This window comes from Canis lupus, chromosome 4 (assembly GCF_011100685.1).
Source record: "Canis lupus familiaris isolate Mischka breed German Shepherd chromosome 4, alternate assembly UU_Cfam_GSD_1.0, whole genome shotgun sequence".
NCBI classification, from domain to species: domain Eukaryota; kingdom Metazoa; phylum Chordata; class Mammalia; order Carnivora; family Canidae; genus Canis; species Canis lupus.
Window position 1 is genome coordinate 2,303,240 of NC_049225.1, and position 144,179 is coordinate 2,447,418.

The window sequence follows — 144,179 nt, forward strand, 5'->3', positions numbered from 1 at the left end:
CCACATTATTCTTGGACAACAGGGATGCCATCTTCCAAAACCAGCATTACTTTGACAAATGAGAGTGCTCCAAAGGAAATATGGGGACCTGAGAAGAGATTTCATTTGTTGATTGGTTGGTTGGTTTTGTTTTACAAAGGAAAGAAAAGAAAAACTCTTTGGGTTCAGAATATTGTGTGACAAATGTCAATTTAGAGGAAGTGCCAGCTAGCTAAGGGATCATAGTAGAGTGTAGTTGTTTTATTCAATGCACCAACTCGAAAGCAAGCATAGATGGAAAGGCAACGTGAAATTCTGACCCAGCAGAGGAGCTGTGGTCAGAGCCAGAGTTCTGGCATCTCTGGTGCAGGAGACAAGAGGTCAGAAAACAGGGCAACCAGAGCAGCTAAAGAAATATAACAAAATTTGACAACAGGAAATGGTTGAGAATTATAAGCCATGGATAAAGCAGAACTCTTGAGATCTCACTGCTGTTTGGATTCTGTCAGCTGGGTGGCCAGGGTTCATATTGGCTGACTTAAATGCTCAAGGTGAAAATGGGCAGTAGCAGGAAACACGAAGACACCAGAATGTGAATCAGGGAAATCACACAAATGTTTTATGATTTAGTCTCATGCTGGCTAGTGGCACCGATGAGAGGATAGGGAAGAAAAGAACCATCTTCTTGATCTAATTTAGCAAATGTCACTCAATTGCTACAGTTCTGAGTGGATGTAATCTTATTGTGCACTCTTGTCCACCCAGCCCTCAAAGTGTGGTGCATGTAATTCAGAGAAAATTTTGAAGCTAGGATTGTCTTTAAGAAATGAGTGACATTAGCCCTTAATGGTTTGTTCCCCACTCCCTTCCTAAATCCTATGAAGTTCTTTCTCACTTATTCATCATATCTACAATTATTTGGTAACAGTCTTCAAAACCTAATGCATTATTGAAGATAAAAATTGATAGGAAATACAGAAACATAGGGGTTGGATAGTTTTTCATAGGTTTGTCTAATATGATATAAATATTACAGTAAATTCAAAATGGAAAATAAGTTTGGCCCACTTTATGGATAGTGGCTACTAGAAAACTGTGTGAATAAAATTTGCAAAATGATGTTAGTTGGGGAAGAGGGTGCTGCTGCTAGGTGGCCACACCTGCCATGTGTGAGGGAGGGGATAGTGGAAAGACTGGAGTCACAATCAGCAATACTTATTCTCTACACTTGTGAAAATAAAGTTAAGATTCCTGTTGTCCCCATCTGTCTACTTAAAACTTAGTTTCTCTTTTATTGTCTTTTTTTTTCCCAATTTAGGTCACCATTTATATAAAGATTGACCATATTTGGGAATCCTAAACATTCCTAATAGGCCATGTTGTTGGTACATGATAATATATGCAGGCAGTGTATCATGTTGAAGCCACAATCAAAAACATGAGATACTGGGATCCCTGGATGGCTCAGTGGTTTAATGCCTGCCTTTGGCCCAGGGCCTGATCCTAGAGTCTCAGGATTGAGTCCCACATCAGGCTCCTTGCATGGAGCCTGCTTCCCTATGTCTCTGCCTCTCTCTCTGCGTCTCTCATGAATAAATAAATAAAATCTTTAAAAAAAAAAAAACATGAGAGACCTTGCCTTGGTAAAACAAATGATGTTCTTTTGCTCCAAATTCACGAAGTGTAACATCCTAATGAGTTTGCTCAATGATACCGTACAGCATGAAATGGTCATGACTAATTGTAGGGCTTATTTTCAGAAAGAATTTCTCTTTCCTTACATTATATCATGGGGGGGGGGTGCGCATAAAACACTGTCCTGGATCTGTTAGCTTTTTATCCAATGTGTCAAATCTGATTGAATTAGTTGGTGTATTACCAATTACGCATACCAATTCCAGTCATCCTCCTCCCATTTCCCTCAATTGCTAAAAACCTTATCTAACTTAAAAAACAAAAAACAAAAAACAAAAAATCTTATCTAACTTTTAACTAGATAACTGATTAATTCAATTTGGATGAAGTACATTTGCTACCTAATGATAAAGAAGAAGTAATGAGGCTTCTAATAAAAAACACCTAAGAACAAGGGAATCCATCCAGTTTCTTGGGTGTTTATTATTGTGGAACATTGCATTCATTCTTGGAGATATTTTTGTGTTCTACAAACTCAACAACGGGGATTTCCCTAGATGATCAGTGTATGTTATCTAAATGATAGTATTTACATTAAAAAAAATCAGACCATTAAGAGAGCAGGAGCTCTGAATTACAATTAACATACAACTCTAAATACAATTCATCCTGGCTTAAACTCCAAGTTAGTAAATTCCTGATACAGGAACATTTGCTACTTGACCCTATCATTGACCTCTTTATTTCTCCTTTTGTTCTTCACTCCTGCATTTTGTTGGTTCTCACATACTGAATTTCAGACATAAAGTACAGAGTCTTCCAAGTCAAAATCTTCAATATACATTCTGCCTGACTGCATGTTGAATGAGTCAACAAATATTAAACTTCTCCTGTTAGTGCACCTGGATGGCTTGATCAGTTAAGCATCTGCCTTCGTCTCAGGGTCCTGGAATCCACCAGGGTGGAACTCTCTGCTCAGCCGGGAGCCTGCTTCTCCCTCTCCCTCTGCCTGCCGCTCCACCTACTTGTGCACGTGCTATCTAATAAATAAATAAATTAAAATCTTTGATAAAAAACAAATAGGCTTTCTCCTTTTCTGTTATGGCCACAAATAATGAGCGGACTTGACTTTTACCAAGAATATTTCTTCTAGATGAAATAACACTGTATTAAAATACCCTGTTATTCAATATGTTTTGTCACATTTTCAGAGCTTAAGGATTTACCATTTGGCAGTTTCCTTCTGGTTTAAAAGGGCATCCTTGCAAGGTTTTGTGGAGATTAAAGGTATATAAAATATGGCCTCTTGTGTCATTGAAAATCCATTGAAGGATATAATTAACCAGGTATGAAGTTCTGCCAACCAAAAGAAAGTTATGAAGAATGTTGGATTATTTCCAACAATGCCTCCTAAAATTTCACCTAAAGAGTAATTACCTTGAGTGTCTCTTGAAAATGCAGCTTCTAGATGCACCCAGAATTCTAATACTATATATTTCAATGTTATCATCAATACCTTAAAACCCAATAAATCTAAATAAATACAATAATTATTATTTGATTTTGAACACTGTTCTTTCTTACATAATGTCTGAAAAAATGCCATTGGGAAACATTGCTATTTTTGTTAATCTGTAGCATCCAATCCAAGTTGGAGTGTTTATAATATGTTTTGCTACATTAAGACAGCACCGTAATTCCTAAAAATCTTCTAAGAGGATGTCTTCCATAAGTACTTTTTATAGAAATACTGAAGCCTCTAGGACAAGAAATTTGTATTTTTAAGAAGCTCCTTCCTGCCCCATCAGGTGAATCTGGAGAACCTTAAGATAAAGAGATCAGCAAATCATTATAAACTTGGAGAAAATTTTAAGTTGAGAAATTTTGTGCAAGGAAGACCATGCAAAATGTACTCTGAAAAAGGACAGAGAGGAATCTATCTGGAGTGTAAGTCATAACATATATAGTGAGCTAGAAGTGAAAAGGGAAATAATAGACCAAGGCAGATGACACTGGTGCAAGTTTTATAGTGGGTGCCATGAGGAGCTCTGACATTTTGAGCAGGTAAATGCCATGACCAGAAGGATGCATTAGGAACTGTAGGTGTTTGGATGGGAGTGGCAAGAAAACAGATGTAAACAACGTGGTTTTTTTTTTTTTAATTTTTTTTATGATAGTCACACAGAGAGAGAGAGAGAGGCAGAGACACAGGCAGAGGGAGAAGCAGGCTCCATGCACCGGGAGCCCGACGTGGGATTCGATCCCAGGTCTCCAGGATCGCGCCCTGGGCCAAAGGCAGACACCAAACCGCTGCGCCACCCAGGGATCCCAACAATGTGGTTTTTTAGCACAACTGTAACCTGAGAGAGATTAGTGGCCAGGAGAAGGGAAGAAGAAAAGCAGGAGCCAGTTACAAGAGACAAAGGTCCTGGTGAATCTGCTCCTGGTCATCCAGAGGAGGTCTTGCATCTCTGCAGAGCTGGCCTCCACAGAGAGAAGCCCCTTCCAGAATGTACCATCTAATGTAGGGTCCTTCTCGCTGCTTCTCCCTTTGAGAAGGTTTGCTTTGTCTCTTTGTCTGGAAGTTGGCTCTTTCATCACTATGTCAAGGCTCTCATTACTGAAGTCTTAATCAGAAAAATGGTGAGTATTTACATCCCAGGACACAAACAAATGTTTCAGAAAGAACCCCTTTATCTGCTTTTGATCATCAGGCAAAGAGCAGTTTTTGCCTCCAATTGCAGTTTGTGGACTGCTCAAGTGATACTTAACCTCAAAATAGAGACATTTTCTAAAATGTCACAAAGGACAGATTGAAAATGTCTTAATCATATTTGGTTCCACTCCACCACTTGAATTTATTTTCCAGCATTCATTCTTAATGTCACATTTTCATAAGATGTGATATATTGGAAAAAAAAAAACCCCTCTCAGGCAGAAGTCAGAAAATGAAAATGTTGATCCTAATGTGAATCCTAACTGAACCACATGGGAACCAAGCAGTCTGGGAAAGAGGAGACATAAGGTGGTTTTTATCTTCAAGAAGCTCTCTGTCTAGAAGGGCAGAGAGCTAAACATGAACATGGAATTGTAATATGATGTGGTAAGCAATCTGGCAGAAGTTTGCACACAGTGTTCTAGGAGCACAGATGAGCCTGATGACTTTGGGTGAAGGCTGTAGGAAAAGATGGCTGAACAGAGTGAAAAACTGAGAGAAGACAAAAGCACTGGGATGAAGGGTGTTCCCTGCAGAGACCGTCATGAGCAGAGATTACAAGCAACACTGTGTGTGCCATGGATGTGCAAATGGTTTTGTTCTTGCTGTAGGATACAGCACCACTTCCTTGCACAAGCGGTCTTAGATGGAGCTACAAACACAAGGAGGAGGAGGACCATGGAGGTCCTTGTGTGCCCTGCCCAGAGACTTTGAATCTGTCCTCAAGACACAGGAAGCTATTGAAGGGCTTTAAGTAGAAAAGTCACCCTCTACAACCTGTATCTTAGATGTGTCACTATGAGAGGAAGGCGAGACTGTACAAATGGACAATGACCAGGGATCAGACTGCTATCTCTAGTAACAATCCAAAAACGCAAACAATAGCTTTTGTAAAATTGGCCCAAAGTGGCCAGGACTTGATTAATAACTGGTAGCTTTTCTAATTTATGTCCCTACTTCCAACTAACAACGAACCAGACAAAACCCAATATGCTCCCCTAACCATAGGATGCCTTATTTATAGTTAGCCTGCCTGCAACTTCCCCATGCCAAAAGCCTACAACCAGGGCATACCAAAAGCTTCCCCAATTTTCAATTTTAAAGCTTTCCCACTCTCTGCTTGTCTTCAGTCTTTGTGAAAATATCTGTGATGGTGACTACCTGCCTTGCTATAACGAGCTCTGAATAAATAGCCTTTGCTTTTCTTATTGGTTGGTCTTTATTTTTGCAAAGGTCAAGAATAGATTAGAAGCACTAAAGAATGGCAAGCCTGGAAGGAAGAGGAGCAGGAGGTCAGATACTATGTGATACTCACATTTTAGAATAGAAGCAACTGATGGGACTCTTGATTTCAGCTCAGGTCATGATCTCAGGGTTGTGAAACTGAGCCCTGCATCGGGTTCCAGGCTCAGTGCAGAGTTTGCTTGAGATTCTCTCTCTCTCCCTCTGCCATTCCACATGTGTGTACACACATGCTCTCTCTCTCTCTCTCTCTCTCAAATGAATAAGTAAATAAAATCTTTAAAATTGAAGAAACGGAGACTGAGGAAGATAAATAACTAGTCCGTCTCTTGATTTTTACATCTAGTTAGTAACCACAACTAGGTCTTTCTGACAAGGCATATGCCCTAAACATTCTGCAAGTTGCTTCAAAATCAGTCAGCCTAGTCAGAGCTCACACTAACTCAAGCACTTCACTGCCTCTCTGTAGAAATCAGATGTGAGATAAATGATTAAGTGGTAGGGCACCCGGGTGGCTCGGTTGGTTAAGCATCTGCCATTGGCTTAGGTCATGATTGCCTCCTCAGGCTCTTTCTCTTGCTTACTCTCTCTCAAATAAATAAATAACATCTTTTGAAAAACATGATTAAGTGGTAAAATATTGGCTATATTAAACATCAGAATAAAAACTGACATAAAACAGTTGGTGGTAATAGACTGAATAAGGAATCCAAGGTTATTTCATGCCCTGAGTTATTTCATCACCCTAGCTCCCCAGCCTTTTTTTTTTTTAAGATTTTCTTTATTTATTCATGAGAGACACAGTGAGGGAGAGGCAGAGACACAGGCAGAGGAAGAAGCAGGCTCCATGCAGGGAGCCTGATGTGGGACTCCATCCTGGGACTCCAGGATCACACCCTGGGCCAAAGGGAGGCACTCAACCATTGCCCCAGGACAGCCCCCACCTACATATAAGCTTTAAAAGAGGAACAAGGGCCTTAGGGGCTAGCTCTCATTGGGGCCTTGGGCTACTCACCTAATTACTCCAAATAATAATTTCATCTATAAAATGGCAAGAATGACTGTCTTGCTTATCTCCCATGACTGTTTTCCATATAAAATAAAATAATGGATATAAAAATACTGAAAAGCTGTAAGCAGATCCTTGCTTCACATAATTTCTGGTAACATAGAAAATACTATGTGATATATCTGGTCCCATTGTTTTTCAAACTTAAAATGGGCTTTCAAAAAATTTAATGTGCATATTTCTCAATCAGTTATGTGATTTAAGAACTATTCTTATTTTGCATGAGTGCTTCTGTCTTTTGTTTTCATACTAAGGACCTAAGAAATTGCCTGAAAATGTTTTTGCTTCTCTAGCAAGTAAACACAGGTGAAAATTCTTACATGAGAGTATGTAAAATGTCAAATTTCACTTGGCCAATACTATTTGTAATATCGGGAAAATAATGCAATTTAGAAGATACAAGCAGGCAGAACCATTCAAAGAATAAGATTTTGCCTTATAGTAGCCACAATATTCAAGCTCCCTTCCCCTTCTCAACTATTTAGTTTGCCTTCCTTGTCACAATAGGGTCCTTATTTTCCAAAAAAGTAAAAATAGAGACAGATAGATTTAAGTATATATATATTTGTACATATAGATATGTAAATATAGATATATAATATTTTCCACACTAAGTAAAAGATATAAAAATACACACACACACATACACACAAATATACATTCCTTTCTTTGGAATTCAATAGTCAAATCATGAATTCAGACAAAAATCAGACACTTGGAATACAAAGGGACTGTATGCTAAAAGTACCTTTAGGAACTACTTTGTAGGCAACTTTGGATCTACCGGATGAATTCTGTATTCTGTGAATCTTTTTCCTTCTTGTCTTGGTCAGCAAGATCTCAGAGGCAAGGCCAAGACATATAAAGAGTGGTATCAGTGGATTACAATGGTGACAACAGCAATGAACAGTTACTACATATGCCAAGAACTGCACCATTCCACTTAATTTTTTTTTATCTCATTTAGTCTTAATGACCCTAAAAGCTAGATATTATTATTTCCCCTATTGCATAGCTAAGGAAATATAATAAAGACATTGAGTGGTTAGCTAAATTTCACATAGCTAGGAAATTGTGAGTCGGACATGTAAACAATTTATAAGGAAGGATTGGTAAGTTAAGCTGCAGCAAAAAATAACCCCAAAATTTCAGTGACTTTACACGATGAAAGTGTATTTCTTTTTCATGCTCTATGTCCATGATGATCTGATAGTGGGGGTCTGCTCATCACCGCTTTTTAAGAATCCAGGCTGATGGAGCAGCTGGAGTTCTGCATTTCTTATAATAGAGGGAAAGAATATCTTGAAATAGTAAGTAAGTGCTTCAGCACAAAATGAACCATGTCAACCCAGAGCTTATCACATGATTCCATTTCTGACTTACAAGGAGACCAAGAAGTGCAGTTAGAAAGCTGGAAACATGTGGGAGCAACAGTAAAAACTATCATAAATCATATCTATTCAGAACCTGTAGCAATGCTCTTTCCACTATACAGTGTCAAATAAAACAATCATTCCATAAAGCATCTGGGTCTTCTACAGCATAAAAATAAAATTTCCTTTTGAAGTCTATAGATTTCAATATATATTTCAACAAGTTTCCAGTCTCCTTTGAATTAAACAATAATCTCTCAATATAATGATCTAATTAAATCACCAATTTTTTCTCTCTTATTTTCATGTCCCTTAAATTTTATTTTTTAAAAAATTTTCTCATAGACATCTGCATTGGGTTTTTACTGCCACGTAAGAAACTGCCAGGATTCAGTGGTCTACAAAATACATATTACCTCACAGATTCTGTGGGTTAAGAGTCTGAACATAGTTTAGCTGGGTCCTCTATATAGTGCTCCACAAGACTGCAGTCAATGTGATGGCCAGGGTGTGTTCTCATTTGGAGGCTTGACTGGGGAAGAATCCTCTTTCAAACCAAATGAGATATTCGGCAGAATTCATTTTCTTGGTACTCTATGACTCAGGGCCCTCACTATTTGTATAGACTGTTGCCTTGGGTTCTACAGACTACCCACAGTTTCCTGCAATATGTCCCTAGACATAGGTGGTTCAGAACATGACATTGCTTCTTCAATTTCATTAAGAGAGTCTCACAGGCTGCTCAGACAGTTTCTTATATAATGTAATAAAATCAAAGAAACTATATTCCATCACCTGTGCCATATAATATTGGTTAGAATCAAGTTATAGATTCTCCCTTCACTAAGGGGGGATTACAAATATACATGGACACCAGGAGGTGGGGATTATAGGGACCACCTTATGTTGTGTCCATCAAACCAGCAAGAGCTAAAATATGGAAACTGGTTCTTTGTATGATTATATCTCAGCTACCCAAGTTGTCTTTGACTTACACTATGTAGATTTCTGTTGCTATACTTCTATTTATTTTATAAATTAACTCTATGAGATACTCATCTCTTAATAATAGCTATAAATAATCATAATTAAACCTAAAATGTCTTAGTCTTTAAAGTGTATTAGTCTTTAAAGGAAGTTCTCTCATTTTCTATACTTTCTCTCCCTTTCAGACAGAGATATATTAGACATATTACTTTAAAGTTTTTATGTTCTTGTGTTTTTAAAATAAAATCATTAATGATATTTCTGGTTTTAGCTCCAACATGTAAAGTTCTCAGAAGTGATCACTCTTTGCAAAAGAAAGACCTGGAAAATGACTTTTCATGGACTCATCAAATAAATGATGTTGCAATATGAATAATCATCTCAAAATCTGGGGAGACAGAGTAGCTAGAGAGGTTCAGTTGAGATCAGATTACCTGGAGCAGAAGCCATTGGAGCCATAAACTGATAGGAGCACAGGCGATTTTGATAAATTGCTGGAGTTGGCTGTGAACTAGTATGAGAGTAAGAGACTCTTGGTGGGCACAGACTTGAGCCAAGGTATTGTGGGTTTTACCTTCAGAAACCACCCCAGATTCTCATGGTGAAGATCCAAAATAAGTTCATCATGGTTCTGGCAAGGAGAGGGAAAAAGTAATCATTGTGAAACACACGGGAACCTCTTAACAAAGGCCTACTCCTCAGAGTAAAAGACTCACAGAGTACTATTCTATAATTCCTCCCATTTTAGCTGCTCTGCTGCAACTAAGGAAGGGAAAACAAAAACAAAAACATAATCCATGGGACAACAAGGACTCAGGCAAATAGAACAGAGATCAGGAGGGGTGGAAAAACACTGGAGAAACATTTATGAAGGTTACAAATTGGAAGAATAGATGATACACAGCAAAATGAGGCAGAGAGATGGAAACTCTAAGAAAGTATCAAAAGAAAATGGTAGAAATAACAAACATAGTGGCAGAAATGAAGGATGGCTTCCATAGTTTTATCAGTCAGTAATCCTGACAGGGACAAGGAAAGAATCAGAGAACTGCACGATAGGTCCATTGAAACTTTTCAAGCAGAAATGCAAACAGAAAAAAAGATGCAGGGAGAGGAAAAAGAGAACAGAACATTTGAGGACTGCAGGGTGATTTCAAAAGGTATAATATAGGTGTACTGAAATACCAGAGGAGAGAAAGTTTGGAAAGAAGTCAAGGAAGATAGGAATCTTAATTGTAGAGAGAAAAGAATAAGAAGTTATCAGACTTCTTGCCACAAATCATGCAAACAAGAAGAGAGTGAGATGAGATACATAACAGGTAGAAAGAAAGAAAGAAAGAAAGAAAGAAGAAAGAAAGAAAGAAAGAAAGAAAGAAAGAAAGAAAGAAAGAAAGAAGAAAGAAAGAAGAACTCACACTAATTTAGAATTCTATATCCAGGGAAATCGTTTTTAAAAAACTCTGATGAAAAAATAAAGATTTTCTCAGCCATATGAAACCAAGGGAATTCATCACCAGGAAACTTCTTTCAATAAATGTTAAAAGTTCTTCAAGTAGAAAGAAAATGATATAAGTAAGACAGTTGGATCTACCTGAAGAAAGTAAGAAATAAGAAATAAATGAAGGTAATATAAAATATTTTATTTTTATTATCCTTAATATATCTAAAAGATATATTTTTGTTTAAAAATGTAAAAGTAACAATGTATTGGGTGATTACACCATATGGGGATAAGTGAAATGTATGAGATCCATGTCATAAAGGATGTGAAGGAGAAACTGAGAATAGTCTGTATAATATATCAGCACTACACAGAAAGCAGTATAATGCTATTAGAAGGAATATGTATGCTAGTCCACCTATGATCTTGCCAACCAGTAGGTTATTTTAAAGTATAATTGATATACTAAGAGAAGAGATAAAATTGAGTTATGCAAATACTCAATTAAGCCCAGACAAGGGAGAAGAAAGCAAAACAAAAGTATTCCATGAATGGAGAACAGTTACAATCATGGTAGATATCAATCCAACAATATCAAAGTTATTTTTAAATATGAATGATATAAATACAGCAATTAAAAAATAGGTCATCAGTGTGGATAGGAAAATGAGACCCAAATATATGTTTTCTACCAAAAAAACAAAACAACAAAACAAAACAAAACAAAAAACCCAAAACCCAAACACACTTTAAATATGAAGATTCAGATTAAAATAAAGGGATAAAGGAAGATATACCATGCTACCACTAAACAAAAGAAAGCTGGGGTGGCTATATTAATCTTAGACAAATCATACTTCAGAACAATAAAGGTTAATAAGCATTATTAGCATTAGGGAGGGCCATTCCATAACAATAAAGCAGTAAGTGATATGAAAAGATACAACAATCCCAAGTGTGCATGTACAGAATAAATGAATGTCAAAATACATGAGAGCAAAACCTACAAACTGAAAGGAAAAGTAGATAATCCCACTGCTGTAGTTGGAGACTTCAATACTCCCCATCGATAATTCATAGATCAAGCAGATAGAAAATCAAAGAGGATATAGAAATCTTGAAAGTACTATGAATGAACTTAATCTAATTGACATTTGTAGAATATTCCATCCTATAAGTACATTATCTTCAAGCTTGCAGGCCAAGTTCAAAAAGGGTGTTGCCTGTGTTCTCTAGGATTTTGATGCATTCTTGTCTCACATTTAGATCTTTCATCCATTTTGAGTTTATCTTTGTGTATGATGTAAGAGAATTGTCTAGTTTCATTCTTCTGCACATGGCTGTCCAATTTCCCCAGCACCATTTATTGAAGAGACTGTCCTTTTTCCAATGGATAGTCTTTCCTGCTTTGTCAAATATTACTTGACCATAGAGTTGAGGGCTCATTTCTGGGTTCTCTATTCTGTTCCATTGATCTATGTGTCTGTTTTTGTGCCAGTACCACACTGTCTTGATGACCACAGCTTTGTAATACAACTTCAAATCTGGCATTGTGATGCCCCCAGATATGGTTTTCTTTTTCAATATTCCCCTGGCTATTCAGGGTCTTTTCTGATTCCACACAAATCTAAAGATGATTTGTTCCAACTCTCTGAAGAAAGTCCACAGTATTTTGATAGGGATTGCATTGAAGGTGTAAATTGCCTTGGGTAGCATTGACATTTTCACAATGTTCATTCTTCCAATCCATGAGCATGGAATATTTTTCCATCTCTTTGTGTCTCCCTCAATGTCTTTCAGAAATGTTCTATAGTTTTTAGGGTACAGATTCTTTACCTCTTTTGTTAGGTTTATTCCTAGGTATCTTATTGCTTTGGGGTGCAAATGGGATTGACTCCTTAATTTCTCTTTCTACAGTCTCATTGTTAGTGTATAGAAATGCCACTGATGTCTGGGCATTGATTTTGTATCCTGCCACCCTGCCGAATTGCTGTATGAGTTCTAGCAATCTTGGGGTGGAGTCTTTTGTGTTTTCTATGTACAGTATCATGTCATCTGCAAAGAGGGAGAGTTTGACATCTTCTTTGCCAATTTGAATTCCTTTTACTTCTTGCAAGATACATCTAAGAAGGCAAGGGAAACAAAGGCAAAAATGAACTATCAGGACTTCATCAAGAGAAAAAGCTTCTGCACAGCAAAAGAAACAGTCAACAAAACTAAAAGACAACCTACAGAATGGGAGAAGATATTTGCAAATGACATATCAGATAAAGGGCTAGTAGCCAAGATCTATAAAGAACTTGTTAAACTCAACAGCAAAGAAATAATCCAATCATGAAATGGGCAGAAGACATGAAGAGAAACCTCACAGAGGAAGACATAGACATGGCCAACAAGCACATGAGAAATGCTCCGCATCACTTGCCATCAGGGAAATACAAATCCAAACCACAATGAGATACCACCTCACAGCAGTGAGAATGGGGAAAATGAACAAGGCAGGAAACCACAAATGTTGGAGAGGACGCGGAGAAAAGGGAACCCTCTTACACTGTTGGTGGGAATGTGAACTGGTGCAGCCACTCTGGAAAACTGTGTGGAGGTTCCTCAAAGAGTTAAAAATAGAACTGCCCTACACCCAGCAATTGCCCTGCTGGGGACTTACCCCAAAGATACAGATGCAGTGAAACGCCGGGACACCTGCACCCCAATGTTTATAGCAGCAATGTCCACAATAGCCAAACTGTGGAAGGAGCCTCAGTGTCCATCGAAAGATGGATGGATAAAGAAGATGTGGTTTATGTATACAATGGAATATTGCTCAGCCATTAGAAACGACAAATACCCACCATTTGCTTCAACGTGGATGGAACTGGAGGGTATTATGCTGAGTGAAGTAAGTCAATAGGAGGAGGACAAACATTATATGGTTTCACTCATATGGGGAATATTAAAAAAAGGAGAAAGGAATTATAGGGGAAAGGAGAGAAAATGAGTCAGAAAAATCAGAGAGGATGACAGAACATGAGAGACTCCTAACTCTGGGAAATGAACAAGGGGTGTGGAAAGGGAGGTGGGTGGAGGGATGGGGTGACTGGGTGATGGGCACTGAAGGGCGCACTTGACAGGATGAGTACTGGGTGTTATACTACATGTTGTTAAATCGAAATCCAATAAAAAAATATATACAAAAAAAACCTTGTAGGCAACCTTCTCCAATATAGATAAGATGATATTCTGGGCCATAAACACAACTTAACCAATTAATAAAATGGAAATCGGGAAAAATACCCTCCTACTCGACAATGGAATGAAACTAGAAATCAATAAGTGAAAGATAGCTGCAAAATTCCAAAATAATTGGGGATTAAATTGCATACTTCTAACACATGGATCAGAGAATAACTCTCAAGGAAAATATAGAATATATTCAACTAAATAAAAATGAACATACAACTTAACAATTGTGAGATGCAGCAGAAATAGTGCTTAGATGGAAATTCATACCATGATATATATATGTCAACAATAATTTAAATCTACAATATATAACTTAGCCTTCATCTTAGGAAACTAAAACAAGAAGATCAAATTAAGCTTAATGAACCAGAAGAAAATAGAAGGTAAAAGAGCAAAAACGAAAGAACTGAAAAACAGGAAAACAATAAAGAAAGTCAGGGAAACCAAAGTCTTATTCAACATATCGATAAAATGGACAAACCTCCAGCCAGGCTGAGCAGGGAAAAGTGAAGACACAAATTTTAAAATCAAAAATGAAAGAGAGGTTGTCACTACTGAGCCCATGAACATTAAAAGAATAATAAAGGAATATTACAATTCTGTGTCCACATATTTGGTCATTTAGATAAATGGACTGATGTCCTAAAAGATATAAACAACCAAAACACAAACTAGAAGAAATAGGTAATATGAACAGATCTATATCTAGTAAATTGAATAACAATTAATCAGCATAAAAACACCCCACCAGCTCCAGATGATTTTACTGGTGAATTTTACCAGATAACACCAATTTTCCACAAAATAAAATGGAATATTTTGAATGAAGAAATAACACCAATTTTCCACAAAATAAAAATAGGACTAATGCTTTCTTATTTTGTGAGACCAGCATTACCTTAATACCAAAACAGATAAAGACATTACAGGAAAAGATAACTACAAACCAGTACCTCTCATGAATAGACATGAAAATCTTCCACAAGGTATTATCAAACCAAACCAAATCCAATAATGTCTGAGAGTAATTACACACTATGACTTAATAGTGTTTATTACAGGTAGTCAACACTGGCTCAACATTTCAAAATCGCAAATGTATTCCACAAGCTAAAAAAGGAAAATCATATGCAGATAGAACTTGACATAGAGAAATCATTAGAAAAACTCCAACACCTATTTATGATAAAACTCTCAGTATGCTAGGAATAGGAGGAAGTCTCCAATTTGATAAAGAAATGGGTGGGAAATATCAGAAAGGGAGACAGAACATGAAGAGTCCTAACTCTGGGAAATGAACTAGGGGTGGTGGAAGGAGAGGAGGGCGGGGGGTGGGGGTGAATGGGTGACGGGCACTGACGGGGGCACTTGACGGGATGAGCACTGGGTGTTATTCTGTATGTTGGCAAATTGAATACCAATAAAAAATAAATTTATTATTAAAAAAAGAACATCTACAAAAATCTTTCAGTAAGCATCATACTTAATGGTGAGAGACCCTTCCCTTTAAGACTGGGAATAAAGCTATTATGATCCCTTATTATTCCTACTCAACATTCTAGTGATGTGATTGTCTATGTAGGAAATACCAAAGAATCTACCACATATCCACCTCCTGATAAAACAATAACAAAGACAAATGAACAAATAAAAGCCCTTGACTCTAATAAAGAAAAATAGCAAGATCAATATACAAAAGTCAATTATTTTCCTGTATACCATAAATGGATAAATGGAATTTTAAATTAAAAAACCATAAATATACAATATCACCAAAGGAATAATAATAACAATATATATGTTTGGAAACCATTAAACTATAAAATTTTGATTTAAAACATGATATTTAAAAAATAAAACATGAAATTAGATACAAATAAACGGATTGAGAAACACAGTACTCTTAGAATGTCATTTCTGCCCAACTTGATCTGTAGAATCAATGCACTCTCAATCAAAATCCCAGTATACTATTAGTATATAGAGACAAAATGATTGTAAAATGGAATGCCCAGACACCTAGAATAGTCAACACAACATTATGTCATTATGTTAGTATTATGTTTACTTATTATGATGGATGAAAATGGTATTTTATCCCTGCAGTCTTTCTCCCAAAGATACAGAACTTCAGTCTAATGAGAAAATCCATTAGGAAAAAGCTAATTGAGGGTCATTCCACAAAATATATGACCAGTATGCCCTAAAAATATCAAGATCATCAAAAAGAAGGGAAGCCCAAGAAACTCACAGTGAAGAGTTGCCTAAAGAGACATGATAATAGCTAATGGCTAATGTGGAATCCTATAACTAAAAAAAAAAGTACATTAGATAAAAACTAAGGAAACATGAATAACACGTGGACTTTAGTTAATAATTTATCAATATTAGTTCATTGTGACAAAATGTACTATAATAATGTAAAACGTTTATGATGGGGAAACTGGGTATGAAATATATGGGGACTTTCTGTACTATTTCAGGAACTTTTCTGTAAATCTAAAGTAAAAGTTAATTAAAATAAAAAAGTTATTGATGGCTAAATTACCCCAGATCACATACATATAAGACATCTATGTTTGTATAAATTGCTACCAAAATTTGCTACATAAGCACTAAAAGTATATATGAATGAGCTTTTATATCATTGTGTAAACTCTAAATATGATCTGAAGATCTGAGCACATGTTCAGTATGAAGGGTTTTTATTCCAAGTTCATGTTAAGGTGAGAATCACAAATTCAGGTGAGCCTTGCTTTGGGGAAAGTTTTCTTGTATGTGATAGCAAAAGTAAAGCCAACAAAAAATACACCAACTGGACTTCATCAAAATTAAAAACTTTGTGCTTCAAAAGGCACCATCAGTAAAGTGAAAACACAACCACAGGATGGGGAAAATCTGCAAATCATGTATTTGGTAAGAGACTTAGAGCTTTAATATATAATGAACTCTTAACACTCAATAAAAAAAGACAACACAGTTTTTAAATAGACAGAGGATCTGAATAGACATATCTCTAAAGAAGATATTTAACTGACCAATAAGCACATTAAAAGATATTCAACATGATATGCCCTCAGAGAAACACAATCAAAACCACAGTGAGATACCACTTCACACTGAGTTAGGATAGCTGTAAGACAGATATAACAAGTGTTGGCAAAGAGGTAGAAACACTGAAAACTTAGTATACTGATGGTCAAAATATGCAATGATACACTTTGGAAAACCCCCTGGCTTTTCCTCAAAAGGCTAAATACAGAGTGACCATATGCCCCAACAACCCTACTATTAAATACTCAAAAGAAACAAAAACAAATATTACTAAAAATGTTTGTACCTGAATATTCATAGTAACATTATTCATTACAACCAAAAAAGTGGAAAAACCCTAGATGTCAACCAGCTGATGAACAGGTATGAAATGGTATATCACCAAAATGAAGTATTAAGCAGTCATAAAAAGGTCAGAAGTCCTGAAACATTCTACAGAATGGATGAACCTTAAAAATATTATTCTGTGCAAAAGAAGCTGATCACCAAGACCACATACATATGATTCCATTTACAGGAAATGTTCAAAACAGTCAAATCTACAAAAACAGAAGTCATTTTGTGGTTTTATAAGTCTGGGAGTGATAGGAGGTGGGTGTGATATCAGGTCAAGATGCATAGGGCTTCTTAAAGAGGTGGAAAATGTTGTAAAATTGATTGTGGCAATGGATGCACAATATCTGAATATAGTAAAAGCCATGGAATTGTATACTTTAAATGGCTAAATTGGATCACGTGTGAATTATATCTCAGTAAACAAACCTGTTTGAAAAAAAATGCAGTGTCAACAAGTGTGCCCAGCAAATATTTGTAAAGTGCTTAAAAGAGTGCCTGAAACAAAGTTAAATGCTATGTATATTTGCTAAATAAATAATCCTATATTCATAGCACTAAAAACATTAAAAATCATAGTCTTTGGATTTACACATCAGAGAAATGTAGTTTGTCTTCCTTATCTGACAAGTGGGAGCACTCCATTTAGGAACTGAAGCGATTTTTCTTTCCTTATAGCAAGAATTGAAACTTTTTCAAGAATTAAACCTCAACTCTCCTGATTTTTCTTCCAGGTGTCTTTGTTCTGTACCATACTTTTGGAAGGAAGAAGGGAGGCCTTATTTTCAATTTGCTACCCATATTACCACCAGGTTGATATAGAAGGTAATTTTTTTGGTTTGCCTCCAGGATTCATTTATTAAATATAGTTGTATGTGGATTGGTACACTAATACGTATTCAGAGCTGTACAGCATATGATGTGGAAATATTTGCTAAATTACTGGTTACTAGAACCCTTTTAAATATCCAATGATTTATGATGGATAGTATTGAAATGATATTGTTTATAATTTTATGGATTTAAGTTGTTCTGTTTCAAAGAGTAGATGACTAGTGATTTAAGCCTGAATTTCAAGTAACCACCGATCACAAAAATTATTTTGACTGAACTTACAAATTGCAGTGTGTCTAAAATGATGCTCTAGTTATTTAATTTTTGCTATAATGATCCTGTGGTTCCTAGAGATGCAAGCATAATGCATAATGATAAAGACTTTAGAAGACAGAGGGGAATAAATGTGAATCCTCATCTTTTTAAATATTGTCTTTATTAAGCAAAAGAAGCTGTTTCAATGAAAAGGATTGAAATTGCTTCAGCTTTGAGATGTCATACGGAGAAAGGTTTTCTTTTCTCTTTCCCCCCCAAAGTGTGAGTTTATATTAATTATTTCATGGATTGCCTTAATTAGATCTCAAATGAGACATTCTAGTGTGTTTTTACAAATACTGCTATTAACAGACTTTATGTGGTCTACTCTAATCTTACAAATTACTGGAAATCATAATGTTATAATAAATAATATATACTATTGCTTTCTTAATCACAATGGCTGAAATCTAGGCAAAGTAATAATTATGAAATAGTATAATTAAATTTTAAGATTGATTAATGAATACTACTGGATCTTTTCTCTAGCAGTAATATCTGTCTCATTGAAGCAACAATAATGAGTGGAGCTGACATTTACAGAAGTGATATATCTATGATATAGTGATATAGATATATCACAAATAGGAATATGTCATAATTATGCTAGAAAATGAGAGCTGAAGTATATATTCAGATCTCTGGTAAGTTGCTGTGTAGCTTTCTTTGAAGACAAAATTCATATTTTACAGTCTTCATATCATAAAACTCCTTCATCTATCAAAAATATTTCTACATTGTATCCTTAAATTTTTATATGTTTCATGTAATTTATCTATGATGACTCATTGGGACCAGCACAATCTGAAGATTTTTCCGTAACTTTAAACTTACAAAAATTCAAAGAAATAGTGAATTTGAAATGCAGTGCTCTCCAGCAAATATAACACTTTATAACTAGATAATATTTCTTTGTGTAAAAGTGTGGAACTTTGTAGACTGTTGGAAATGTGCTTTTCATAGGAAAAGCTTATGTGTTAACCTAGCCACTAACCAGCTACATGACCTTGGGCAAACTCCTTGCCAAACATTACCATTCACTGCAAGGTAAAAGCCAAAATTTCTTTCAAATGTTCTAAAGATATGGGAAGGTACTCAGCCATTATCAACCTCTATGACTCTGTGATTCTATAAGTATATTCAAAATCTTAGATTAGCAGTAGACTGGAAGCAGTGAGGTTGTTGAAGGAAAAACCAAACAAATCTTGTATTCAAATTCTCCTGTGAGTTTTAGTAGCTGTTTATCTTCTGGGTCAATTACAAAATTGTTTTGAAATCCAGTTTCCTCACATAAAAATATTGCTAATACCCAAGTAATAGTTATCTTAAATTTCTTCAAGCTGATGAGAGTTTTATAAAGCTCTGTTATTCTGACTCTCTGCCAGCCCCTTGGATCACTCCTCTGCACAGGTGGCTGACATCATAGCTTCTGGCTATCCTGCTAAAGCCCTCTCCACACACCAGCCACCAGCCATGTGCAATCTGAGGCTCTCTACTCTTCCCTTGTTCCAGAGATGACATTTACACCCTGGTTTCACAACTTCTAAATAGCTGAAAACTTGAAATATAGCACAGAACCTTTAAGTCAGTGGATGCATGACAATATATATTAATACTAATAAAAGACATCATATAATAAGTGAAAAAAATGAATACTCTTAAAGTTTAACAGAGAGAAGGATAATATGTAGTAATAGAAAGACTCCCCATCCTTATTGCTTCACACTGTATGTTATAAGATACTCCTCCCACAAAATTTTCTATGATCAAATTAGTTTCATAAATGTTCCATATTGTATACTTCAACATTAACTTCAGAAAACAGAAAACTCTAAGAAATGCTCCAATGGAGAAATACTAGCTTTATTCAACCAGAATTTCCAAAATTATTTGGTAACAGAAATCATTGATCTGTAGCATTTATTAATATACTGCACTATATAGCTTAGGAAATGTCAAAACCTGTTCTTTTTAAAAACTTTGATTTACATCTGCAAAAGTCAACAGATTTTAAATATCATTGGTTATATCATCCGCTGAGGAGAGGCACAATTGGAACCCCATTGTTCATAAAGTAGACTGCAAATTCAGAGGATAATTTGATCTGAATTCTCTGCTCCCATTTGGAAGAAATATTGGTTCATACCTCCCAATGAATGAAGTTTGCAATATTTCTTATATAATATATTACTGAAGAATATCATTGTCTTTTTGAAATGGGGTATTTCCAAAATTTGTATAATGAAGAAGAAGAAAAGATATATACTGAATTTTAATGTTTTTTTTTTCACATGGTAGAACCATAGATAACCAGTATCTTTTTTGCATGACTAATTATATTTATATAATGAATGTGTGTATTTTTACCATACACAAGCACATTCTTTTTTTAAGATATTATTTATTTATTCATAAGAACACAGAAAGAGAGGCAGAGACATAGACAGAGGGAGAAGCAGGCTCCCTGTGGGGAGTCTGATGCGGAACTCGATCCTAGGAGCCTGGGATCACGACCTGAGCCAAAGGCACACGGTCAACCACTGAGCCACCCATGGGCTCCCACAAACATTCTTTATATAAATATAACTCTCTGTATGGCTGAATTGTGTCTTTCCAAAATTCATATGCTGTGGTCCTAACTTCTCTCATGCATGACTATATCTGGAGAGAGAGTATTTAAACACATAATTAAAGTTAAATTAAGTCATTAAGGTAGATCCTAATCCAATATGGCTGGTGTCTTTATGAGAGGAGATGATGACATAGACATACATGGAGGGAAGACCATGTGAAGACAGAGAGAAGGCCAGCATCTACATGCAAGAGGAACACCTCAGATAAAAGCAAACTCGTTGATTTCTAGCCTCCAGAATTATGAGAAATGATTTTTTTGTTAAGCTGTTCTATCTGTAGTATTTGTTAAGGTAGCCACAGCAGACTAGTATACTATCCACATAAAAATGATACTTGACTAGATAAAAGTTAATACACAACTAAATTTTAATTAGTCACTAAAAAGATTAAACACCTGTATCAGCAAAAGATTAAAACACAAAGAGCACAAAGTTGACACTACAGAGGCAGCATTATTCTTGGTGTCCAGCTTCTGTCTATAGATGAACATGTGCAATATCAACTCTAGCATTTCAGGTCATTTCTCAACCCTGTAGGTTACACACAACTGGGCATTTTGGAATCATCTTAGACTATGGGAACAAGTTATTTCTTGTTCACAAGAAAGATCACAGAAAACAAATTCATTGACATTCATTTCATAACTTACGGTTGTTCACTGAATTGCTAATTAAATATGTACCATTCTGAAAGACTAATATAAATGTAGATCAAAACAATGCAAATATCTATTTCTAATTATGTCTAAAAGTGGTGAAATAAATTTCAAATGACAGTACAGTACACCTGGGGAAAATTTAATAATCAATATATTTGACATTTTACCCCAGAATTAACCACAATTGCAACATGATTTCAATGATAATGCTAAACATACCCATGACTTTTCAAGAATATGTCTTTTAGAATCGAAGTAGGCAAAAAATAAAATAAAATAAAATAAGAATCGAAGTAGGCCTCCCTGCCCAGAGTTTCATTTCAGATCACAGGCCTATACAGTTTCTTCTATTCAGTTTTCCCATCTTTATATTGACAACCATATTCTTATACAATAAATTGCATCTTATTTTGGTCCTAATGTTTATGATTTTACATGTTTATATTATATAGCACTTTGAAAAATTCATGTTGATATTTTATTGTAATTGTTTATATTGTTTTTAATCTATAAAACTCAGAAAGCTCCTATATTATTTCTCTGGAGCTACTCTACCACAATGTGGATGGCTAGAAACTACAGATGTTCATTCTCTTGCCATTCTAAATTCAAAATCAAGGTGTCAGCAGGGCCACACTTCCCCTGAAGGCTCTAATAAAGAATACATCTCCTCCAGGTCCTGGTGGCTGTCTGCATCCTTGACTTGTGGCACATCACCCCAATCTCTGTGTTTGTGGTCACATTGATTCCTCTTCTGCCTGTGTTCACTCTCTTTTTCTCTCTCTTAGAGGATGACTGGAATTGCATTTCTAGCCCACCTAGGTAATCCAGGACAATCTCTCCATCTCATAATCCTATGTAATCACATCTGCAAAGACTCTTTTCTCAAATAAAGCAATGTTTCTATATCCCAGGGATCATGACTTGATATTTTAGGGTGACTATTAATCTATTACACCTTCTTTCCCTTTAAAAAATGTATGTAATTATACCTCTGTATTAATTACATCATTGATCACAAATGTGTTATTTATATTAAATAAAATGTGCTAAGTTCTATATTTTTATTGGTTGATTTGTAAGCAAATTTTTTAGCCTAATACATAATTTTTCCAATCTACTGAGACACCGATGTGTAATTTCTCATTTTTAATGTATTTGTTACATTTTCCTTTAAATGTGTAGATCAGATAAATGGGAAGGTTGTAATTGTTCCTATATTTTTCTTGATCTCTCCTTCTCCAAAATCTTTCACAGATGCTAAATACTCCTGCCTTATTTTCAGATCTTCTCACACCATGATAGGCATCTGTCTGTTTTTGCATAAAACATTCACATAAATGAAGTTTAATGAAGGTCAAACCTCATTAAACAGATACTGTACAACACTAAACAGCTCCAATTAGTGAAAAGATTACCAAAAGTCTATTGCTGACCTGCTTATTTCAAGAAGTTCCTAATATGACAAATACAGTACCACACAGATAATTTGGCAAACTACTCCATGCGTATTATAATGAGATTTGACTTGTAATTCAATGATATTTGATACTATTGATCCTTCCCTGACCCTTTATCCTCTATTGAATTTAACACTAAGTTATTGTTTCACCTCACAAATATTATCTCATATTTTGCTGAATATGGCAAGAAAGCAGAAGGGAAGATTCATTACTAGATTAGGAAGACTTTAAACATAAATCTGAAGGAGAGCAATGCAAAGATGAATCATCTCAGATGTAGTTCCTGCTTTCAAGGAGGCTGCTGTTTGGGAAGTGATACAGTTAGTCACCCATACAGCATACCATAAAACAATCAGAGATAATTGATACCATAAATCTGAACACAAAATATAGAAGAGTAGGCAACAAATTCTGACTGAAACGACTGGGGGAGACTTAAGACTTGCCATCTCTTCTTCATATAGTGAATGTTTTTCATTCTTCTATCAAGTATATCAAGTATCAAGTATATCAGCACCCTGGAAGGCTTCTCCCCTTTCTTCCATGAGAATCAGTTGATATAATTGGGATACTCATTTTGCAAATAATTTTATAAATAACATATTACAGTCAGCATATAGTTCATCATATGCTATTTAAACCTGTTCTTGTTTTTGTGTTGCCCAGGGATTTTAAGATTCTTGAAAAAAGAAATCATATTTTATTCATATACAAATCATATATACTAGCGCACTGCCATGTTTGATGAGGAATTAAGTACACATTTCTTGAATAAATCACTAAAGAATACTCAAGATGTCCACTTTTATCCATTAAATGATTAAAAGTTGTCAGAATTTCTCTCCCACTCTTTTAAACTAATAACCCAGAAAGAAAAATGAAACAGCTATTTAGAATGGAAGCAAAAGATGTGACTCTTGCAATAGTGTCAGGTCACTGCCTGGAAGCTTGCATGCTACAGGGCAGAGAAAGAAATCCCAGAGAAAAATGGAGGTCTCTATGAATTGTGAAGACAAGGATCATTGTTCAGGAAGGCGAAGGTAACCAGGGAAATGAATGCATAAATGAACACATATTTAGCTGAGAAGCTAAGTTACTTGCCCAAGTGAATATACTTATATTAGGTTAAACAATTTCAAATACATGACTTTGTCAACTCTTTGAAATCTTTTTAATTGCTGTTTTGCAAACTAGCGAAAAATAATTGAGAGAGGATACAAGCTGTCCCAATGCACAAGGATGGTATGAGAATAGAACAAGTACTTAAACCCAGATGTTCTACTACCAAATTGATCCTCTGAAGCTTGAAGGCAATTTGACCTTTCATCATCTCTTTTCATATGACTAATCCCTAAATACCGGAATACAAATTATCCTCTCAACTTCTTCAGACAAAATGACCTCAATTACTTTCATCACATTAACTTTTTTGATACCTGCATCACAATTCTGAATTTTATTAGGTCATTGGCAAACAAGTACTTAAGTGATTTTATATATTGACTCAAGAAAATAAGCTCAAATGGTCAGCTACCTATGTTTAAGAAGAAAGAACTTAGCTTACTGATCAGTGGCAGTGTATGAATAAGGCCTACTGTTAGTAATTAATTATTGACCATTTGCTCAATCTGAGGATCCTGAAAATGTCTGCCATAAACCTTAATAAGCATTATGGGGAGAGAGCACAGTCTCCAACTTGGAAGGAATAATCCCACTTCTTCTGGTAAAAAAAAAAAAAAAATACATACTGTATGATGTTCATTTCTAGGTAACACAGAGAAATAGAAATACGTGTAAATATGAGTAGATTTCATTTTAGGGATTGCTGCAAAATAACTGAGGTACTTAATCCAATAAGTGAAAAATCTGGACAACACTTAATATTAATATTCAATACTTAAAAGTGTTCCTACAGGGAAAAGACCAAGCTTATTTTGCATAGTTCCTTCACATAGACACATGTTTAGAATTGCCAAAGTGAGAATTGGGGTCAACACAAAGACTAGCATCCTAACAAAGTAGTAAAAATTAGTTTCCAATAATTTTGGAAATGTCAGAACAGAAACTCTGTAATTTTTCAAAACTGTAATGTAGAGAAGACATAGGTACTCTGATCCAGGTTTCCTTAAAGTAGCCAAATTTCCAGAGATACCCCTGTGCCCATTGAGTGATTGACATGAGCCATGGCCACAGAACTTCTTCAAGATAATGAGGTGGGGTTGCTCTTCTCTGTTTCAAATATGCCTAGTTTCTTGTATTTGTTACTGATACTTGGATTCTCAGAATCTGATTTCTTGTTCTCCCCAAGTTTTTTTTATATTGGAGTTAGTCTTTCCTCTTTGGAAACTCCCTATTAAAATATGATGTAGGCAAGGAGCTAACATTAAAAGGGATTATATGGGGGCACCTGGGTGGCTCAGTTGGTTAAGCATCTGACTCTTGGTTTCTGTTTGGGTCATAACCTCATGGTCCTTGGATGGAACCCTGAGTCAGGCTCTGTACTCAACTTGGAGTCTGCTGGAGACTATCTCCCTCCCCCTTTGCTCCTCCCCCTGCTTGCTCACACTCCCTCTCTCTCTCTAAAATAAATAAAATCTTAAAAAGGGGGGAGGGTTATATTGCCAGTACTATATGGTACATTGATTAAGGTAACTCACAAAGTCCCCAATTACTCTAGGTTTCCATTATTCTATTGTTATTATTCCCTGCATTTTAATCAACAGTTTTCAAATTCTTAAATGATATATGTAATTAATTAATTGCAAAGTTTATACTTACATATCTTAAAATAATGATTTTGGTTATTGTTTTTACAAATTAAAATTTAAATAAGGATGTTTGTAAATTAAATTATTCTTTTCTAACCAACAAACATCATCACTTTGATTTCTGTTTTTGTTTAATTAAATGTAAAATGTTATTTGGAATAGCTCTGGCTCCCAACTGAGAAATTATTTTATCTCAATTTGATCTCTCCTCATCCTCTTCTCTCTCCTTTTTCCCCTCCTTCTTCATACTTGGACTTGTCTCTTTTATATACTACACCATTTCAACTTTATTCTTAATTAAAAATAATCATGTCCACAATTGTATGTCATCTTCCTATACATGACTGGAACTTTCACAGGGTCTGATACTAACAAATAACATACATTCTTTATTGTCTCTTGGTAGTACAGGATTTTTCGGTAAAGTTGTCAATTTTAGGCCAAGTTTTCTATAAGATTTAGCAGATTTATTGGGAATCTCATTCTTCACTAATCTACATAGCAAAAACGAACATGTTGTATCTTGATGACCTTTTAACAATTCTGTAAGAATTTCCTTCTAAATTTTCCAAAAATATAGCTCAAATTTTGTTTATATAATCAATCATCTCTTTCAATGTTTCCAGGGTTTCTTGATCCAGTTGAGTCCGTAACAACATGAGGTGGTAAGGAAATGACTAGTTGTTCAAAACTGGAAAGAAATGCTATCTAAAAATGCTCTTTCATGTAAGCTATTTTTCTTTAAGTATTTACCACAGCATATAAATTCATAAAAACCTTCAAATGATCTAGAACCAATCTCTACTGAGTTTTGTAAGAATAGTAAATTAGGAAAGATAAACCATAAAAAATTCAAAAGCCTTGAGTTTAGTGATTTGCTGATAACTTCAACAATACAAAAGAAAAAAATCTAAGTTTTGATTGCCTTACCACAGGTGGCTCTTGTGATTTATCATTTTAAAAGTTAGTTTGATTCTGATCTGATTTTTGTGCTATCACTTAGGATGGAAGTAAACTTTAGACACATTTGATCTATAGTTTGATGTTCTTCTTCAATTGGGATTAATCATATTTAACTTATTTTTGAGCATAGGTAAATCAGTGGATACTTTTGTTATCTCATTAGTGCTCACTAAATGGCTTTTTTTCTTAATGCCTAAACCACCCTTACTTTGGAGTGAAATGGAAAATGTCTGAAAATCTTCACTGGAAGGCCAATCTCGTTCATTGACTATGGTTCTATTGATGACTGTTCCACATCATTTGAGTGTGTGTGCATGTGTGTGTGCATGTGTGTGTGTGTGTGTGGTATATCTGTATAAATTGTACCTCTACTATGTTCATAACTTTTAAGTTTCAGTTTCCAGGCATGAAGAAGATATTGAAGAAAAATGTAAAGGAATCTCAGAATCCTGGATTTTTAACATATTTACAATAACAAATACAACTGGAAATAAGGATCGGGAACAACATAACTGCTTCATACATTACATAAAGTGGAAATCTTCTAGTATAGGGAATGACAAACTTTATGTTAATGGTCAAATAATAAATATTTTTGGCTTTGTGGCTGAGAGGGTCTCAGTCCCAAAAATTCAACTCTGCTGTGTTACTGAGAGAGTAGCCATAGATAATAAGCAAATAAATGGTTGTGGATGTATTGCAATAAAACTATTTGCACAAACAGGCTGAGTTTTGTTCTAGGGCCATTTTTGCCAATGCCTATTTTAGGGCATAGTCTTTCAGTTACAAGTTTTAGTTTCATAGGTATCAGTCATTACACTTTAGAGAGGGAGCACAGCATCAATTAACCCAGAGAGTAGATTCAGTGAAGAACAGTTAAGAGTTTTCTACTGTAGTTAGTATCAGAGCTTCATTCATGGTACCAGGGGAAAAAAGGACCTTTATTTTAATAGTATTAGTATAAATAAAGTTGCTGATTCATAATTTGCTCTTTTTCCAGTATGAGATATTTAACCCTTATTTTGCCTTTGGCCCATACTCTAATATAATTAAGTAAATTACTCACAAAGCTGCTTTGCATTTATATTTTTTTAATATGGATTTTAAAATATAAAATCAAAAGTTTAGTTTTCCTTAAATAATGGGTAAAGTTGAAGAAATGACTCTTCAAAACATCTGTGAGAGGGAAATTGGGCTGTGATGCAGCATTTATTTTATGATGTTATCAGTCATCAGTTCATTAGAAATGGTACTTAATCTTTAGGATGTGAGTCATCTCAGAACCATAGCTTTCAGAAATTTTTCATAGAGGCATATGATATAGGAAGCCATTAGCTGAGGGACAGTAACTCTAAAATGATTCATATATGCTATCGGCAGCCTCTACATTACACCCTATCACATTTCCAGTGCCCTCTATATCTGAAAAATATTTCCATGCTGATGAAGCCCTTAGCTAACCTAGATTTATGTAATGTTCTTGGGTTCTAACTCAGCCCTCAACATCCCAGTTTACTGCTCCAGTTTCCTCTCTTTTTCAAAGCACAGCTAGAGCCTCTCATCTTAGCTTGCTGGCCATATTTCCACAAAAATTTACCTTAGGAGGGTCTGAATTAAAACTAAACGGTTGAATTTTCAGAATTCAAGATTTCTTTTATAAGCACAAAACTCTAGATCCATGGCTAAGATTATTCATTCAATAAATATATATTTATTGCCAAGTATGTAGCAGAGCTTTTTCAGGTGCTAAGGGGCCACTTTAATCACTGGCCTCATAATGCATAGTTAAGATATGTGTGTGTGTGTGTGTGTGTGTGTGTGTACAGCAAATATGTAAATCAATTATTGCAGGCTAATATTACCATGAACAGGGAATATTCACAATGAGAATATAAATAAGTAAATTATTACTATCCTGGCATGGAACAGTGCAGATTGGTGTCAAAGGAAATGAAATAGCCTGAGCTTTAAAAATGAGAAGAAATTTAAAGAGAAAAGAGCTTTACAGAGGAAGGGAACAATATGTACAAAAGTTCAGGGGTGTGAAATAGCCTGATGTAATTTGATCTAGGAATGGAAAATAATCTGCATGATTAAGCTAAGAGTATAAGTAAGGGAAAGACAAAAATAAATTTAGAAGAGCTTAGAGTTGACAGCTAATAACTTTCAGGCTAAAAGTAATAGGGAACTTTGAAAAATGGAGGCAGGGTAACATGGTCAGTTCAGTGCTTTATGTTGATTACTAAATGATATCCAAATACATGCGTTAGATATAAAATTCATCAGAGAGAGTTAGAGGTTGGAGATTCAGATTTGCAAGTTACCCACACTCATGATTTCTGAAAACATAGACTTAGAGAGTAAACAAACAAACAAAAGTACACAGAGCAAGAAATGCAATTCTAAAGAACACATACACCTGTAGAACAGACAAATGAAGTTGGTGAGTTGTGGTCATAAAATAAAAATAGAAAACCAGAAAAGAATGTGTCTAGAATGTGGTCATAATTAACAGATAACATGTAAAATAAGGAGCAAAAAGATGATATAGTATGAAGACCATTACTTTAATAAGAGATTTATATGAGGTGAGAGGAGTGAATAATAGACAGCAATCTATTCAAAGGTGAATGGAAGATAATAAAGTATAAACAGAAATAAAAGCTTCTGCACAGTGAAGGACACAATCAACAAAACTAAAAAGCAACCTACGGAATGGAAGAAGATATTTGCAAATGACATATCTGATAAAGGGTTAGTATCCAAAATATATAAAGAATTTATAAAACTCAATACCCCAAAATAAATAATCCAGTTAAAAAATGAGAAGACACAAGTAGACATTTTTCCAAAGAAGACATCCAGTTGGCCAACAGACACATGAAAAGATACTCAACAGTATGCATTACCAAGGAAATACAAATCAAAACTGCAATGAGATATTACCTTACACCTGTCAGAATGGTTAAAATCAACAACACAAGAAATAACAGAGAAGGGAGAATGCTCTCACTTGGTGGGAATGCAAACTGGTGCAGTCACTCTGGAAAACAGTATGCAAGTTCCTCAAAAAGTTAAAAATAGAACTACTTCATGATCTAGTAATTGCACTACTGGGTATTCACCTAAAAAATACAAAAATACTGATTCAAAGGGATACATACATCCTGATGTTTATAGCAGCATTATCTACAATAGCCAAATTATGGAAAGAGCCTAAATGTTCATCAATTGATGAATGGGTAAAGAAGATGTAACACACACAACACACACACACACACACACACACACACACACCATGGACTATTACTCAGCCATAAAAAAGAATGAAATATCACCATTTGCAATAACATGGATGGAGCTAGAGAGTAGTACGGTAAGTGAAATAAGTCAGTCAGAGAAACACAAATACCATATGATTTCATTCATATGTGGAATTTAAGAAACAAATCAAATGATCATAGGGGGAGGAAGAGAAGAAAACCAAGAAACAGACTCTTAAATATAGAGAGTAAACCAATGGTTACCAGAGGAGAGGCAGGCGGGGGATGGGTTAAATGGGCGATAGGGATTAAGGGGTTCACCTACGATGAGCACCAGGTGTTGTATTTGAGTGTTGAATCACTAAATTGTACATCTGACACTAATATTACCCTGTATGTTAACTAACTGGAACTTAAGTAAAAACTAAAAAAAAAAAAAAAAAAAAAAAAAAAAAAAGTTTAAGGTATCTGGCTTCAACTTTCAAAAATCAATCAATGTAATTCACCACAATAAAACACTAATGAAGAAAAAAATGACCTTCTTTTTTGATAAAACAAACAAAAAAACTTGTAGCAACCTAGGAATAGAAGGGGACTTCCTAACCTGATAAAAGGCAGCTAGAAAATACTTCAGAGTTAATATCATAATTAATTTAGAGACTGTAAATTTCCCATTAAGTTTGGGAAAAAGAGAAGGATGTCTTCTTTTACCACACCTATTTTACATTATAATGGAAGTTCTTGCCAATGCAATAAGACAAGAAAAAGAGTCAAACAAATAAAAAATAAAAACATAAAATTGTATCTATTCATGGACAACATGCTTGTTTATATAGAAAACCCTAAAGGATCTTTAGAAAAGCAATCCTCAATCTAGCTGCATACTCAAGAGAAATAAAAATGTATGTTCACACTTGGCAATGCATATATAGTAGGAAGTAAGATAAAGTATTAATCATACAACATGGATGAATCTTAAATGCTTTTTGCTAAGTGAAAGTGGCAAGACCGTAAAAGTTACATACCCTATGATTTCATTTTTTGTCTGACACTGTAAAAAAAATAAAAAATGCATTCTAAGGTAATCAGTGATTGCTAAGGTCAGGAGCAGAGGGAAGGAGCTGTCTGTGAAGGGGTAGCACAGGAGAGTTTAGGGGTATTGGTATTATTATAGGTGAAACAGTAATGGATATACAATTCCATGCATTAGTCTAAACTGATTCAACTGTATATCACAAAAAGTGAATTTTACTATGTGTTCATTTTTAAAGATCTTCCAGATTGTGAAACAACTACATTACAAATGAATCACATAATCATACTTAAAGACATGGGGAAGAAACGACTTAGGTAACTGAAAAAAATGTTGTTTTGACTAGATATCGTAAGGCTAAAGAAAAAAAGGAACTCTACACAAACATGGTATTGTAGTTAGTAAATCGGTTTCTCACAGGGGTATGAATTATGAATCTTAAGATTACTTTAGTTGTATACCAGGGTTAAACAGAATAATAAATACGTGATAAATAATGAAAGCCAGGTTTCTCAATGTTGAAGAAGGAAGTTAAAAATAAGAAAAATGGGAAGGCTAGAATGAACTCTATGGTACTGGATTAGTGTTAGAGGTATTAATATGGACTCATAATTCAAGACACTTATGCCAATAGATAGATGCAGAAATGTTGTTGTATGTGTATGCATAAGTTTTTATAAATACATGTATATAGTACTCTTCATTGTAAGGTGTTTGAAGAGCTGGTGCTATAGCAATGAACATATCTTTTTTCTAAATACCATGTACCTGTAAAGGACCCAGGGCTCATGGGTTCATTGGAGAAGTGGCTGATTCCAGGACTGCAGCAGGAAAAACGCAAGAGGGTCCTAGAGTGCTGTGGGTGCTGGAAAGTAAAGAAGGGCCAAAAAATAAAGAAGAGATGGTTAAAGGTGATATACAGATAGGTAGATAGACAGACAGAGAGATAGAGACAGAGACACAGAAAGAAACAAAAATCACCAGAATAATGACCCCAGGTAAAATCCACTAACAAATATTAAATCAGATATGATTTTGAGCTACATCAATTCTAATGCAGTGTTGTAGGACAATAAAATCATTGTGTTGTTGCATAAAACAATAAATTAAAATAATTCCATGAAAGTACATTTCAACATCTATTTAGAAATAGCTATAGAAGAAAAGTGGACAATTCAGAATTATTTTGCATATATGATAAATACTGGGCTTAATGCTTAAAATTTGCATGGATTAAGTGATTGGCCAAATCCACCAATACTTTGTGTTAACTTTGATTTTATTAGTAGAGTCATATAAAAATTTAATACTTTATTTCAAATACACTGAGAAAGTCTGGTTCATTCCATTGACAAAAAGTAATTATTGAATATTATTAAACAAGTGAAATTATTTTAAGTGATCCTATGTTCTACTTCCATCCTCTGAGTTCCCTTTCCCTGACCCTATGCCTCTTCATGCATTTCTTATTTGATGACCAATAATACCACTGAGTTACTCAAGCTAGAAATTTGACTCATTTCTCTCCTTATTCAGTTCATTCACTATGTTCCCAAGTTATGTGGATTCTCATAAAATTAATCACATATTTCTATCCTTGCTGCTAACACCTCAGTTTAAGATTGTTTCCTTACTGAGTTACAGCAACCACTTTATAACTTATCTTCCTATCTCACTTCACTCAACTGTCAAAGTGATATTTCAAAGATACAAATACGAATTTCCACTCTCTTCCTTGAGACCTTCCTGTAAGTCTTGAATCTATGTAAGAAAGCTCCTATGGACTGCCTTTCCTGTTATAACCCTTATTTATATTTCCAGCTCTAATGATTATTTGTGGTTCTCTGAAGGTCACACTTTCCTAAAATGGCTCTGTGCCTGCTCCTTCTCTCCAAGAAGACCTCCCAATGCTCCCTCCTCAATGTCAATGACTGTCAGATTCCAGTTTTCTTTAAAGTCCTGCTTAGCTATCATATCAGCTCCTCTAGAGTCCTCTCTTGAAACCTAAGAGCCAGGAATTGGCACCCCATCTACTGGTGCCCATATCCTTTACTCACTCTTACCATATCACTTTGCATAGTGTTTTTTAACTGCCTGCTTTAGTTATCTGCTCTCCTCTGTACTGAAAAATCTTCTAAGATAATGACATATTTATTATTTCTTTTAAGACAGGTTGAGCCCAGAACTGTACCTGTCAGTACACATTCAACAATTAATGAAAGAAAGAATTTTTTAAAAACCTAGAGCACACTGAGAAAACCTGCTTGTCACCATTGTAAGTTGCATTATCAAATGATTTACAGTGGCAGTTTTATCACATACTTGTGGTTGCAATTATTTGCAACAATCAAGATTGTTATAGATCTTATAGATCCCAAATTAAAATAGCAAGAGTTTTTATTTTCCTTGGATTATTTTCTCACCATTTGGTCTTTAAGAAAGTTACTGTTGAAATTTATCCCAAGTGAAAAGTGTTAGCTTGTTTCTATTAATTAAAGAGCTCATAAAACATCTACTTAAAATTGCACTGAGCTTTATTTACCTTAAATACTAAACTTCTAACTTTTTCTTTTAGAAATATGCTCTGAAAGTCTTGTTGAATTTTCTCCTTTTAAAATCTGGAGGATTAAGGGAAGGGATTCATGTTTATGGACTCCGTGAGCTTGTAAACGATGGACAATGAATCCTAAGTACATACTTCCAGTGAAGTCCTAAAGCAGATTTTAGATGCCTCTTAGGCTACTGATCTTCCCTCTCTCTCGTTCTGGCTCTCACTAGGCTCTCTGTCCACACAGATGCAGTGTAACAGGACCTCACATCTTAACTTCCTAGCACATGTCTAGCCCACCATCAAAGCTTCCCTCTCAATGTTCTTTCAGGATCCGGCTTGGTGCTCATGCTGGCTCACACAGGGACAACCTGGAAGTTCAGAGGTTAGTGTCCTGCAGGATGAACATCTAATCAATTTGGTAAAGGGGATTGGTAGATAAAATAGATAAAGGGCTTAGTAGATAAATTCCCCTTTGCCCTCTGAGAGATGGTCCTAAGCTGTGTGGCACCATCATAATGAGTAGTCAGTCGCAGAAGTGGCCAGTTCTGTAATTCATCTTTGTATTGGTTCTCCCTCCTTCTCTGTCTCAGCCCACTTACTCCCCACTTCTGCTTTCTGGGTTAGACTTTCCAAAAAAGTAATGGCACATAAACCTTCCACCACAGGATGTACATTGTGGGAACCCCAGGCTAAGAAAACTTGTCTAGGAAATGTCATGTCTTTGCATGTGTGTATTCTTTGGGTTAATCTTGGGGTTGATAAAATTCTAAGTCTTGGCATAAATCTTTAAAAAAAGGTAATTTCTTCTCTAACTTGGCATTCCAACATCTAAATTTACTCTATATCATTAATTCAAAAGAAGCAGATAGTAATTTTGCACCCCATTCTCATTGACATTTAGCACTATTCTATATAGCTTAATTCCAAGAATCTGACTATGATCTATACTTAATATTTCTTTTGATTTCATAGTACTTTTAGACATAGCCTATACCTCTAAAATCCTGCATACCTATAGAATTTTATTCCATATAAATGCAGTTCAATTTGACATCCCTGCTGCTGCCCTGTTGGTGCTATTGTTATTTCTAAGCACAAGATACTTCGCCAGCACCAGATGTGGATTGCAACATTGAGATTTCACTACAGGGCAGGAGGATAGTATATATAACTCCACAAGTCATGCAGACATGTTGTAACAGGTGCCTGAAAAGGGGGCCTAAAGGTGCAGAGAAGAGGTGGGGCTTCATCACTCAGTGTACTAGAGAAATCAATTTCAAAGAGGGGGCACCATTAAACTAGAAGTGTGCACAAGAAAGTCATAGTTAATAAATATTTAAGGATGATCCGCATAATGTAAAAGTCAGCTGAATTGCTGACATTGACACAAACTCTCAAGGAGTCCAAAGCAGCAGTGAGAAAATGTTTCTTTTGGGTGGGGGGGAGGCAGGGCAAGATGGCTGAAGAGTAGGGTCCCCAACTCACCTGTCCTGACCAAATTAGCTGGGTAACTTTCAAATCATCTGGAAAACCTACGAATTTGACCTGAGATTTAAAGAGAGAATAGCTGGAATGCTGCAGAGAGAAGAGTTTGCACTTCTAACAAGGTAGAAGGGGGGAAACAAAATATATAAAAAAGAATCAAGTGGGGGAGGGGCCCTGTGAGGAGACAGGCTAAAGCCAGACAGTGAAAGCCTCCAGCACAAGAAAAGCCCAGTCCCAGAGAAGGAGGAACTTTAAAAATCCGCACCAGATTCTTCCCAGATGGAAACATGCTTAGCAGGGAAACCAGGCAGAACCGCAGGAGGGGCAATGGAGCTTCCACTCTCCCAGGGTCACTAACAGAGGATGTGTGCTGGGGGAGAGTGAACCACACACTGCAGGCCAAGCACAGTAAAGGGCTGGAGAGCACCCGGCAGGGCCTTGGAAGCTCAGGCAGGGGCTCCGGGCAGAGGGGGCTTCTGGAGCTGGGGCCCAGGGAGTGCAATTTAAGCAGAACAGGCCCCAGAAACCAGGGTGCTGGGGGACACAGCTCAAGATCCTGCATTCCTCCTGGGACAGGTGGAAGTGGGGAGAACACAGACAGCGAGGAGGCTCCTGCCGCCAGGCGCCCCCAAGCGGTGCATTTCAGCACACCCCTCCACCCCCACCCCAGCATCCAGGCCAGTGCAGACTGGGAACTGCAGTAGTTGCTGGGGGAGCTGATTCCAGAGCTGGAGAGCTGGCCACTGCCAGTGTGGTTGTTCCTCCTAGTGTCACCCTGTGCCTGGGTCTTAGCGGGACCACCAGGGAACAGGGACCTCAGAGGATAAACAGCTCCCACTGAGCCATGCACCCAAAAAGGGGCGGGGAAGCTCCCCCAGGTGCACACACATGAGAATCACCACAGCAGGTCCCTCACCCAGAAGACCAGCTGGAAGAACAGGAGAACCGCAAGTTCTTGACAGAGCAGCGCTGAAAACCTGCAGGGGAGATTGAGGGATTTACAAAATATAGAACCAGAGGATACACCTCCTTTTTTTTTTTCCTTTCTTCCTTTTTCCAGTACAACTCATTTTTAGCCACTCTGCACTGAGCAAAGTGACTAGAAAGAAGAACTCAAACAAAAGAAAGAATCAGAAACAGTACTCTCTGCCACAGAGTTACAAAATTTGGAGTACAATTCAATGTCAGAAAGCCAATTCAGAAGCACAATATAAAGCTACTGGTGGCTCTGGAAAAAAAGCATAAAGGGTTCAAGAGACTTCATGACTGCAGAATTTGGATATAATCAGGCTGAAATTAAAAATCAATTCAATGAGATGCAATCCAAACTGGAGGTCCTGCCGACGAGAGTTAATGAAGTATAAGAAAGAGTGAACGACATAGAAGACAAGTTGATGGCAAGGAAGGAAGCTGAGGAAAAAAAGAGAAAAACAATGAAAAGACCATGAGGAAAGGCTATGGGAAATAAATGACAGCCTCAGAAGGAAAAATCTACATATAATTGGGGTTCCAGAGAGTGCTGACATGGACAGAGGACCAGAAAGCATATTTGAACAAATCATAGCTGAGAATTTCCCTAATTTGGGGAGGGATACAGGCATTCTTATCCAGGAGATAGAGAGGTCCCCCCCTAAAATCAATAAAAACCTTTCAGCACCTCGACATTTAATTGTGAAACTTGCAAATCCCAAAGATAAAGAGAAAACCCTTAAAACAGTAAGAGACAAGAGATCTCTAACTTATAGGGGGAGAAATATTAGATTAATAGATGACCTCTCCACAGAAACCTGGCAGGCCAGAAAGGGCTGGCAGGATATATTCAGGGTCCTACATGAGAAGAAAATGCATCCAAGAATGCTTTATCCAGCAAGGCTCTCATTCAGAATAGAAGGAGAGATAAAGAGCTTCCAAGATAGGCAGAAACTGAAAGAATATGTGAACACGAAACCAGCTCTGCAAGAAATAGTAAGGGGGACTCTGTAAAAGAAAGGGGAAGCCCAAAGAAATAACCCACAAAAACGGGACTGAATAGGTATTACAATGACACTAAATTCATATCTTTCAATAGTAACACTGGATGTGAATAGCCTTAATGATCCCATCAAAAGACACAGGGTATCTGACTGGATAAAAAAGCAAGACCCATCTATTTGCTGTCTACAAGAGACTCATTTTAGACCTAAGGACACCTATAGCCTGAAAATGAAAGTCTGGAGAATCATTTACCATTCAAATGGTCCTCAAAAGAAAGCAGGGGTAGCCATCCTCATATCAGATAGATTAAAGCTTATCCCAAAGACTGTAGTAAGAGATGAAGACAGACACTATATCATAGTTAAAGGATCTATCCAACAAGAAGACCTAACAATCATGAATATTTATGCCCCTAATGTGGGAGCTGCCAAGTATATCAATCAATTAAGAATCAAAGTATAGACATACTTAGATAATAATACACTAATACTGGGAGACTTCAACACGGCACTTTCTGCAAATGGCAGATCTTCTAAGCACAACATCTCCAAAGAAACAAGAGCTTTAAATGATACTGGACCAGATGGATTTCACAGATATTTACAGAACTTTACATGCAAACGTAACTGAATACACATTCTTCTCAAGTGCACATGGAACTTTCTCCAGAATAGACCACATACTGGGTCACAAATCAAGTCTCAACTGAAACCAAAAGATTGGGATTGTCCCCTGTGTATTTTCAGACCATAATGCCTTGAAGCTTGAACTCAATCACAAGAAGAAATTTTGAAGAAATGCAAACATATGGAGGTTAAAGAGCATCCTGCTAAAAGATGAAAGGGTCAACGAGGAAATTACAGAAGAATTAAAAAGATTAATGGAAACTAATGAGAATGAAGATACAACCCTTCAAAATCTTTGGGATACAGCAAATGCAGTCCTAAGAGGGAAATACATTGCAATACAAGCATCCCTCAAATATTGGAAAAAAACTTAAATACACAAGCTAACCTGGCACCTAAAGGAACTGAAGAAAGCACAGCAAATAAAACCTGCACCAAGCAGAAGAGAGTTAATAAAGATTCGAGCAGAACTCAATGAAATACAGACCAGAAGAATTGTAGAACAGACCAACAAAACCAGGAGTTGGTTCTATGAGGAATTCATAAGATAGATAAACCACTAGCCAGCCATATAAAAAAACAAAAGAGAAAGACTCTAATTAATAAAATCACGAATGAAAAGGGAGAGATCACAACCAACACCAAGGAAATATAAACTATTTTAAAAACATATTATGAGCAGCTATATGCCAATAAATTAGGCAATCTAGAAGAAATGGATGCATTGGTGGAAAACCACAAACTACCAAAACTGGGGCAGGAAGAAATACAAAACCTGAACAGGACAATAACCAGGGAGGAAATTGAAGTAGTCATCCAAAACCTCCCAGGACACAAAAGTCCAGGGCCAGAATTCCCAGGGGATTCTATCAAACGCTTAAAGAAGAAACAATACCTATTCTACTAGAGCTGTTCCAAAAGATAGAAAGGGATGGAATACTTCCAAACTAATTTTATGAGGCCAGCATCACCTTAATTCCAAAACCAGCAAAGACCCCACCAAAATTATAGACCAATATCCCTGATGAACACAGATGCAAAAATTCTCAACAAGATACTAGCCAATAGGATCTAACAGTACATTAAGAAGATTATTCACCATGACCAAGAGGGATTTATCCCCGGGATGCAAGGGTAGTTCAACACTTGTAAAGCAATCAAAGTGATAGATCATATCAACAAGAGAAAAAACAAGAACCATATGATCCTCTCAATAGATGCAGAGAAAGCATTTGACAAAATACAGCATCCATTCCCGATCAAAACTCTTCAGAGTGCAGGGATAGAGGGAACATTCCTCAACACCTTAAAAGCCATCTACGACAAGCCCACAGCAAATATCATTCTCAATGGGGAAGCACTGGGAGCCTTTCCCCTAAGATCAGGAACAAGACAGGGATGTCCTCTCTCACCACTGCTATTCAACATAGTACTGGAAGTCCTAGCTTCAAAAATCAGACAACAAAAAGAAATAAAAGGCATTCAAATTGGCAAAGAAGAAGTCAAACTCTCCCTCTTTGCAGATGACATGATACCGTACATAGGAAACCCAAAAGACTTCCCTGCCCCAAGATTCCTAGAACTCATACATCAATTTGGCAGTGTGGCAGGACACATAGTCAATGCACAGAAATCGGTGGCATTTCTATACACTAACAATGAGACTGAAGGAATAGAAATTAAGGAGTCAGTCCCAATTGCAATTGCACCCAGACATAAGGTACTTAGGAATAAACCTAATCAAAGAGGTAAAGGATCTATACCCTAAAAACTACAGAACACTTCTGAAAGACATTGAGGAAGACACAAAGAGATGGAAAACTACTCCATGCTCATGGATTGGAAAAATTAATACTGTGAAAATGCCAATGCTACCCAGGGCAATTTACACATTCAATGCAATCCCGATCAAAATACCATGGACTTTCTTCAGAGAATTGGAACAAATCATCTTAAAATTTGTGTGGAATCAGAAAAGACCCCGAATAGCCAGGGGAATATTAAAAAAGAAAATGAGAGCCAGGAGCATCATAATGCCAGATTTCAAGTTGTCCTACAAAGCTCTGATCATCAAGACAGTGTGCTACTGGCACAAAAACAGACACATAGATCAATGGAACAGAATGGAGAACCCAGAAGTGGACCATGAACTCTATGGTCAACTAATATTCGACAAAGCAGGAAAGACTATCCACTGGAATAAGGACAGTCTCCTCCTAGAGGAAGAGGACAGTTCTCCTAGAGGAGAACACAGGCAACACCCTTTTGGAACTTGGCCACAGCAACTTCTTGCAAGATACATGTATTGAAGGCAAGAGAAACAAAAGCAAAAATGAACTATTGGGACTTCATCAAGATAAAAAGCTTCTGCACAGCAAAAGAAACAGTCAACAAAACTAAAAGACAACCTACAGAATGGGAGAAGATATTTGCAAATGACCTATCAGATAAAGGGCTAGTAGCCAAGATCTATAAAGAACTTATTAAACTCAACAGCAAAGAAACAAACAATCCAATCATGAAATGGGCAAAGGACATGAAGAGAAATCTCACAGAGGAAGACATAGACATGGCCACAAGCACATGATAAAATGCTCCGCATCACTTGCCATCAGGGAAATACAAATCAAAACCACAATGAGATACCACCTCACACCAGTGAGAATGGGGAAAATTAACAAGGCAGGAAACCACAAATGTTGGAGAGGATGCGGAGAAAGGGGAACCCTCTTGCACTGTTGGTGGGAATGTGAACTGGTGCAGTCACTCTGGAAAACTGTGTGGAGGTTCCTCAAAGAGTAAAAAATAGATCTGTCCTACGACCCAGCAATTGCACTGCTGGGGACTTACCCCAAAGATACAGATGCAGTGAAACGCCGGGACACCTGCACCCCGATGTTTCTAGCAGCAATGTCCACAGTAGCCAAGCTGTGGAAGGAGCCTCAGTGTCCATTGAAAGACAAATGGATAAAGAAGATGTGGCCTATATATACAATGGAATATTCCTCAGCCATTAGAAAAGACAAATACCCACCATTTGCTTCAACGTGGATGGAACTGGAGGGTATTATGCTGAGTGAAATAAGTCAATTGGATAAGGACAAACGTTATATGGTCTCATTCATTTGGGGAATATAAAAAATAGTGAAAGGGAATAAAGGGGAAAGGAGAAAAAATGAGTGGGAAATATCAGAAAGGGAGACAGAACATGAGAGACTCCTAACTCTGGGAAACGAACTCAGGGTGGTGGAAGGGGAGGTGGGCAGGAGGTGGGGGTGACTGGGTGATGGTCACTGAGGGGGGCACTTGATGGCACTGGGTGTTATTCTATATGTTGGCAAATTGAACACCAATAAAAAATAAATTTATATTAAAAAAAAAACTCTGCATCCTCGGTAAAAAAAAAAAAAAGAAAAAAAAAACTTGTGTTAGTCTTCCACATACTACTGGGACATTAATTGTATAGAATGGATTGATCTATAAATGAATGATAACAGAAACATACACAATCTCCCATCAATGTCTTTCCCTCATGGCAACCTGCAACCCTGCTCATAGGCTTCCAGCTCCCAGCTTCCCCCGACACCCTACCCATATTGACCATAATCCACAGTCTTAATTATTTTACAATGTTTGAATGATGCCAGCTGGGCTTGCTGCAAAGCAAAAAGAGAAAGCAGTAGTGTTCATTTTATAGGATAAAGTTTAAGGGAGATTCTAAATAAATGTTAGACACTCTCTGTTGAATTGTTTTTTCTCTGTAAAGAAAAACTGGTATTTATTTATTTTTATTTATTTATTAGAGCACTGTTGTGCTGATTTCAAAAGTTAAGATGGGAAGATTGTCTAGGTAACATATAACACAATTCAACTTTAATCCTTCACATTTAAAATGTTTTTAGTTTGGAAAGTGATCAGCATTTCCTCCATTATTTCTTGCAGTTGTCTAGTTTTGTTTCTATATAGAACTTTGGAAAATATAAGCAACAACATTTTTTTTTTTTTTTTTTTTTTTTGCTTTCCTTTCACCATGTTCATACTTTGTGGTGGCTTCTTTGGAGTTCTTACTAAATGCATTCCTTCTGTTAATGGTCTTACTGCCTCTAGGTACTGACTAACCATCAGTTGTCTACATGTAGTTGTAGTCCTGGAAATGAAAACATCTTTATGATACTATGTATCCTCTCCTACAGTGGTAATCCGTATGGGTCCTTTGAGAACTAGTCAAACAGAAGATCAAGCAATGACAAGAAGTTGTATATATTACCATAGATTATATTATTTTGTACCAAATATCCCATTTTCCTCTTTGCATTGACTTTCTCTGGGCTGGGGGTGAAGGTTGGGGGTTACATAAACCATGTGACTTGCTTCAGCCCTAGCATGTGAAAAGTGATGTGTATCATTTCTGGGCAGCAGGAGTTAGGTGGCTCATTGTATGTCTTTTACTCTGCCAGGATCATTGGCAATGTTCCAGATAGAGTGTCAATTTGGGTCCTAAAAGAAGATGATGTGGGGCAGATGGAACAGCAACCAAACTTTGATAAAATCATAATCACATTTTCATAAACCATTGAGATCTTGAGGTTGTTATTAAAGCACAATTAAGCCAGCATTGACATGTGTATCTTTCTTCAGAGTTCTCTTTCTAAGAAAGGTGTCCTGCCAAGTGTGGTAAGCAGAATGGCCCCCAAAGATGTCTCTCCCCAAGACATTCCCTAATCCCTGGAACCTGTGAATACGTTATGCTTCATGGCAAAGTATGTAACTAAAGCTACTGATCTTAAAATAGGAAGGTTTTCTGGATTATCCAGGTAGGTCCAATCTAATCCCATGAGCCCTTGAATAGAGGAAGAATTCTCTGGCTGGTGGTAAGAGAAGTGCAGCAAAGGTGAAGTCAGGGAGATGATTCAAGCATGAGAAGGATTCCACGGAGCTGCTGCTGATGTGAAGTTGGATGGGTGTGGAGGTGGGGAGGTTCAATGTTACTAGGAGCATAGGCGTCTGTAAGAAAATGAGAGAGCCTCCCATCTGATCGTTTGCAAGAAAATAGGGTCTTCAGCTCCATAACCACAGGGAACTGAACTTGGTCAACAGTCTGAATGAATGAGTTTGGAAGCAAATTCATTCCCAGAGACTCCAGAAAGAATGCACGAATCACAGAAAACTGATTTTGACCTTGTTATAGTCTAAGCAAAGAACCTAGCTGAGCCACATTGGACCTAGCATTCTGACCTACAGATCTATGAAATAATAAATTTGTGTGTGTGTTTTAATAACTGAATTTGCATTAATTTGTTATGACAGTAATAGAAAGTGAAAACACCAATTTTACAGTTTGAATAGTAATATGCATGGACTAGTAAAGGGGCACATATCTTTCCAGGAAGATTAAATGATTTAACTGAATTAACCTTAGTGGTCAGTTACCAGAAAAAGCAAATGCTGATAACAAGATCTGGCTTCTTAGCGCCTAGCTACTCCACTTAATGGCAAATTATATAGTTGTAAGGGTTACCTAACCTACAAAAGATAACTAAACATATTTACTAAAGTTATTGGATAAAGTTTTCTTTAAGATTTATTTACTGAGGGTGAGAGAGAGAGAGAGAGAGAGAGCAAGTAAGTGCGTGCTTGAGCTGGGGAGGAAGGGGAGCGGGAAAGGGAGGGAGAGAACTTCAAACAGATTCCCTGGTGAGTGTGGAGCCGGATGCAAGGTTCAATCGCAGGGCCCTGAGATCATAACTAGAGCAAAAATTAAGAGTCTGACACTTAACTGACTTAGCCACCCAGGCACCCCAATAAATTTTTTAAAAGTAAAGGCACAAAACAAAAAGTAAAGGCACATAATCCAGTCCCTGATATATGATCAGTGGTCAGATATTGATAGTTTAATGAATATAGAGATCAACAACTGAATAAAAGTCAATGAAACTTGCCAAATGACCCTCTTAATAGGAACATTAGGCTTCTTATAACAAGACAAAATAATATTTTATCCTAATCCATGCCTACTTGCTTGACAAAGACAACACTGATATTTTTTAAATAGTATAGGAATTATCCCACTGATATATTTGATTAATTGAGTTTATCTATTTACCTTTTGGTATCTATTTTATAATGAAACTATTTGTAATTTCAACCTTTGTCATGTCTTCAGGTAATGTTTACAAATCCGATTGTGTCATCATTTCTAACTTTGCCAGGTTAGCCCATTTGCTGAGAATATTTCCCAAAAGTCTGAAAGTATAAAATGAAAGAGAAATGTTGAAGACAATCCTTCACTAGATGCAGTTTCTTACTTATCCATTCATCCTTTCCCCAAACCAACAATCATTAAGCGCCTAGCATTTACTTAGTTCCATTTGTAAGTATCAGAATGAGTAGAGATGAATAAATATACTCATTCTCCTGGTAAAGAGCATAATTAGAAAGCTGAACACTGAAACAATCATGAATGTTCCTTGCTACAATGATATTTTCTAGCATAAAGTATGGGAACAATTAACTTTGCTGAAAGAGTAGGGAAGGTCTTACAGAAGAGGATAAATCTGCTTTGATTCCTGAGTGATTTTTTGCACTGTTATTCATTTGGCAATTGCCAACTCAAAATTTTGTCTTGTGATATATATCATTTCAATATTAGAAGGCTATCAGCATACAGGCATTTTTGTCAGTGTCTTCTTATAACTGGGCGAGGCAAACTTTTCTCTAAAAAGGCAGATAGTCAACAATTCAGACTTTGCAGTCACGTGGTCTCTGTCACAGCTACTCAACTCTGCAATTCTTGGGAAAAGGCAGTCACAGACAATATGCAAACAATAGTATAGAAGTTATTGGTCAGGCTATGCGCCAATAAAACTATATTTACAAAGTAGGCAGCAATTCAGATTTTGTGTATTGGCTGCATATCATCACCAAACCCTGTCTCATATAATTAAGATAAAAATATAAAATAATTAAAGGGTATTGTGCTTTGTACCAGGGCTTATGAAGACACTGGAAAAAAAAGAAAAAGAAAAGGAAGAAGAAGAAGAAGAAAAGAAGAAGAAGAAGAAGAAGAAGAAGAAGAAGAAGAAGAAGAAGAAGAAGAAGAAGAAGAAGCAGAAGACTGGTACTTGCCTTCAAAAATTTTACCAGTGTAGGGATCCCTGGGTGGCGCAGTGGTTTGGCGCCTGCCTTTGGCCCAGGGCGCGATCCTGGAGACCCCGGATCGAATCCCACATCGGGCTCCCTGCATGGAGCCTGCTTCTCCCTCTGCCTGTGTCTCTGCCTCTCTTTCTCTCTCTGTGTGTGACTATTGTAGATTAAAAAAAAAATTTACCAATGTACAATATTCATGTTAAAGGAATTCTACCAAAATTTAAGCTTATAATTTTAGTCTGAGATTCTCAATGACCAGATTGAATTAAGAAACAGACTTAATCTGGCTTCATCTCATTTTGGTACGTTGCTTCAGATATTAACTAACTTATTAGGATTTGTTGGTTTGTTTGGCTGTTTCAATGAATCTGTGTCTGTTCTAGACATTTCAGCCCATTTTTGGACATTTTCAGCCCATTTCAGCCCACGAGAAAACATTCATACATTTCTACTGAGTTGTTATGCCCAAGAGAATCCACATTAGGTGCAGTTTTAGGGTAGGAATATGTTTCTAGAAGAGAATCAGAAACAGAGACCAAAAGGAAGAACCATAAGGAATTTCATTTTTATATGTGGTCAGATTTTGTAAAAGGAGAGAAGAACCTGTGGCTCAGAAACCAAGGATAATAAGGCTGGAGAGGCAGGTGACCAGGCAGTACAGTATCAGGGCCTGAGGCCTCCAGAACCCAGCAGACTCCAGGGTAAACTTGATGTGCTCAGGCAACTTTTCACTATGTAACAATAACACAATATATTTAGGATGTAATTAGTGTCTAATTCAGAGTAAGGCTGGGGTTAATGTAGGAAATGAGATATGTTGAGAGCCTGTTGAAAACCAGGCTTTTCGTCCAGCTTCAAATTTGAGATAGGATAGAACCAATACACTGCAAAATTAAAAGAATTTAAAGAAAAGAAAAAGACTGGATTCAAGGAGAATAAAGATACTGACCCTATGAGTGGAGGCTTCACACTGGATAAGGCTGGAAAACAAGATGGAAAAATAGGGCAAATAAAGTATAGAGAACTTGCAAGGAGAGTCTTGATTTTATATGTTACAGAGGCGCAATTTAGATTTTTCAGCAGAGGAGTGACATGTTGCTTGAGAAAATAGTTTTTGTTGTCATAATTAGAGATGAGTTTTGGGGTGAGGACAATATTCTTGAAATCCAGTCAAATGTTTTGCTAACCAGAATGAAAATGAATCACCATAGGCCTGGATTCAGAAAGTGTCATGGGGAACAGCAAGAATTCTCTGATTTTTTGACATCCTGAGGAAAGATCTGTCAAGAGAGAACTCCAAGGTTTTGAGTGAAAGTAATTGGAAAAATGGTAATGTTCTCAGAAAAGACAAGGAAATTGAGGAGAGAATCTGATTCAGAGCATATAAGGCAGAGATATCTGGAGGAAGAACTTTCCATTAACTTTCAATCTGGTGCAAATGTGCAAGAGGCTTTTTTTCTCTCTCTTTTTTTTTTTTAAGTTAATAGAGAAGTAACTTTGGAAGGAAGAAGCACTGAGCTTCTAAGTAGCCTCCCTATCAAGAGCATTTGATCACAAAAGGTGGTTTGGTAACATAAGGCTACCCCTCACACCTGACAAACTCACTTCATACAGACTGCTCCCAGCAGGATGTAGAACAAATTTGGCTTCAGGTTCTGGGAGGCTGTGGGGAGCTACACAGCCAAACGTCAGCAGTAACTTGCCTCAGATCTTCCAACTGTCCAGATTAAACAAATGCTATCATTTATTACCTGAGTAAATGTTTTTAAATAAATACCTGTGTCAACAACAACAACAACAAAAATACCTGTGTGTCAGCATTTTCATCATGAAATACAATTCATCATGGAATGTCATTTTGTAGTATACACTAATAGAGCATAGAGACTAATTTTATGTATCCTGATTTATGAAGAAAGGATTACATAAAAGGGTAAAGGTCCAACGTGTACCATCAGCATAAGAGTGGACTTTTCCTGCGATGTGAAGGCTGGGATCTCTCTGTGTGCAGTCATGGAATATGAACCTAGAAGAGTGAGTGACTTCTCCAAGTGTGAGACGGTAGAAGAAGGAGCAGAAAGCGTGACTGTCCACAGGAAATTGTTTACTGAAGTCTACTCTCCATAAAACCAGGACACAGTGGGGATCGTTGAAGGGGTTTCCCATACTAAACACAAAGGTGAGTGTTATTATATCCTTCCATAATAAAACAAAAGCATTTGAAATGTATTAAATGAACTCTAAAACTTTAATAGAATGCTAAGACCATTACCTGCATGAGAGAAATGAACTATATTTTTTTCACCAAGGAAATATTTCCAACTCTTAGGGTAACTACCTTTAGTGAATAGAGTTAGAAATCAACATATCTCTAGAAGTCTAACTATCTTGATATCATAAACCTTTTGAGGCAACAATCAATTTTCTCTATGTTAGCCTCAAAATCCTTTATCGCCAATAATAGGAGGTCTTCCTTAGTGGGAAAGGCAGTAAAGAGAAGAGACAGACAGCTAGAGTAAAGAGTATAAGACTAAGAATCTCAGGGAATAAGTCAGGGGACCTGGGACTCATCCCAACCACTTTCGTGTTGTTTCTGCTCTACTCTGCTTTCTTTACTCTGTCCAGATCTCCCATAGGTTCAGATTCTGCCATGGACAGTTGCCTGGACCTTTGTCTCATTTGGCAAACTATCAAACTGTGCTCCAGTTATATGTTTGTTCCCTGGGCAGATCAGATTTTAACACACCTCTTAGAGATGCTGCTTTGTCTAAAGAATAATTTAAAATTATTCGGGGAACAAAATTATCTGTTGAAAATACCTTTGCACAGAGAAGAAATATATTTGCTCAAATTATACACTTTCCTAAACTGACTTGGAAAAGATTGAATTTATCTTTTATAAAACCAATGTCCGTAGTTAGGAGAATTGGATCCTCCAGGGTGGTCCTGGTGTATATAAAATATGCATGTTGTCAACCACCCATATGTTTCCCTTCTCTTGAACTTGAACAGAACCTGTTGCCATATATTTTATCATGACAATTCTCACTTCGGTCAGGAGAGAAGCCAAAGCTTCTCTGGAAGTATGGCAAAGATGTGAACAGCCTTATTTGCTGAAATAATAAGAAAGTGCAGCTCAAAGCAGTAAAATGCTAAAAGGTGGAAATATTGTTTGATGTGCTGAAAAGTATAAGAGGTAAAGAGAGAAATCATATTGTAAGAAAGCAGACAGTTTTAACTAGGAAGGTAGAGTAATGACACTGGGGGATTTTGAGGTGGAAGGGGAAAAAAATTTTAAAATTGAAATCAAATTGCTTCTTTCTCTTCTCCTGGGAGTAGGAAGGGAGGCTATCTTGGAAAGCAGGATCTGACCTTTGAGGAAAATGAAAAACAAATCACGTAGCCATGACTCAGGCATTGCATAGACGTGCTGCACAATGATCTACAAAATGACTATAAGGAGAGGTGTCTACCAGAGATTAGGTACACACATGGTAGCTGATAGACTGGAGGAACAGGGAGGAATAAGGGGAGAGACAGGCACACAGAGCAGAGTTGGTAGGGGAATAAAAGGAAAGAAAGGTAAAAGGAAGGAAGCTTTCATGGGGAAGGATGAGGTCCCTTGTGGGGACTTCACTCCCCATGAGTGAAGGACACTGAGGGAATAAAGATGAAAGTTACTGAAATTGAAGAATTTGAGGAACTATCAATTTTCCACAAATATTCTAGCTAAAGTGCACATGCCAATACAACTCATGTGCCTTCAAAACCACATGAGGTCCCCAGCTTCTGATCTCAGCTCCTTCTGTGGACTCAAGGTATATACTTTCTTCAAAAATTTATTCATTAATACATCTTAACTTCATTTGCTGTTTATCCACACTTCTGTATGTTCAAAATGCAATGCATGTACTCACTCACCCTGGATTATCTGGTCCTGATTCTGGTTTCTCCCTCTGCTCAGTGGTGCTCTCTATCCCTTCCAGCCTCTGCCTGACACACATAGAGCAAAAGAGCATCTGTGTGATACTACAATATCCTGGAGTGAGGACAGAGGATAGATTATAGAGGCAAACAGTGCACACAGAACATGGATATTCAAGGATATATGGAGCCTTGGTCTAAAATGGCCAAAATAGTGGTTATAAAGAGTGAGTGGAGATGCAGCACGCTGGGCTCTGTAAGTAGACCATGCAACTCTTGATCTCAGGGCATGAGTTCAAGCTCCTTATTGGGTGTGGAACCTACTTAATTTAAAAAAGAGGAAGAAGAAGAAGAAGAAGAAGAAGAAGAAGAAGAAGAAGAAGAAGAAGAAGAAGAAGAAGAAGAAGAAGAAGAAGAAGAAGAAGGAGGAGGAGGAGGAGGAGGAGGAGGAGGAGGAGGAGGAGGAGGAGGAGGAGGAGGAGGAGGAGAAGGAGGAGGAGGAGGAGGAGGAGGAGAAGAAATAGATTAGTGTAGACCTACATGGGGAACAGTAAAAGAATATAGAAACCTTGGGGAACTTGGGTGGCTCAGCTGGTTAAGGTTCCAACTCTTGATTTCGGCTCAGGTCATGATCTCAGGGTCATGGGATTGAGCCCTGAGTTGGGTTCCAAGGTCAGTGGGGAATCTTCTTGAGATTCTTTCCCTCTGCCTCTAGCCTCCCACCCCAGTCACAGACTCTCCCTCCCTCTCTTTTTCTCTCTACAATAAATCAACAAGTCTTAATAAAAAAGAATATAAAAACTCAAAGCAGGTTTAAAATAATGTCTTCTCCAGATATCTGAAGATTCATGCAAATTTCCATGCACATATTTTCTTATATAGTTAAAACTTTAATAAATAATCCTGCCACTTTAAATGAAAATAAATTTTGTTTAAAATAAATGGAACCTAGAAAACCATTTAATAGCCAAATGATAAATAAGATTTATATACAAAATAATACTATAGATCTCAAAAAGGCTGGGCAGATTCTAAATCCACCTCCACAGAGATGCCATACCAACATTTCCAGAAATCTTCATCTTTGTTTCCCTGCTCCCTTTAAAAGACCTCTGACAACTGCCTGTGGTATATGAGTTAGCTTCCTGAGAGAGTACAGAGCGATTTATAGCCCCAGTCCCATTTATACCGACATGTCATAATTACTGATAGTTTCCCCCTTGCTCAGAAAAGTATGCAGTTTAGAAAATAAAACACAAGGTCTCCACATATTTAAAGATTTTGACACTTTACCCAACCTACCTTTACAGCCTCTTATTCTGCTATTCCTTCAAAAGCCCTTCAGACACATGGAATACTTAGTAATTTCTCCACACACTAGATACTTCCATGACTCTATTCCATTGTTTCTAGTGTCCCAATACTTCTTTCCCACACTTAACTGCCTTTTTATTTAACCATTCAGCAAACTGCAACTTACCCTTCAAATTCTGGGTCAGGTGTTACCTTCACTATGAGGACATCTCCAAGCCTTAAGGATAAAATTGTCATCCTTGATCTGTTATCCACAACAGTGGCACACATCCATTGTAGCATCTATGTCATTATTGTAAACGTATATTTGTGTTTCTCATCAGACTGAGATCTTTCAGAATATGTTGAAACATGTTCCAGAGAATGTATTTATGAGCTCAACCTCCCTCCAGGAAAACCCTGGTCCTATTCCAGCACTCTCCATCTCAAAGAATGAAAGCAAAAGCTTCAGTTGAAAAAGTCAGAGACCAGATATCACTCTTGACTCTTTCCTATCACCCTTCCTTTCATTTTTCACCCCAGCACAAAATCTTGTAAATTGTATCCTCTAAATCCTCACTCCTATCTTATTCACCAGCATCCATGCAGCAGCCCTCTCTGACCTGAACTAAAGCGATAGCATCCTAGTTAGCCAAGTTACAGATATTCTAGCTTATTCTCTATCTTTTGGTCATAGTGTTCTTTTGGAAAATAAAATTATAAACTCTACTGTTCCCCTGTTAAAATCCCATCATTATTCCCTATTACTTTAAGATAAAGATCCAAATTCTTAGCTTAGCCCAGCAATGCCTATTCATCTAAACATCTAACTTTAGCTACTTAATATCTATTCATCCTTAACATCTCAGCTCAAGTACTACCTTCTAAGGAAGTTTTTTGCCAACTTCACTGAGTCAAATATCCCTACTCTAGGCCGTCAGAACTGCCATGCACTTCTTGAGCATTTGGCACAACTGTCATTGTGTGTGTATGTATGTGTGTTATTATTTCACTTATATATGGTCTTCTAAATAGACTGTACATTTCATGAAGGCAGGGTCCCTTCAGGTTTTACTCATGATGGAATACCCACAAACCTATTCATGTCAAATAGAATGTGTTGCACGATGGAATAATGACTGACTGAATGAGTGTCTTGCTTGTCTCATAGCCTCAGGGTTAAGGGTGATACCTACAACTGAGACATGGCTAAAGCAATAGGAAACATCTCTCAGACTTTTTAGGGGGGATGGATAAGTGTTTAATTTTACTATTTATTTTTTCTTCAGTGGAAAAGGTAGATTTGTTTTGTCTAGTTTGGAAGAATTGAAAGAGAGAAAAGCAACTTTCTCTATTTTTACTTTTCCCTCTTCCTCAGATCTTTTATATATTTAAGGCACATTCTAATATATAATTCTTTGCTCTGGTCTTCTGGTTACGAAAATGACACCTGAGGTAGATCCTGTGATGAGCTATGATTGCAGCAACTGACCCCAAAGAAATAGCAGTTGGGGCTTTAAAGTGTTTAATGAAGATCTGAATTACCTAGAACAGGCAATAATATACTTAGGACTTCAAGAGTCAGAACAGGAAGGCCAATAAATGAAGTGTGTGAGTATAACACACCATGGAAGAGTTAGGGCTGTGGAGTTCCATAAAGCACATATCCAAGCATAAAATCATTGATTCCAAAGTATTTTTTCTTTAATATTTTATTTATTTATTAGAGAGAGAGAGAGAGAGAGAGAGAGAGAGAGAGAATCTTAAGCAGACTCCTCGCTGAGCACAGAACCCAATGCAGGGCTTGATCCCAGAACCCTGAAATCATGACCTGAGTGGAAATCAAGATTCAGTGGCCTAACTAACAGAGCTACTCAGGTGCCCCTCCAAATTGGTTTTAACTCTGGAATGATCTGAAGACCATGTTATATCTAAAGGGCCGTAGGTGTACGTCTTACCTAATGTATCAGATATATTTTTATAGACTGACTTAATTTGTTTTAAATCCCCAGGCTAAGTAGTAACAGGCTACTTAGATACCAGCATCAAGTCAAAATATGGATATATATATCACTTCCCTAACACTGTGCTTTAAATCAGCTGTTGGAAATAAACCCTGAAGTGTAATTGTATACTTGTTAATAGGTTGATGAGATGTTCGACTTAATTGGCTTTCTTCATGCTGTGTTTCTGGTGTCAGGGAAAAAAAAATAGTACTTACTGTCAATTGCTTCCTAGTTTATCTTGTATACTATGCTCTCTGCCAATTTAGCTATTAATTGAATAGCAATATCCATTTCTCTTACAGGAGTTTAGCTCTGGAATGACCTGCATATTTGAAAGAGATAATTAAATGAATGTCAACTCTGTTATTTGTGGTAATGGAGGATAGAGATACTATGATAAATGAAACTCACTGATAATCCAAAAAAAAAAAAGCCCATTTTAGATAAATGCATCAACATTCTACTAGAGTGACTTTTATTAGCCTTGGCAACAAGAATCAAATAGTTACTACATTTCCTTCCTCACTTATTATAAGTGCAAAAGGGCAACATGTTGACCAAATGGAGAAATAGAAGAAATAAGCAAAAAGTTCAGGGGTATATGAACACATCAAAGTCAGTTCGAGAGAAATTAGCCATTTATTTGTTTTAGTTTATTTGATTTTTTAAATGAAAATGGATAAATGGAACATTTATTCTGGTAGAAATATTGAAGAATTACTGTGAAAGTACCTTATTTTCTTAGCTATTAAAAGGTATAATTTTATTGTTCAGTCAAGCAGTAGATATTCATTCATTTTTTTATATGTAAGGAAAATATGATTAATACCAGAGGCAAAATGACAAAAACATAAGTTCTAAAAGAAGAAAGAGAAAAAGGAAAAAATTAAATACTGACTTCTACTAAGCCATACCTTTGTAGTCTTTTCCAAATCATAAGTATTTTGGCATCTCCATTTTTCCATTTGTAAAATAGGAAATAATATTAGGATCTTTTCCTAAAATCACATAGTTGGGAGCCTATTAAATAAAAATAATAAATGTGAATGATTTTGAAAACTTATTTAGATATGCTGAAGTGACATTTTGGACTGAGACAGACACTGGTTTTTCCTGATGCTATGTCACCTTTTTATAAAACAACCAATAATTAACAGTGCTTTGAATCCTTAATATAGTTGAACTTTAAGTGAACTATACTGCATCCATCAATTACCCTACTTTGTTTGATTACTCATAAGGTACATTTTAATCAGTATAATAAAAAAGCAATTTACTAAATGAAGAAGATATTTTTAAGTGATGTATCTATAAAGTATTAATATCCAAAATATATAAATAACTTCAACAACTCAGCACCAAAAAAACCCCAAATAATCCAATTAAAGTGGGTAGAGGACCTGAATAGACATTTTTCCAAAGACATACACATGGCCAATAAACACATGAAAAGTTGCTCAACATCACTAATTATCAGGAAAATGCAAGTCAAAACCACAATGAGATACCATCGCACACCTGTTCAGAACAGCCATAATAAAAAAGACAAAGAAACAACAAGTGCTGGCAAGGAGTCGAGAAAAAGGAATCCTCATGTACTGTGCATGGGAATGTAATTGGTATAGACACTGTGGAAAACAGTATGGAGGTTTCTCAAAAACTTTTTAAGAAATAGAACTCCCATAAGATCCAGCAATTCCACTACTGGGTATTTACCCAAAGAATATGAAAACACTAATTCCAGTGGTTGTTGCAGCATATTACAATAGCCAATACGAAAGCAACCCAAGTGTTCATCGATGGATGAACGGATAAAGAAAATGTGGTATGTATATGCAGCCATAAAGAAGAATGCGATCTTGCCATTTGTTAACGACACAGTTGGATCTAGAGAATGTTATGCTAAGTGAAATAAGTCAGATAGAGAAAGACAGATGTGATTTAACTTATATGTAATCCAAAAAACAAAACAGATGAGTAAGCAAACAAAAAGCAGAATCAGACCTACAAATACAGAGAAAAAACTGACGATTGCTAGAGAGAAGCAGGTAAGGGGAATGGGCAAAATGGGTGAAGCGTACTGGGAGATACAGTCTTCCAATTATGGAATGAATAAGTCACAGGAATAAAAAAACACAACATAGGGAATACAGCTGATGGTGCTGTAATAGTGTATTATGACAGATATGTAGAGATTATGAATCACTCTGTTGCACACCTGAAACTAACATTAACATTGTATGTCAACTATACTTTAAAAAACAAATAAAACTTTTTTTAAGCAAGATTTGAAGACTGTATTAATGTCAGGCTATTTATTATATTATATGAATTTATTTGATAAACACATATTTAGTTTTCATAGATGTCTGTATTATAGATTTTCATTATTATTTACATATTCTTGATTAATTTAGACATAATATTTAAAAATTCCATTTCTATACAAATAAGATTTCTTCCTATCCTATGCTGCACTAAAAGAAAATCATCCACTCTCTTGAAATCTTTTATAAATGCACTGTATTTGAGGGGCAATGGGATAAGAGAAGATCGTTTTAAAGAGGGAAATGTGGTAAATCAGTGGGTAAGTGCAGGAGAAATCTTCAGAGGCTGTTATGCTCTCTGCAAACATTCTATTTCTAGTCAAATTTTTGCACCACAACATGTACCCTAAATGGAAGGTTTAATAGTTATACATGAAATTTTTTTTTTTTTTTTAATTTTTTTTTTTTTTTTTTTTTTTTTTTTTTTTTTATTTATGATAGTCACACAGAGAGAGAGAGAGGCAGAGACATAGGCAGAGGGAGACGCAGGCTCCATTCCCTGGGAGCCCGACATGGGATTCGATCCTGGGTCTCCAGGATCACGCCCTGGGCCAAAGGCAGGCACTAAACCACTGCGCCACCCAGGGTTCCCTAGTTATACATGAAATTGACAACATATGAGTGCATCCTGATGTTTCCTAGTTTAAAGAAATGAGAAGAACCTTTCTGCTCCATACCCCCTCCAACTAAATGCCCAAGAAAAGTAAATATAATTTTCATGAAAGAGACAATGAGGTTGTGGGACATGCCTATTAAGAATTCAAGACATCTGAAAACTACAGTACTTGATATGTGATTTTGCTACAAGTTTAGAAAAAAATACATATTGGAATAGCACAGAGTCCAGATCCATGCTTCCATAGAAATGAAATCTATGGTAGGGAGAGGATTGCAGTTGTGTGGAAAAAGAAAGCAATGAAATAGATGATGTTTGGATAACTATCCACAGGGAAATCTGAGCCCTACTACATTCTCTAGACAACAAAAACAATTTCAGGTAGGTTATAGATCTAATCCTTTTTATTTAAGTGTACATAAAAGTAAATGAAGCAATTAAGCCACGAACTAACAAAATTTACAACCTTCACTTTAAATGCTCAAGAGAGATGATATGTGGGTATTTTTATGACTCTGAAGAAAGAAATAATTTGTTCAGCAGGACACCAAAAGTACAAACCCCATGATAATAATAATAATAATAATAATAATAATAATAATAATACAGTGATAAATGTGACTATTTTACAATGGTGTAAAAAAGGGCACAATTAGTAAAGTGAATAAACAACTGCAGAATAGGAAAATATATTCGCTATCCATGTAAATGACAGAAGTTTGGTATTCCATACATAAAAAATAACTGCTTAAATTAATAAAGACAAAAATGGGGAAATGCACAAAGCATATGAATAGGCAATTTAACATGTGCCTAATATTCAAATGGAAAGCATTCAACATCACTAAAAATCAGAGAAGAATAAATCAAAATAATTGATGCATTTAACCTGTTGGAATAGAAAAAATATTGAAGTCTGATAATATTAATTGTAGATTAATATTAAGATTGGAAACATTATTTCTCACCCTGCTGACTTGATTGTGAGCCTGCCCATCAGGTTCAATAAATCTGCCAAATCTTGTAAGCTTATCTTGCATTGAAGAAGTGATTCCATTTCTCATCTCATACTCTAGACTAGAGGAATCTATATATTCAATATATAGGTGTGTATATAGTCAAGGAGATATTGATAAGACTGTTCATTGAAATATTGTAAATAACTAAATTGTTCATCAAATATGGAACAGAGAAATGCATTGAAATATTACATTATTCAAACAACTATCTCAAAACATAATGCTGAATTTCCAAAAGTAAATCACAAATGAGTGCATAGCATTTGATACCCTTTATATAAATTGTTAAATATGGTATATATTCTACAAGGAAATAGTGACATTGATTTCGTGAAATTAGTTTTCTCTGGACATGAGAAGGGGAAGTGAAATGGAAACAGAGAAGAGTATCCCAAAGGTCTCATTTGAGTTTGTGGTATTTTCTTCTAAAAGCAAAGATAAGAAAAAAAACATGACCTGATAGTTAGATAGGTCTGTAGGTTTACAATATTTCACGGTACAATAAATGAATTTAAATAAAAATAAAGCAAATAGTGTGCTATTTCTTACACTGGATATGTGAGAAAACTAAAACAACAACAACCGCAAACCTACACAGAATTCATGGGACTAAAAAAAAATCAGTCTATTGAGGAAAATATCAATAGTGAAAGCACTAGTTTATACACTAATTTGTATTGACTATACAAAGGGCACTTTCTTCAGCCCTTTTTGCATATTAACTTGTTTAATGCCCACAACAACCCCAAGAATTATTAAGAGGCACAACTTGCACCAGGTCACCTCTATGCAAGGTGCCAAACCCAGATGCGAATGCAGGAAGGCTGGTCTGGAGGGGGTCTTCTGAACCATTACTTCCTGATACAGGTGACACAGTTCACAACTGAGAGGCCCCATCAGCTCTTCATGAACACTGGCATCATGGGCTGGGGTAGATTGCTACAGTTCCAGAATCTTTCTTTATATACCATATCTCCTCCATTTTAAAGTAGCTTGGTTATAATAAACATGTAGGGTGCATTGAGATGAGCCATCCAAATCATTCTTTCCAGGATGAGTCAGGATTCCCCAGCTGGCAGTATGGACTGCAGACAGACAGCTAATGGCTGTCTCAGAAGTGTGCTCAGACAAAAGGAGCTGTCTTTCATTTAATGTGGTCAATATGGGGCTCCAAGGACTCCAGTACCTCAGTTTACAACTCTGAATGGTCATCCTACCTCCATGGGATCCCCTGAGGCCTTACATAGAGCTAGATCACAGTTCACTGGCTCCTTTTGCCTCATTTCCTTACAGGTGTTGTTCCTGATAATGCTCCCCAGTGAGCCTTCAGCATGCAAAACTTCCTTTGGGATCTGTTTTCTAGAGAAATCAACCTAACAGAAAGTCAGTGCAAAAGCGGTCCCAGGAGCCCAGTTCCAAGGCAGGTTGGCTGAGCACCTCCCGCAAGCCTGCTGGCCCTGAGGTCTGCAATGAGCAGAGGCACGGAAGCTCTGTGCATGCTGTAGCTGTGCGGGGTTGCCACTCTCACAGTAGGAACTGAGGTGGAAGACCGGTGGAGGGGGCAACATCAGCAGATACCTTATCTCGGACATTTGAAAGTCATTGTGAGGACAGGAGAACCAGATCAGCGCTACTGAAGGTCAAGTTGTTGGGAAAAGACCATGAAAGCCTGAGGGTAATTGATCTGCAAAACGTGGTGAAGTGAGACCTGCAAACCTTTTTGGCACCATATGTAGAGAATCTCATCTCCTGTAGCTGGAGAGCAGGAAAAGCTGATCAAGCCCTGGACACAGTGAGAACAGTGACAGGCCATTGCATGGCCAGAACAGCACACTACCCATCTATGTAAATGATTAAAATAAAATCAATTAAAAGTTCAGTTGTTTGGGTACCCTAGCCACATTTAAGTGCTTGGTAACATATGGACAGTGTAGACTTAAAGCACATTTCCATGATCACCCAAGTTCCAGTGGTTCCTACAGAAGGAATGATTTTACCAGGGAATACAGTAAGAATCCCATTGGACTTTATGGTGTGGCTTTTCTGTGATCACTTCAGGTTCCTCAGGCAATGGAAGGTGGAACCCAACTGGCTGAGTACTGACACTGAACAGCAGAAGGAGACAGGGATAGGGCTGCTGTAGGAATGGAAAAGAGTTAGTATGGTACCTGAGGGATGCCCTGGGAACTTTCTCCATAGGCCCTGGGCCAGCAGTGTTGACAGGCAGGAGAATCTCAAGTGGGTAGTAGAAGGTGAAGAGCAGTGTTCTCAAGAGCAGCTGTAGTCATGAAGGCTACAGCCTATTTTTCCCTTTGGTAAGTTCCCCCCAAAGAAACCAGCCAGCCATCTGCAAGACCTACCAACTTATTATATAGAGCAAATAGATTCACGTGGCCCAGCACCATGCAGATCTGTGTGTGTGAGCCAGAATCCCTATCAGGACTGAGAGGTGTATTTTCTCAGCTGCTGGGAGTACTGCTTGCCAGGTACTCACAATCTCTCTACCACTTACCCTCTGCCACAGAAAAGTGCCTGACTCAAGGTTTTATTACCCCTTTCAACTGAAAAACTGCATCCAATAGTCATTGATCCGATGGTCAATGTGGGGTATAAGTTCCTGACCTTGTTGCCTCAGTTGAAACAACCCTAAGTGACCATCTATATTAGTTTGTTAGGGCTGCCCTAAAAAAATACCACACAATGGGTGACATAACAACAGAAATGTATTGTCTCACAGGCCTGAGATCAAGGTGTTGGCTGGAATATTTGTTTCTGAATTTTCTAGGGAAGAATCTGTTCTGTGCTTCTTTGGCTGGTTTGCTGGCAATCTTCAGTGTTCTTTGGTTTTGGCTGCATCAACTGACCTCTCCTTCATCTGCACATGCCTTTCTTGGTATGTGATGTCTGTTATCTAAATTTCTCTTTATAAAGACACCAGTTGTATTGAGTCAGGGATCCACCCTATCCATTTGACCTCATCTTAACTAACTATAGCTGTGATGTCCCTATTTCCAAATAAGGTCACATTCAGAAGTACTAGGTAGGACTTCAATAAATGAATTTGGGCATAGGGCACAATTCAACCCACAATACAATACTAATATTAATTACTAATGCCAACTACTTTCTAAAACAGCCAATCTATATCACACTGTTTCCCAAAACTCCACCAAAACACCTCCAACGTAATGACTTCTTGGAGGATAAAATATCAATACTGTATTTAATACAATTTCATTTTAGTCTTTCAACAAAAATCTACTGAATACCTGCAACATTCCAGGAAGTGTCCTAAGCTTTGGAGAAATCAGTAGATAACAAAACAGACATTTACTAACAGACAACTTGCTTTTTAGTGGGTGGAAATATATAATAAGCAAGTAAGCTAATTGTAATAAGGGCTTGCCTCAAATTAAGATGCTATGTTAGTGAACGGTTGGGTGGTTACACTGCATTAAAATTTAGTAATTAGTTATTGCTAAGTAGTGCCATTAGTATCATTATTAGAAATTAATTAATATTGGTAATTAATATTAGTCAGTAATTAATAATTGCTGAATTACTCTTTGCCTAGCTGACATATGGCCTGGACTCTAAATAACAAAAGGGATCCAGTCAGGTTAAGAAAAAAATCGGGACATGTGGGTGGTTCAGCGGTTGAGCATCTGCCTTTGGCCCAGGGTGTGATCCCGGAGTTCCAGGATCAGGTCCCACATCAGGCTTCCTGCGAGGAGTCTGGTTCTCCCTCTGCCTATGCCTCAGCCTTCTCTCTGTGTCTCTCATGAATAAATAAATAAAATATTTTTAAAACTCAGTAGAGGGAGTGGCTATTGCTAAGGGCATGCAGATGGAACAAGGTTGTCATATGTAAGGAACAAAAATGAAGCCAATGTTTCTGGAGTGTGGTGGGTGTCAGACAAAGGAGGCAGAATTGAGACTAGAGAGAAAAAAAGGCTCCATCACATGTGGGCATCTCTTAGCAGATTAAGGAAATCAAGTACCATTCTATATATGATAAGAGAAACTGGGGAGTAATATGGTCTGACTTGTATTTATACATGATAACTGATTAATGACCACTGCTGCAAAAGTGGAAGGAGGAAGACCAGTTAGGGTACTTGTGTGATAACCTAGCATATCAACTACCTTGCTCTTCTCTGGATGATAGTCATGGATATAGAGTGAAGCAGTGGATTTAGAATATGTTTTTAAGCTACATGCAACAGAATTTAGTATGACTTGCTGATAGATTGAATGTAGGTGTTAGGAAATGAGGTCAATTGAGGTCAATTCATCTTGATTGGCCATTTTAGTGGGCAGTTGTACTAATTATTGGCATGAAGAAGACCCCTCAAGGAAGTGGATACATCAAGAATTCTTCTTTGGCCATGGTAAGTTAGAGATGTGTATTAGATAGTAAGTAAATACATCAAGTATTAGCAATTGATATGTGAGTTTGAGTTCTAAGAAGTGGTCTTGGCTGGAGCTACAGGTTGAGGAGATATCTGTATATAAAAAGCACTTAAAGCCTTGTATTTGGAGAAGACCCTCCAGGAAGGGAAGCCCCAATCATGACAAAGCTCTCAGGTACGCCAGGAGTTTGGGAATAATTGCTTATAAAATAAAAGAGAAGTCATCAATGAATTTTTTGACATTTAAGATCTTTGGCAATGTCTGTGGAGGATTAGGGATGGAAGTTGTGGTGAATAGGACAGAAAAGGGAAAGTAGCAATGAGGAAGCAAAGAGCATAAAAACTCCTTCCTTCAACAAGTTTTAATCGGCATTCAAGAATGGAATGGTAGTTAAATAGAAATGCATGGTCAAGGAAAAGTTCTGTGTCATTACTTTTGGTGTTTTGTTTTGTTTTGTTTTGTTTTGTTTTGTTTTGAAGATAAAGAGCATTGATGGTAATAATCCAGTAGAGCAGCTACAACTTGCTGATGTAAGAGAAGAGGTGAGAACCCTGGGTTTGGCTTTGCACAGCATGAAATAGTTATTCTTTGTCACAAGCTAACATAACTATATTGAATTTCTGGTTTCAGAATTTGTATTTCTGAAATTTTTCCAACTGTTTTCATTCTCTATCACCATTGTGACAAGTATGAATAGAAGACCTTCATTTCCAATGTGAGCTTCCACATCCAAGTTCTCCTTTCCATAGAAGTCCTATCAGGGGCTCCATATGTTAGCATCCTGTGGAAACAGAAGGCACACTGGATGGATTCTCTTTGGAGAAATCTGCATGCTATTAGAAACTTGGGTGGTAGTTGGAGAGGAAGGAAGAACCAAGGGATTGTACTATGTTGATGTTTTTGGTTTTTATTATAGGAGATATTAGAGCATATTTATATTCTAATGGCAATGAACTAATGGAAAAAGACAAATTGCTCAGGAGGGAAAAGTAATAGTTTCAGAAGTAAAGCTTCTGGTAAGTTGAGCAAGAATATGACATAGAGCGCAAGTGAAAGGATTTGTATTTTATAAGAATGAGACTACTTCATCTGCAGTATAGCCAACCATGCACTAAACTGTTTCCTCTTTCTGATCACACAATTATACTTTTCGTGTGTCTCGCAACTAGAGAGGGCCATGTGATTGGTTGCAACAAAAGGAACACAGAAATAAATGAAGTGTTACTTCTGAGCTAGAACCATTAAGCTTTGTCTACCATCACTCTTTTTCTCTGTGATGACCACAGAGGATGTATGTTGAAGTTGACCTCACAACAGAAAAGCGATCTGAATCTCTAAAGCATTGCTTGAAGGAAAGCTGCCCAGAAAGCCACACAAGAGCTCCACTGGACTGGATTTTATGTGATGTAAGTAAGATGCTGAAGCTCTTTCATATAGATCTCAACCTCCTTTAGTAAATATTTGAAGGATGAAAGACAGAGAGTGTGTCTCGGGACACATAGGGATCGGCAGGTTTCATAAAGGGCAGATAGGGATAGCTTCTAAATTTGCATCATTGAAAAATGAAGCGAGTTAATCAAAGGAGGGAAAGGCGGGAAGTTGGTACTGTTTGAGGAGGAGAGCAAGCATAAATTTGTCATTTTGGTGAATGAGAAGGTGAACATGCTGGAGGAGTTTAGTAGATCCACTGAGTAATGGCAAAATCCTATTTGAGATTAGGGTTCACAAATTTAAACTGTCTAGTGTTGCATGTGAGACATCCTAATTTGTGAAACATCTAAAACAAATGAACAAATAACCTCAAGTTCTCTTAGAATTAAGGTAAATAATCCAGGCTTCACCTAATTACACCAATGAAAAAAGAATATTATAAAATATTTTAAGATTAAAGCCAATACTGTCAGGTGGACAAAACAACAGATCAAGAAAAGGTGCAGCATGGGACCGTGGCCTTTGTCACTATAAATAACACTATGTGGCTACAAGGGCATCAAAAGGAGAGGAAATATCACTGCAAGTTTGAAATGTCTATTGAAGACTTTTTCTCTTGAAATTAGGCATCCTGGGGCACCTGGGTGGCTCAGTGGTTGAGCGTCTGCCCTTGACTCAGGTCGTGATCCCAGGGTCCTGGGATCAAGTTCCACATTGGGCTCCCTGCGGGGAGCCTGCTTCTCCCTCTGCTTATATCTCTGCATCTCTCTCTCTGTGTCTCTTATGAATAAAAAAATTAAAAATAAAAAAAAGAAACTAGGCATTTTGTCTGTTCCCCATTTTGAGCATCCCAGTATCACTCTGTTCTTTATTGCTATTGAACTTGCCATATATCTAGTTTCCCAAGATAACCTAATAGACCAACAAGCTAGTTGGTTGACAGGAACAATGTAGGAACCTTCTTTGAGTTCCACAGCACTTGCAATTCTATTATGAAGAAGTACTCAAAAGCCCTTTCCTGATGGAAACTTTCCTGGGGAATAACACCACCAGCTTATTGGATGCTGACCATGTGCCCATCAGTTGCCCTAAGCAAGTTACCTGTATCATCAATGCAGTACTCATTATAAACCTGTGAAGACGACATTGATTTTAATGTCCTCTTTCAAATAGTAGAAAAGGTGAAGGGACTTGCCCAAAGCTGAACTAGTAGAAAGTTGTTTGGGGTGTAAGATTCAACCCGACACACGTGACTCAAGAACCATGGGTCTCTGAAAGCTCTAATACCCACTCCCTCTCTGCTGAGGGCGTCTAGGTAAAACACACAGCACTGATTTCTGCATCACGCCACTCCTCTGAGGACAGAGAAGGGATTGGGGGAAGTGGGAAGCGGGAGCATACAGGAGAAATTGTGCTTCTACTGGCATTTCCACAAAATAAACGAAACTTTAACTTTGAAAAAAATCACCAGAAAGTACACACACAAAAAATGCTGATACCATTCTTATCTTCCCATCTCATTCTCCTAGCAAGTTCCTCTAAAATTTCAAGGAGAGAAACTGCTTATAAAGTTCCTTTTTTAAAATAAAGAAGTATATTTAATCTACGTGGGCTTACTTTTTAGTCAAAACACACATCAGTCTCTTTATTCTGTCACCCTCTCACTGCTTTGGAGCAATTAACTCTGTTATGTCAATTTTAATGTAACATGATTTGCTCCAGAATGATTTTGTTTCTTGGGAATTAACCATAGAATAAAGGTGCCACGAGATCAACTGTATGTCTTCTGTTAAACATCTTTCAGTAATGTGACAATTTCAATAATCTGGGGTGAGCAAAGTTCACCAAAGTGAAACTTGGCAGTATGACCTGAATTGCCACCTGTGTAGACGATTCACAAGGAAAAACAATCCCACTGTCCAATTAGTTTCCCCTGGTTCTGATGTTATCTCTTGGCAGATGTGCTGCCTTGAAAGAGCCAAAGTTTCAGTATGGTCTTTCCTGTTCTGTCTTCCACATATGATTATCTTTATCCATCTATATCCTCTGTGTTTTATGAATTGAATGAATTAAGTAAGTCTCATTAACAGACCACTAGGGTCCTTCTTAGCCTCCTCATGGAATCGCTGAAGGGAAAGTAGAAAATGAATAAACGAAGCTATTTAAAGATGTTAATTCTTGTGGCAGCTAATATAGAGCATAGAGAGGTGCAGATATATAAAAGCATGAAGCAATGTAAGTAATGGCACTATCCCGAAACATCTGAGTTGCTTTGAAGGCTGGGGTAGTGTATCAGATTCCTATTGCTTCTCTAACAAATTGGAACGAATTTGGTGGCTTAAAACAACACAGATCTATTCATTCACATTCATGAAAGTCAGAAATCCAAAATCAATTTTACTCAGTTACAATCAAGGTTTTGCTAGGCTGTGTTCCTGAGGGAGGCTTTAGGGGAGCATCTGTCTCATTGTAGTTTCTAGCTTCCAGAGGACACCAGCATTCCCAGTCTGTGGCCTCTCACTCCACCTTGAACACCAGCATTTTCTCTTATTTCTAATCCCTGTTTCCATACCTATATCTTCTCCCTCTGATTCTGCCCTCCTGTCTCTCCCTTATAAGGATCCTAATGGTTATATTCCAGGGTAATCTCGTCTTCTCAAGATCCATCATTTAACCACATCTGCAAAACCCCTTTATAGGCACGTGTTACTTTGTACGTGACAAATCTAGGTTCTGGGGATTGGGATGTGGATATCTGTGAGAGGCCATTATTCAGCCTGCCACACGTAGTGGAATCTGAAGAGCTGGATTCTGGTCCCCCTTTGCCCATTTATAATCAGACATGATAGCTAGGCTGGGACTCACAGATGATCTGATACATCACCACACCCACTCTGCTGCCAGACATCCCAGGTCAAACCTGAAAATTGAGGACCAAAGAGGACCACTGGATTGTCCCAAGCCAAAAGCTGAGAAGTGACAGAAGAGAAAGAAAATGCCCCTAGGTTGGGAGTCCTATGCCAGAGCAGCTTCTGCTGTTTCACACGCATGTGTTACTTGAAACACCCAACGTATGCCCAGGGGATTGTTGAGAGAAACAAATGAGACAGCACAAGTGAAAGCTTTCTGCTTCTATAAAATGCTATACTCTAGAAGACATTTTTATTGCTTTCACAGGAAAAATACAGTGCTGTCAAATGTGTGTCAGATCTCTTCCCTCCCAGTGGGCAAAGGACCAGAGCCTTGAGAGGAGGGAAGGTAGCAATGAAAATTCAGTGCTTAAAGTAAGGGGAAAGAGAGTTCAAGATACCATTTTCTGCCCAGTGGTTTTGCTGAGGGCCAATCCCAGTCCCCTTCACTCGGAGACAGAAATCTTAAGCCTAGCATCACATTGCTTATTTGCAAAATGCTTAGACATTTCAAGACCAGAGGAATTACACGAAACATCAGCGTCCCCTCAGGGTTTGCTCTGCTGACTGGCCATCAGTCTGCAGAGATGGAAATTCTACGCTGAGCTTCAAACGCAGTTAGGGTCTCCTTCAAAATTAAACCGCTTCGACGATTCACAGAGTTGTATTTAATCTCTGGTTGTCTCAGGACTGAGGTTGACCCTTTGGCACATTTGGGAGCATAGCGAATGAAACAGAAACAACAGTTAAATTTCATGGATTAAATTCAGCAACACGGCAATGAAAAGAGAAGACGTACCTTTTGGCTCCCCTGCAGCTCGTGAGTGCGCCCTTCAAATCCTGGAATTCCTTTTGAAGGGGAAGGCCTTTAGGAGAGATATAAACTGTTGAATCTGAGGAGAGGCAAATGGGCTTCATTCAACAATTTCATCTCCAAAAGAATTAAATTACTTAAGGGAAAATGGATTCTCATAGGGGTTCAGTGACTGGGTACTCAAGAGGCTGTCCAGGTTCCTATAGTCGGAGTTTGGTTAAAAAAAAAAAAAAAAAAAAAAAAAAAAAAAAAAAAAAAAAAAAAAAAAAAAAAAAAAAAACCTCACAGGTCCTATGAGCCACTTGTTAAGAAGAGGGACTCCCTTGCTATAGACCTTACTATAAATCTGAAGCTGGAGACTCTTACTCATTTGGCCACTTCTTGTAGCCTCAGACATTCAATGCAGGGGTTCAAGACTGAAGCTCTGTACCAAAGCTTACACAATGAACAGGGTCCCTCGGCATGGCCAGGTCCACCTCCTACACTTTCTCCACTTCACCACAGTTGATAATCTCTGAAATTCCAGTTTTAACAAATTACTTGAACCAATAAAAAGTATCAAATAGTCACCATTGTGGGATCTGCTTCTATAGTTACAAGGTTTCTAAATCTTGGTGTTAGAAAGCAAGGCACCAGCATATCTTGAAATTCAATTTAGAGAACAAGATCCAGAAACCCCAACAGGAAAAGCAAACTGAATTGGATGATTGGATGCATTTCCACAGATTGTCACCTGAGCATGACCAGGGTATAGGGAAAAGACATGGAGGCTGACCACATAGAGTAATAAGCCTGCCACCCTGCCACTCCCTGCCCATCGGAATCTTAGTATGCTAACATCCAAATTATGTCATTCCAAGGCTGGGTCAGCTGGAGACGATTTTCCTATCACACATGGATGGGTTCAACCACTCAGTTGATAGAATGTGCCGTAATCTCTGCTTGACTGTATCTACAACACACACACACACACACACACACACACACACACACACACAATTGAATCAGCCCTTAACCATGCGTCCTCCACTTTCTACACTTGTGGAAGGAACAACATAAACAACAGAAAATCTTAAAACTTTTCTCCATGGCCCTGAACTGTAATGAGAAGGTTGCCTTGGGCTGGGCACACAGGAACCTGCACACTCACAAGTGCACACACTCCCACACAATCTACCACACTGGCAAACGTTGTCACTGGCTTGGTTCTACTGCTAACAGATCGACCATATGGTGGAGGCTGTGAACTATACCTAAAGCAGAAAAGCTGTGGATGCATGAGTTTTCCATTCTGGGATATGATTACGGGTATGACATGCATTTATATGATGAGAGAGCTCTGGCCTCCAACACTGTCACAACCTAGCTACAGTCAGAAAGCCAAAGCAGTACGGATACAGCACAAGGGAGCAGATGAGAATAAATAAGACTTTACAGCTTTGCTAGGTATAATTGATATATAAAAACCATATTTAGGGCAGCCCTGGTGGCGCAGCGGTTTAGCGCCGCCTGCAGCCCAGGGCATGATCCTGGAGACCCTGGATCGAGTCCCACATCAGGCTCTCTGCGTGGAGCCTGCTTCTCCCTCTCCCTGTGTCTCTGCCTCTCTCTGTCTCTGTGTCTCTCTCATGAATAAATAAATAAAATCTTTTAAAAAAACATATTTAAGGTACACCATTTGATGAGTTCAGACATAGGCATATGTGGAGGACATCCTCACCACTATCGGGTTGGTAAAAATATTCATCACTTCCCAAAGCTTCTTCCTGTGGTTCTGATCTATCTATATCTATAAGTATAAGTTCTTATACTTATCATGAGATAGATCTACCCTCTTAACAAAATGTTCTTTTTTTCCCCAGCTTTACTGAGGTATAACTGATACATAAGATCGTGTAATTTTAGGGAGTACAACCTGATGATTGGACATATGTATATATTGCAAAGTGATTCCCATAGGAAAGTGAGTTACCATGGTCATCACCTCACACAGCTGGATTTTTTAGTGTGTGTGGTGGGAACTTTTACGATTACTCTCTTAGCAACTTTCCAGTATTTAATACAGTATTGTTAATTATAGTCACCACCCTGTGCATTAAGTCTCAGATGTATTCATCTTACAAGTGAGAATTCGTACTCCTTAACCACCTTCATCCATTTCCCTCACCTCCTGACCCTGGAAACCAACTAACAATCTACTGTTTCTATGAGTTTGGGTTTCTTTTTTAGATTCTACATAAAATGAGATCATTCAATATTTGTCTTTTTCTGAGTTATTTCACTTAGCATAATTCCCTCAAAGTCTATCCATGCCGTATAAATGGCAGGATTTCCTTCCTTTTTTATGGCAAACCAATATTCCATTGTGTGTATGTGTGTGTGTGTGTGTGTGTGTGTGTGTGCATATACAGATACAGATACATATAATCTGTTCATCTGTTGACAGACACTTGTGTCATTTCTCTATCTTGGCTACTGTAAATAATGTAATAAAATGGGAACACGGGTATCTCTTCGAGAAAGTGATTTCAATTCCTTCAGACACTCCAGAAGTGAGATGGCTGGATTGTATCACAGTTCTGCTTTAACGATTTTGAGGACCCTCCATACTGCTTTCTATAGTGGCTGCATCAACTCACATTCTCACTACCAATACACAACTGTTCCCTTTTCTCCACATCCTCACTGGCATTTGTTATCTCTTCTCTTTTTGACAATAACCATTCTAACAAGTGTGCAGTGATACCCCATTGTGGGTTTGATGTGGATTTCCCTTATGATTAATGATACTTTTTTTTTTTTTTTGCTACTGAGTTGTATGAATTTCTTATACTCGGTGTTTTTCAAAAGTTTGTATCTAAATTCTAGTTAGTTAACATACAGTGTAATATTAGTTTCTGGTATACAGTTCAGTGATTCAGCACTTGCATATAATGTCCAGTGCTTAGCACAACAGGTGCACTCCTTAATCCCTATAAACTATTTCCCCCTTCTTCCTCTCACCCCTCTGGGAACCATCTGTTTGTTCTCTGTAATTAAGAGTCTGTTTCTTGGTTTGTCTCTCTCTCTTTTTCTTCCCCCTTTGCTCCTTTGTTTTCTTTCTTAAATTCCACATATGAGTGAAATCCATTACTTATATATTGGATATTGACTCCTTATCAGATATTTGATTTGTGAACATATTTTCCTATTCTGTAAGTTGTCTTTCATTTTGTCAATCATTTCTTTTGCTGTGCAAGAAGATTTTAGTTGCTGTAATCCCAGTTGCTGATTATTGCTTTTGTTGGTTATGCTTTTAGTGTCAGAGCCAGAAAATCATTGCCAAGACTCATGTGAAGGAACTTTTTTCCCCTATGTTTTCTTCTAGGGGTATTATGGCTTCAGGTTTTACATGTAAACCTTTCATCTGATTCAGGTTAATTTTTGTAACTGGTGTAATGTAGAAGTCCGTTCCATTCTTTTGCACGTGGCTGTCCAGTTTTTCCACACCGTTTATCGAAGAGGTCGTATTTTCCTAATGATATATTCTTCATCACTATCAGAAGCCCAATGGTCAGCTCCAAAGTGTCCCCCCATGATCCCCAGGAGGTGAGACTTGAGTAAGCCTCCCAGAAAGCATCTCACAATCCTGGGGAAGCTCTATGGTTGACTTTGAGTTTTCTTTTTCCCTTTGGAAAAACTATAGGCTTAGGGAGGCCCTCTTAGTGTGAGTCTATGCTGGCCTGAGGAGGAACTATGCACTTCAGGTTCTAGGATTTTTACAACAGTGTCTTGTCTACAGAGAGAGAAGTTTGTCTTCTAGAGAGAGGCTGAAGTTGGGAATACCAATGGCACCATCTTGATGACATCACTTCCCTGAAGTAAATGTGGTCCCTGACTGAAATAGTCTTATCTGGAGTATTTCATGCCACATCCTTGCACAAAATCCATTCCTTGAATTCGCCAAATCCTGTCATGATTGAAGAGAATCTCCTCTTTTGTCACAGAGATCCATCTTTGTTCTGCCTCTCCAGGATCTTTGTAGCACATGAAGATGGAGAGGATCTGATTTACACACACTCCTCTCTTTGCTGTTCTCACAATATCTGGGGACTTTTTTGGTTGTCACAGTTTGGGGAGGAAACCACTGGCATCTAGTGTGTAGAAGCCAAGAATGCTGCTAAACAGCACACAATGCACAGGACAGCCTCCCCACAGCAAAGAATGAGCCAAAATGCCAAAAGCATTGATAATGTGGAGGTTGAAAAATTCTAGTATAATTCATCTTTGGGCCACTTCTAAATCTCTACTAAGAAAAGAGCCTTAAGGAGTAAAGGAAGAGAGAGAATGAAGGTCTCTGTCCTTTTATTCTGTATGAGTTACTGTATTAGTTTCCTATTGCTACCATAGCAAATGCTCACAATTTAGTGGTTTAAAACAACCCATGCTTATTTTCTTATAGTTTGGGAGATCAGAAGTCCAAAATGAGTATCATTGGGCTACATTCAAGGGTGGCATTCCTTCTGGAGACTTCTGGGGAAAATCCATGTCCTTACTCTAGAAGCTGACCACAATCCTAGACCAGGGCCCCTTTTCATCTTTGAGGCCAGCAACGACTGGTCAGATTGTTCTCATGATGTTCTCTGATGTTCTCTAATGTTCTCATGATGTTCTGACTCTTCCATCTCCCTCTTCCACCTTTGAGCACCCTTGTGATTACACTAGGCCCACTAAGAAAATCCAGTATAATCTTATTTTAAAGTCAGCTGATTTTCAACTCTGTATGTTAAATTAATTCCCTCTTGTCCAGTAATTTAACATATCCATATTCATATTCTACAGATTGTGGCATGGGCATCTTTGAGGGTGGGGTCATTCTGCTGCTGACTGCAGTTACTAATTTGTAAGAAACCCAAGCTCAAAAGGAGCAAATCACAGAATATAATAGAAGCCTCTGGATATTCATGGCACTAAGCTAGGAAATTTCTATTTCAATTTTGTTCTTAATAGTAGCCATACCATGCCTGATCTCCCAAAAATTAAGTGGAAGATAATAAGTGAAATTGGTCCAATGTCAAAAAACTCTAGACTATCAGCAGTGAGCTCCATAATTTTTCAGTTTCTCAAAATGCCTCTCCACTTACAGCCTTCTTTCTCACATCTTTCTGAGTACCCCATGCTTCTTTAAAGATGAACTATTTCCTGCTTCAGTGTTCCTTTTCATCATGTTCCTTCTGCTAGCATGGCCATGTCTGCCTTCAGCATTTAAGATATCCTTCAAACCCCATCTAGTCATCCACCAGGTCCTTTTCTCCATTATCCTGTTCTCCCCAAACCAATACCAATTCTTCTTTAAGTTTCTTATAATTATCTGTCATCTATCATATTAGAATGTAAATGTCTAAAGGGAAATGACAGGGCCATGCATAGTTTTCATGAACAAATATTTGTTACAGTAAGCTAAATGGAATGTTTAAAATTTATTTTATTGTGGTTATATATATATACATATTATATATAATATGCATATAATATTTATCATTGCAACCATTTAAAAGTGCACAGTTCAGTAGCATTACAGTAGTTACATTCTCTTTTTTTTTTAATTTATTTTTTATTGGTGTACAATTTACTAACATACAGAATAACCCCCAGTGCCCGTCACCCATTCACTCCCACCCCCCACCCTCCTCCCCTTCTACCACCCCTAGTTCGTTTCCCAGAGTTAGCAGTCTTTACGTTCTGTCTCCCTTTCTGATATTTCCCACACATTTCTTCTCCCTTCCCTTATATTCCCTTTCACTATTATTTATATTCCCCAAATGAATGAGAACATATAATGTTTGTCCTTCTCCGACTGACTTACTTCACTCAGCATAATCCCCTCCAGTTCCATCCACGTTGAAGCAAATGGTGGGTATTTGTCATTTCTAATAGCTGAGTAATATTCCATTGTATACATAAACCACATCTTCTTTATCCACTCATCTTTCGATGGACACCGAGGCTCCTTCCACAGTTTGGCTATCGTGGCCATTGCTGCTATAAACATCGGGGTGCAGGTGTCCCGGTGTTTCATTGCATCTGTATCTTTGGGGTAAAACCCCAACAGTGCAATTGCTGGGTCGTAGGGCAGGTCTATTTTTAACTGTTTGAGGAACCTCCACACAGTTTTCCAGAGTGGCTGCACCAGTTCACATTCCCACCAACAGTGTAAGAGGGTTCTCTTTTCTCCACATCCTCTCCAACATTTGTGGTTTCCTGCCTTGTTAATTTGCCCCATTCTCACTGGTGTGAGGTGGGATCTCATTGTGGTTTTGATTTGTATTTCCCTGATGGCAAGTGATGCAGAGCATTTTCTCATATGCATGTTGGCCATGTCTATGTCTTCCTCTGTGAGATTTCTCTTCTTGTCTTTTGCCCATTTCATGATTGGATTGTTTGTTTCTTTGGTGTTGAGTTTGATAAGTTCTTTATAGATCTTGGAAACTAGCCCTTTATCTGATATGTCATTTGCAAATATCTTCTCCCATTCTGTAGGTTGTCTTTTAGTTTTGTTGACTGTATCCTTTGCTGTGCAAAAGCTTCTTATCTTGAAGTCCCAATAGTTCATTTTTGCTTTTGTTTCTTTTGCCTTTGTGGATGTATCTTGCAAGAAGTTACTGTGGCCGAGTTCAAAAAGGGTGTTGCCTGTGTTCTTCTCTAGGATTTTGATGGAATCTTGTCTCACATTTAGATCTTTCATCCATTTTGAGTTTATCTTTGTGTATGGTGAAAGAGACTGGTCGAGTTTCATTCTTCTGCATGTGGATGTCCAATTTTCCCAGCACCATTTATTGAAGAGACTGTCTTTCTTCCAATGGATAGTCTTTCCTCCTTTATCGAATATTAGTTGACCATAAAGTTCAGGGTCCACTTCTGGGTTCTCTATTCTGTTCCACTGATCTATGTGTCTGTTTTTGTGCCAGTACCACACTGTCTTGATGACCACAGCTTTGTAGTACAACCTGAAATCTGGCATTGTGATGCCCCCAGATATGGTTTTCTTTTTTAAAATTCCCCTGGCTATTCGGGGTCTTTTCTGATTCCACACAAATCTTAAAATAATTTGTTAGGCAATCTAGGAGAAATGGACGCATTCCTGGAAAGCCACAAACTACCAAAACTGGAACAGGAAGAAATAGAAAACCTGAACAGGCCAATAACCAGGGAGGAAATTGAAGCAGTCATCAAAAACCTCCCAAGACACAAGAGTCCAGGGCCAGATGGCTTCCCAGGGGAATTTTATCAAACGTTTAAAGAAGAAACCATACCTATTCTCCTAAAGCTGTTTGGAAAGATAGAAAGAGATGGAGTACTTCCAAATTCGTTCTATGAGGCCAGCATCACCTTAATTCCAAAACCAGACAAAGACCCCACCAAAAAGGAGAATTACAGACCAATATCCCTGATGAACATGGATGCAAAAATTCTCAACAAGATACTGGCCAGTAGGATCCAACAGTACATTAAGAAAATTATTCACCATGACCAAGTAGGATTTATCCCTGGGACACAAGGCTGGTTCAACACCCGTAAAACAATCAATGTGATTCATCATATCAACAAGAGAAAAACCAAGAACCATATGCTCCTCTCATTGGATGCAGAGAAAGCATTTGACAAAATAAAGCATCCATTCCTGATCAAAACTCTTCAGAGTGTAGGGATAGAGGGAACATTCCTCGACATCTTAAAAGCCATCTATGAAAAGCCCACAGCAAATATCATTCTCAATGGGGAAGCACTGGGAGCCTTTCCCCTAAGATCAGGAACAAGACAGGGATGTCCACTCTCACCACTGCTGTTCAACATAGTACTGGAAGTCCTAGCCTCAGCAATCAGACAACAAAAAGACATTAAAGGCATTCAAATTGGCAAAGAAGAAGTCAAACTCTCCCTCTTCGCCGATGACATGATACTCTATGCAGAAAACCCAAAAGTCTCCACCCCAAGATTGCTAGAACTCATATAGCAATTCGGTACCGTGGCAGGATACAAAATCAATGCCCAGAAGTCAGTGGCATTTCTATACACTAACAATGAGACTGAAGAAAGAGAAATTAAGGAGTCAATCCCATTTACAATTGCACCCAAAAGCATAAGATACCTAGGAATAAACCTCACCAAAGAGGTAAAGGATCTATACCCTAAAAACTATGGAACACTTCTGAAAGAAATTGAGGAAGACACAAAGAGATGGAAAAATATTCCATGCTCATGGATTGGCAGAATTAATATTGTGAAAATGTCAATGTTACCCAGGGCAATTTACACGTTTAATGCAATCCCTATCAAAATACCATGGACTTTCTTCAGAGAGTTAGAACAAATTATTTTAAGTAGTTACATTCTCAATGCTGTGCTCCCATCACCACTATTTCCAAAACTCCATCATCCTCAACATCAGGAACTCTGTACTCATTAAATGATCACTACTCTTTCTTCCTCACAGTTTTTAGTAACCTCATTCTGCTTTCTGCATCTATGAACTTTCCTATTCTACAAACCTCAAGTAAGTGAAATCATGTAACATTTATCTTTCTGTGTTTGGTTCACTTACCACAAAGTTTTCAAGGTTCATCCATGTTGTAGCACATAGCAAAATGTCATTGTTTTTCTTGACCCAATAGTGTTATATATTGTGTGTATACCACATTCTGTTTATCTATTCAACTGTTGCTGGAGATTAGGGATTTTTTCATCTTGTGTCTGTTGTGAATATTGCTGCAGTGAACATGGCTGTACAGGTATTTGTTCAAGTCCCTGCTTTCGATGTTTTGGGGGTATATAACTCACAGTTTATCACCAAGTCAACATGGTAGCTCTGTGTGTAACTTTTTGAGGATTGCCCAGCTGTTTTCCACAGTTGCTACATCATTTTACAAATGAAAGCAAAAATAGATTTTTTCTAATTGGCACATTCATTCTACAGCCAAAGCATTTGCTCTGTTGTGCAATTTACAACCTTCTTAGAACCAGGGAAATAGGTCATTTATTCTAACTTCCTGTTCTCAAAGAGGATAAGTAGCAAATACACCTCTGAAAATGTTAAAATTTTTACAGTTCATAGGTACTGGTAATAATATGGAGATATCTACAGGAATCTTAAGGGGGCTAAAGTAGATATAAATCTAGATAAAGTATAGATTTAGTAAACTATATAATATATGAATGACATGTAAAATATCATAAACATATGAAAAGATTCTTAACAAATAAACATTGACAAAATATGATTATTGGATGTATATTTTGAGAAAGATCTTATTGAAAGCCATAAGACTTTATTTATTTTTATAATATATCTGGAACTAGTTTTAACAAACTAAAAAATGTACAGTGTTAAACATTCCATACATTTTTTTCAATTAGGTCAATTTATAGTTTTTCTTTACAAAATGAGGTGTTTCTTTTTTTTTTTTTTTCATTCCAAACTAATTCAGAGCACAGGAGGACAAAGCTCCCATTCAGTAGAATCTCATTGTTGGCAGAATTAATTTTTGCTACATCTGTCATACTTTGTTAAATAAGGAACCAGGATGTTTTAATTAAATGATATTATCATGGATTTTTTTTTTAATGTGCACCTTCTGACTTAAAAACATTCTAATATGGAATATAATTTAAAAATTAAAACAATGGTATCTCAGCTCTTCAAAAATAAATTAAAACCCTAGAAATATAATGTCTAGATCAACAATTATATGCCATTGTCATTGAGGTGTTTTAAAAATTATGTTTTATTTTATCTTCAGAGGTTAGAGTAAGAGAATTTACTCAATATGTCTAAGAAATTGGAATGTATTGAGTTGAGAATGTCACAGGACTAATTTACTCTAAAGCCAGCAGCAGCACTTACCTTGCATAAGAAGAACCATCATAGCTGCTTAAGCTTCTATAAAGAGTGTTGATGGTTGTGCACCTCCACCACTTCCAGCTGTGATAACTGGTGACTTTTGCATCCAGACTTAATCTTGTCCTGGTGCTAAATCAATCCTGACCAGAGCGAGAGGCTGTTCAGGCAACATTAGTTCACCATGTGGAAGAGTCTGAATTATTCTGCCATCAGCCTTGTACTTGAATCACTAAGGATGAGCCCTGGGAGTCCATGCACAGTCAAGGGACTCCACATTCCCCTATCCCTGCCAACCACTCAGTTTCCTTAAAAGCATTTCTGTGGCCCACGATGACTGGATACTTGCCCCAATTTCCTAGATTAAACTTTTTTGCTTGTGATTGAAAAGAAATAGGTGGATGGAAAGGTATACAAACTGCTCTCACTAGTTTGTATATTCCTTTCAGTCATGGTAATTTCATTTTTCTCAATGGACCCTTCTGTTTATGACTCTATAAACTTTAAAATGAAAATAATACCTTCATGTAAAGCCAAAGAGAATGGCTTCAACTGACTTGTATTGTGTCCTAACCAGGTAAGCTTATCTCTTCAGAACAATGTTCAAAAGGGGGCTGAATTATTCAAGATGCTCTTTTTTCCCCTAAGATTCATTTATTTATTTGAAAGAGAGAGAGAATCTCAAGCAGACTCCCAACAGAGGTTGGAGCCCAACTCCGGGCTCAATCTTAAAACCCTGAGATCATGACCTGAGCAGAAATCAAGAGTCAGACGCTTAGCCAACTGAGCCACACAGGTGTCTCCTTTTACCCAGTCTTATCCACTGCACTTGTTAGCCTCATTTTGTACCTCACCCCTTTGCATTCTCTGCATTGTGTTCTTGGGGACACAGTTATGACTTCATTCTCCATGCTACCTTGCTCTCTTACTTCCTATTAAGTTCTGCCAATGGGATGCACCAGAAGGAGACTAAGTGGTGGCAGGAGACCAAGGTCAGGGTGTCTGGTTCCCAGCTCTCTCCCTATTCTGGAATCTGGTTCTGGAGGTGGCTGCATCTGTGGGACTAAAGGACTTCCTAGAGAGAACTTCTCCATGGTCCCAGCTTTTACCTCTTAATGGATGGAGAAGTCCTAGTTTCCCCAGTCACTAGACACTGAATGCCTCAGCATCCCCCTATGGATTTCCTAAACCCTGAACATACCTTTGTAAATCGTACCTTCATGACATTATCTTCAGAATCTGATCTCCATGGGTCCTAGACCTCTTGTCAGAATTCTGATTGATAAATCCAACAGGTCTTCCCTGGAGTGGCAAATTTGGACTGAGAAACTCAGGTTAGATCTCTAAGGTCTTATATCTATAGTGATAGAAAACAAAAGGAGTCGGTGGGAAAGTTTGAAATGTAATACCCAGATCATATCCAATGTGAGGGCACCAGACTGTGACAGCACACAGAATACTTATTTTCATCCTGTGAAAAGCCCAGCCAACCGATATGGAGAAAAAAGACAGTGCATTCATGGAATACATTTCACCTCTCTTCAACCTGGTATGTCATGCTCTGAATCTGTTAACTCTGACAAGTCTCAAATGTTCAGATGTGCCAACCTCACTTGTCAACAATTTTGAACTACCTGTAACTATAACCCTTTCAAAAGCCCTTTCAATAAGACACTCACAGTCCTTCTCCATGTTTAAAAATCTGTTGTTTATCTTGCCTAAGTAGGTCCTGCATGGTGAGTGATATTAAATTTTACCCCCCATGACTTGGTAATTTTAAGCATTTGACAGATGGCTAATGCGGATTTGCCTTCCTCTCTCTGCAGAGCTCCTCACCAGGTGCCAGCTCAAGTAATAAAAAGAAATGAAATGATTTTTCATTAATGTTAGTAATTTGAATCATAATTTTGTTTTCTTTCCATTTACAGAAGCAGCATGGCGAAACAAAATCAATGTCCTCTAGGAAAAATATCACTACAATTGGAATTTAAAATGTATTCTCAAATTTGCTGTGTTAATAAACTGCTTCATGGTTACTGTGGCCTGATTCTTTGGAAGGAATTATTAAGTGATGTGAACTTACCTCTGTTCCTTGGTGACACCATCAATACCTTGTCTGTCACTGATAGTGTTGAGTAAACATTGTTCATGTGATCAATAAGGGCCAACAAGTGAATGTACATTTGTAAGGAATGTTCCCTGGAAGGGGTGTGTGTGCATGTAGGTGTGTCTGTGTGTGTGTGTGTGTGTGTGTGTGCAGACATTTGTATGTTCATGTCAAAGTTTTACCAGTGCACATTTCTTTCTGCCATGGATAACTGGCACAGGATATTTCACTACAAAAATATTTCTTGATCCCAGGGCACTTCACTGGCACTTCACTCCAGATCAGTTCAGATTATACAGAATTGTAAAAAGAAAGAAAGAAAGAATAAAGAAAATCTTTCAGTGGATTCAGACAATAGACCTAAATGGAAAGGGGTATCCTGTATGTTCCCAGGTAGTTCTTCCAACTCCAGTTACCTGAGAAATGCCAGCCTGGCGACCTTACTCCCCATTGCCACCCACCAGCCCAGCCTCTCATAAACTAGAGTCAGAATCACGGGGAAAACTTTTACAAAGGAATGGGAATGTTATTTTAAGGGGGTGGAGAGTAAGATATTCCATATAGGCAATCAGGTTTCTTCTCATTGTGACTATTACCACAATGAATTGATAACACTTTATCTCAAATCAAATGAACTGGGTGTTTTACTTAGCCGTACATCTTTAATACAGTTATATGAATGTCTATTAATTTTCTCACACTGAAAATATCTCAAATAAGGTGGATTCATGAGTGAACAATTAGCATAGATTAGAATTATACCCACTACTCATTTTCTTGGTAGCTATGGCTTCTTGGTATTCCTGGATAATTCAGAGCAAGAAAAAGACCTGCTTGATCAAAATACACTTAAAATGTGATCACTAAGAACACCTGGGTGGCTCAGGTCATGATCCCAGGATCCTGGGATGGAGCCCTGCATTGGGGTCCCTGATCAGCGGAGAACCTGTTTTTCTGTCTTGGTCCCTCCCCTGATTGTTCTCTCTCTCTCTCTCTCTCTCTCTCAGTCTCTCTCTTATGCTTTCTCAAAATAAATACATAAAATCTTTTTAAAAATGTGATAATGATGTGTAATTCACCAGCCTCAGGACACAGCCTGACAACCTTGTGTAGATCCCTTCCCAAACCTATCATTCCACTAACATTGGACATGGAGAACAAGAGAGACATATCCCTGATGCTGGCCTGTTCTGAGCCTCTTGCCCTCAGAATTTTCCATAGTGAACAAACCGTCATGGTGATCTGAGGTTGTCAATTGAACTAAAGTCCATGTACTAGCATTATTTTGTTCCTATTAAAAGAATAAGGGAGACAGCAGATGCCTTTTAAATAAATTAGTTGGGGCATCAGAAAGAGCAAAAGGAGCAACAGGAAAGTCAATTACAATATCACTCAAAGTCTTTCTGATTTTAGAAGCAAGTGTAACATTTTCTGCCTTCACTGGATTTTCTCTAACTTAGTTTAATGTCAAGCCCTTATATGATTATTGATACTCCTGAACAAACAAGATTTGAGTGATATACTCTTCTCTGCCTTTAAGTGCCTGTAATACAAGTACAGTTCATTCTTGCCTTGCCCCCCTCTGCTGGCATTTTGCACCCTTACTACACTTTGATTTACTCATATGTTTTATATGTTTCCTGAAGATATTCTTCAGGAAAAGGGATTGTTTCTTTTCTTTCTACTGACTTCAAACAGCAAAATGATGGACAAGGTGAGATCCCAATAGTTGTTGTAATATTAAAAAATATTTAAACAAATTAATAATGACCTATCTTGATTCCAAAAGAGAGCCTGGCTTGTGTCCTCCTATCTCTGATTAAGTCTGGAGTTGAGTCAAAATTGGGGTGTTATGTGGCCCATTCCAGGTTGCCCCCATCCCAAGTAATAGAAAGGTACAATTGATGACTAATGCAAAGAAACTTGGAAAATCACCTAACTCAACTCTTTCATTTAACAAGTGAGAAAATGGCACAGAGATATGAAGTGACTGATTCAAGGCACAGTGATCCTTCTCACCGAGTGGGTTAGGGACAGAGCTTAGGCATATCCTAGCACAGGATGAGCTGGAGAAGGAGGAAAGAGAAGCATAGGCCAGTTTTAGCACCAGCTATCCTTCCACAGCATGTTCAGTGCAGTCTGTTGTTCACAGAGCATTACTCTCTCATTTCTCAAGATCATACTTATTAGCTACAAATTTAAAAACATGGAAAAGCCTATGGCACACATTGTTACTGCCTACTCACTGGCCCCTGGTTTTGTTCAGACAGCTATTAGGGGTCAGTGATTTTGACAACCAGTGGCTTTCAAATTTAAGTCTAAATCAGAATCAACACAAACAAGTTGCTAAAACACAAACTGTTAGGGGTGCCTGGGTGGTGCAGTCATTTGAGCAACCAACTCTTGGTTTTGGCTCAGGTCATGATTTCAGGGTTGTGGGATTAAGCCCCATTTCAGGCTCTATGCTCAGCATGGAATCTACTTGAGATTCTCAAGAAGATTATTACTGAGTAAATAATAAACATAATAGATTAATTTTAAGATGATAGAAAAATAAAAGGGAAACAAATTAGAAAAGATGAAGTTGATGGTGCAGTTTACAGAGTTAAACATGGTGGTCTGTGCATATCATACCAAGAGGGTGAGATATGGCTAAAAGGAGGAGAGAGAAGTCAGCAAGAAGTTATCTGAGGAGGAGCGTGCCAGGCAGAGGGAATGGTAAGAGCAAAGGCTTTGCTATGGACTGAACGTGTACCCCCCCAAATCCATATGTTGAAGCCGTAACTCCCAATGTGAATGTATTTGGAGGTGCGTCCTTGGAAAGGTAATCAGGTTTCAATGAAATGAGGTCATGAGAGAGGAGCTCCCGTGATGAAAATAGTGTCCTTATAAGAACATGAAGAGATCAGGGCTCTTTCTGTCTCCACCATGTGAGGACACAATAAAAAGGTAGCCATTTGCAAGCCAAGAGGAGAGCCCTCAGCAGAGCTCAGCCATGCTGGTACCTTGATCCCAGATTTTCAGCCTCCAGAACTCAAAAAATGAGTATTTGTGTTTAAGCCACTCAGGCTGTGGGAGCTTGTTATAGCATTGACTGAGACAAGCCCTTGGACTACAGTTTGCCTGGAACATCAGAGAAGCAACAAAGAAACAGGTATGGTGGCATAAAGGTGTGGAACACCTGGAGAGGTTATTTGTAAACACTGGACAGATGGAGTTAAAAAGAGATTTGGGGGGATCCCTGGGTGGCGCAGCGGTTTGGTGCCTGCCTTTGGCCCAGGGCGCGATCCTGGAGACCCGGAATCGAATCCCACGTTGGGCTCCCAGTGTATGGAGCCTGCTTCTCCCTCGGCCTATGTCTCTGCCTCTCTCTCTCTCTCTCTGTGACTATCATAAATAAATTTTAAAAAATTAAAAAAAAAAAAAAGAGATTTGGCATGAAGGATATGGTGCTCTATTTGTAATAGAAACTCCCAAGGCTCTTCCAGCTCCCCTTTCTCTCCATACTTTAGCTGTAGCTGTACTCTCCATGATTTTCAAAATTGATTCCCCTGAAAGTGCAAAGTGGACAACTTCTAAAAGGTATATTAATAATTATTAATGCCCCTGTTCTCACAACAAATTTTAAAGTTTCTCCTAAGCCCATAACTTGCCTGTTGAACTGTGGTAAATGGGTGGAAAGAGGAGTTTGCTTTTTAAGACCAGACTCCTTTACAAAAGCACCTTTGCCCATAGGAAGAGTGAGTATCAGACTCACCCTAGAGCATGTTGGAGTCCATCTTCTCCATTACTCCAAACCTTCCTTTTGATTTCCTGAGCCTGGCTTGGACCTTGGCATTCCGTTTGAATCCCTTCTTCCACCTGGAACATTTGTGTTGTATCTGTAACGCTGGCACTGAAATAAAGACCACGCGGTTAAAGAAAAAAACAAACAAAAAAAAACCCCAAAAAACCCCAAAAACAAAAACAAAACTTTTTTTTTTTTTTTAAACTATAAAACCTCCGCGGCCCGCGAGGCTGGAGTTCATCGGGAACCACGAGTGGGCGGTGGGGCGGGGCCCAGCCTGGCCCGGCCTCCCGGGTCTGCTCGGGCGCCCCCAGCAGAGCAGAGCAGTTAGCGGGCTCCGAGGGCGGGAGCCTCCCCAGGAGTTTCCAGGTCGCCGGCACATTCGTACCTAAGACGGTTTCTCTTTGTAAGGGTCTCTGGGGTAACCTGAAATGTCAACAGAAAAGCAGCTGGGCCCTCCTGGCGCTCGCCGTCCGGGGCCTCGGGGCCGGGCTAGCAGGTGGCCTTGGAGTGTCCGAAGATGCGGCGGGGGCAGCGCTTGACGTGGGAGGAGCACCGGGCCGCCAGCGGGAAGCGCTGTTCATCTCAAAATCCTCACAGTCCTGATAGATTGATTCATCCAAGTGAGTTTACCTGTATGTCACTGTGTGTTAGCTTTCAAGTCAAATAGCTACCTGCATGAGGCTCTGAACTGAACGCTGGGTTTCTGTGTAGCAGCTGTTGAGGAGCACTGGAGTAGGAGTCAGAGACCAGGACATTCATAACGATTCTGCCATCAGTTACGCAGGTGATATGAGAACAATTACTTGAGCTCTCCAGGGTCCAGTTTGCTCAGCTCTAAAATGAATATGAATATATAAACGATGATGCTGGATTGCATCATCCTGCAAGGCCTCTTCCAGCTCTAATATTCTTTCTCTTCCAGTGATTCTGCTAGGGCTGTAATGTAGCAATCAGCAGCAGCTAAGTCAGCAATATACTGTTATAGGTCCACTGAAATAACTTCACATGCTTTGGCTTGACTGTGTGTAGCTGGGAAAGGCTAGAGGCTGATATATCACAAGTCTGAGAAATACAGTTACAACGTCAAGAAGACTTCAGATGCAATTTAAAAGCTAAGTCAGAAATGAGGGAAGACATTCCAGAGAACAGTGCAAACGCTAGCAAAAAAAACCCACACTGTGCTGAAATGTGGTAATGACTATTGATCCTGAGTTAGATTTTCAAGTCACTATTGCACCTGTAGATTTTAGTCAATATTACCATATTTTAAAGAGTATACAAAGAATTCCTCAGCTGTTACATTTCCTTGCACTCACACATAACATACGTGTGTTGTACCCATTGTTACTAGCCTTTCTTTGGACCATTTGAGCAAGTTACAGTCCTGATGTCTCATTATTCTCATAACAGAACCATACAAGTTAGGACATCATCAATGACATGACTTCATCTTCCAATCCTTAGGCGCCATTCAAATTTCACCAAGGTTCCAGTAAAATCTCTTTTCTCTTTCAGGATCAGAATTCCAATCAAGAACACAGATCTCATTTTGTTGCTATGCCTCCTGTTAAGTTTTCTCTTAAACTTTCTCCTCGGCTGAGGAAGGGCATTTTATAAAGAAAGTTACTCATGATTTTTTCCCCCCACTTTGGGAAGAATGTTATTGCCTTTCAGTAATGATCATTGTTTTCTTTTTGCCTTCACATTATTTTCTTTTTGTTTTTGTTTTCAGGAGCTTACTCATCTCAGGGCATGCTTAGTGCTGGGGCAGATTGTTTCAGTGCCAGAAAGGGCTGAGGAGTTACATCCCTAATATCCCTGCCTCTGAGGCTGGAGTATTTCATCCTTCATAGCTCACTTCCTGCATCTGTCTGTGTTCTTCTTGAGCCTCACAGCTTTAAAGAATTGGGATCATAAATATTGTCAGATGACCCTGATTCTCAGTCCACCTAAGGTTTCCTCATTACTAGACTCAAGACACATTTTCTTGGTGGGGAAACCACAGAAATAAGACACTTTTCTCCTTGCTTCACATCAGGGGCCCACCATGGTGATACAGCTTACCAGCGGGGAGGTTAACCTCTAACATCTGGTCATGTGCTTTCAACCAGGCTTCTCCACATAGTCTCCTTCTTCTCTCTCTTTTTGCAACTGATATATTCAAGTCAGGGGGGGATAGCCCAAGACTATGTCAATACCCTGCTCCCCATCTAACCACCACCCATCAACTGGGTCCCCTTTGACCACCCTCTCCTGAATCAATTACCACAGTGATGGTAGGCCCATGATGTCTTTCTATTCCAGTACTTTTCTTACCTTTATTATTAGCATTCTACTGTTAGGAAGAGCTTTTCCTTTTCTCAAGTAACGACTGATTCCTTCAGTCAGTCAATACCAGTATAGACTTATAAATTCTAATTTCTACTAAAAAGGCTATTCCATTACTATTATTATCTATTGTGAAGCTCTAACTGTCCTCAATTTGGCCAGTGAAAGTATCTAAGTGGCACTGTAGCATGTTCCTACCCCTTGCTAGGCATTTTTTAATTTTCTGGTACAACAAGATATTCCAAGAGAACTTGGGTATCAACAATTTTTCCAAAGAGTCTTGAGTCCATCAATGTAGAATTTTTATTTAGAAACCAAGTACTATGTACTTACTGTGCTCATTGTTAGAAGAGTGTCAATGTATCTAGGCCTATTCAGTGGACACAGCCAGGAAATCCATGTATGCATGCACATGGATGTACATATATCTAATTCTGCATTTCTATATGTATATAAAGATAAAGATATGGATATACATACAGATATATTTGAACCATTGCTTTATACTGACACATATCCATTCCTTCATGATTCTTTTTAGCTTTGTTTGTAGACATCTTCTCCGACAATGGTAACCTTGGCTTTCACCATCAGTGTCACTATATTGACTTATGTGATCAGTATACTGATTATACTTATTTGGTCAAACCATGCAGATTCCCTACATACCGAGACGCTCTGCACACTCAGGCACACCCCTGATGGACTTTCACACCTGTCAGCATCATCTCCCAACCCAGCACCCCACCCTTGGGCATTTATGGGCATGCTACCTGCAAGCCTCCATGCAGAATGCCTGTTTTTGTCTCATGGCCTCCTGGGCTAGGCTCCTCCATGCTAGCACGGTGCTGCCAGATTCACCATGCTAGAGAGAGTAGGTCCAGTATATCTGGAAATGCGTGTTAACTACAAAAGAACAGAGGTTGTCTTAGGTAAAATTGGATTGTAAGCAAAGCTAATTTTTGACACCATTTAACCCTCTTCCTCTGTTTTCTTATACACTGGCTTCCCTCTCCTTTACCAGCACCATGCGTTCCTTTGCCTTATGCTGCTTTCCATCAGCCCAGATAGCCTCACCCAAGAGCCCTGGCCTGCCTTGCCTTTCTTGCTCATCACCAAATCCTCCCCTGACCCTTTCTTACCCTCAGTTTGATTAATTTTCTTTAGGAGTTGAAAGGAAAATTAGCAAAACAAATAAACAAACAACAACAAAGACCCTACTTTTTAAAAAATAGAAAAAGACTCATAAATACAAAGGACAAATTGTTGGTTACCAAAGGTGTGGGGAGATGCGTGAAGGAGACTAAGAAGTACAAGCTTCCAGTTCTAAAATAAATAACTCACAGGGATGAAAAGTATAGCACAGGAGAAACTGTCAGGGATCTCGTAATAACATTGTATGGTGACAGATGTTAGCTACACTTACTGTGCATAATATATAAAACTGTCAATGCACTACATCTGACACACGAACCTACTATAACATTGTCTGTCAACTCTACTGCAATCTAAAAAAGAGGAAAATTAAATGAATCTGTCATTGGTGGAATTTCAGACAGCACATAAAAATGAAATGCCTTTCATATGGGGGGACAGTTGAGGGTGGTGCAGTCTCTCTTATAGTACCTTAAAAATAGGACTCTACTTTGATTAATTAAGGTAGATACACATGCACCAGTGATTTTCTTTATGATTTTTCAGATTCCATAATGAAAAGCAAAGTCACCTAAAGAACTCTGAGATGTTTTTATTATCAAAGTTTTTGAATAACTGGTTACAGATCAGTTTCTATTTTCTCTGATAGTGAGTAGATCAGTATTTGCAACTAATTTGGACTAATTTGGAAAAGAAATACTGTTAAGTGGCCAAATTAAGCATTAAATAATGATCATTAAAATGATATTTTTAAACTGTAGTAAATGTTTTCCTGTATTGCAGTTTTTTTACTTATAATAAATATTATACCATAATATTTAAATATATTTTCTTAATTATAACCATAGACTCAAATGTTAGTTGGTAGTGCTCTAAATGCTGTACATGCATGGACGTATTTTTCATTTATACTCACATTGAGCTGCTTAGCCACTATACACACTTCTGCTTATTAATATGATGACATATTTAATGATCAAAAACATATTTCAAATAAATGCAGGACTTCTTTTAAATGGTATTTCTCAAATAGTTCACATTTGCATAATATGCATGTAATGTTATTAAAGTCATGTGTTTTGAGGAAACACAATTACTTTCTCATGATGAGCAACCAGTTTTGTACATGGAATGTGAATTTACGCAACCACCACACCTATCTAGCTAGGGAGAGTTTGAATTGTTGTTAAAAATGCTTAACCCTAGGGGTGCCTGGGTAGTGCAGTTGGTTAAGTGCCTGACTCTTGGTTTCAGCTCAGGTCATGATCTCAGGGTCGTGATCTCAGGGTCATGAAATTGAGCCCAGCATCTGGCTTCAGGTTCTGCATTCAATGCAGAATCTGTTTAGGAATCTGCCTCTTCACCCTACTCTCTCCTTCTCTCCCTCTAATATCAATCAATCAATCTTTCAAAATATGCCTAAACCACAGTCCCCATCTTGGCAAGGGATTAAGTATGTTGATATTTTTAGGAGGGAGAATAAATGCTATGTTTTAATTCTAAAATTTTAATGAAATGAGAAGCAGACAAAACAATGAATATTTTGCAAAAAAAAAAAAAATAGAAAAAAATGCCTAGAAGAGAAGAAATTTGTCCTTCTTCCTTTTTTGATATTATGCAAGGAATATCTTAAAATAAAGAAATAAAACCATGGGAAGGATCAAATCGCTCAGGGAGTTGATGAAAAAAGGTACTCCATTAGGAAAAAAAAAAAAAAGGCTGCTTTTATCTCAAAAGACAGGAAAATGAGGTCTTTTTTTTTTAAGATTTTATTTATTTATTCATAAGAGACACACACAGAGAGAGAGGCAGAGACACAGGCAGAGGGAGAAGCAGGCTCCATGCTGGGAGCCCGACATGGGACTCGATCCCGGGTCTCCAGGATCACGCCCCAGGCCAAAGGCAGGCGATAAACTGAGCGCCTGAGCCACCCACGGATCCCGGAAAATGAGGTCTTAAGGGAAAAATTTCTCTGTTGCTGCCATCACCACTTTACTATACAAAATGTGTTAAACAGAGCAGCAGCAGTGGCATCCACTGGCACATCTTAGAAATGCAGATTCTGGGGTATGTGGATGGCTCCGTCAGTTAAGTGAGGGACTCTTGATTTTGGCTCAGGTTATGATGTCAGGGTGGTGAAAATGAGCCCTGCATCAGGCTCCACTCTCTGCACAGAGTCTACCTGAGGGTTTCTCTCCCTCTTTGCCCTTCCCTATGCTCACTGTCTTTCTCAAATAAAATAAATATCTTAAAAAAAAAAAAAAAAGAAATACAGACTCTTGGACCCTACTCTAAGTCTACAGAATAAGACTGAATTTTCAGAAAATCCCCAAGCAATGCTCTGTTTTAGAGTGTTGTAGAGTGCTGACTTTCCCTCACCCAAATAATTTGCCACTAAAGGAATTACCAAGGGAGTGAGTAGGGGTGGCTTATGCCCCCTACTTAAAACTCTTCCATGGAATTATGCTGTACTATAATAAATCCCAAACTTCTTACCATGGCCTCCAAGGGGCTGACAGATGTGGTTCCTGCCTCTCCTCCTACCTCATCCAGAGCAACTGTCTCCTGAGCTCATTTTGCTCTGTTCACACATACTCAGGACCTCACACATATGTTTCTTCTGTATGGAATGGCCTTTCCCTTTCCTCTTCATTTGACTAACTCCTACTCATGCTCCGAGTTCTGCTCAAATTTGCATACTTTGCTCAGAGAAGCACTTTCTAACATCCACACACCATTCATCCTCCATTTCTTGGCAGTTCTCCATTTTTGTTTTTTATCCTTATAGCAACTTGGCTCTCAGTCACTATTGTCTGTGTGGCAGTGTATGCCATCACATATCTGCCCATCTCTTTCACTAAACCATAAGCTCTCTGAGGACAGAAAGAATTACATTTTGTTCAATATTGTATATTTGTTCTGAACTTTTTCATCTCAAATACTTGGATCACTCTTCTGTCTACTTGTTTCCATCCATTTCACAAAAATTACAAAATGTCTTCCTTCAGCCACACTTATTAAAAGGTCACTTGTTACAAGTTCCCTGAAAACAGAACCAAACCCAGTGGTAACAGTTAAGAGATCTGACCTTCATTTGGTTTCTTGTACTGCCCACCATACACTCATCTGTTGCCTGGCAGTGTTTTTCTACTACCTCTGAAAATCCTAATGCAGAAGTTTTTGCAAAGGCTTATTTAGGATACATCTGCTTCTTAAGACTGTTACATATGCTGCTTTCCAGCATCCCAGAGATGGATGTAAACAGATGGGAAGTGAAGTTACTCTTTGCTGGAGAAGACGAAGGTCCAAGTTACAGCAATTGTGGCAGAAGTGGGGGGAAAGCTAATAATTCAGAGATATTCTGGAGTAGAATCAATAATGCTTGGTTACTGGTATCCTGTGGAAGGAATAAAAGATGATTCTAAAGCTGTTTTTTTTTCCCGTTTCTCTTTCTGTTTTCCTCAACTTTATGGAGGTATTATTGACAAATAGAAATTGTATATATTAGGGTGTAAAATGTGATGATTTAATATACATATACACTGGGAAAACATTAGCACAATTAAGTTAATTAACACATTTATCAACAGACATAGTTATTTTGTATGTGTGATCACTTGGGATCTACTATTTTAAAAAATTTCAAGTACATAATACTAGAGTATTATTAACTAGAGTCACCATGCTGTACATGAGATTCCCAGAACATATTCATCTTATAACAGCAAGTTCTGGCATACTTGACAGGAAAAATGAAAGAAGCATCATGTCAGGTAAATGATAATGAGTTCAATTTAGGATATGTTGACTTTGAGGTATTATGAGACAGAAAAGTAAATTTTGTATATGGATATGTACGTGTGTGTGTGTGTGTGTGTAAATATATGTGTATATGTGCATGTGTGTAGGAATAGAAGCCAGTGAAAAATTAGTGAATAGGATCAACTGTTTCAATCATTCACCAAACATTTACTGAGTACCTGTTACTGTTGGTCTGGTCCTTTATTAAGCTCTAGAGATACAATAGTTAAAATAAAAAAAAAAAAAAATCCATGCCTTGCAATCTAGTGAGAGGGAAGACCTCACTGGAAGAGACATTTGAATAAATACCTGAAGGAGGTAAGGAAGAAATGAGCCATGAGGATATGGGAGGAAGAACAGGTAGACAGAGAAGTGAATGCAAGCCCCTGAGATGGGAGCATTTCTAATCTACACTGTGGCTGGTGAAAAGGAAAGGAAGGAGGCAAGAGAATGAGCAGTGGCAGATATAGTTGGTGGTAAAAATTTCAGCTTTTGCTCTACAGGAAGGAACTGATCATTTTTTAAGAGACTCTCTTATAATACTGAGAATAAACTGAAGAGGTGGATGGGACCAGTGCTAAATAAAGAGACCAGTAAGAAGGTTATTGCATTTAAAATCCAGGCAAAAAGCATTGCCTGGGTGGCTCAGCTGGTTAAGAGTCTGACTTTAGCTCAGGTCATGATCTCAGGGTCCTGGGATTGAGCTCCCCAGCAGGCTCCAGACTCGCCATAGACTCTACTAGTCCCTCTGCTCCTCCCCCACTCATGTTCTTTCTCTCTCTCTCCTTGTCTCTTTCTGAAATAAATGAATAAATGAATGAATGAATAAAATCTTTAAAAATTTTTTTAAAAATAAAATCCCAGCAAAAAGTATCAGTAATTTAGCTCCAGGATGATAGCAGAGAGCTGATAAGATGTTAATCTCTGGCACATTTTGAGGGTTATAGTAACAGAAATTGCTAGCAGAATGGATATGTAATGCAACACGGTGAGAGGAATACGGATAGTACCATGGATTTTGTCCGGAGCAACTGTAAGGATGGAACTGCTTTATACTCACATGAGGAAGACTGAAGGAGGAACATACTTAGGAAATGAAACAGTTGAAGAATCCAGCCTTGGACCTGTTTAGTTTAAGAAGACTACATTAACTCAGACGTCCTCCATAGAGATATCCTGGGGCAATTTAATTTATAAGAGTGTAGAATTCATAAGCGTGTGGGAGCAGGCCAGACTCAAAATATATATCTGGACTGTGTGAATTGTGGAGATGATATTTAAAGCCATGAGACTGAATGAGATCAGTAAAGAAGTGAGCCGAGAGAAAATAAAAGGATGTAGTTGAAGCCATAAAAGCAGAACATTTTCCCAGGCACTATATAAAGGCAGAAGAAATGAGGGTCACAGAAAGAGTGGAACCATGTCCACTTAAAGAGTAGTTAGAGGGGAATGAAGTCTATAAGAAAAAAGGCAGAGAAAAAGGAAATAGAGCTTCAGAGAGCCCTGTAACCATGGGAGGTAGGACCAAATCACTACTACTGAGAAGGTCAGTCAAGAGTGAGTGGCCCACACATCGAGATCACTTTCATTGTGTGGTTCAGTAAGAAGGGAAATTGAAGTAGAGTGTGAGTAGCAGTTTACGTCAAGATGATAGTGCCTGCAAATTGTTCATAGGAAGGAACACTCGCTTTGGTTTTCAGTTTTTGCTTTTGTGCAATCTGGGGAATCTATACTAAGGAAAAGAAAACAAGAAAGAGGAGCAAGCTGAGATCAAATAATAAATAAAGATAACTAACAGTTCAAGCCCCAGTAAAAATGAAATGGTTAGAACCAAGAGAATTTGTCATTGGACAAAGAAAAACCTGTCTTTTTTTTAGATCTAGTAAGTATTGAAGTTGGGTATAAACGCAATCTGCCTTAATAAACCATTAATTTATATGATTGATATATTTAGCAAATAGCATTGCTAGGGGTAATATTTAGTAAAATTATAATTTGCAGTTAAAAATTGTTAAGTTTTGTTCCAAACATAGTTTAAATTATGGGTCTTGGCTAAACTCTAATATGTGGAAGAGAATATTAATACACTGTACATGAGAAAAATAGAATTAGTATCAGAAACAGCCATGAACAACAATATATATTTAGCTAATAGTCAAAGAAATGAACCCTCAGACAATAATGAGCTATAATGTCTTAACTTGTTAAATTACCAAAAATATTTTAACTGCAACCTACAAGATTGGTTCAGATGAAGTAAAAATAGTACATTTATCCATTTATTCAATGCCACTACAGTATAGTTAGAAGCGCTATATGGGAAAATAGAAGAGGACTATATGGGAAAAATAAATGGCCTACCTAGCTTTAAAGATTATAGAAATTGAATCCAGAGAAATCACATCTGCATGTAAGTAATGGCCATGAAAATACTGATAATTTTTTCTCCCTTGAAAATGACACCAAATTAATTCTTGTACCCATACCACCTCACACAGACCATGTGCTTTAGGGAAAGACAATGCCATCCCTGGTTGTAAGTAGAGTATAATTCTCTGGCCCAGTGAGGCATAGACTACCATGCTTTTCACCAAACCTGTTTCTTCTTGTTTGGGGGGCACAGAGCTAATATATTCATTCTGGTCTCCTTTCCACTTAGATAGGGTTGAGTTACTGAGTCCAAGCCAACTGGATGTAACTGGAAATTATATGATATCATAAGCTTAGTCCTTAGAAAAATTCCCCATGCCACCTTCCATATGTCAGCTGGCTTATGGCAGGTAAGCATGGTGCCCTTGGAAACCCCATGTTGAAGGTGGCAGAGGCACACAACGAAAGACATGTGGGTTCTTGAGACACTTCTTAGTGAAGAGTTAGCTTATCAGTCAAGTGCACCTATGTCTTAGCCACTGTATATTTAAGATGATTTGTTACAGCTTTGCCATTACACTAACAAATCAAAAATCTGTCTTTATTTTGGTGCTGTCACAACAAAACACTAACTTTTATACCAAGATAATAATCTCAATCCCAGCCCTTGATCATAGATATTGACCTAAGAATGGCCACATGCCAGTGTGACCTTAAGACACATTTGCTGGGGGTTTCAAGAAAAGAATTTTGTTTTCTCTTTTCCAAGGAGCTACAGCAATAAAGCCTGCCTGTTCCTCTGGATAGAGTTGTATATGCTGAGCTCTCTAGAACTACTGCATACTGTTTTCTACCATAAAGGAATCCAAACTCAAGGAAAAGTTGCCAGTGATAAAAGGAAGAAACAAAAACACACACAAAAAAAAGACTTAGAACACTAGACTCAGGGACGCCTGGGTGGCTCAGCAGTTGAGCATCTGCCTTCTTCAGCTCAGGGTGTGATCCTGGGACCCCAGGATCAAGTCCCACATCGGGCTTCCTGTGGGGAAACTGCTTCTCCATCTACCTATGTCTGCCTCTCTCTCTCCCTCAATCTGTGTGTCTCTCATGAATAAATAAATAATTTTTTTTTTTTTTTAAAGAACACTAGACTCAGAACTTTAATCAAACAGGATTTTTGGTTAGCCAAGAACACATGTCATCTGTATCTTTAAAGCTAGCTTATTTGGATTTGTTACTCACAAATAAAGTCATTCTAACTCATAACTGAACGAGTCATCACCTCTGGAAATATGGTTAAAGAAAATGCATTCTAAGATTTTAATTTAATTAAAATTAAATTTGAATTTTAAAGTTAAGTTCTTTATGGCTGCAGTTGTTCACTGACACTGCTTGCATGTTTTAAAAAAGTGGAAACCATAGGGCATCTGGGTGGCTCAGTTGGTTAAGCATCTGACTCTTAACTTAGGCTCAGGTCATGATCTCAGAGTCTTGAGATCAAGCCCCGTGCTGGGTGTGGAGCCTGCTTAAGATTTTCTCTCTCTCTCACTCTTCCTCTGTCCAAAACCCCCATGCTTGCACAACAACAATAAAAAAGTAGAAACCATAAAAATGTTCACCAGTAAGGAAAATGTTAGTTTAAGCATAGCATATGAGATAGAGAACTATGTAGACTAAAAATAATGATGGAAAATGTATGGCAGCATGTTTGGGACCACATTAACATAAGACAGACTATCCCAACCAGTGTTGGGAAAGACATCCTAGTAAGCTGTGAAAATGTTACAAATATGCTGAAACATTTATACTTAATTGTACAAATAGAATTTCCTTGTGTCTCATGATTCGTAAAAGTTGCAAAGAACTGATTTATGCAGTGACTTCCATATGTTACAGTGACTGCATTTATGTTGATTTTATTGTTCATCTCAAATATTTGATGGTATAGGTATATTGCATTAAAAGTGGGACAATGATAATGAAAATACAATATTATTTGACATCCTGGGGGAAAAAAATAGACTTGGAAATGAAAATAATGGTCAAAGATCTTTTTCTCATTGAAGTTTAATCTGCTTAATACTGAACTGAATATCACATTATGTTGTAATTCTCTTAAAATGTTTAGCTTTTGAAATCCTTAGTCCACGTGTTGTCAGAATGGAAGTTCTCCCGGGCGGTGAAGGCAGTATACCATAGAGGGAGACCAGGGGTTCCTGGCCTTTTGTCAGCTTTCAATTCTGACTGTGAAGTTGCTCATTGGGTGCCCTTGGGCAAGTTACTAAAACTGTCTGTGCCTTAGTTTCCTGTTCTGTAAAAGGGGGTTGATAATTACAATACTCACCTCAGGAACTGTTGAGTTAAATGATTTACATAACTATGGTGTTTGGATAAGGACTTGGCATGTAGTAGCAAGTAAGTGCTATAAAAGCGTTACCTATTATTATTACCCTAGAGCTGAGACATACATAAACGTTTCTATGCTAACTCAATCAGGGAAAAAATGGAAGTAACGTAGAATATATTGGCAATTGTAGGTTTGTTGGTTTGCTTGTTTTTCATTACTAGAGGCATATTCAACTCCACTTCCTCTTCAAAGTTATCTTCCAATACCACACTTGTTATTTGGCAGCTCAGATAAAAAGATAGCCCTTTTGACAACAAGGTCAAGAGAATTTCTCCTACTGTGAAAGAGGGAACTGCTTTATACATCTAGTTTTATAGTTATTCAGGAAGTACAACGTTACGTTCTATATCTTCTGGTAAAATTAATCCGCAATGAACAAATGCAAAGCAAAATGAAATAAAAATATGTATGAGTAAATGTTATTGTTAAGTTAGAAAGAAGGTTTAGCACTTATTCCTAATTCCCATCTACCTAAGAACTGTCTGCTGGATTGGGCTGCTGTTCAGTCCTCCTGAATAGAAGAGGGCTTCCACAATCACCATAAAGACAGTCTTTTTGGTTCATCCATAAATCTGCTGCAGGTTGCCATGGAACAGGAGGTGGATTTTCCTACCACATAGCTGCTAGTTTTGCTCTTTGCTGCTCCTCCTTTGTTCACTGGCTGCTCCTCTGCCACCTAGCCTAGACGGGTTTGTAGCTTCACAATATTCACATCCAGGGAAGGGGAGCTGAAGCACCCCCTCCTGTCTCACCTACGTTCAACAAATGTACATACATGCACCCTGATACCAAGCAGGAAATGGTGTCCTACTCTTCTTTCACGAGATCATCACTTATGGTAGCAATGGAATTCATAGACATTACTCATAAATGAAGGGGAAAAAAAGGATAGAGAAAATTGTATAGAACTTTACATTTTCTAATGCCCTTCCACGTTCGTTGTTTCATGTATATGACACTTTTACCAGGCTAATAGGCAAGCAACATCAAATTTCAGCAACCCTCCCCACGATGTCAATGAGTCACCTTAGGTAATGCACTCATCACTTTTTAGGATCTATATCTGCAAAAGTTTTAAGTCCTCAATAAACAATTAGAGAGTAATTGTGAAGATAAAAGAAATGTGCAATCATATCATGTGTGAAGACTCAAATGCCATGCAGAGGTATGCCTATTGTTGCCATTGTTCATAAATACAAAAGTAGTTGCCTATGTATTTCTTTTTAGGTGCAAGCTCCTGCTTGAGACGATTTTGTATATAATTAAGATGTTTTAGTGATATTAGTTGAGTGCAAAATGTCAATTGCTCTCAAGGGTAATGTTTTCCTTTATTGTTCTGTGCCAATTATTCAAACATGAGAGGAATTGAGATAAAATTATATGTTAGCTGCAAGTATTTTCTGTGAAAATGACGAGGTCACTTTTTATAAAAATCTTCAATCAAAAATTAGAGTTGTTTTTCTTTTTTTTAATTTTGGAATTTGGAATTATTCTTGTCATCTAAACATGAATAAACATAGTAACTATATTGGTGTCATTTTCTTACCCCAAAGAAAATGACAAAAAGGCAAAAGTTATAAGTGGAGAAACCAAAGATATTATTTTTACACTGTCTGGGTGACCTTGCAGATTTGCTTTCCCTTCTATTTTATTATATGCTAATAGGGTTGACTACCCCCATATGCCCCTATAATGCCTCACATGCAATGAGTAAAGACATCTTAAGTTCTATGAGCCATTCTGGAAGAGAACTTGATCATTCTAGGCAGGAATCTCCTAAGGACCCCTAGAAAAACCTCAAAATAATGAGTTTCAGTTTTTTAAGAACAGAGCACAATGATAATTATGTCTATTTCAGGAAGGTCTTATTTTACAACAATGCTGCTGTGTTATGCTGTTAGTTTAGAGAATTTATGTAGGGTTAATAGTTCAAGGAGCAGATTACATTGTTCACTGCAATATGTATGGTGAGAATAAATAATTATAGTAATTCAATGCATCTGATACAGTTGACAGTTGGGGAAAAGAGAGCCTTGAATGTTTGTTCAGACATCCTAAATTTCTGGATTTGGTTCAGAATATGATAAAAATGTGAAAGGATATATTTAGCAACTGGCTACAATGTGGTGCTATACATCAGTGTCCTCCAAAGATATCTATCTACTTGGAGGTTACTGTGAAGGAAGCACTTTATAAAAGGACTGGAAAACAGTAACTGAGAGCTTCTGGATAAAAATATCTACACTCCTCTAAAGAGATTCAGATCAAAGCAACAGTATCAACATAAATATATGCAGTAATTATATACACATCATGGATTTTCTATTTTGAATGTTGTAACATATTTATGTTGATGACCTTAATTCCACTCTTCAACTCATTTTACCTTCCATTCATTTTCCTTTGGTTTCTTCTCTCAACTCCTCCACATAAAATCAAAGTAGTAGTGGCTTAACAATCACGATAATACCTGGAAATAAGCAATTCCTTTTTTTTCCCCTAGAATTTCCATTCAAGGACTTAATGCACATCAAGTCACAGACCCAAGCACATTGTCTTCAAAAAACAGGAATTGAGGATTCCTGGGTGGCTCGTTGGTTTGGCGTCTGCCTTTGGCCCAGGGCATGATCCTGGAGTCCGCGATCGAGTCCCACTTCAGGCTCCTTGCATGGAGCCTGCTTCTCTCTAGCTTGTGTCCCTGCCTCTCTCTTTCTCTTTCTCTCTCTGTGTGTCTCTCATGAATAAATGAATAAAATCTTTAAAAAAAAACATGAATCATCACTGAAAATAGTTTTAACATAAAGCAGAAAGGAAATCAGTAGTGTTCACCTGCACTTTGTTTTTTAATCTGTTTTTTTTTTTTTTTCCCAATCTGGAAACATATTGGTACTTTGAAGTTAACTGGTCTCAAAATTTCAGGAAGTAGTGTCATGAATAGTTCACTGAATTTCTGGGGCACAATTAAGATACAAATAACAGCAAGTGTGTGCAGATGTATTAAAACTATATGTTCCTGTTAAAATTTATAATGGAAGTCACAGAATGCAAATATAATGTTCTGATTTTTGAAGACACTGTTTAAAACATATATAAATAGCAAGCATGTATATTCATAGACCAATTGTAGGTATATGTCAGCTTATCATTCTTGAGAAGATTTCCAAAAAGACTCAGTTTTCCACACCAAAGAAACTGTCAGAGAACCTGTCAAGTTAAGCCTGATGATTAACTCAACACGGAGAGGAGGGCGAAGAAGTGAGAAGGACACTCATATAAGCAGTGTGAAATCTTCCATCTTCACCCAAAACTTTAAGATTGTTATGATTCACATGCATAGAACAGATAGTTAGCTAGCTTTGGGACTAAAAGATCATCAAGCAAAGGCCTCAGAGCATTTATTTGAGGGAAAATATTGCAGAAAAAGAGAGAAAGATCAGTGTGAAGAATGAAATATATTTGCTTTTAAAAAGATGTTGAAGGTACCAACTCTATGGAATTCTAGAAAAAGCAAAAATATGGAGACATAAAAAGATTGGTGTTTGTCAGGGATGAGAGAGAGAGATGGCATAGGCAGTATACAGAGGCTTTTTCGGGCAGTGATAATACTCTGTACAATGTATATGACCTAATACATTTGTCCAAACCATAGAATATACAACGTCAAGAGTGAACCCTAAGGTAAGTGGTGAACTCTGGGTGATTATGATGTGTCAGTGTAGGTTCATCCTTGGTAAAAATGTACCACTCTGGCAAGTGATGCTGAGGACTTATGCATGAGTGGGGGTATGGGTATACGGAAAATCTCTGAACCTTCCTCTAAATCTTGTGGTAAGCCTTAAACTTCCCTTAAAAATAGTCTTAATTTTTTTAATCTGATAAATTGATAACTGAAGATGCAAACATTTCATTACATGGTCAAATATGATAGAACCCGTCTATGAAAATTGTGTTAAACCTAGGATTTAAGGGCATATGGAGGAACAGATCTCTTTAAGATTTTGTCTAAACAGAATCTTTATAAAATAAGTTGCATCATAATTGGGTTGTAGTACTCACTTTTCCCCATACCACAAAAAATTACCAGAATATTCCATAATCTGTAAATGGAGATGGAAGGAGTCCACAGATGAAAAGGCTTCCTGGGGTAGCACATGTGAGCATTTGGACTCCCCACCTCTGGTTGCTGATTGAAATACAAAATATGTTAGCACTTCTGTGCCCAGTGCAATACGTATAAAATGGAAATGTGATATCTACATTGCAGGATTGCTTTGAAAAATAAATTAAGCAACATGCTTTACATGGCACAGGCATTCCAAAAATGTTAGCTCCTCTCTTAACATGTTGACTATGTCCTTCTTTAGTGAGCAATACTCTCTGTGTATCTACAGATAGCACCACAGGAATGACCATTAAGTTTTGCAACATAAATTTAGCTACTCAAATTCATAGCAGACTACTGCAAGTTCCTGACCTCTTCTATAACTGGAATATGTTGTAAAGATGTTTTAATTCCCCGTCCCCACTCCAATTTTGGCCACCCATCTGTATTTTCGCTCCCTCCATAGTATTGCTAATCAAATAACAGCTGAACTTTGGAGAAATCTTTTGTTTTAAAAATAGTCAAATTGTAAAGAATGAAAAAGTTATCAAATATCCCTTTGTTTGAAAACATATTATTAACTAAATTGTCTTTTAAGATTATCCTAAAACATGAGGTTTCTAAAGTAATACTCCTGTAAGTAAAATACAAATAATCCCTTCTGCTCTTAATATATTTTTAAAGATACTGATGCATTTAAGGGTATTACATACAGTTTGCCCTATGTTGTAACAGGGATAAACTTAGCATGTCTGACTCAATTTCCCTTGCTGCTGTGACCTATAACTTAGAAACTTCTGCTTTGCCCTGCAAGTAAGCATGTTAATCATCGAAGGAATTTTGCTTACAGCTCAGATTTGCAAAAGATTGTTTTCACCCAAAACCTACCTGACTCAAAGAGATAAGGAAGTACATACAGAAATGACCACACGTATTTAAGAGTTATAGGAAAAACATGACCAGATTCCTGGACACAAATATCAACTGACCAAGGTAAAAGAAGTTACACAATCTTCTCCAATATCTACACATGTCAGTCACCCCTTCCTCTTCCTCCTAACATAAAAGAAGCTCACATCTCATGCTGGGGGAGATGGCTCTTTGGGACAATAGTCCACTATCTCCTTGGTTCTCTTAAAAAACAAGAGTCACTTTCCTTGCCCAAATATCTTGCCTCTCAACTTACTGGCCTGTCATGTGGTGAGCAGAAGGAGTTTAGACTTGGTTACAATTCATTAAAATTTGAGTAAAATTATATCATAAAAAAAGAAGAAATAAAAGATTAGTAAGTCATTAAGACAATTAAGAACAGGTGCTAATTCAAGGATGCCTAGGTGGCTCAGGTGGTGAAGCATCCAACTCCTGATTTCAGCTCAGGTCATGATCTCAGAGTCTTGAGATTGCACCCCATGGGGAGCTCTTCACTGTGCCTGGAGCCTCCTTAAGATTCTCTCTCTCTCTCCCTTTCCTTCTGCTCCTCCCCTACTTTCCTCCCTCTCCTAAAAAAATAAAATAAAATAAAGAATAGTCACTAATTCAGATACAATAAAGAGATTCTTATTCTTAAGAATATAGATTCTTAAAAACAAGGACAAAATTTTGGTGATTGAGATGAAATGTCATGCAACATTGAACCAATGCAGCAAGAGTATGAAAAAGAATCTATCTGTCTATAGATCTTAAGTATTTGCTCTCTCTCTCACACACAAATTATATGAGGTACCAGATGTGATAATTAACTTGATTATTAATAATTTCACAATATACACATATATCCAATCATCAGGTGTACACTTTAAAATACATTTTGTTTTCATTTGTCATTTATACCTCAGTGAGGCCAGAAAAGAAAAGAAAAAAAACTCAGGATAGGAAAACTAAATCTACCTCTACATCTACATCTATCCTTATATCTGTCTATCCACCCATACATATTATAGGATCAATGTTTGTAGCATAAAAACAATTCAATTAAACAATTGCATAACTCAATACAAAATAATAATTTTGAAATGCATTTGCATTACTTTTGGGTATATTTATTTTCAGATTATATTTGTATGTTTTCATAATTATTAATTAATCTAAATAGTCAAATATGATAGGAGACATTTTAGTGGAAGTCAGAATTAAAAAGTAAAATGGAAAAAATTGACAAAACCTTCAAAATGTCAAAAATAGAAACTAAAACTTCTGGTGGTCAAAATCATGGACAAAAAAAAAAAGAATCATGCATGATAGGACAAAACCAGACACTTAAAATAATAACTAAAGAAATAAAGACATTATGAGAATTAGAACACTCACAGGCAGAAAACTAAAAGACAGAATATGAAGCTGTAAGCTTTTAAAGTAAGCAGAATGTGGACAAAGAGAACCAGCAATTTTGCTTCAATAAATCTTATGACCATTGAGTAAGGCCTATTATTATGAGCAATGACCTCATTCTCTTCTACGTAGTTTGTATTCATAAATCAGTTTGTGGTTTTCTAATTGTGATAAAATAATTCCCACAGAGAATCAAGCATAAATACATATACTATTTTTAAATCACTTTTTTATTTTATAAAACACACATAAAATAAAATTTGCCATTTTACCTGAAGTATATAGTTCAGTGCAATTAATCCATTTGCAATTTGCTCAACCATCAGTACTGTCCATTTCCAGGACTTTTTATCATCCCAAACAGAAACTCCATAACTATCCAATCCCTCCCTATCATTCCCAACTTCAACTTCCTGGTCAAACACGGGCTATTTTTTTTAAATTATTAACATTTAAACTCTTGTTAGATAAAGTCAATTATATTCCAAGATTAAAGTTCGTATATATGCTTTTGTTTGTATACTGTGCTCAACGCGACAGACATCACTTACTTGGAAAGTAATGAAGATCACCCCATGAAACACTAAATGGTTATATTTACTTTCTTTACAAATAATTATTATCCCCATATCAAAGACACAGAAGAAAAGCATGCTTATCTCTAAGCATAAAAAAAAATAAATTTCAGTATTTACCATCTTATTTAGCATCTCTGCCTTTCAACTAAAAATTATGTGACACACAAAAGAGCAAGAAAAAAATACCACAGTCTAAAGAAACAAATCTATCTGAAGATAGCATCAGATCCTACAGGTTAAGGGCTCGATCCTACAAGACTTTATACACAGATTCCTAATCCAGGTCATCAAAGTGCTTTTGTTCAACCTGATATAGATCAGAGTTACAAAGACCCCCTTCTTGGGTTTGATTAATTTGCTAGAATGGCCCACAGAACTCAAAGAAACATTTTACTTACTAGATGACCAATTTATTATAAAAAGATAAGTCAGGGACAGCCAGATGGAGGGAAGGCATAGATAGCACAAAGTGTATGGAAAGGACAGGGAGCTTCCATGCTTTCTGAGCACGTCACTCCCTCCAAATCTCCGCATGCTCACCAACCTGGAAGTTCTCCAAATCACCCCCCTTTTGGTGCTTAATCCCAGGCGCCCGCTCCTCGGGTGGGATTCAAGTGACACTTGAGCTTCCTCCAGCCGGGATCTTTATTAAGCACCAAAAGATCCTTTGGCTCAGGTCATGATCCCAGGGTCCTGGGATTGAGTTCCACATCAGGATCTCTGCTCTGCAGTGAGCCTGCTTCTCGTTCTGCCTATGTCTCTACCTCTCTCTGTGTGTGTCTCTCATGAATAAACAAATAAAATCTTGAAAAAAATAGAAGAAAAAATATAAAATGATGCCATACTAACAGATTATTATGTTATTATTTTGAGTGTGGTGATGTTTGTAGTAATTGCCAGCTACTTTGTATTTGTGATTTGTTGTGATTTCTTTTCTCATTTTAAATTAATCTTTATTACTAATTTAGTGTTCATGTATTTTTGTTTATAAAATTCTACATACATCAATCTCACAAAATCTGAATAGATCCCTGGTTTTAGAATAATAACTTAATTGTATGATGCTCTACAGTTGATTGGGATGAGGTGAAAACCACACAAATTCTAATAAATAACTTCTCAGAATACTCTTCTGAATGACAAAAAAAAGAGGGGAGGAATAACTGTGAAATTACTTTAATGTATTTTAATAAACCATTTATTTTAAGATATCATATAAATATATCATTAGGATATTTTTTTTCACAGTTTAGAAAGATCTAAGAGATTATCCAATACAACTATTCCCCACAACAGCTGAGGAAACTCATCTTCAGATCAAGCAACTTTTCTATAGTCAATGGTATTACTTGCAGAGTTGAGATGATAATTCAATTCTAAGTAGACCATCACTGAAATGTGACTGGGAAAAGAAATAGCATGAAATTGGGCTTCCAGAGAGGATTCCTGGAACCTGGAAGGGAAGTAGAGATCTCAGGAAGCTGAGGATCTAGTCTGCAAGAACCCAGAGGGCACAAAAGCTGCAGGGGTCAGTGCTCAGATTCACCATCAAATTTTAGGTCAATACAAAATAAATAAAATAAAATAAAATAAAATAAAATAATGTTTGCACATAGTAGGATGGCCAAAATATTTGCTTACTGAATGAATGAACATGAATAAACACAGGTCTGGCTGTGTTTAAAGCCTATACTTTACATTAGACTGTGTTTAGCTTCATCTTCTTGTGTCTAATAAACATTTCAACAGTCAGGTGGTAAAATCATAATCTAAATGATGTACAATCACCTTGTCATATTTGCTGTTTGTATGGCACTATATACATAGTGCCATACAAATAATAATCTAAATAATTATTTAGGCATAATCTAAATAAAAGAAGGAATGTGCAGGTATGGGTTATCAGTTCCAAAATGGTCTAAGTTATAGTATCATAACCAAAATGTATTACATTTTTAGCACAGACCAGTGTGCTAAATATCTCTGAGCTGTGGACACACCAACCAGCCAGCAATACCCAGCACTGCTAGCAACAGAATTTTCAGAGCAGTTATTTATCATGGCTCCCAACAAGAAGATGCAGTAAAATTCGGCAGACTAGGCCTTTTGCTTGAATCAGAAATCTTTGTTTCTCCTCTGACCACAGCTATCGACAGAACTTGTCAATAGTCCAGAAGGCTACCTGGTTTTTCACCTATATGCATTACTCAGCTAGATCAAGGAAGCAACATACACAATAACACAGGTGAAAAAGAGTTTCCCAGGTCAACAGTGCTTTCCAGTGGAGCTGAAATGTGCCCAACTGAAACTGACCTGCCCTAATTCAAAGGATCCTGTAATAGACAATGATGGATTCCTCTTCCTGGATGTGTGGTTGAGAAACTGGAAGACACTACAATTCCCTTCACATTCAAGTAGCAACTCCAGAGAATGGACTTACTGACAGTGGGCCCTAGCGGCCCCACAGGTCTACTGACAAGAGAGAAAACTATATCATAAGCCACACAGGTAAACAAAGCTTGCCACTTCCTCTCTATTTTTAAATTATGGTTTTATATTATAAGAAAATATTAGACGGAGGTTTGTTCTCTGCCAGCTATAAATAGTGCCATACAAACAGCAAATATGACAAGGTGATTGTACATCATTTGGGATGATAATTGTCTCTACTGCTCTGAGTGTTCATCATATAGAAAATTTATCCCTTCCAATTCACTCTAAAATATTATTTTGAAAAGGAGAGTATAGTTATTAACTTATTTTGTAATAGTCACAATTATTACAATTGCACAAACTCAGAAACCTACTACATTTTTATGAGAATTCCTCGTTTTATAAGTGATGTTGGTTATTCTGTCACTTGAGGCATACTTGCTAAAAACTGGAAGGTTGAAAGGTAATGGTTAGTTCAATTTTAAGTGTTTTATTAAGATGTCACAGATGAAAATACTGTTTTTATAGAATGCAGAAATATGAAAGAAACCTGCAATAAATCTGTATCAGAGATAGATATACTTCTAAATTACAAAAATAAGGATAAAAATTATTTTATTTTCCTTTTGTGTCTCTATGTAAATTTCTAAATATTTTGAAATTTGAAAGCAGAATACATTGGTTACTATGTAGAGCAGAAAAACTACACCAAACTGATTCTTCAAATGGATTTTTTTCTTTTCTCCCAAGAACCTAGTGGAGAGTCTGATAAAAGGGTAATGCGTGAACACATCATAGGTTAATGGAAGCATACTACCTCCTTCAAACCTCAACCTTGGAATGGGTGCATCCTGGTCTGACCAAACTCAAGAGCAACATAGATTCAGTTTAGCAAGCCTGACATATAGGTTGAAGAAAGACAGCACAACCACACAGTAAGCAGTGTGATGCTAAAGGCAGACTCAAAAACATATTGTGTGACCTTGAGCAAGTAAGTTATTCACACTCTATTCCTCAGTTTGCTTATCTGTAAATTGGAGATAAGAAGCATAGCTACCTTACTCCTACCTAAAAATCACACCTACCTTAGTTTTGTCAGAAGTAATGGAGTTAACATTTGTAAAAGATCTCTAACAGTAATATATAGTGAGAGCTATGTGTTTGCTACTGTTATTATTATTATTATTAATTATTATGTGGATCCATGATACTAAAGGCACAGTGATTTCATTCACTGAAACTTAGTTCAATTATGCCTGAGATCTAATAGATGATATTAATACCATTTCTCAGGGCACCTGGGTGGCTCAGTGGTTGAGCATCTGCCTTCAGCTCAGGGCATGATCCTGGGGTCCTGGGATCCAGTCTCACATCAGATTCCCCACAGGGAGCCTGCTTCTCCCTCTGCCTATGTCTCTGCCTCTCTCTCTATGTCTCCCATGAATAAATAAATAAAATCTTCAAAAAAAATGATAATGATACCACTTCTCTTTTGAGGCTAGAGCCAGGAAATAACTTATCAACCTGGCCTAAGGCAAAGGCAGAACTTTCTCTTTGATCATGGTGTTATCTCAGATAACTGTTGTAAATTCATCTTTTAGTAAATGTCATTGAGCTTCCTCTATTTTCTGGACAATCTGTTAGCAAACTGGGAATAAAATAATAAGTGAGAAGATACCACTCAATGTCAATGGAACTGGTTTTCAACCTGTGATACAAGAGGCCACTGAAAACTTTAAATAAAAAGTGTACCCACGAATTTTTAAGTATATATGTACATATACACACACCTATACATATATACACATATACACACACATACACATATCTCATCCCTAGTGATTCATAGCAGACAACAAGATGCCTCCTCTTAAGAAGTTTGAGTAGAATAAAGTAGGTGTCATCATTGTACTTGACGTGCCTTGGAAGGCACAACAGCTGAAAAAAGAGGAAAGATTAAAACAAAACAAAACAAAAGCATGTGTTCAAAAACCAGTTCAATACCAATTTGACGAAGATATGTTAAATACTCTTCTTAAATGCATTAAATACCACTAAAATAACACAAAGACAGAAAGTACTCATCTAGGAGGTCTATCAGCCTTCGTGATGGTGATGGCTGGTGTTTCATTTAGCAATCAGTATAGATTTATTGTCTACTATGGGTCAGACACTGGTCTAGTTGTGAATAAAGCACTTAAAGACAAAAACACCAGGTGAATAAGCAAGTAAAAATATAATATGTAAATGTGCTAATTATCATGAATAAGGCAGAATAAGAGGTGACACAGTAGTTGAAATCTACCTCAAACAAAGTTTTGATCATCAAAAAAATGTGTCCTTTTGTAAAAAGTTTGCAATCCACATTCCACAGAAAATAGAAAATGGGAGGAATTTTATCAGAATATACCCGAGAGGCCAACCTGCAAGTGTCTTTCACCTGCAACGTTGAGATCTTTATTCTGGATTTATTTTGTGGGCTCTGGGCAGCGTGTTCTTCGCAGCACACCTGTGCAGTGGAGCGAACACGAGGCACACCTCAGACTGGCCTGGGTCGGACTGAGCAACGCCTGCTCCCACCGTGAGCCCTTGGCTGGTGACAGGGAATGTGGATTCCCTAACTAATGAGAACGTGTGCCTCTGTTTACTGCCCATGCTAGTGAAGTGTCAGTGTAAACAATGTAATTTGTGCTGTTAGCTGCTTTCCTCCTGGGAGTTTTGGTACATGCTCAGCAGTGGGTGCCTCCGTGACCAGCCCCTAATAAAACTCTTGGTTGGTAATGAGCCTCCCCAGGAAACAACACTTCACATTTGTCATCACAATTCAATGCTGGAGGGTGTTTTTAATGACTCCATCGAGAGGACTCTTGAATGTTTGCACGTGGTTTCCTCTGCAATTTGCCCCATGCGCCTTTCCCTTTGCTGATTTTGCTCTGAATCCTTTCACTGTGATAAATCTTAGCCATGAGTATGACAGTATGATGCATTGTGTGAGTCCTCGTAGTGAATCACCAAATGTGAGAGTGGTCTTGGGACCCCCAACACAACTCCCAAGATGTGTGTTAGCTTTCTCTACAAGTTGGCAACAAGAGGATTCAGGTAACTTTACCCCATCAATAATCTAACTTAATAAAGCAAATATATTTTAAAAAAAATAAGACAGTCCCACGTGGTAAGAAACTGCAACAAATGGGGATTTACATGGTTCCAGTGACCCTTCAAAAAATTGGCAGTTGAAACAGTACTTAATTTTAAATAACAAAAGTAAAGGGGATACTAGCCAGAAAATACTGGCCCCCTTCTACCGTAAGAAACAAACTTAAGTGTAAATCCTTCTCAACGTGCATCATTTTATAACATTTAGAAGTTAGAAAACAAGTATAGGAAAAAAAGGGATCTTTAATAAATGTAAAATATTTTCAGTGAGTCTGAGATGTCTGGATTCAAGCTGGGGTATTTCATTTGTGTTCTTTATTTAATCCTAGGTTTTAGCTGAGTGTATAAAGATGAATGGCAAACACATCACCCTGACCTCAAGTACCACATATTTTAAAGGAGGGGAAAAAAAAAAGAACAACCTCATAAATAAAAGGGTTTAAATATGTGTAGACAGTCATGGTGATTGACCTAACCCAGTCTGGGGACCTGCGGGAAGTTTCCTGTTGAGGGTGCACATGTACAGATTCTTATCAAATAATAAATAGATAAAATAGGAAATATTTCATTTTCAAAATATATACAGTAACAATATAGTTTTACCACATGTAGGTATTTGGTAGTCAAAGTAATGGGTGGTGGCTTTGGAGGGGAGTATGTTTGCATGAATTATGTTCAGTTACATTGTTTTGTAATTTACAACTATATAAAATAAATATAAATTTATAAAGTATAACTCTAAAATTATATACCAATCTGCAGGAGTAAATAAGAAAAGATATTTCTTGATTTGCTCATATTTTTTTCCCACAAAGAAAACTACAATGAATTGTCAATTAGAGCATCAAATGTGAATTCTGAGACAAAGATTGACCAACTAACTTTCTATAAATTGTAATAATTTGATAAGAGAAAAAGAATATCAAGCACATGTGAAACTTTGCACCTACTGTGAGTTTTTAAAACTGTGATGACTATTGCAGCAAAAACAATATGGTGTCATATGCAAGCAGCTGATTGTGGGAGAGAAGCAGCCTAAGTTGATGGCTGAGGACCATAGATGGCAAATGACTGAAGCCACCCTGAGGGACTCTGCAAGTCCTATGGGTCACATCTAGGTCTCTGAAGACTCTTCTTTGGTTTTCATTTAAGGTAAAAACAAAGTGAAGTATTTCAGTATGTTTTTCTAAGAACTGCTTGCATGCTCATAAATTGCCAAGAAGCAAAGTTCTTTTTTTTTTAATTATTATTTTAGAGAGAGAGAGTGAGGGGAGGGTTAGAGAGAAGGAGAGAAAATCTCAAATAGACTTCATGCTGAGTGCAAAGCCCCACATGGGGCTCAGTCGCACAACCCTAAGATCATAACCTGAGCTAAAAGCGAGAGTTGGAAGCTTAACTGACTGGGCCGCCTAGACACCATAAGTGAAGTTCTTTATAAATTTTCTTTTGGTATTATAATATATATAACATAAAATTTATGATTTTAACCATTTTTAAGTGTATAATTCAGGAGTATGTACATTTACAATGTTGTGCAACCATCATCACTATTTTTAAAACTTTTTTATCCCCCCAGTAGAAACCCTATCACATTAACCAATAACTCCCCCTTCCCCTCTCTGCCTAGCCCTTGGGAACTGCAATTTAGAAGGACATTTGGGACATTTCAATTGTTTAAAATGTAAGAAATTTAAGAGGTTTAAAGTGCTTTCTTTTGTCATCCTTAAATTTGTTTCTTACAGGACAAAGACAAAATTCTGATGAAAAAATGAAAGATGAAATAAAGGTCATAAAAATGAGTGATGAAATTAAAACAAATGGTTTGATATCCAAAAGCAAATTATAACAAAATCTTCTTTTGGAGGTTTTACCAAAAGCAGCAATGCATGAGGAAGAAGAGATAAATTGTGAACACAAGTAATGAGTATGGCTTATTCATGAATTTGGCTTATTCTATAAATCCAATTAAAGGAGAAGAATGAATCATATGAACACAATAGAAAAGGTTAATTTTCAGTACTGACTGGTGAAAATAACATAAAATTCATAATATATCTCTACAATGAGGATATTAATGGCAAACTGGCTAATGAATGTAGATAACTGAAAGAGTATTTAAAACTATTCTCTGCACAAAACCTGGTAATGCCCTGAAACCTCATACTACTTATATATGAAAGAAACTTGATACATATTTCCTAAATTTGACTACAGCACTTAATATTGAGTCATAAATGTGAAACTTTTCTAAATTCCCACAAATGAAAAACTAACTGATAAACTACACTAAAGACTGAGTGATCATTTTACTCCCCATACCAAAATGGTATTGTATCATCATGGGTGCATGAAGAAGCCAATAAAACACCTGCACTCCAGAAATGTAGAAAAAAGTGTGTAGTGATGAGTCAGACAATTAATCAAATTATTGTTATGTTCTGGATTTAGGTGATATTTGTAAAATTTGGCAGTTTTATAAAATCTGCACTTTGTTATGGCTTTCATTTCAAATAAATATCAATTTTGTTTTGTACTTTTAAAATTCCTTTTTTTTAAAGATTTTATTTATTTATCTGAGAGAAAGCATGCACAACTGGGGTCGGGGGGAGAGGTAGAGGGAGAGGGAGAAGCAGAAACCCCGCTGAGCAGGGAGCCAGAAGCTGGGCTCAATCCCAGGACGTGGAGATGATGATCTGAACTGAAATCCAGAGTTGGTTGCTTAGCTGAAGGAGCCACCCAGGCTCCCCTAAAATTATTTTTTATGGAGGACTCTGCAGAAGTTCTGTGATAGCTAATGTTGTCTAAAGTTTCCCAGGTCAATTTTAAAAATATTCTTCATGTGTTACTTTATACAATGCAATGCTTTTGTATGCAATTTTTTGGGGGAATTATGGATCTGTATTTTAATATTTCAGGGACTTCTGCAGGAGGTTATATCAGCCCAAGAGTATCATGTATTTCCAATTCTGGAGACATTTATGTAAAAGCATAACTACAAATACACACTCATACAAACACACACACACACACACACACATATACAACTTATTTGTATTTGTATATTTGTATTTATAATTATGCTTTATATATATAATTTATTATATAAGGTTACTTTTAAATGTAGATTTTATTATCACTCAGGTGTGACAAGCCAACACATTAGGAGACAAGTGCCCTTGAAAGGTAGTTTGTTACTCCCAGTTCCCAAGAGACAAGGCCATGCCCTGGTGGAGACACAGGGAAGCACCAGACTAGGTCAGGAAGCAGAAGGGAACAGAAAGACAACATGGCAAGAGACTTTATTGTGAGGAAGGAACCGGCAAGTCAGTGAGGGCAGATTTAAATTGGTTAGGTTGAACAACTGCAGTGGACTCTTGGGTACAGGGACTATCCCAAGTTGTCTGGTATGGGGACCTGGGGTCCCAGACAGGGTATGGATGGCAAGATCCCTGTGAGATTACAATAAAGAAGGCAGATGGGGGAGATAGGCTTTGGATTGCCTGATTTACATGTGAAAGTTACACTACTGGAGTGGGGTTTGCTGGCTCTAGGAATTAGCTAATCCTGGGAGAGCCAGTGTCTCCCAGGTAGGCAAGGCCCCAAATGTCAAAGAATCTTAAAACCCAGAAAATACAAAACATGATTAATACAAACATGTCTTGTGTTACCTAATGACTTTATTATATCCACAGTGAGACTGCACTGGTCGTACATAGTTTAGTCCCTATCATTAAAATGAATGAATAATTCAGCCTGATATCTAACTTATAGCCTGTTTTAACCCAAAATAAGGAAAACATATGGCCAATTCTCTTGGTGTTTCAATTGACTGACTTGGCAAGGCCTACTACTGTCTGCTTAGATTTTAGCTCTTGGTGTGTAAAGTACAATCCCACAAAATTGAGCTGTTTATAATACACTAGTGCTCTGCAGCCACCTAGAAATGAGTGTCCCCCACAGGATAACTATTAAAAGATTTCCAGTGACCATTTTACAGTATTTCTGAATGACTTTGGTACTTGTGATGGTTAATGTTATGCATCAACCTGACCAGGACATAGGGTGCCCAGATATTTGCTAAAATATAATCTTGAGTGTGTCTGTCAGGATATTTTTGGATGAGCTTAACATTTAAATAAATAGACTCACTAAAGAAGATTGCTCTCCCTAATGTGGTTGGGCCTCATCTAATAAGTGGAAACACTAAAGAGAAGAAAGAGGCCGATCCTCCCCCAAGTAGGAGAGAATTCTTCCTATCTAATGGCCTGTGAACTAAAGCATTGATTCCCTGGATCTCCAGCTTGCCACCTGACCCTGCACATCTTGAGATTTGCCAGCCTCTATAATCATGAGTCAATCCCTTATAATAAATTGGTTTTGCTTATATAATATATATTTATAAATATTTGAATCTATAAAAATAAATAAACATCCTATTGGTTCTGTTGTTTTGGAGAACCCTAATATAGAGTACTAATGAGTTAGCCCTAACAGAATTAATAATGTAATAATGTGTAGACTTCCCGGGTTTTGTCATTTGTGGATTCGAATTTCTGTTAAGATGCCTCCCAAGTCTAGGATTTAATGGCAATTAATTCTGTAACTGCCAAGTAAAAAGTGGCTCATTTTTTCATGTGTTAACAATCCCTTTAAAGAAACAACATAAATATTAATAAGTAATTAAAATTACCACAAATATTAATAAGTAATTAAAATCACCACATTCCTATATTTTGGAAAAGCAACTTGTTAACTCATATCTACCAACATCCCCAAGGAAACAGTAGTCAGTAATCTTTCTTGGTGATAACCATAAGATTTCTTTTATGTTATTGACACAAGTATTCCAGATTTTTAATAGCTAAAAATGTCTGTTCAGCCTAGCGACAGTAGATATGCTGAGTAAGAATATCTCAGTCAGTGAGTAAGCCAGTCCAATTTACTAAGCGAAATATGATTGAATTGGTGTAAGAGAATAATCACCACAGAACTAAAAGCCACATTGGAAACTGCACAAAGGAGAAAAGATACTACCAGACATGCAGTAAAGTGTGTACAGAATAGGATTGAGATGGAGGTAGCATCTCAAGTGAAGAAACTTTTTAAGAAATAGGTTGAAAATTATAGCTATGGAAGACAAAAATGGGGAGCTCATTTACACAACACTGAAGGTGCAAAAAGGTGAAAATATAGGAAAAGTGAAAAGGCAGAATATGCAAATCAGATATTTTGTTGACACCTCACTTAACAAAGACTTTGTCCTTTTTTGGTTATGAGTCCCATCTAAAATTAGAAAATTTTCACAGCAAACTCCAGCCTTGCATGCACCATGATATCTGCCCAGTGTCACACACATGAGAAGCACCACAAATGTACTGAATTAATGCAGAATAGCCTGAAATGCAACCAATAATGCTAACATCTCTTTACTGAAGTCAGAAGTTGATGTGAAGTATACCCAGTAATTAAAAAAATCAATATGGTAACAGGAAAGCTGCCATGAAGCGTAACATAAATTTTATCATGAAATCTACTGAGGCACAGAAACATAATTTTATTTTATTGCAGACATTTGCAACTACGCAGCATACTCAATTCCCAGCTGAATAAAGGAAAGCAGGCTAATGTCCCATCTGTCAGGTAGCATTCTACCTTGACATGTGATCTTGGTGAATTTTCAATCAGGTGCTGGATTGGATGCAAAGGTCTTCTTTGACGTGTAAAACACTATTTGTGAATACTCGTTTGTGTATTCTTCACGTATTCCAATCCTATCCATTCAATTCCTCTATACTAAAACTATTAAATGAGATCTGAGGTGACTTGGAAAACAGTCATGTTTCTTTAACAGAATTGCTAGGTTTACCCAAAAATAAATAAATGAGTAAGATATATAGTTACATTCTAATTTCAAATTAGCACTCTTTTTTTTTTTTTTTTTTTTTTTTTTTTTTTTTAGTCTAAGCCTGCCCTGTGCAATGTTTGGGCTACAGTTATACGAAAAAATAAATTTGCTGTTTTATCTGAAATTCAAATTGACCTGGGCAGCCTGGATTTTATCTGATTATTCCTATAGTGGAATAAAGGCTCTTTTTTTATGTGTGATATGATACCATTTGATGCTTTCTTGAATGCAGAAGTACAAATCACGTAGACTTTCCTTATTTTTGGTCAAGAGCAAACATGAAAGGATTACTCATTGTGGTACAGTGTAGAGTGGAAGCAAATAAGGTGTGTATGGCACAGGGACTCACTATGGCCAGTGGAAGACATCCTCCAGATGGCTGGGAGATGGTATCTAAAAATTTGAGACAATGAACAATGGAATGTGGGACAGATAAACCAGAGTAAAACGTAAAACTGTAACAGAGGTGTCCACAGAGCAGGTAGAGTGTGATGCTGGGAAGTCAGGGCATCCCAGACTTCTGATACGCATGACTTCAACCAGAAGGAAAAGCAGCACCTTGGTGGGGATAAAATAAAAAAACAAACCCTAGATTCCAGAATCAGAACTTCGAGATTCATGCCTGTTGTCATTTCAGGCTTGTCTTTTATCATCTCTGACCCTGAATCTCTTCTTATGGAATAAAAGATAGTAATATCTGTACTGCCAATGGCCAGAGGACCAAATAAGATAAAAACTGTAATCCATGTCATCGGTTATACAAATATATTTCTTTCATTGCTGATTAATATGAATAAAATATTAATGATTTCAAAACCAAACTCGAAGCATACAAATCAGTAAGGTAAAAGGGATTTAAAAGGTGACACTTTTTCATTAGTAAATACAACTATATATTCAAGTCCTAACTTAGTTTGTATGGCTCATGTTAGAATTATTAGGGAAAATTCTGTCTTTTATGTGCTTTCTGAATTTTTTAGGTGGGGAGAATTTTTATTTTACAATCTTACTTCTTTCAGGCACAAAAATATCTCATCACTAGCTCCATCTACTTCCCAATTCACATATTTTACTTCTATCAAATTTATATTCTTATATTTAAAGAATTTAGTTTTTTCTGCCATTATAAGGAAGAAGAGCTACTTCAAAAATAAGTTTTCTTTTCTGCTATCCCAAAAAATCTCAAAAAAAAGAAAAAAGTTAGATATAATCAAGCTACCTCTATTGACATTAATCTTTTTTGAATTTGAACATTATTTATGCAGCTCATTTTCATTCAGTAAAGAATGACACATTTTCTTAAAAGGAACTACCATAGTACAAATAGCTACAGTAACCTCGTTTCATCTAGAAAGTCAAGGTTCCATTTTTCCTTGATATGCATCTGCTGAACAAGGTCATGCAGATGTTGAAAACAATCTTGCATATATTTGTTCCAGTAAGATGGTGAAATAAAATGTGACATGACTGATAAAGATAGAATAGAAAAATCAGATAGAATGGGATTGTTAAATCTGAGTTATATTACCATCTCCAGAACATAAAAAATAACTATGTGTGATGTTTTTTCTTGACACTAGCAACCCAGTAACTAAACAAGCTTATAATATCTCAAATGCAGAGTTCCAATATCTACGATGATGTCTTCTCATATATTAAGACTTAAAGTGAGCTATCCATTCCATTCTCACAGAAGATGTTCCTCCATGGAGGAACTTATTTGCATTATTCAGAGCTGATAGTTGTGCATATCAGTGAAAGTTGACTCAGTTGGTTAAAACTAAATGGAGGAGCTACACTCATGGGTCCCAGCCCCCGTATATTGTGTGAGCTTTTCTCTGTTGCATAACTATAGCCTGTACAATCTGAGTCTTGGTCCACTACTTACATAGCCATGGTCAAGCGGAATACACAATAAAGTATGAAAAGGCTTTCCTAGCAAATATTAATGAGGGTCTCCTATGGAATAGGCACTGTGCTGAGTGCTGGAGACATGCCCATAGGTAAGACAGAAGGAATCTACATTCTAGTAGGACATAGAAGGAAGGAAGGAAAGGAGGGGAGAGAGAGGGAGGGAGAGGGGAGGGAGGAAGGAAGGGCTGAGGAGGGAGAGAGTGAGAAATCACAAACTAAATGCCACAGATTTAGAAAAAATGGACTGATAAGTAATATGAACTTTAATAAAGAACTGACATAAAGAGTAATAAAGAGATTTTTCTTGGACAAGGTGATTAAAATATCTCTCTCTGAAGAAGAGATATTTAACCAAAAAGTAGTTTGGAAAAGAGCTAGTGGCTACCATTATTTGGAAGAGGGTTCAAATTGATGGGTTCTTTGTATATTGTCACATCAAGTATGTCTCAAATCAAGCCATACTTTGTTGAGACAACACAAATTTCAAACCTGAGACTGGACTTATAATGAAGTCTAACTTTATCTGACTAAAGCTAGTATACTTAGAAAAATCATCTGATGAACAAGATTAAAGACACAATGTATAAATTGCTTTGGGGAGCAATGTTATTTAAAATACTGATAAGGGGCACCTGGGTGACTCAGTTGGCTAAGTGTCTGCCTTTGGCTCAGGTTGTGATCCCAGGGCCCTAGGATCCAGTCCCACATCAGGCTCCCTTCTCCTTAGGGGGCCTGCTTCTCCCTCTGTCTCTGCTTTTCTCTCTCTCATGTCTCTCATGAATAAATAAATAAAATCTTAAAAAAAAACTAATTAGAGGCTTCCTATAATATTTTATATACAAAATTTTGGTGAGTTTTCTTGAATTGCCACAAGGACTACTCCCTGTCACATCTTTTAAAGGGAACACTGGTTGCTTTCTCCCATCCATCCCTTCAAACCATCTCCACAGTCCCAGATTTCTATACAAGATTTCATCATGTAGAGGAGAATCCTCATGTGGAGCCCATGACCTACATGAGGCCAAATAGATCATTCTACCTCCCTTGACAAAATGGTAAGTTTAGGGTCGGTCTTCTGACCTAAACTGATCCAGTAAGTGAATTTTGAAACTTTTTCTGGGAATTTGGGGACCCAGAAGCTCACTCTCCTTATGAATAGTGTGACTTCTGAAGACCAGAACCACTAAAACTATTTTATTACACATGGAGAGAGGATGAAGCCAGAGCAAGAACTGAGTGAACCAAATATATAAGCTGGAATCTTAATCAAATCACACATAAAATCATACTGCTTCCTCTTTTTTTAGTTGCTGGCCTCTGAGTTGAGTCAATAATTTCTATTACTATTTTAACCAGTTGAGTTATGGATTTCTTTGTTGTTTAAAAGATTTTATTTATTTATTTGAGAGATAGAATGAGCACGAGCAAGTGGGAGAGGCAGAGGCATCTAGGAATTCAGTGTGAGTGTCAAAGGCAGAATGGTGATAAATGAGACCAGACAGGTACACAGTGGGCAGAGTGTATCATGCCAGGGGTGTTATATTTATCCTGGCAGGAATGGAGAGCTGTTAAGAAATTTTAAGCAGGGATCCCTGGGTGGCGCAGCGGTTTGGTGCCTGCCTTTGGCCCAGGGTGCGATGCTGGAGACCCGGATCGAATCCCACGTCGGGCTCCCAGTGCATGGAGCCTGCTTCTCCCTCTGCCTGTGTCTCTGCCTCTCTCTCTCTGTGTGACTATCATAAATAAATAAAAAAATTAAAAAAAAAAAAAAGAAATTTTAAGCAAAGGAATAAGTGATCAGAATTGCGTTTTAGGAAGGTCAACCTGGCAGCTGTGTGGAGAATGATTTTGAGGATAAGAGTACCAGAAAAAACGTTGCCAAACAAGAAGCTATTACAATAACATCAGTAAGAAATTAGGAGGCCTTGGACATAGAAACTATGGGAACTTGAGGGTTTTCTTTAAAAAAAAAAATTGAGAAGATTTTTCCAATGAATTTGACATAAAGGATGAGAAGACATGAAGAAAAAAATAACGTCCCAATATCTGGTTTGGGCAAATAAATGCATTGTGGTGAGTTAGCTAAATAAACCAAATTAGAACAGTTAGAAGAAGGAACAAATTTTTGTGTTGCCAGGTCAACATCAATGTCAACTTTGGAAATGTCGGGTTTGAGGTCTTTGGGATCATTCAAACCATCAGGGGACTGACTAGAGAGGTAGATGTCCAAACTTCAAAAAAAAAGGTCTGAGTATGAGACTAAAATTTGGATCTAGTCTATAGTAGCAGCCTACGAGCACACACAGAAGTGGTAGGATTGTCCAAAGATAGTAACAAAATATAAGAATCTAGAGTGGATCACTGGGAATGCCAATATATGATGAGTGACAGCAGAAGGTATCAAGGACAGAATGGTGATGTGTAAATCAAGGGAGAGGAAACACACAGAAAGAAGCAGAGGAATGGAAATTTTCCACAACCTCTTTATAAGATCAAATCCGTTAATAATTTTTTTTTTAATTTTTTTTTTTTATTTATTTATGATAGGCACACAGTGAGAGAGAGAGAGGCATAGACACAGGCAGAGGGAGAAGCAGGCTCCATGCACCGGGAGCCCGACGTGGGATTCGATCCCGGGTCTCCAGGATCGCGCCCTGGGCCAAAGGCAGGCGCCAAACCGCTGCGCCACCCAGGGATCCCCCGGTTAATAATTTTAAATTTAAATAATAGATTTGTGGTATTTACTCTGAAATATCAGAATAATTGTGAACTAATTTTTATCTTTAAGCTGTGCTCTTCTGATTGTGGAATGTGGTCCACATGCATCAGTCACCTAAGAGTTTGGTTCAAGATTTAGCTCCATCTCCAGAAATCTGAGCCAGTGGTCTGCGACATGATTCCCAGAATCTGAGTTTCTTAACTTTCCAGCTTTCTACATACATCTTCATCCTACTGCCTGACAAGGAGCTTGGGCTAACAGCTCCCCAAGGGAGGAGAGGAAGTGAAAACCAGGAGGTAGGACATGAGGTTTGATTCTAAAGATCTTTTTTTTTTTTTTAATTATTTATTTATTTGAGAGCAAGAGAGAACACAAATGAGGAGAGGGGCAGAGGGAGAGAGAGAAGCAGACTTCCTGCTGAGCAAGAAGCCCAATATGGGGCTCAATCCCAGGACCTTGAGATCATGACCTAAGCCAATGGCAGACGTTTACCCAACTGAGCCACCCCAGTGCTCCAAAGATGTTTAATTTTACTTTCTATAGTATATTTAGACAAAGATACTAAAAAGAAAGTTAACCAAGCTAGAAATATCACAAGTCATCAGTTTCTGAATCTGACTAAAAAGTCAGTATATATAGGAAAACAAAATAGATTTATTTCATGAACAATCATCTCTATATTTTTAATGACCGAAGCAAGATCAATAAAATACCAGTGTGTGTTGACAATTAACCACTTCAGTTATTCCTGCCAAGCCAATGAAACCTAAAATACCCACCAATTTTTAGTCAAACAGAAATCTTTAAAATATATCTGAACCTGTTCTTTTTTAATAGGAAGGTTGAATGACCAGCTCCTCTGATAGAAATAATAGCACAAGAAGCTCTATAAGATCAGTCAGTGACCACAGCGTCTGGTTTGTCACAGCATCCCCATGCTAAGCAGACTGGGGTAAGGTATGTAAGGTCCTCAAAAAAATGCAGTGTTTTTTTTCTAATATTTTATCTGTTTCATGAGAGACACACAGAGAGAGGCAGAGACATAGGCAGAGGGAGAAGCAGGCTCCCTGTGGGGAGCTTGATATGGGACTTGATCTCAGGACCCCAGGATCACAATGTGAGCCAAAGGCAGACCTCAACCATTGAGCCACCCAGGCACCTCAAAAAATGCAGTTTTACTAGATGGGCTTGAGATTCAAACAGATCAGTGTCCAAGTACACATCTACCAATCCCTTGACCTTGAAAAATTATGTAAGTTCTCTGTATTATGAGGGTACCCTGGAGAAATGAATTAAAATATATTTAGATATATAGAAAGAGGTTTATAATGAGGGATTGGCTCAGAATTGTGGACGCTGAGGAGTCCCAGTCTGCTGTCTGCAAGCTGGAGGCCCAGGAAAGCTGGTGGTGTATCCCCAGTCCAAACCAGTCTGAAAACCAGGAGCACTGATGGCCAAGGACAGAAGATGAATTTCCCAGATCAAGAGGACAGAGAGTTCATCCTTCCTCTGCCTTTGTATTCTGTTCAGGTCCTGAACAGATTGTATGATGCCCATGTGCACTGATGAAGGTGATCTTTACTCAGTTTACCAATTCAAATGCTAATCTTTTCAAGAAATCCTCCAGACACACCCAGAAATCATGTTCTACCAGCTTTCTGGATATCCCTTAGCCTGGTCAAGCTGACACATAAAGTTCATCCCACTCTCTCAAAATTACAACTATAATTCCCTGTATACTTTTTCCTATATTGCACAGTACAGTATATAAAAAGTGACTCACATAGCATAAACGATCAATACCTGCAGAGGCAGATTGACCTGGAGCTAATAAAACTTAGTCAGGGCACCTCATTTGCAAATGCTTCCTTCGAGGCCCTGAGGGGTCTCTATCAAAGGGATAACATGGTTCAGTTTTTGTAATGGCATCTGTTTTGTCCTAGAAAACATCAATTAAAAATTTAACATTTTCAGGACACCTGGGTGGCTCAGTCAGTTAAGAATTGGACTCTTGATTTCCACTCAGATCATGATCTCAGGGTCATCAGATCAAGCTCCTTGCTCAGCGTGGAGTCAGCTTGAGATTCTCTATCTCCCTCCCCAACTGTCCCTCCCCTTGCCCCCATCCCCACCCCCAGCCCTGCTCCCACACATGATCTCTCTTTAAAAAAAAAAAAATTCTATGCACCTCATCTAAACTTTGAATTCCCTAGGTCAGAGGTAGGCAAACTTTTTCTGTAAAGGGTCACAGAGTAAGTATTTGGGGCTTTGTAGGTCATGAGGTCTCTGTTGCAACTACTCTCTAGTAGTAAAACAGAAGCCATCAACAATAAATGAATGGGGATGGCTCTGTATCAACAGAAGTTCCTTTATGGACAATGGAATTTGAATTTCCACATGTACGAATATTACTTTTATTTTAATTATTAGAAAATCATTCTCGAATAGTGGAGAGTTCCAAAAGAGATAGCAAACTGGATTTCACCATTAGGGTTTGCCTAGGCCCCTGACCTGAGTGTCATTCTATAAGAACTTCTTTTTCCCCATCCCAATAGAGTAATAATCGTGATTAGATATAATTTGTAATGAACCTCAAAATAGATGGTGAGGAATAAAATTCTCCTAAATTAAGTCTGCCATGACATTTTGTCATTTTAGATAAATAAAGTATCCCCAAATATTAGAGAATTTGTCATATCTTGAGAAAATACTTCTTAATAACATGAAGTATATTTGTTATATTCTCTGTTGGAGTTTTTTGAAATAAGCACCAAGATACCTTGTACATTAATAAATCTCTGCCTTCTTTAAGATCATTTTGAAAAAAAATTTGTCTCCTTTTTTCCAATCTGCATGTCTGGTTTAGTGCTTGATTGATCCTGAGAATATTGATTGAAGTAATTTAACTTCTTTAAAAGTCTTAATTTTATAGATAACCTTGTCTCCTTAATATATAAATATTTATAAGAGTTTGAAGGTAAAAATCATATGGCCTGAAGCTTTGCCATTCCCCTTTTAATATATAAAATACACATTCAATATCTTATTTTTTACCTCTTTAATTTATATGCAAATATTTGTGTGCTATTTTATATTCAAAAATCCTAGTTCAAATGATCTTCTTTGCAATAAGGTAATTTTAAGTAATTCTCCCCTAAAGGTTTAGATTTAACCAAAATGTATATATGCATATTTCTCAATTTTAAATCCTTTCTTTCCTATCAAGTATACCTTTGTATGCATATGCACTGAAATGCCATTTCTTCAGTGGTGAGACTCATGTTAGCATAAGCCAACCAAAGGCACACAAACTATCCCACTTCAGTGATTGAGAACTAATTTTTTATGCAACAGAGATCCTAAATTTCCAATCTCTGGTAATGGGCATTTCAGTATCTTCAAATACCAAACAGCCAAACTTATTCAATTCTAAGAACATCTTATTCTCCCTCCCTTCCACTTCAATAAAGTGAATCACACAGGTCCCACCGAAGATTGATCCTTCTGCTGTACTTAGCATCTAACGCTCTCTTGTCTTCTCAAGGATCTTACTCTATAGTGAATCTCTATAATTTTCTGCCCATTCAAATTCTCATTGTCAATTGGTTTGTTCCAACTAGAGGAGGTTATTTTTCTCATTGTTTTGGACCTTGATTAGGACCAAGTTAGATTCATTATAATCCTTTCTCATGACATACTCTCATCGTTAATCCATTCATGTGCCTATTTTAATTAATTAGCTATGCACTAAGTTATTTTAAATAATATAACAAACACACCTAAACCCTCCAACCAAAACACAATGCCAAGATCTTGACCTATATCTAAACATTTGGCCTTTCTATCTGATATACCATCAGTCTGAATGCCATGCTTATCATTTCATTGTTTTCTAGATATATAGTTGTATTATGTCTATATACAGAGTTAAGAGGATATTTTTCATAATTTTAGCTTCATAAAAGTGGTATCATTCTCTATCTAATTCTTTCAGAGGCTTTCCAGTGAGCATTATGGTACTAAGATTTACCATACATTATGTTTCATTTTAGCTTACTCATATTAACTGCCTGTATATTTCATTGTGAGAATATAATATAATTTACTCTTCCATTTTCCCACTAAAAATTGAGTCATTTCTGCTGTTATGAAAACAGTGTTTCCATGAATATTCTTATTACATGACTCCTATTAACATATGGAAGAGTTTCTTTTAGATCCATACCTAGATGTTGAACAGCTAAATCATAGCATATGGAATACTTGACTTCAAGAGGCAATGGCAAAAATGTTTTCACGGTGGCTGCGTAAACTTTTACTTACTTTTCCCACTAGAGAAGTGTAGCAGATACTATGGCCCACACTCCTACACTTATATGAACAAAATTTTTCATTTTGTCAATAGAATAGTTATAAAAAGCCACTTAATTATGGTCCTGAGTTACATTTCCCTGATAACCAATAATATTGAACTTCTCTCCATTTATTTATTCCCTCTGCCAATTTTTCTGATGGACTAGCTGTGCTTATATATTCTTGATACTAATCTAGTTGTGTATATTGTGAATACCCTTTTCCAATTTGTAACTTAGCTTTAATATTTCCTTAATTTGAAAATTAATCTTTGATATTTTCATGAACAAGAGTGATTATTTTAAGTTCAGTAAACTCTTTGACAGAAAATTATTTTCATGTGTTATTTAAGACAACAGCCATATCCTGAGCCCTAAAAATAGTTGCTTAAAACTTTTTTGTGTTTAAATGTTATGTTTTTTAGATTCAGTCCTAAGTCTATGTGTAGGTGATTGTTTTAATGGTGTATGGTAGACATCCAATTTCAACATTGTTCTATATAAATTATTTTTCCAACTCAATTTACTGAAACATCCCTTCGTTCATTCCCCACTCATCAGACATACTACCTTTGGCCTATATCTAATATCTATGTATATAGTATAGTACCTAATACTTCAGTCAGCTTCTGATATCTTATTGGTTAGTTTGCTTTTCATGAGCAAAAACCAGTCATATTTCTGCCACTTTGTAAAGTCATAGTAACTATTTTACTTCTACATAGACATGTGTACACATACAAACACACATGCATGTACTTTTTGGACATTTTAGAATTATCTCTAAGCTCCCTGACAAATCCTGTTCAACACTGCATGGAATCTAAGGACCAATTTAGAGAGAAATGACAACTTCATAATATGAAGTCTTCCTATATATGAACATGGGTTTACCTGCCCATCTATTTATTCTTCTTTGTTATCTCTCAATAAAGTTTTTACAATTTCCCCAGTAAAGGTCTTAAACATATTTTGTTATATTTATTACTGATTACTGAGTATATAATCTGTAGTCTCATAAATGGTATACTCCTTTTTATTATATTTTCTAATTATTTACTGCTGATATGTAGAAATGTATTACTATTTCTACATTAATCTTTTAAAAATATTTTATTTAGTCATTTATTAAGAGAGAGAGCAAGCAGAGGGAAGGGCAGAGGGAGAAGGAGAGAGAAAAGCTCAAGCAGATTCCATACTGAGTGCAGAGTCCGACATGGGGCTAGATCCTATGACCCTGAGATCATGACCCAAGCAGACACCAGGAGTTGGACACTGAACTGACTGAGCCACCCAAGCACCCTTCTACATAAATCTTATATCCAGTCTATATTGTCTACTCTTTTATTGTCTCGAATAACTTATCTGTGTATTCCTTGAGGTTTTCAATGTAAACTTAAATATAGACAGAGATCATTTATTTTGACGCTGTCTTCTTTATAAAGTATTTAGAGCTGTAACTTTCTACATTCATGAAATGTAGAAACTTTATAGCCACTCTCATATCGAGACAGCTTTCATAGCCATTCAATCCTAATAATGTTTAAATTTATATTTTTATTTCTTTGTAGACCCATGTATTAGGATGTTTTATTTTTATCTCAAAATATTCAGGGTTTTTCTAAGCTACTTTTTATTATTTAATTCTAAATTGATGATTTTGTGGTCAAAGATCTTGGTATCAAAGATCTTGATCTTTATGAGATCTATTTTTAAAATATATTGAGGTTTTTCTTAATGTCCTAATAATCATTTTCTATAAATGTTCAATGTATTCTTTTTTTTTTTTTTAAATTTTTATTTATTTATGATAGTCACAGAGAGAGAGAGAGAGAGAGGCAGAGACGCAGGCAGAGGGAGAAGCAGGCTCCATGCACCGGGAGCCTGATGTGGGATTCGATCCCGGGTCTCCAGGATCGCGCCCTGGGCCAAAGGCAGGCGCCAAACCGCTGCGCCACCCAGGGATCCCTGTTCAATGTATTCTTGAAAAAATGTGTATCTTTTCATTGCTGGATGCATAAATCTCTTTTATGTTATTTTAATTCTACTTTAAAAAACATGGTCCATCTGTTCTAATATGTTTGCTTCTGTTCAAATCTGTAATCCTGCAGACTTCTTTTCTTTTTTAATGAATTTCCTCCACCAACGTCTCTGTGAGCTATTTTACCCAGAAGGAGAAGTGTGTCTATGGGATATATGGGATAGGGAGTAATTTATTCTCCTTTTTTTTTTTTTTTCAAATAAGTCTCTGCAGCAAAGGGATCAGCAGTTTTAAATTACCTTAAATATATTAAAAGAGATAAGGGAATTTGAAACAAGAAACTAGAACAGAACCAGAATTTTGCAAAGCAAAAGGATAGACCATGCTCTGTGGGCAGAGAATAGGTAAGCCCAAGGGTATGTACATTCCTAAGTATAGCTGAGCCCTATCTAACTACAGAGACCTGCAGTCAATTACTTACCCTCTCTAAAAACAATTCTTAAGTCTGATTTTCACCCATGTCCTAGGGCATCATGATAAAATACAGATTTTACTTTAGGAAACCTGGATGGGCCCTGACATTCTTCATTTCTAACAATCTCCCAAATGATTTTATGCTGCTAATCCTAGACAGCACTTCCAAGTACTAGGCTAGATTAAAATTCTCCAGTTTGGTAAAACTAGCAAAGCAAGCCCTCTCATAAGGAAAATGAGAGCAAAACCACATCAGAGCAGGTAAGAAAGGCTGAGAAACAATCTATCTATAAATTTCACCTCCACTGTAGTAACCCACAATTGGGAGGAAACTCAAAACCCAGAGCTCCTCCCTGAGGAGCAAAGCATTCCTAACTCACATTGGATGCCCCAACTTTAAGTCTAGCACCTGAGAGATGAATCCCCAAACGTCTTGGCTTTGAAGAACAATGGGGCTCATATCATGAGACCTGCAAGGTTGTGGCAAACTAAGGAATGGCTCTGAAACAATCGTAAACAACACAGGACCCTAAACTTTGTATGAAAGCACAAATGACCCCATTTGCCAAAGCAATCTTAAAAAAGAAGAACAAGATTGAGGGCATTACATTCCCTGATTTTACTATGTTGCAAAGCTATAGCAATCAAAACACTATGGTATTGGCATAAAAACACACAGAGATTGATGGAATAGAACAGAAAGTCTGGAAATACGGCCACACATAGATGGTTAATTCATTTACAACAAAGAAGCCAAGAATATACAACTGGGAAATGACAGTCTTTTCAATAAATGGTGTTAGAAAAACTGGACAGCCACATGCACATGAATGAAACTAAACCACTATCTTATACCATTCACTAAAATTAATTTAAAATGGATTAAAGACTTGAATGTAAGTCCCGACAGCATAAACTCCTAGGAGATAGTATGGTTTAATTTTACTGTGGTTCAAAAACATATTTTGTATTTTCAATTCTTTTAAATCCATCAAGACTTTTATGGTGCAGGATATGATTCTATACTGGTAAACACTCCTGCATACCCTTGAAAAGAACATACATTCTAGGTCACCTGGGGTGCATTTGGTTAAGCATCCGACTGTTGGTTTCGGCTCAGGTCATGATCTCAGGGTCATTAGATGGAGCCCTACATTCGGCTCTGCACTCAGAGTGGAGTCTGCTTGAGACTCTCTCTCTCTCCCTTTCCCTCTACCCCTCTCCCCATGTCTTCTCTCTCTCTAAAATAAATAAATATTTATTAAAAAAAGAATATACATTCTGACGTTTTCACTATCTTGATGAAAAATATGGAGGTGTTCCCTGCCACTTCCTATACCACAAGGTGATAGCAACTGATATTTTAAATTTCTCCTGGGTTACAAAGAAATGATAATCTGACATCAGGTTATTAGGACTGAGTACATCCTCCCACATAAGTGTGGTGTCTACTGCTGCAGTGTACCTTACTTATTCAATCTAATGCAAGAAAAAAGGTGAGGTGAGTGGATAAGTCAGTTCTGCCTATCAATGCTTCCTTTAATTTTATACAGAATACAAATTGGCTAATGGTGGATGAACATAAATAAATGGAAAGAGGATGTTTTCTACAGTTGATCACTAAGCATGAGCAGTGATTTTAAAAAATGAAAATATCAATTCTTTTACATTTGACACTGAATTACATTCTTTTGTCACTGCATAGGATTTTTATGAATCTAAAAATTTTCTCCTGAGCTTCTTTAAAGACCAAAATTTTTATGCAACCTCCTCATCTGGATAAATATGCTTAAAAGATGTTTCATATAATAAACTCTAGGTAGCTAGCTAAGCAAACTCCATTTGTTTTACTAGAGAGTTGGTTTTACATTGAGGAATCAGGGCAATAACCAAAAGCAATACAGTTTCTGGCTTCTGAAACTATAAAATTAACTAGGTAATGACATACTTTTCAGCTGATTAATTTTTTTTCTAGCTGGGACATCTGCTGTCATTTGAAAACTGTCCAGTATGAATATCTGAAGCAGATGGGAGCAGCATGGAAGATGTCAGATTGGCTTATGGTTATAAGTAATATTTGCTGCTTTTGGATAAGCCTTTCTACAGAAAAGGGTTGTTATTTACTCACAGTTTTAGCCTTAGGTGATGGTCAGCCATCACAGGTGAATGGAGGGTTGGCATTCTGGGAGAAGAACTGCCTTCCATAGAACAGAGTTTCCAGGATGCTACTTAACATTGCTTTGATGCTCACATGTTGTGTGATTAAACACTTGGTGAGATCCTGAGGCTGCCAGCTGGACATGATTTGACACTCTTATTAATCTTGAGAAATGTTCCCATTTTCATCCAATTAGAAAAGTTTTGAAAAAGCCCTCATGCCATGTGTCTGTGTTGCTTCCAGCAGATAATGCCAGTTGGCAGTTTTCTTTTCATTAACTGGACTGAGTGCTTCAGAATAACTCCTGTTTGTTTTAACTTCATGGGTAAAGGCTGTCAATGGAAAGTGGAAGCTGCCTATAATAGGCACCTGAGAAATGTTGGAAATCTTTAAAGATATCCAGATTTCCTCAAGACATAATATTGTATTTGTCTTTTTGGGATTGGTTTCCCTTTGAAGCCTGGCAATGAGCTGCAATTCCTGGCATCTGGGTTGTTGGTACACAACTTTGCCAATGTCATGGTCATCAGCTGGGCTTTATGGCAGGGGAACAAAAGAGGATGGAGCTCTTGAGCCTAAAAATTCAGTCCTTTAAGAACAAAATTTATATGGAGTACTCATGATGATCTGGACCTTTTACTTGGTTCTGATGCACTACAGATTAAAAGAGAATGCCTGGTCTTCAAGATCTCACAGATTAGTGAACCATCAGACATGCAAAAAATAATTAAATAATAGCAAGTTCTATGATATACATTTCTATAAATAATTATGAAAGAAAATGGGGTAAAACTAGGTTTTAATTGAGTCTTTAAGGATCAAAAGAATTCATTAAGCTACAAAAGTTAGGGAGCATTATTTCAGGAAGAAACAAATATACTCAGGTTTAAAAATGCATTTGTAGGCATTAGATATGCATCAAATGAATGGACAGAGAAGGGACATTCAAAGTCAGTGGTGCCCAAACATTGTGGTCTCAGAACACCTTTACACTCGTAGGTGTTATTAAGAATCACAAAGAACTTCTTTTATGTAGGTTTTATCTTTCTGTACTCACCATATTTAAATTTTAAACTGAGATACTTAAAAATATTTATGCATTAATTCATTTAAAAAGACACATAATATGCTAACATAAATACTTCATGAAAATAATTATTTTTCCTAAACAATAAAAATAGTAAGAAGGTTGGCATTATTTTATATTTTTGAAAATTTCTTTAATTTCTGGGTTACTAGATCACCATTAGAGTTTTATATGCACTTCCCCATTCAACCAATTGCACTGTGGTGTTTTGCTTGAAGCATATGGAAAAAATTCTGGCCTTGCACAAAAAGGTAACTGGAAAGAGAATGAGATTTTTATTTTTTGACTTTTTAGTAAGATTTATTTATTTATTTGAGGGAGAGACAGCGCATGAAAGTGGGGTGGGGGGGGGAGAGAGAAAATCTCAAGCAGACTCCCTGCTGAGCACAGAGCGGAAAGCAGAGCTTAATCTCACTGAGATCATGACCTAAGCTGAAATCAAGAGTCGGAAGCTTAACTAACTGCACCACCCAGCTGCCCTGAGAATGAGAATTTTAATAGTCTTTAGGGATAACTGTAGATTATCTATAGATTGTAGATTAAATGTACTAATAGACTTTTCATACTCAGTTAATGTTAAAATCCACTGATCTCTCTTGCACTAAAGATCCTTTTGTCCATAGATGATTTTGTAACAGCATACATTGGTGATTTGGAAAATACTGGTTAGATAAGTTATGTAAATTGTCTGAATGTTGACACATTTTATATGATACTAAAAATCACATTCATTAATATCACTACTCATCTCATCACAGAAGACTTTTAATATTGAGAAACTGTCAAGTTCACAGTGGTGGATACAAGTGTTCCAGAATTCCAGTAATAAGCCAAATCTGAGTACCTACAGTTAGTCTGTCAGTCATTCTTTAAACAAAAATGGTGTTCCAGAAAACAGGAGCAAGTGCAGCTTGTAGTTCAACCTTACAAGTGTTTTTCTTCAAGAAAACCCTAGTACTTGGGGATGCAGCAGAAATACTCACAGTGTACTTCCTATTTCATCATCCAGAGTATTGAAAAAGCATGACTCGAGAGTCAAGATTTAATAAAATTAGTAATTTTTGTGGCTTCGTCAAGGATGTTCTCACATGAAACTAGCTAACTACCTTTTTTAGCCACTGCCTGCATGTAGAGGAAAAGAATATAATTGTTCCTTGTAAAGATTGGTTCCACTGCCCTGATCTGTGCTCAGATGCCTATAGTTTTAACCACCATTGTTTTTGAACATTCAGTACAAATGCCAACACAATAAAAAAAAAAAAAGGCAAATAATTCTCATTTTTGATGTTAAGCAACCCTGAAAGGTCTTGGGTACCATATTTTGGGAACTGCTATTCTGTGTAAAATTATGAAGTAGATAGAAAAATTGAGAGGGAAAAATGTATTGTGCAACCACTATTTTTAGGGACTAAGAGTATTAGGGTTCATTTGGTTAAAAATTATCAAGGGGCACCTGTGTGGCTCAATCTATTGAAAGCCTGAGCCTTCAGCTCAGGTCATGATCGTAGGGTCCCAGGATCAAGCCCTGCATCAGACTCCTTGCTCAGGAGGGAGTCTGCTTGTGTCTCTCCCTCTGCCTCTCCCTCTCCTCCCCTGCTCATGCTCTCTCTCTCAAATAAATGAATAAAAATTTTAAAAGAGTGTCTTTCAAAAAATGATCAAAAGAGGAAAACAGCTAAGCAAAATGAAAACTGATAAATTAGCTAAGCAAAAAGGAATTGTACTGGTTCACATAAACAAACTGAGGTCAGATTAGGGAAATCACAAGAATTCAAGAACAACTGCAAGTGAATAAATACACATCAGGCCACTCCATTTCTATCTTGGCCTTGTGGCGAAGGCTTTATTTTCTGACCAATTCTTCTCATGAAGTGGGGACCCTGGCTTGTGGCAACTACTGGCTCATCTTTTTAACTCTGTCATCAGATGTAAAGAGAATGTCTTCCATTACTAGTTCCAATGTGAAACATCCCAGGCAAAGACTGCATAATCTTGTGTAATATGCCATCTCTATGGCCGGGATGGGGGTGGAAGAGGTAAAGATGGGAGGAGTATCTGGGATTGGCAGGGCCCACTGGAATCATCTGCTTGGACTAGGGAGAGCAACGTTTCCACAAAAGTGATATCCTGAGAGTTGTTGCTTTCAGGAGAAAGGAGATGGTTTTGGCAAATTAAAGAAGTATCTATTATGTACATAAGTGATGATGGGGGAAACAAAGGCAGAAGAGAAATTATTAAGCTTTCTTACTTCTTACAGCCCATTGAGAGGTCCTTGAAACAGGCAGAGTAACCTTCCTCAAAGGAGTCAACTGACTCGATGTTGATACTTTGCTAAGGGCAAACGGCTAATCTTAGCCCGACCCCCACCCCTGGACCCTGTTCAGTCTACTTTAACATATAAAAATTCCTTTTGAAACCTCTTTATCTCTACCCATCTCCAAGATACATGTTGGCAATCATCCCCCAAGTATATGACCCACTTACATACATCTGAAGGGTCTCATGGCTGAGTTTCTACTAAACAGTAATAAATGACCTTTCCTAACAACAGCTAGCTTCCTCAGGATCCCGGAAACCTTGGTTCCAAAATATCTGAGAGGCTTATGGTGTCCCTAAGCCCCTCCCAACTTGAAAGTATATAATGGGCCACTCCTCATGCCCCCAGTGCAGCTCTTTCTGCCCACAGATCCTGTCCCAGTCTTTAATAAAACCACCTTTCTGTATCAAAGAAATCTTTCTTGGCCATTGGCTTTGAACCCTAACATCTTTCCTACATCAGATGATATATAGATAGAGATTAAATATAGAAATAGAGACATATTATTACATATCTGTGTGTATATATATATATATATATATATATATATATATGCATACACACACACATATATCTCCCTAAAAATTCATTGTTAATCAGCCAAATTATGTTAGACAATTTTTTAGAAATGAGGAACCTGGGATGCCTGGGTGGCTCAGCAGTTGAGTGTCTGCCCTCGGCTCAAGGCATGATCCCGGAGTTGTGGGATCGAGTCCCACATCGGGCTTCCCATAGGGAGCCTGCTTCTTCCTCTGCCTGTGTCTCTGCCTCTCTTTCTCTATGTCTATCATGAATAAATAAATGAAATCTTAAAAAAAAATGAGGAACCTAATGGTCAGAGAGTTTAAATGACTTTCTGCCATCACAAAACTATTAATTTGGGGAATGGAATTTGGATGCCTTGGTTCTGCAAGCTTCTAAATTCAACTTTGTCATGCTGTTTTCCCAGTGAAAATAGGAGAATAGATGTAGATTATTCAAAGCACAAATCCATCCATAAAGTGCAGGAAATCTAACTTTTTTCAACAGACTTACTTAGTATGCTATTTTAGCTGAATATTAATATTTTAAAATTTACTAATTATATGACAGTAGACAATGATGAATTCATCCTAAAATGCATGATTGGATGTATGGCATAAACTTCCTATGACAGCTTATTCAGGAAGAGTTGCTCTAATAGCAAATCGAACCACACAGATGACTACTATTTATTGAGAAATTATATTGTGAGCTCCGTGTGAAGCACTTCATACACACTGTGATGATTTAATCCTTTCATCAGCCTTAGTAGCCAGATAATGACCACAATTACCCTTTCCTGGGTGAGGAAATGGACTTTATGAGTGGTTACATACAGCCCCCACCCTCCACATTACCCACCTCCACACACCACTAGTCAGGACAGGCTAGGTTATATTGAGCCAAAAAGCTTGGTGGTTTAAACCATATCTTGTTTCCACTTCCAGTTTTTTTTTTATTGCAGGGGAGAAGTGGTTCACTGCTCATTATAGTTCCTCAGGGACCCACAGTGATGAAGCAGCCAACAGCTAAGAGGGAGACAGAGTTCTACAGAGTTTCTTGCTAAGAAGTGACACATGACTCTTGAATGCACAACTTCTAACCCCAAAAGGCACAGAAAAAACAAACCCATGTGTTTGGAAGTAGAAGAACCAAAAATATTTGACAATTAGCACATACACCAGAACTACCTCATATCTCCTCTCATCTGCCTGAAATTATGCCTGGGCTCTCAATGTTCATTTCTTCAACTGAAGGCATTACTGTTCCATAAGTATAAATTGCTGTAAGAAAATTGTTCATGAGTTCTTAGAGCCATTCTTTTAAATTTATATATATTATATATTTTGGTAAATAATAGAAAGCTCCAGAAACCAGTTATACTACTGGTTATGGTTTATCACAGCAAAAGGACAATGGTTAATGTCAGCCACAGGAAAAGGAACATGGGGCAGAGTCCAGGAAAATTCTGAATGTGGAGTTTCTGTTGTCCTCTCAAAGTTGAGTCATGGGCAGCAATACTTTTCTAGAAAGCATTACTGAGTGGCAACAACCACAGAGTGATGCCAACTAAGGAAGCTTCATGGAGGACTTGGTGTCCAATGACTATTGGGGCTGCATCATTTAGATATGGTTGACTGTCCATATGGCCTGTCTCCATCTCCAGACCCTCTAAAAGTCAAGCTGAAACTGTGACTCAAAGCCCTTACCCCAAATCACATTCTTGGACTACCTATTATGGCCAAGCCCCGCTCTCAATCATATTGTTACACTTAGATCAATGACTGACATTCCAAAGGCTTAGAGATTACCTAACAGTGGTCAAAGGCAAAGGCCAAAGCTCTCCACGGATAGGTTAAATTCTTTACTACACACATGTGTGTGCCCACACATACCCATACATACACACAGAGAAAGCTATACAAAAATCTTTCATACTGAAAACCCCTTCATAAGTCATATATTGTCCACTGGCAGAAAAAAAGCTGAACAAAAGAAAAATGCTATTAATTTTTTAATAATAAAGTCATTAAAAATAACTGATAATAACTTCTATAAATACTACCTTTTTTGGAGGATTTTATAAAGAAACAATTATTCCAACTTTTTAAATAACACATCTTGCAATTTATCTACAAAATTAAAAATGAGAAGACTAGTGATCTTAAAGTAAATGAGCTTACTGCTGGGGATTTACCCCAAAGATACAGATGCAGTGAAGCGCCGGGACACCTGCACCCCGACGTTCATAGCAGCAATGTCCACAATAGCCACACTCTGGAAGGAGCCTCGGTGTCCATCGAAAGATGAATGGATAAAGATATGGTCTATGTATACAATGGAATATTCCTCAGCCATTAGAAACGACATATACCCACCATTTGCTTCAACGTGGATGGAACTGGAGGGTATTATGCTGAGTGAAGTAAGTCAATTGGAGAAGGACAAACTTTACATGGTCTCATTCATTTGGGGAATATAAATAATAGTGAAAGTGAATAAAGGGGAAAGGAGAAAAAATGAGTGGGAAATATCAGGGAGGGAGACAGAACATGAGAGACTCCTAACTCTGGGAGGCGAACTAGGGGTGGTGGAAGGGGAGGAGGGCGGGGGGTGGGGGTGACTGGGTGATGGGCACTGGGGGGGGTGTTGTGCCCAAGACTGCGAATCCGAGAAACCACCGAGGAGCCGACACCGATGCAAACACTCTAGGGTTGACAAAGTCGAGCTTGGGTCCAAGTGCACCCAACACAGGGGTGCAGGGACTTGGACCCCGAGGAGCGTTTCAGCTTAGTTTTAAGAGCTGGTCTCGGGGCCCTCCAGAAGGGCTGGAGCAATTCCTCAAGTTCTGTTTACATTTTGATCTGGGGCCTTCAAGGGCATTGAGCTCCGTTCTCATTCTAATAGGGGCTTCCTGCCCTTGGCTTGGGCTTTGTTTTTATTCTAATATGGGGCTTCCTAGGACGTTAAGCTGTAAACTGTTTTCTTCCTGTAACTGAAGTAAGGTAAAGTTCAGCTCTTCTTCACAGGGGCCTGGGATGGCTGTACTTGTGCTAACGCTGAACTTAAAGTGGGATGGCCTTAATTTTCTAGGCCTCCACAGGGGGCACTTGATGGGATGAGCACTGGGTGTTATTCTATATGTTGGCAAATTAAACACCAATAAAAAATAAATTTATTTAAAAAAAATCATACTAATATAGTGACCCCGATGCCACTTTCCTGAATGAGCCAGCTCTGACAAAAATACATAAATAAATGAGCTTAATTATGAGGTTTTTTGCTATTTTAAAGAAGCTAGAAAACTGAGCTTTACATATTCTTTCTGCTGACCTAATTAACTCATTCTCTGGAGACCTTTGGATTCACTCTGAAGTTTAGGGCATGTCACTGCTGATGAATAAATTAATTATAGAAAGGAATCAAAATCAAAATTAGTATGAAATTAGTATCTTACTGCTCACTATCTTCAGGGAAAACTAAATTTATTAGGAGATCTGTTGACGAGAGAAGCAACTCTGACATGAATTTGGTTTTCTTTTCTGACACCTTTTGTATAACATTGTCATTAACCCCATGCCACGTCAAAAGCATAATATCTGAGCCCTCACCAAATAATTATTATACGATCACTCTGTTATTTATGGTCTTTAAGAAATAAAAGATTGACACTAAGGAGAGTCTAAGCTGTAAAATTACATTGGTTACCCTTTAAATTGATTTTAATTATGTTCACCTTGTGGAGACTCTTGGAAGTGGGACATTTTAAGGCAGTTTACAGAATCTAAGGAAAGAATATTAATCAAAATGGGCTTCATATAATAGTGATGGAAACAGCCAGTATATTAAAGAAGTATCCATTCAGAAATAATCAACACTTAACAAAACTTATATTGTCCATAGCTCTTTGGAATTATTATTATTATTATTATTATTATTATTAATCATCTGTAGAGTGTGACATACCAGGGAGACTTCTGGGGGGTGGGTTGGGGAGCAGACTTGAAAAAAGGGATATCATGGGACAAAAAAATTTAAACGTAAATGTTATTAGAACCTGTTTCCCATCTGTCTCTCTTTCTTAAATTCTCCAATCCTGTTTTTATGTGTGTTCCTTATTAAAATTAAGGAAAAGTGGGCAGCCGGGGTGGCTCGTGGTTTAGCACCTGCCTTCAGCCCAGGGCGTGATTCTGGAGACACCAGATCGAGTCCCATGTCAGGCTCCCTGCATGGAGCCTGCTTCTCCCTCTGCCTGTGTCTCTGCCTCTCTTTGTCTCTCATGAATGAATAAATAAATAAATAAATAAATAAATAAATAAATAAATAAAATTTTAAAAAATTAAGGAAATGTTTATTTTCCAATTGATTTCTTCTGAGTATTATAAACAGGATATCTCAAAGCTGAGTTGACATAATTATTTGAGAATGCTGAGAAAGACCGTTTAAAGTATGCGGGAAATATGCTTCTAGGACCAAGTGGCCTACAATGCACCTGAAGACTCTTGGAGAAGTGGGAGCAGAGGAGGTCAACAAATTAGAATATAATATTGTAACCCTAGACTTGATTCTGTTTAAAACAAAAATCAGACAACATGTTTGCATCTTCTGCAAACCTGCTGTTGGAAATTTTGTCAATTTCGAAATTTTGAATCCTTTGTATAATGCAAATAAAATATAAAGTACATCCTTTTAGAATGTAAGTGCCAAGGAAAGGTTTGCTCTTCTAATCTGGTATGGTATATTTTACCAGGTAAGAAAACTCTCTAGCAAGTCATGATTCTCTGTGTTAGTTACTGGGAAACTTAGAGCTAAAAACATGATTTTACCAATCTCCTGGTGGTTGTCTCTCTTCCAAAGAGGGAATATGGCCTCCAGCAACATAGGAAATCCACACCCTCTGGATTTAAATCTGAAAATAGGCTCCGGAGACAGGAAGAGAGTGCTGACTAGACATTGCTGACTTTATCTCATTACCACTGCTATTCCCTTGGTTCACCGTGCTTGAGTCTGGGCATGCTGGATATTTCAATTAGAAGAGTTAACTAGATGCTCAGAGAAAGCAAAGAGAAAATAAAACATCACTAGCAATTTCTCTTACAATGTGCTTGTTTCAGCTTCTATTAAAATCCTGTGGCCTCCAAGGTCTCTGAACCCCCTTCCTGTGAGGCAGACTCTTCCAAAAAGAAGATATTTCCTCACTGGGATTCCCCATTTTTGTGGTAAAATGTAGCATGTCTTGTATTTATTTTATTGCATTTTCCCTCCTCCATATTTTGTTGACTTCAGTCCTTACGCTTAACTTCCATATGGGTGTTTATATTGTAAATGGTTTCAAATTATTTCTCAAAGTAAAGAGAGACTAAAAGACAAGTAAATCAACACATAAAGGAGCCAGGCTAATTTATAATGCTAATGAATGCTTCCTGAGGGACAGAAGCCCTAGTTTTGGATCAGATTGGCAGAGCATGTAAATACCTTATGGGTTGTAAAATTCCACAGGCCCTAGGAGATTTGGTAGAAGAGAGGGAACCATTTACAGTTTTTTTTCCATATTAAAGAATGTAAAATTATTTTTGTATCTCTGTGAAATAGAAATTCAGAGTGGGATAAACTCAATCAGTTTTCTATTTCAAAGTTTCTTGCTTTCCTTAATTATGACACATATTTACTGTCTCCTATAACCAGTTTTCTTATTTTAGGTCATCTGTTTTCAAGCAGACAAGGGGAGATAGGATACACCATCAGAAAAGTGAGTCATACATGTAAATCATTCCGCTGGGGGGAAAGCATGAGGTTTTGTGCTGCTATGCATGCAATCTAGCTGAAAAAAAATTCTATATATTCACCATCTTCCAATATATAATAGCACTACTTCATTTTAATGACCTTTTCTGATCCTATTTTCTCCCTGTAAAGAGCTGGGTGACAGCATGGCATTGCTCAGTGGAAGATTTTCTGTTTCTCATTGCATTAGACAATCACTACATGGAAAACTGAATGGCAAAATAGCAAGGAGATAAACAAGGCTCATCTACTTCTATAGAATGCGAACCTCACATTTGGTGTAATGCAAAAAAACAACAATCTCCTGATGTTTATTATATCAGGACTGCATTAGCCCCCCGGACTATCATTGCCATAATGGGCTATACATTTTATTTCAGCTTTGGTTACTTCACCGATATATCATTATTTACTACAAATGCTGCATTTTCCACAAGGGGGGGGGGGGGGGATTAATAAATAAGTCTATTTACCTAACCAAGTAAGTGAGAATGCAGGACACAGGGAAAAATGGTCCTCAATTCCAATGTGTTTGGTGTGATTCTTTACATAAGTGTTCAAAAGATACCACCGGAAAGGCAATAAAATTCTAAGTATGTATACATATTTGTATTACAGACTATTATCAAAACAAATTCTATTAAAATTTTAAGATTTTATATATATATATATATATATATAGTATAGGTAGTATTTAATATAGGAGTTCTGCAACATGAGTTCTGTAAAATTTGAATTTCTTCAATGTATGTCACTTTAAAATTATATATGTATTGTGTATATGCATGTATGTATGTTTATTAATATGTAGAAATATGTATGTGGATACATATGTATAATCCAACTACATATATGTGTGTATATAATGCATCCACACACATGCATACGTGCAAACACACATACTTACAACTATAATGCCTGATTGCATTTGAGAATCATAAACAGAGGCTTCTGGGACTCCTGGGTGGGTCAGTGGTTGAGCATCTGCCTTCGACTCAGGATGTGATCCCAGGGTCCTGGGATGGAGTACTGCATTGGGCTCCCTGCAGGGAACCTGCTTCTCCCTCTACCTATGTCTCTGCCTTTCTTTCCGTGTCTTTCATGAAAAAATAAATAATATCTTTAAAATAAATAAACACTGGCTACTGATATAAAATCAGTAGCCTTCATTAAATTCACTCATTTATTCATTTACTCATCCAACAACCAATTTACTTAACAAATACCTATTAAGCTTTTTGTGAAAGCCATTAGGCTCACTGATGGATTTTAAAATGATGAAGACTGATACTTGCCCAAAAAGAGGTTAAAATCCATTAAAGGAGACAGAACAATTTACTAGTAACTATTACGAAGGTGAGAAGAATTAAGAACCAACTGACTGTTACTGTTCTTTCAAATAAATGGAATTTCGAAAATTATGATGGAGGATGTGGCACCTAAACTAGATCTTAAACAAGTATAGTTCCAAAGGTTAAATGAAAATTTAGAACATTTAATTAGAGTAAGTGACAAAAAATGCAAAGAGATAGGAAAAATTTTGGTTGAACTTGAGAGTCATCAAATTTGGTACAACGTCAGCTGTATTTTTAGGAACTATTATGATGAAACTAGAAGAGGCAATTAGATTCAGATTGTAGAGATCCTAAATGTTTGACGGAAGGCTCAGTCTTCAATTAATAAGCAGAAGGGAGTCAGTGAAGTCTTTAGATCACTAAATAAAACAAAAAGCTGGCTTTGCAAGCTTTATTCAATGGCGGTGTAAGAACCCATCAAACAATGGGCTTGTGTCAGAGGTCATATGAAAGTGATAATAAGATGCATAATGGTCGTGTTGAAAAATAAAGGAGAGGCAGCCAGTACGTGTCTGCAGGTGTGCTGCACACACACACAATGTGTTTGGCGGGGGGTCACTGTAACAGATACAAGGAACAGATTGCTTTTTTAGTATTAGAGTTTTAAGAGAAACAAAAATTAAATTTCTTCTAAGATTCATGCCTGGGCTACTGAGAATATAATCATGTCATTAACAGTTGTTGTATAGAGAAATCAAGAGAACGGTTATAGAAAAAGGAGAGAAGTTCTGGATTTAAGGATGGAAATTTTATTTACTTAGTGGTTCCTTTTGCTTTATTGAAAATTTCTAAGAAGTACACAATACCTATTCTATGGATAAAACCTCACATGTTCCCTTTGATGTGCTTCTCTCAACAATTCTTACCTTCACTCTGAAACTGTTGATAATTGAATCAGATCCACTGAAATTTGTTATCTACTGTTTTGTATGTTTCTCACCATTCCTCCACTGAAACCCTCAGGAAGCACAAGTGGATGAATGTTTTACATTTTCACAAAAGACAAACCACTTAAAAGCATGATAATATCAGACATCTGGGAGATGCCCAGAGATGATTCACTCAGCATCCCATCACATCTAACAGTTGGCGCGTCCCTTATTTTTATTTTTCCAATATTTTTCTTCCCTATCACACTGCATCTGAATCTATTACCAGGTAATGTAGTAAGCTATCCACACTTTGAAAAAGAAGAAATAGATTTGTTTTGTTTCTGGTAAACAGCAAAAAGTCTCTGTCATACCAGCAAATGATTATTTATATGCCTTCATTTATGTTATTGGTTGTAGCTTGTAAAAAAATAAGAAACTTGCTGTAGCCCATATATAGCTGTGTGTATATATTTCACATAGCCCCAGACACAAAAAGAAATTTTGTAAATCTATTCTGATAATTTTTTTTAAGAATTTGGGTCAGACTCTGGCTTCTAAAAATGTAAGGGAAAAAGAGTTTTCTAGTCTGGTATTCAGAAACCTTGTACCCCACAGTCCTTCCTACCCATACCCCATAAACTGTCACGCTACCCACCGCTACTCACAGAAGAACTGCCTGAAGTCTGCAACTCCACAGAGTTCTGTGAACTACCAGGACTGTTAAAAACAAAATCGACAAGACATCCCTAATTGGAAAGGGTCATTCCAGTGTACCCTGTTTCCTTACTCTTCCCTTTGAGTTAGTCCTAAGTGTTCTGGAGGGTTTAGTGAAGATTTAGGGATTGAAAACATGCTTGGCATACTATCACATCTCAGCATTTATCCTCTGTCTAACCTAACTGAATCACTTGTTTCTCTATACACTCATTAGTTTCCCATGCCTGCTCTAACAAATTATCACCAACATGGTAGCTTAAAACAACAAAATTTGTTCTTTCACACTTTTGGAAGCCAGAAGTTTGAAATAAGTACCAGTGGACAAAAATTTAAGTCTTGGTAATGCTGCACTCTTTTCAGAAGCTCTAGGAGAAAATCTGTTATTTCTTTCCATTCTAATGTCTTCCAGCATTTCTTGTCTGATGACACATCATTCCATCTTAAAATCTCTTTGCTCTGATTTCACATAACCGCCTTTTCTTCTATAGTCAGATCTTTCTCTACTTCTCTGTTATGAGGACACTAACAATGGCATTTAGGACCAACTCAGATAATCTAGGATAATTTCCCCACCTCAAGAGCCTTATCTTAATTGCATTTGCACAGACATTTCTCCAAATAAAGTAACATTTACAATTTCCAGGGATAGGCATTGCTATTTGGAAGGGATCACTTTTCAGCCTACCACAGTTTATTATCTGGCCTCCGAAGATTCACATCCATTTCTCATGCAAAATGCATTCACCTCATCTCAGCATCCCTCAAAGTCTCTGACTTTGAGTATCAACTCAAGTCTAAAATCTCATCCAATTGTCATCAGCTCCAAAATCCCAAATATCATCTAAATCATTAAACCAAGGATAGGTGAGAGGCTGGGTATGATCCATCATGGGGTAAAATTTTTCTCTATCTGTGGACCTCTGAAGCTAGAAAACAAGTTTTCTATTCCAAAAATACAATAGTGGAACACAGGTAGTAGTACAGTTAGAGCCATTCCCATTCTAAAAGGGAGAAAGTGGAAGGAAGAAAGGAGTCATCAGTTCCAGGTAATTTCAAAATCCAATAAGGAAAGTTCCATTAGGTCTCAAGTCTCAGGAAAAAGCCTCTGTGGCTCACAGTTCTGTACTCCTCACAAACAGCTCCACCATCTGGGTTCAAGGCTTCGCCCTCAGAGTCCATTTTCCATTTTCTTGAAGTATAGCACATGTTTCCAACAGAATGGTTTTATAAACTGTTTCATACCTGTAGAATTTTAGAATCCAGACAGTTTTCTTTTAATTCATCTTGTCTCTGCCTTGTTCAGTCCAAGTGTTCCTGCTGATCTAACATTTCCAAAAACCTATAGGTTCTGCTATGTATGTCATGTGAATTTAGGGCATTAGGCTTTTCCACAGATCCTTCGTGGATAATCACATGTCTATTCCTGATTTTTGCTGAGATTGTTGATTGAGTCCATGGGTCACATGCCTCATATCTTCACCACTAGCAAAATGTTGTCCCTTCAAATCTTTGGCCTTGCCTTCAGAGCATGTTTTACCAAAAGTGGAGCACCTAATGTTATCATTTTCTGCAATCTGCGTAGGTTCAGAATTTCAACATCAACAAGTGATGGTTACTTTTTGCCTGACAGTTCTTTCATATTTTGTCATAAACAGTAAGAAGAAACAAGGATATATTTTCACGATTTTGCTTGAAAATCTCAGCTGAATATCCAAGGTCAACACCTGCAAGTTCTGTTCTCCACACAACTATTAAACAAAATTTAGCGGGGATTTTTGCCACAATATAATAAAGATCTCCTTTTCTACAGTTTCAAATAACAGTTTCTTCATTTCCTTCTGAATTTATTCAAGGTTTCTAGATTTTTCAGTCAGGTCTGTCATTTCTATTTCTTTTCCTATCATCTGCCCACTACCCAATTCTGGAGCTACTTACACATTTGTAGGTATTTGATACACAACATCCCACTTCCTTGTACCAAATCTGTTGTAGCTTCCTGTGGCTGCTGGTACAAATTACCACAACAGAAAACGACAGAAAATTTCTCTCTCACAGTCTTAGAGACCGGAAGTCTAAAATAAGTAACACTGAGCTAAAACCAAGGTTTTGGCAAGACCACACTCCCTCTGGAGGTTCTGGGGGGAAATCATGCCTTGCTTCTTCCAGCTTCTAGTGGCTATTAGCATTTCTTGTCTCATCATGTCACTCCAATTTCTGCCTCTATCTCATGTGAACTTCTCCCCTTTTGTCTGTAAAATCTAGTCTATCTCTCTCTTCTAAGGACACTTGTGATGGCATTAGAGCCCATCCATAATCCAAATGAATCTCCTCATCTCAAGATCTTGAATTAATCACATCTGGAAAGACCTTTTTTTTTTTTTTTTTTTTTTCCCAAACAAAGTAACATTTACAGATTCCAGGGATTAGGACCTGATATCTTTGGGAGTGCCATTTTCAATCTACTACATATATATCCAACATTGAATTTTTACTTCAGAGAAATGTGACACAAGAGGCTGGTGGTAAACCAGTTGGTATGTTAGGCCTGTGCTATGTTTGCTAATCAAAATGTCTTCCATGTCCCCATTTTAATCTCTCCAGAGACTGGATGGAGAGTAAGAAATCTGTTTTCTTTCTCCTATTTTGCTAATATATCATAAAAATGAAAAATAGATAATAGTGAGAATTTCACATAGAATAAAATTATATTGGACATAAGTAAAACCTTAGTTTTACTTGAGTGTTTCCTCAAAAGAGTGGAGGATCTGATTAAAGGTAAATGCCATCAGTAAGACACTTGCTCTCTGGTATAACTCACCTGTTATAATCTCAAATACTAGTTGGCTTTTATTTTTCAGTTGATAATCATAACTCCTAGAGTCAAATGGGGTCCCTGAATTGTCAATTCTAATTCCTTTCCTTTACTTTATAGATGAAAAAATAGGTCCAGAAGAGGTAAGTTTCTTGCCAAAGTCACAAAGTTAGCCTGCAGAATTATGCCTTTCTTCCTTTTTGCCTCCTTTTTAGCATCCTGACCTTTCAGATCTATTACTATGATTGTTTTCTTTATTATTTCACGGGTTGCAGTGTGTCATTCTACTCATAGCTAATATAGGAAAGTCTAGATATTGCCCTCTAAATTCTCTATTCATATTTGGACATAGAATAATAACTCTCCCCAGAATCCACTTAAAATATGTGGAGCAAGGTAGATAGAGAAAATAAAGGGGACAGCTCAGGTGGCTCAGCAGTTTAGCACCGCCTTGGGTCCAGGGTGTGATCCTGGAGACCCAGGATCGAGTCCCATGTCGGGCTCCCTGCACGGAGCCTGCTTCTCCCTCTGCCTGTGTCTGTGCCTTTCTCTCTGTGTCTCTCATGAGTGAATAGATAAAATCTTAAAAAAAAAAAAAAAAAAAAGAAAGAAAAAGGAAGGAGGAATATAAAGAAAGTCACTACTGCAATAAATAATACCTGGCCAATGGACCACCATTACCTCTTTAATAAGCCAGAATTTTACTTATTTACTTATTTGTTTGTTTCAAGTTGTTTTTTAAATTCCAGCTAGTTAACATAGAGTGTAATATTAGTTTAGTGATTCATTACTTACGTATGACCCCAGTGCTCATCACAAGTACCCATCACCTATCTATTTCATCCTCCACTCACCCCTCTCCATCACTCTCAGTTTGTTCTCTATCATTAAGAGTCTGGTTTATGGTTTGCCTCTTTTTCCCCTCCTATGTCTATATGTTTGATTTCTTAAATTCTACATATGAGTGAAAGCATATGGTATTTATCTTTCACTGACTGATTTATTTCCAATAAGCCTAAATTTAAAAATAATGTTAAAGTAAACAGATAAAATGTTAAAGTAAAACAGATAAACAGATAAAAACAGATAAATTTAAAAGTAATGTTAAAGTAAACAGATAATTTTCAACTTTGAAAATTAAAAAAACAATTTAAAATATTACCTAGCATAGATAGTATAATTGTTAAGTGAAATGAGTCAAAGAAAGACAAATACCATATGATTTCACTCATGTGAAATTTAAGAAACAAAACAAATGAGCAAAGGGGGAAAGTGAGAGAGACAAACCAAGAAACAGACTCTTAACTATAGAGAACACACTGACAGTCACCAGAGGGCAGGGGGCTGATAAGATGGATGAAATAAATGATGGAGAATAAGCAAGGCATTTGTCATGATGAGCATTGTATGATGTATAGAAGTGCTGGATCATGATGTGTACATCTATATGTATATTAACTATCTGGAATTAAAAGTAGAACTTAGAAAATATATATTAAAATAAAATAAAGGGGATCCCTGGGTGGCTCAGCGGTTTGGCGCCTGCCTTTGGCCCGGGTGCGATCCTGGAGTCCCAGGATCGAGTCCCGCGTCGGGCTCCCGGTGCATGGAGCCTGCTTCTCCCTCTGCCTGTGTCTCTGCCTCTCTCTCTCTCTCTATGTCTATCATGAATGAATAAATAAATCTTAAAAAAACATTTAAAATAAAATAAAATAATAGGATGCCTGGGTGGCTCCATCAGTTAAGTGTCTGCCTTCAGCTCAGATCATCATCTCAGGGTCCTGCTGCTCAGCAGGGAGTCTGTTTCTCCCTCTACCCCACCCCCTGCTTATGCTATCTTGCTCTTTTTCTCAAATAAATAAAACATTTAAATAAATAAATAAATAAATAGTCTTTAAAATCCTTTTGTTAAGCCCTTATGGTATTAAATGTTATTCTATAGTATTAATATTTTTGCATAAAACTTGGAGAAAAGCACTACCTGTGAGAGTTTCTTTAGAAAATATTACAGAAAATTAAGTATATATAAAATACAGAGACATAACAATCCATGACATCGTTTATCTCTTTTCCACTTGTTTACATGCTAGCAACCTATTCAAGCATCAGAAACACTAATCAATTCAACTCAGCAGTTAAAACAAATTGAAATTATCAGCACGACTCTGGAAAATAAGTGAATGAATGATATGCCAAATTTTCTGTCTATGTGACTATACAAGCTTTCCAAGGAAAGCCATTTTAGACCTGGTGTGTGATAGAGCATTTCTAAACTTAGGCTCTACATTTATTTCTGATTGTATAAGTTGCTTTGCCAATTCTATGGAATTCATTTTATATTTTGGACATACTTTATTGAATTTCAAACTATTTATGATTTCTCTCATACTGTCTCTCAAAGAAATAAATAAAATATTAAAAACAAACAAAAAAATTACACCCAAGCATAGAAGAATACATATTATTTTCAAGTGCACATGGAACATTTACCAAAATATATCATGTGCTAGGCTATAAAAAATTATCTGTATGATATCAGTCACACAGAATATGGTTTCAATTATATAAAATATAATTAATCTGGAAATGGGCAACGACAGGTTATAAGAAAGTTCTGACATTTGGAAATGAGGCATCCATTTCTGCATATATCTTGAGTGAAAGATAAATCATTAAGTGATTTCAATATGACAACACTTGTACGATGTAGCTATGCATTCTCTATAGAGAATTTCTAGCTTGAAATGTATATCATAGAAACATAAAAAGAAGTGTAGTCAGTGATTCCAGCATGTATTTTAAAAAGCAAAAATGTAGATCAAAGAAATAACATATAAAAGCAGATATCAATGATGGAAAAAACCAATAGAGAAAATCAACATAACCTAAAGGTGGTACTTTGAAAAGACTGAAAAAGATAAAACCCTGGCAAGGAAAAAAAAAAAAAAAAGAAAACAGAAAGAAGAAAAAACAAGTCACCATTATCAGAAATGAAAAACCAGACATCATTATGGACCATAAGATAGGAAAAGAACAGGTTATTATGAATGTAGTTAACCCAAATAAATTTGAAAATGTGATGTAACAGACAAAACACAACAAAAATGCATATGTAATTAAAAACTTTCCCACAGAAAAAAACCCAGTCCCAGAAAGATACACTAGATTTTGACCAATTTTGTAAAATCTCTTCCAGGGAATAAAAAAGTAAGAACACTTACTAACTTGCTTTAGGAGACCAATGAAA

The 144,179-nt window shown here is 37.2% G+C and overlaps 2 long non-coding RNA genes across 3 annotated transcripts; both read right to left on the reverse strand.

The window, feature by feature from the left end:
- Window positions 1–7,257: 7,257 nt before the first annotated feature.
- LOC119876185 lies at window positions 7,258–43,875 on the reverse strand. Its single transcript, XR_005357724.1, has 3 exons — window positions 43,740–43,875; window positions 31,769–31,865; window positions 7,258–9,632 (listed from the first exon to the last, which is right to left on the reverse strand). It is a non-coding gene; the product is annotated as an uncharacterized LOC119876185 (long non-coding RNA).
- A 4,828-nt stretch (window positions 43,876–48,703) lies between these two features.
- On the reverse strand, window positions 48,704–84,541 carry LOC111095689. 2 transcript variants are annotated; one of them, XR_005357514.1, is made up of 7 exons: window positions 84,407–84,541; window positions 81,273–81,410; window positions 75,415–75,551; window positions 65,520–65,613; window positions 52,920–53,025; window positions 52,221–52,327; window positions 48,704–48,775 (listed from the first exon to the last, which is right to left on the reverse strand). It is a non-coding gene; the product is annotated as an uncharacterized LOC111095689 (long non-coding RNA). The 2 variants fall into 2 exon arrangements; XR_005357515.1 differs by lacking the exon at window positions 75,415–75,551.
- Between the last annotated feature and the right edge of the window lie 59,638 nt (window positions 84,542–144,179).